General features: G+C 53.6%; 6 protein-coding genes and 7 long non-coding RNA genes across 13 annotated transcripts; 5 read left to right on the top strand and 8 right to left on the bottom strand.

The window, feature by feature from the left end:
* The first annotated feature begins 2032 nt into the window (after positions 1–2032).
* Positions 2033–16498, top strand: LOC147527456 (sacsin-like). The gene is made up of 7 exons (XM_086622916.1): positions 2033–2055; positions 2901–2988; positions 3185–3287; positions 3574–3720; positions 4069–5401; positions 5608–5696; positions 6337–16498. The coding sequence occupies exons 1-7, from the start codon at positions 2033–2035 to the stop codon at positions 16473–16475; spliced, it is 11922 nt and encodes a 3973-aa protein (XP_086479042.1). The 3' UTR covers positions 16476–16498.
* Positions 16499–23599: 7101 nt separating this feature from the next.
* On the top strand, positions 23600–50671 carry LOC147527457 (uncharacterized). Its single transcript, XM_086623130.1, has 22 exons — positions 23600–23716; positions 24296–24352; positions 24656–24722; positions 25320–25552; positions 25736–25966; positions 28182–28270; positions 29212–29391; positions 29545–29713; positions 30012–30125; positions 30637–30771; positions 31513–32980; positions 37724–37874; positions 37926–38105; positions 38259–38427; positions 39350–39484; positions 40225–40877; positions 40938–41692; positions 46431–46534; positions 46690–46760; positions 46966–47134; positions 48057–48191; positions 48932–50671. The coding sequence occupies exons 1-22, from the start codon at positions 23600–23602 to the stop codon at positions 50669–50671; spliced, it is 7122 nt and encodes a 2373-aa protein (XP_086479256.1).
* Positions 33072–34253, top strand: LOC147527458 (uncharacterized). The gene is made up of 3 exons (XR_015222665.1): positions 33072–33129; positions 33296–33346; positions 33998–34253. It is a non-coding gene; the product is annotated as an uncharacterized LOC147527458 (long non-coding RNA).
* On the top strand, positions 41826–42932 carry LOC147527459 (uncharacterized). Its single transcript, XR_015222705.1, has 3 exons — positions 41826–41842; positions 42009–42059; positions 42711–42932. It is a non-coding gene; the product is annotated as an uncharacterized LOC147527459 (long non-coding RNA).
* A 5471-nt stretch (positions 50672–56142) lies between the features above and the next one.
* On the top strand, positions 56143–88341 carry CEP250 (centrosomal protein 250). The gene is given in 36 exon segments (XM_086623131.1): positions 56143–56259; positions 56843–56899; positions 57592–57674; positions 58241–58406; positions 58867–58973; positions 61466–61695; positions 61783–61839; positions 61842–61875; positions 62268–62364; positions 62854–62952; positions 63921–64082; positions 64389–64567; positions 65004–65186; positions 66148–66292; positions 66574–66720; positions 66904–67134; positions 69897–70090; positions 70812–70939; positions 71144–71313; positions 72158–72337; positions 73397–73531; positions 73857–74000; positions 74426–74727; positions 75968–76127; positions 76722–77034; positions 77463–77590; positions 78119–78239; positions 80637–80791; positions 82043–83537; positions 83540–83809; positions 83812–84094; positions 84096–84578; positions 86274–86433; positions 86853–86966; positions 87133–87183; positions 87835–88341. Coding segments are annotated over 36 exon segments (7368 nt in total). The 3' UTR covers positions 88123–88341.
* A 1370-nt stretch (positions 88342–89711) lies between these two features.
* LOC147527460 (uncharacterized) lies at positions 89712–93831 on the bottom strand. Its single transcript, XM_086623132.1, has 7 exons — positions 93823–93831; positions 93518–93652; positions 92639–92777; positions 91162–92504; positions 90945–90995; positions 90121–90293; positions 89712–89808 (listed from the first exon to the last, which is right to left on the bottom strand). The coding sequence occupies exons 1-7, from the start codon at positions 93829–93831 to the stop codon at positions 89712–89714; spliced, it is 1947 nt and encodes a 648-aa protein (XP_086479258.1).
* A 6344-nt stretch (positions 93832–100175) lies between these two features.
* Positions 100176–101115, bottom strand: LOC147527461 (uncharacterized). Its single transcript, XR_015222700.1, has 3 exons — positions 101073–101115; positions 100856–100906; positions 100176–100204 (listed from the first exon to the last, which is right to left on the bottom strand). It is a non-coding gene; the product is annotated as an uncharacterized LOC147527461 (long non-coding RNA).
* A 46-nt stretch (positions 101116–101161) lies between these two features.
* On the bottom strand, positions 101162–114239 carry LOC147527462 (uncharacterized). Its single transcript, XM_086623133.1, has 7 exons — positions 114029–114239; positions 113344–113471; positions 112970–113138; positions 111914–112048; positions 109736–111173; positions 101283–102178; positions 101162–101230 (listed from the first exon to the last, which is right to left on the bottom strand). Exons 3-7 carry the CDS (start codon positions 113090–113092, stop codon positions 101162–101164), a joined length of 2661 nt encoding a protein of 886 aa, XP_086479259.1. The 5' UTR covers positions 113093–113138; positions 113344–113471; positions 114029–114239.
* On the bottom strand, positions 102369–104414 carry LOC147527463 (uncharacterized). Its single transcript, XR_015222670.1, has 3 exons — positions 104380–104414; positions 103323–103457; positions 102369–102582 (listed from the first exon to the last, which is right to left on the bottom strand). It is a non-coding gene; the product is annotated as an uncharacterized LOC147527463 (long non-coding RNA).
* On the bottom strand, positions 108539–109707 carry LOC147527464 (uncharacterized). Its single transcript, XR_015222671.1, has 3 exons — positions 109662–109707; positions 109445–109495; positions 108539–108793 (listed from the first exon to the last, which is right to left on the bottom strand). It is a non-coding gene; the product is annotated as an uncharacterized LOC147527464 (long non-coding RNA).
* Positions 114240–117376: 3137 nt separating the features above from the next.
* Positions 117377–118424, bottom strand: LOC147527465 (uncharacterized). The gene is made up of 3 exons (XR_015222672.1): positions 118274–118424; positions 118057–118107; positions 117377–117405 (listed from the first exon to the last, which is right to left on the bottom strand). It is a non-coding gene; the product is annotated as an uncharacterized LOC147527465 (long non-coding RNA).
* Positions 118425–118589: 165 nt separating this feature from the next.
* On the bottom strand, positions 118590–122141 carry LOC147527466 (uncharacterized). The gene is made up of 4 exons (XM_086623134.1): positions 122062–122141; positions 121688–121856; positions 118675–119890; positions 118590–118609 (listed from the first exon to the last, which is right to left on the bottom strand). Exons 2-4 carry the CDS (start codon positions 121808–121810, stop codon positions 118590–118592), a joined length of 1359 nt encoding a protein of 452 aa, XP_086479260.1. The 5' UTR covers positions 121811–121856; positions 122062–122141.
* Positions 122142–125442: 3301 nt separating this feature from the next.
* On the bottom strand, positions 125443–126248 carry LOC147527467 (uncharacterized). Its single transcript, XR_015222703.1, has 3 exons — positions 126130–126248; positions 125857–126003; positions 125443–125673 (listed from the first exon to the last, which is right to left on the bottom strand). It is a non-coding gene; the product is annotated as an uncharacterized LOC147527467 (long non-coding RNA).
* Positions 126249–131850: the final 5602 nt, after the last annotated feature.

A 131850-nucleotide genomic window follows, 5' to 3' on the forward strand; every position in this document is an offset into this window, starting at 1 on the left:
CTCCGTCCTTCTGGTGCAGCAGCAGGCACATGGCCCACTGTCCACCTGGCTGGCTGGTGGGTCCTGGCACTGTTGGTGGCCCCCATCTCCATCCTTGCAGAGGAGGAACACCACATCCCAGCACTAGCACATGTAACCAATGCTCATGGCTTTCCCAGTCCCAGCCTTGTCCCCCTGTACCCTGTAGCGAGATAGTAAGAGACAGAGAGGTGGGTGGGTGGATGGATGGATGGATGGATGGATGGATGGATGGATGGATGGATGGATGGATGAAGAGGGTCTGTGAGTTCCTGGTCTGAGATAGCTGCCTTCCACAAACGCACACTCTGGTCCCACATCTTCCTGGATGCATGTCTGGCTCCCATGTGTTGCCCCCAGATACATCTTGGTCCCTCCCCACTCTTGACACATGTATTATCCCACATTCCCTACCTGGACGCATGTCCTGGTCCTACCTCACCCCAGAAACCCCTATGGGTTGCCATAGGTCCAGCTGTGTGACCAGCTGAGTCCACAACGTGAGTCCTTGCTGGCCCCATACCTCAGCAGGGCCTCTGTCCCTGACCACCTCTGGGCTCAAGGACTCTGCAGGACAGCGACAGTTCATGTCCTTTGTTCCCCCGTGCCTATGGCCCTGGACATGCCTTTATCAGTGCCCTCCAGGTCCTTGTATCCTCCCATTCGCTCTGTCCCCACACAGTTCTTGTGATTGGGGGATGTCCTAGGCTGCCTGTCCATGGGGACATGCGGAATGGGATCTACCAAGTCCACCAGGCAGGGACATCCCTCTAAGAAGTGACCTTTTTGAAGGAGCCAGGTGGGCTCATGGTCACCCAGAGTCTCCTTTTGACCAGGGGCAGGTGAAACCAGAGAGACACCTGCTAAGCTTTCCCTCTTATCAATCCCACCACAGCCCTTCAGCCCATGGCTGTGTCTTCCCCACCCCACAGCAATCCCATCCCTCAGACATGTCGCAAGTCCTCCCCACTCCATAGCTATGTCCCACATGTACCCATCACCCCACATACATGCTCCACATCCTCCCTACCCCATCTCCATGTCTCCATGTTCTCTCCACTCCACTGCCATGTCCTCCACGCCCCCACCATACAGCCACATCCCAATGTCTCCCTGACCCATAGCAATTCCACTCCACAGCTATGGCTCCGTGTCCCCACATGCCATAATGACGTGCCCCTGCTCACAGCAATCCCACCCCATAGCTATGTCCCATGCATCTCCATCACCCCATAGTTCTACACTCATGGCTCCCACCCCATTGCCATGACCCCATGGCCACCTGCTCCACTGCCATACCCCAAAGGACCCCAACTCCTGCCCCATAGCCATAGCCCTATGGCCACGCCCATAGCCATGGCCCCAAGGCCTTTACCTCATGGCCATGGCTCCATGGCCCCAGCCCCATAGCCATGGTCTGAAGGTGCTCTGCCCCCCATAGCCATATTCCCATTTCGCTCTGACCCATTGCCATATCCCCATGTCTCCCCTGCCCTGTTGCCATGGTCCCCAACCCATAGCCGTGCCAACATGGCCCCCGCCATGCTGTAGCCATGCTCGTATCACCCAATAGCCCCCCACCCCATTGCCACATCCCCATTGCTGTGGCCTGATGGTCCTTGCTCCACAGCCACGTCCCCATACCATTGCCAAATCCCCATGGCCCTGTAGCCATATCCCCCTGTTGCTGCCCCATAGCCATGGCCCCAGGTCCCCCAAAACGATCCATCACTGCATCCTCCCGGCCCCGTGTCCCCTGAGCCCCCCCTCCTCCTCCCTCGCTGCAATTTTTGGCTTACAAAACAGCTGCGAGGCGTGTGCAGCCGGGAAACGAAATTGTGGAGTTGAGCCAGAGCTGAGAGGCGAGCGCGGCGAGGAAACGAAACTGCTGCAGCCGGGAGGCGGGACCTGGACCAGGGGCACGGAGCTCCGAGCTGCTGGGAGCCAGACCTCCGCGGGTGGCACGGAGCAGCTCATCGGCGGGGAGCCGGGTGTCCCCCCAGCAGTGCCCATCATGGCCCTCCAGCAGCCGAACGCGTGAGTGGGGCTGGAGGCAGCGCACTGGGGTGGGACTGGGGTTCTGGGGGGGGATGTGGGTGTCGCTGTCATGCCAGGGACGGAGAGAAGAACGACACAGAATTCAGGTCCAGAAGAAAATGCCAACACCAACCAATAACAACCAGCAGGAGCAGCAGCGGCGATCTTTTTTTAATTACAAATCCGTATATATATATATATAACATTGTTCACAAGGATGGCCAGGGCCATTGGCCCCTTGACCACCGACCTCCCAGAGTGATTGGCCAAATGCTGCAACACCCATTTCCAAACAGCTTTCCCAGTGAGCCATAAACAAGGCTGCACAACGAGCTACTGGTGTGAGATAAAGTCTTAGTTTACAAAAACCTCAAACTGTTTCTCAGCCAGCCTGCATGGGAAAAAGAACTTTCCCAGGATGCTGCAGTAGCTGGAAAATTTCTCTGCTTCTAGCTTTTTAGTAACCACACGTGGGAGATGGCTGGAGGGTTGCGGGGGGGTCACTGGGGGCTGTTGGTGGGACTGGGAGCTCAGGGTTTAGTGGGGAGACCTGAAGGGTTACTGAGGGAGGTGGGGATTATGGGGGGTTTGGGGCTTGCTGGGGGGATACGTGGAAGTTTCAGGGTTGCTGGAGGATCCCGGGAAGAGATGGGGGTCTTGGGGAGGTGGGGGGGGGCGGCGCTTGGAGGTGATTGTTTCAGTGGGTCCCAGGAGGAGATAGGGTCCTCGATGCCACAAGGAGAGGGACATCCTGGGGGATCTGAGGTGGACATGGGGGTCCTGGTTACCCATGGAGGCCAGACACCTCCCCACCCCCTCCCACCCCCCTTCTCTCTGCTCTGCAGGGAGGCCTTCTTCCAGCAGGCACCCATCTTCCTTGACTACCTGCACAGCATCCTGCAGAAGTACCCTGACGGGGGGCAGATCCTCAAGGTGAGACCCCCAGGGAACACAGCGTCGGGGCTCTCTTGCCCAGCTGGGCAGACCGACTGCAGGCAGCTGGTGTGGGTGGTGATCCTGGTCCAGCACCGGTCCCCAGCCCGTGCTGGCCAGCTGGGAGAGCGGGTTGGTGCTTCCCTCTGGGGGCTGGCGGGCACCTAGGTGTCCGGGCACTGATCCCTGAATCCAGGAGCTGGTGCAGAATGCGGACGATGCCGGTGCTAACGAGGTCGTGTTTGTGTCCGACGAGCGGGAGTTCGACATCGCCGGAGGGGGGCTGGAGGGCACCCAGGGTAAGAGATGCTCCAGGGTGGCACTGGCAGGTACTGGGAGGGATGGGGTGATACTGGTGAAGAAGTGAAGAGGGATCAGCGTGGACTGGGGGAACTGGAACCAGTGAGGTGTTCTGGGATGTGTTGGCATCACTGAGGGTACTGGGAGGGCTTGGTGGGACTGGGGGCACTAAGGGGGATTTTGTGGGACTGGAGGGGGTCTGAGATTGTGGGGACACTACGTGTGGGTTGCGATTTCCCCCTACATGTCCCCAGTCTCCTCTAACCCATGTCCTGACCCCCCCAGGCCCAGCCCTCCTGGCCTACAACGATGCCCCGATGTCCCCCCGGGACTGGGCAGGACTCCTGCACCCAGGCGTGTCCCACAAGCGGAAGGACCCCAGCACCGTGGGGCGCTTCGGCCTGGGCTTCACCTCTGTCTACCACCTCACTGGTGAGCTGCACTGGGGGACAAAACTGGATTTGAAGTGGGGGCACGGGTGGTACGGGAGGCACTGGAATGCAGGTGCCAAGGAGCACTGGGGGGAGCTGAAGGGGTGCAAAACAGAGGGCTGTGTCTGAAGTGAGGAAACCCATAGCACTGGGAGACTGGGTGGCAGTGGAGGGCAGGGCTGCAGCGGCAAACTGAGGGAGGACTGAGGGGTTTGGGGTCACGGGAGGCACTGTGGGGTTGAACTTGAGGGTGCTGGGTGGGCACCTGGGGCACCGATGGGTTGGGAAGGTCTGAGGAGGCGGTGGTGTCCGTGCCATCCCCATGGCCTCATGGTTCCTATGTCTCCAGACCTGCCAGGTGTGCTGAGCCCCCCATCCTTGGGGGTGCTGGACCCCGGATGCCAGGTGCTGCCAGGTGCTGGTGCCCGCTGGGACGTCTCTGCAGCCCAGGGTCTCCCTGGCCTTTTTGAGCCCTTCTGGGCTGGGCTGGAAGCTGTGGGACAGCACCGTGGCTCTGCCCAGGGCACCCTCTTCCGCTTCCCCCTCCGCCGGCAACCCTCGGGAATCGCTGCAGGGGTCTCCGATCCTGGGCGCCTCCGTAGCCTCCTCCAGACCTTCCTCACTGAGGCCCCTCTTGCCCTCCTCTTCCTCCGCCATGTCCGCCGGGTTGCCCTGCACCGCGTGGCCCCCAATGGGGTCCGGACGCTCATGGGGACCCTTGTGGCATCCTCTCAGCCTCTCCCTGTCCCAGGGCCATCAGGGGATGAGGGGCTGAGTCTGGCGTGGTGCCTGGTGGCCCTGCACGGGGATGGGGTGAGGGACAGGACTAAGTGGCTGGTGGCCACGGGCAGGGCCACGGCGGGGCTGCCGGTGGCACTGGGCACAGAACTGGGGTGCTGCCCAGAGCTGAGCCTGGCGCACCCCCTCCGTGGGCCCTGCCAAGGGCGGCTGTGCTGCTTCCTACCCCTGCCAGCCACCGACGAGACGGCCACAGGGCTGCCCGTCCATGCCAGTGCCCCCTTCTCCCTCTCCGATGACCGCCGCCACCTTCGCTGGCCCGAGGAGGGCCAGGAGGGCGAGGAAGATGCCCGCTGGAATGCCCTGCTGCTCCTTGACCTCCTGCCGCGAGTCTACAGCCACATGGCTACCGTGGCCGCAACTCTGCCTGACGTGGACACCTACAGCATCTGGCCGGACCCCAAGCACACGCCGAGCTGTGGCCGCATCCGCCGTTTGGTGACCCATGTCTGCCGGGAGCTGGCAGCTGCCCGCGCCCTGGTGCCAGCCGCAGAGGGGGCTGCAGGGCGGCTGCGGGCTGCCGACGTTGTGCTGCTGCCAGAGGCGGCGGGGGACGTGGCCACGCGGCGGGTGGTCCAGGACCTGCTGGTGGCAGCCGGCAAACCAGTGGCTGACGTCCCAGCCCACGTCCGGAGGGCGCTGGCTTTGGGGATGGCGGAGGGCGTGCAGGAGGCCACGGCGGGCTACGTGCGGGAGGTGCTGAGGCACCGTGGGGCTGTAGGTCTCCCAGCCGCTGACCGACTCTCCTTGCTGCGCTACGTGGCCGGGGATGGGTGCCATGCCGAACTGCGGGGTCTCCCCCTCCTGCCACGCGCCGATGGGACCTTCGTGGCCTTTGGAGCTGCGTCAGCCCTTGTCTACGTGGAGACATCCGACTGCCCCAGGTGAGTCGGGCAGGTGCAGCAGCGGGCAGGTGAGCCGGTTGCCCCAGATGCAGCTCTTGTTCCTGAGCTGAAAGGGAGGCCACAGTCAAACCTGGACCTCCTCCTCTCCCCGGGTACCACCGAGTGGGAGCTGAGCCAGCTGTCCAGGAAGCTGTCTGCCCCCCATTACTCCTCAAGTGCCCCAGCACCTCCATTTGTCCCCACAGGGAGCTCCTGCCCGGCCTGACCGGGTCCTTCCTGCCCTCGGACCTGGAGCCAGGCTTGGACAGCCTGCTGCGAGGCATTGCCAAGGCGGGTAAGAGACAGGGGGTCCCGGACCACCTCTGGGTCCCCTAATCTCCCTCTAAAGCCCAGCACCCCTAGGCGCCCTTGGTACACCCTGGGGCTCCTCTGCAGCCCCACTATCTCCCTGTGCCACCTCGATACTCCCTGAACACACCCTGGGACCCTGATCCTGTCTCAGGTCCCTTTCTGGGCTTCCCCCATCCATTCAACATCACTGTAGATCCCAAGTCTTGCTGTCTCTCTCCAGTTTTGGGGTGTACTGTCTGAGCCCAGGACCATCTCTGTTATCCTGCATCTCCCTGTGTCTCTGGGGACTTCCTCGTCCTTGCTGTTGGTCCCACATTCCCTCATCTCCTCTGTGCTCCCTCGGATCCTGAGTGTCCCTGTGTTCCCCATCTGAGGACCTCTGTGCTGGTCCTCGTAGCACCTCTTTCCCTCTCAGATCTCCTCCATCCCCACTTATCTGGGGTTCCGCTGTTCCTCCTGTTCAGGGTATCCACTGTCCCTCCAGAGCCCAGGTCCTCCCACTCCCATTATGGGAGGCCCCCCATCCGCTGCAGATCTCAGGTTCTTTCCCCCACATCCTGGGTCCCTCTGCCAGGTGCCAGGTTCCACGTACTCCTCATCCAGCCTCAGTCTCTCACACACAGGTCTCTTTCCCAACCTGGTTCTGCTGGACCCAGCCATGACTGTCCAGACCCTGCGCTTGGCTCTACCTCCCACCTGGACGTCCCAGTCTTCAATGCCCGTGACCTGGTGCCCGGCCAAAGGTCCCCCCCAGCCTCCAGCCTCCTGGTTCCCAGCCCTGTGGCAATTCCTGGCCCACCACGTGGAAGACCTGGGCCCTCTGGAAGGGCTCCCTCTCATCCCCCTGTCGCAACTGGGTGCCTCCAACATCCGTCTGGCTCCGCTGACACCCCAGTCTGGTCTTATCTTTCAGGCATGGGAGGACCAGTGCCTGCCACCTGCTGTGGCCTCTGTGCTGGAGATCCTGGGTTGCCCAGTGGTGCCGCCAGACATGTGGCACCGCTCCCTGACCCGCTACGTCCTGCCTCCATCCCCCCTCAATGCCCTGCGGGCCCTGGGCATGCAGGGGGCTGCAGCTGTGGCCTCCCGCCTGGCCTCGCTGCCTGCTGCAGATGTGCTCACCCTCCGGCTCTACCTGGCAGACATCCCATCCCTGACAAAGAAGGACAGGGCCACGCTGGCTGCTCTGCCCCTCTTCGTCCCACTGCCCTGCCTGGCCACCCCACAGCCCACGGAGCTGGTAGCAGCTGGTGCCACCCCAGCGCTGGAGCCACAGCTGGAGCTGCCCAGAGATGTGGTGCTGCCGGAGGCCGTGTTGCAGTGCCGGGATGAAGCTGACCGGCGGCTCCTGGGAAGGCTCGAGACGTCCCTCATCAGTGCAGCCAATGTGATGCTGGAGGCCATCAGAGCCGTGGCCCGGGGTGCCTACGTAGGGCGGGCGGCCGAGAGACAGGCTCTGCTGCTCTGGGTGCTGCAGCACGGAGATATCCTCTTTGCCCAGAGCCCCCCACTCCAGCAGGCCTGCAGAGGACTGGCCTTCCTGGAGACCCCCAATGGCCTCGTGCGCCCGCAAGACCTTTACGATCCCCATGAGAGCACCTTGCAGGCACTGCTGGGCCCTGAGCGCTTTCCTTCCGCCGCCTTCCGCAGTCCACCTGTCCTCCGTGCCTTGAGAGCCCTGGGCTTGCGGCGTGGCGAGGGGTGCCTGGTGCCGTCGGACATCCTGCAGGCTGCAGCAAGCGTGCGTCAGGGCAACACGGCGGCTCTGAACAGGGCTCAGGCACTGATCAAGGTCTGCAACCGCCCCAAGGCACTGGCCAGTTTCAGCACCGCGGAGCTTAGGCAGCTCCAGAACTTGCCATGGGTTCCTCGTTCCAAGTGCACTGGAATGCCTAGGCAGCCCTTCCTGCCCCCCAGGGAGCTGCGGTCCACCCAGTACGAGCCTCTGGTGGGGCTTGCCATGCACCTGACCGATGCCTTTGTGCCAGAGGCAGAGAAGAAGCTGGGGCTGAGCCAGACCCCACCGCCAGAGAGAGTGTGGGGGCAGCTGAGACAGCTGGCAGGGCGCAGGGACGTGGATGAGGTCGGTCCCGCGCTCCAGCCGGTCTACCAGCACATGCTGGGAAACCTGAAGACCTTCAGGGCTGCCCCGGATGATGCCGTGGTGTGGACCGGGACTGGGTTTGTCCTGCCACGTGATGCTGTGCTGGGCTATCCTGAGGAGCTGGAGCTGGGGATGCTGGTGCCCCGTGTGCCCCCCGAATTCCTGTCCTACAGCTGCCTCTTCAGGGCTTGGGGGGTGGAGGAGAAGGTGAGCGAGGAGAGGGCGGTTGCAGCCCTGCGCCGCCTGGGGCAGGACATAGACACCCGCAGCTCCAGAGCTGGCACTGTGGCAGAGCTGCAGGTGGCTGTGGCTGTCCTGGCGTGGCTTAAGAGTCGGGGGCACCGGGGCGAGGGCACAGTGCCAGTTCCTGTGAGGGTCCTGGAGGCCTCAGGCTTTGCTCTCCGCCCGGCTGCCTCTGCTGTGTACCTGGACATGGAACTGGAGACAGAGGAGGATGTTCAGGAGGTGGTGCATGAGGCAGTGCCATCCAGCACAGCCACGTTCTTCGGTGCAGAGCTGCTCAGCACGCGGGTGCTGGGGCCAGAGCCGTTCACCACCTGCGGCCCCTCGGAGCCCATCACCTTACGGCTCCGCAACATCCTCCGGGAGTACGGTGAAGAGGGCGACCTCTTCACAGAGATGGTCCAGAACGCAGAGGATGCCGGAGCTACTGTGTGTCGCTTCCTCCTGGACCTCCGGCACTTCAAAAAGGCCACCTCTGGGCTGCTAGACCCTGGCATGGTGGCCTGCCATGGCCCGGCCCTCTGGGCATACAACAACGCCCTGTTCACAGAGGATGACCTCCGTAACATCACACGGGTCGGGGCTGCCACAAAGGAGGGCCAGGCAGGCCGGATCGGTCGCTTTGGCTTGGGCTTCAGCTCCGTCTACCGCGTCACGGATGTGCCGGCGGTGCTGAGTGGGGAGACACTGCTCATCTTTGATCCCAACGGCACTCATCTGGGCAAGCACATCCCCAGAGCTGGCTGCCCTGGCATTCGCCTGGACTTCTCCAGCCGACCGCGCATCCTGCGTGCTTTTGCCGAGCAGTTCTGGCCCTACCACGGTATCTTTGGGTGCCGCCTGCCTGAGCCAGGACCCTTTCCAGGGAGCCTTTTCCGCCTGCCTTTTCGCACTGAAGAGGAAGCTGTAACATCGCAGATTTGCTCGGAGGCCTTCGGAACAGAGCGCATCCAGTCCCTTGGCACCAGCTTCCTTGGCTCTAACCGGCTACTGCTGCTCTTCCTGCGGAGAGTGAGGGAGATGTCCCTGGAGATGCTGCCAGACATGGCCACCTCTGTAGAGGATACCGTGCCTCTGGCCACGCTGCGGAGAAAGGAGATCCAAGACCTGGGAGCTCCCGGGGATTCTCCAGGCTGGGCAGCCATTGAGCAGCTCACAGCCTGCGAGGAGGCAGCCAAGACCACATGGCATTACCTAGTTTTGGTGTGCCAGGGTGATGGGAAGTTGCTGGAACCATTTCACCAGAACACACAGGCAGGGCTCCATGCTCTGCCTCCCGTGGCTGGTGTGGCCCTTCCCCTTGCCCTTGCTACAGATGGCAAATGGATGCCACGTCTGGGTGCCGAGGAGGGGCGAGTCTTCTGCCACCTTCCCATGCCAGTTGCCTCGGGGCTGCCAATTCACGTGCACGGGGCCTTCAGCATCCTCTCCAACCGCAAAGGGCTGTGGGACACGGCTGAGCGGGGCGAGTGGAACCGGGCGCTGCTCCGCAATGCCGTGCCGGTTGCCTGGCTCCGGGCGCTGGACCACCTCCGCACCATGCATGAGGCAGGTGAGTTGAAGAACTATGAATATCATGTCTTCTGGCCAGACGCTAACACTGCCCGTTACCCCTTCACGGAGGCTGTGACTGGTTTCTACCAGGCTGTGGCAGCCAGCAATGGTCCCAGGCTCTTTTCTGATGGCTGCTCATGGTGCTCACTGCAGGACGCCCGCTTCCTGCACCAGGCTGTGGTCAGACATCCCAAGCTGGGTGCTGTGGCGAAGCGTGTCTTTGCCACCACCCTGCCCCAGCCCCTGTTAGCTGTGACCTTACCAGAGCAGGTGCAGAGGGGCCTTGGGAAGGCAGCGGATGCTGGCACCTATGACTGGCCCCGCTTTTACTGCGAGCTTGTGCTGCCCAAGTTGGAAGACCTCTCTGTTGTTGACCGGGACCCGCTGCTTCTCCATGCGCTGGATATGTCCCATGATGATGTGGACAAAGTGCTGCAGACAGTGCCCTGCATTCCTGCCACCCCTCATGGCCACCTGCAGCTCATCAATTGCCTGGTCCATCCCCGAGGCCGCACTGCCTCTTTATATGACCCTGAAGATGGGCGCTTCCCCACTGGGGACGCCTTCCTTTCCCCAGAAAGACTAAGCCGACTGGAGAGGCTGGGCATGGTTAAGGACACAATGGCCCTGCCAGAGCTACTGGAGCGGGCAAAGACAGTGCAGCTTATCTGGACCAAGGACCATGCCCAGGGCTGCCAGAGGGCTGCCTGCATCCTGGAGCTGCTTCAGGAGGCAGTGGAGGAGAGAGTGGACAACACCACGCAGGCAGCTTTCCAGACCGTGCCCTTCCTCCCTGGTACACTGCCCAGTGGTGAACATGTGCTGTTGCCAGCTTCCCAGCTCTACCATCACCTCCATGCCCCACTAGTGGGACTCATCCACCCTATCTTGGCTCCTAAAGTGCTGGGGGAAAACTTCAGACTCCCCAAGGAGGTTTCATCCTTCTTGGGCCTGGACCGGCAGCTACCAGCAGCTACAGTGCTTGAGCAGCTGCAGGCACTGAGCTGTAGCTCCAATGCTCTGCCTTTGGAGAACCTGCAGGACAGCACCCAGCACTGCTACAAGTACCTGCACACGCTGCTCCAGAGAGATCGCTCCTGCTGGGAAGAGGTGGCTTCTGCAGCGGCCCAAGGAAAGCCCTTCATCTTGATGGGCTCCCACTTTGTGCCGGTCATGGCTGTGGCTGAGATGCTGTCATTTGAGGCTGTCCCATATCTTCACCAGCTCCCAGAGCAGTACCGGCCCTATAGTCAACTTTGGGAGTGTGTGGGGCTGCGCCACACATTCACCTGGGATGACTATGCCCAAGTGCTCTGCATCCTGGCAGAGATGCACACTGGAGAGCCGCTGCCTGCCGCGGAGCTGGCTCTGGCCTTGCGGCTGGTGTCTTGTGGCTTGATGGAGGACGACAAAAAGCCAGATGCCTACCAGACCCAGCAACTCTTTCTACCTGACCAGGAGGGCATTTTGCGTCCACGAGACAAGCTCCACTTCAATGATACACCATGGCTGCCAGTGGACAGAGATGTCCTGCTGTGCCATGGACAGCTGTCCCGAGCCACAGCCCTGCACTGTGGGGTGCCTACTACACGCCACCGGGCGCTGGAGAGGAGCCGACTGCCCACTGCAGATCTGAGCTTCTGGGCACAGCCATTTGGTGCCCGTGAAGACTTGCCTACACGGCTGAAGAACATCTTGGGTGAGCACCCAGTACCTGCTCGTGATATGGTGAAAGAGTTGCTCCAGAATGCGGACGATGCCGGTGCGGGGCTTGTGCACTTCGTGTGGGACCGCCGGCAGCACCCAGCGGATGCCACTTTCAGTGAGGACTGGAAAGTCCTGCAGGGCCCTGCTCTCTGCATCTACAATGACAGGCCCTTCCAGCAGCAGGACATCGAAGGCATTCAGCGGCTGGGAATGGGTAGCAAGAGAGGCCGGCAGGATGTCACAGGCAAATATGGCCTTGGCTTCAATACTGTTTTCCACTTTACTGACTGCCCGGCCTTCCTCACTGGAGACAGTGCCCTGTGTATCTCTGATCCCAACCTCTACTATGTGCCTGGAGCTACAACTGAGAGTCCTGGTGGAATGTTCGCTGTCAGCCCTGAATTCAAGAAGACCTTTAAGGACATTTATGGAACCTTCTTACCCTCCCTCTTCAACCTTAACCAGGGTGTCCTTTTCCGGCTGCCCCTCCGCACTGCAGCTGAGGCTACTCTCTCCAAGGTGTCTGCCAATGTTGTGCGGGACCAAGACCTCATGGACATGCAGAAAGAACTGGCTGAGGAAGGTGAGGACTTGGTGCTCTTCCTCCGGCACGTCCACACTGTTATCTTCTCTGAGATCCCCCCAGATGGGAAGCAGCTGTTAGAGAGACTGCGCGTGGCCACAGAGCTGACAGATGATGATGCAGAGCTGAGACGGGGTTTTCAAGCGAGATTGAACCAAGCCATGGATGGGAACAGCTGTACCTCTGTCTCCTATGTCATGGCAGTCAAAAACAGCAAGGCAAGGACCAGCACCACGTGGAGGGTGATCTCCCAGATCGGAGTGGAGGAGGGGGCTGAGGAGTCTCCAGTGCGTGGGCGGATGCCCTATGGGGCTGTGGCTGCCTGCCTGAAACCATTGGTCTTGGCCAAAGTCATGGGCAAAGCTTTCTGTACCCTCCCACTGCCGCTGTCCACGGGACTGCCTGTGCACATCAATGCCAACTTCTCTGTGGATGCAGCCAGACACAATCTCCGCCAGGACCCAGGCAGCACAGAGGCAGCCTGGAATGGCTTCTTGCTCCAGCGCTTGGTGACTCCACTATACTGTGCCTTTCTCACCAGCCAGTGGAAAGCCCTGGGGCCTGAAGGGCTCCAGTTCAAGTCCCTGGAGGTCTGCCAGCAGCACTTGGCCTCCCGCTACCTCCAGTTTTTCCCTGCTGTGACAAAGGTTCCCCCTCCCTTTCAGGACCTGGCAAGGAACGTCTATAGGCACCTCAGTCGTGCACGCTTGTCCCGGGTGCCTGTGTACCACAAGAAGCCACCTGACAGCAAGGTGACAATAACCTGGGCTTCTCCAGGTGGTGGGAATGTGCTAACAGAGCCATACTTCCTTGAGGTGTATCCTGAGTCAGATCTCCAGGAGGTGCTGCAGCACCTGAACATGAACCTCGTGCCGGCATTCCCCCAATTGTGGCAGATCTATAAGGAGTTCATTGAAGCCCAGGTGGATGCTGTTGACTTGCAGCCAGCCTCTCTCCGGCGCTTCCTCAAGGCCCTGGCACTCCCTGTGCCGTGCACGCTGGCTGAGACACCCCTGAGGACCCCAAAGAGCTGCTCCATCCTGCTGAAACACTGCCTGGAGCCCATGGATGCAGACAAGGCAAAACTGGAAGGCCTGCCCTTGCTGGCCACACAAGATGGCTGCCTGAATGCCCTCAGCACCCAGCACCCAGTCTTCCACGGCTCCTTTGCCCACCTCTTCCCCCAGCACTGCCACCGCTTTGCCGACAAGTTCATTTCTATCTTTGACCTGCCTTGCTTTGTGAAGGAGCTCAGCCTCCCAGAGGCCACACCACTCATCCGGGAGGCACTGGTTCAGCTGAACTGGACCGCAGACAGAGAGAAGTGGCTCAGGGAGCTGTGGAAGTTCTTCAGCACTGTGGTCTACAAAGACACAAAGGCCAAAACGGATTTGGAGGCAGATATGAAGTCATTCATGGATCATCTCCAGGATGTAGTGGTGCTGCCTGTTCAGGGGGTTGAGAGAGGCTCGAAGCACCTACTGCCACTGTCCTCCCTCCCCAATGTTCTTTTTGAGTGTAACACGGATGTGACCAAGGTGCTGCACAAACTGGGCATCCCTGTGCTCCAGAAGTCCCTGCTGCCTTTCAACTTTGCCCACCACTGCCTGAAGATAAGGGCACTGCAGGCCACAGAGCCCAAGGCTGTGCTGGCCCAGCTGGTGGACACCAGAGACAATCTCCGCTGGAAGGACTTAAATGAGTGGGATGTCACTGGCCTGCTGTACTTTGTGAAGAGAAAACTGGATTCGTCAGCACAGAGGCAGCTCCGGCTCCTGCCTCTCTTCCGGAAGCATGGTGGGGGCTACACAGCTGTGGCACCCTACAGCAAGGTGCTGTTGCTCAGCAGCCAGTTCTCAGACCTGTCCTCGGGTGCCCAAGCCCTGTACAACCTGGAGAAGGACATGTTGCTGCTCACAGCAGACAAGATCCACCAAGAGCTGGCCAAGGATTTCAGGTGGGAGCTCACAGATGACCGGCAGTTCTTCATGACGGTGGTGCTGCCCCGGCTGCCCCAGCTCACCGCACAAGAGCTTATGGAAGCTCTGCGTTTGTTCTTTGCCCTGCACCATGCCTATGATGTGAAGTTGAAGGAAGCTGTTGTGGCAGGTTTTCAGACTGTGGCCTTTATACCCGATGCCCATGGCGTGCTGCGCCCGGCCTCCTACTTCTACAACAACATGCCCTCCTTCTGCACGCTGCGGCTCCAACGCCGCTTTGTGCCGGAGTCTTTCTTTGTGGCACTAGGTTACAACAGGAAAGCTGCTCAGGATTTCCTGCTGGAGGCAGGTGTGCGCACCAGCCTCTCTGCGGAGGATTTTGTGGCACTGGCCCTGGAGATAGAGCACGAAGCCACTCAGGCCAGGAGCCTCACTAAAGACCTGCTGGCGCGACAGGAGGAGATGCTCTCCGAGCTTTGCATTCTGTTGTGCGATCCCTTGTCAGAGGATTTCCTGAAGCAAATTGCCTCAATCCACTTCCTGCCTCCACTGGACATCCCCGCAGACTTGAGGAACCTCCACCCCTCTTTTGCAGCCTGCACTAAGCCCGTGGCCCTGAAGGGCAGTGTTTACCACTGCCAAGAAGATGTGGCTGAGCTCCTGTGGACATCGGCCACCATCCTGCCGAAGTCCTTTGCTTGCAAAAAGGGGCTCCTGGAGGCCATGGGAGTCCTTGTAGAGATACCCATCGCCCTCGTGGTGGCCAACCTGGAGCAAGTGTGCAAGGCAGCCTGCCAGACGCCACGGCAGGTGAACACACGGGCCAGCGTGCTTCAGAAGGTGTACAATTTCTTGCAGACCCATGTGAAGGAGGTGGACGCGGGGCGCCTCGCTGAGCTACCTGTAGTGCTGGCCAATTCAGGGGACATGGCCATGCCAAGGCAAGTGGTGACATCGCTCCCGAACGCGACTGACTTCTACCCCTATCTCTTCATGCCTGACCCCCAAGCGGCTTTCTATGGAGGCCTCCTGCAACACCTTGGGGTGGTCTCGCTCCCCACACTGGCTCACTACAGTCGAGTCCTGGCCCAGATCCACCAGGAGAGCCAAGTCAGTGGGACTCTCAATGCTATCCAGAAGAAGACAGCCCTGCTGGCCACACGGCACTTCTTCCAGCTGCTGCGGGAGGCACCGGAGCCTCCTGATTTCTCCGCTGTGGCTGAGCTGTACTTGCTGAGCACTGCTGACCGCCTAGAGCCAGCCCACAGCCTGTACTTCAATGACTGCGTGTCCTCAAATACCTCTAGGGCCTTGGGGAAGACCTTTGTGTTTATGGCTGATCTGCCAGGGACCGGGCGTAATGTCTGGTGGCTGCTGCAAATGCTACCACAGCACCTGCGGCCACGGGCGCTCTCAGAGGTGACAGAGCAGCAGCTGGAGGAGGGCAGTGTGCAACCGTGTCGCTACGGTTCTTGCTGCCCTGAGCAGAGGCGTCTGGAGACCCTCCTGCTATCATCGTGGTTCAGGACGGGGCTGGAGGCTCTGCTCCGCTGGCAGAGCCACAGGGCCATGTTGAGAATGGAGGGGAACGGTGGCTTTGCAGGGGAACAGCTGAGAGTGCAGTGCTGCGAGGACATCCGTACGGTGTTGGTCCACTGTGGTGCAAAGGTGGAGGGCAGCTCCCAGCCACGGGTCATCCACGTGTGCCTGGCCAGTGGTGGCCAGCGGCTCTTCTACATCCGGCACGCAGAGATGGTGCTGGACCGGCACCAGCTGAGGGTCCTGGAGAAGCTGGCGCAGGAGATCAATATCATCCTGGGTGGACAGCTGGAGGCACCCGCCTTGTCAGTGCTGCGTGAAATGCTGGTCTGCCAGGAGCCACGAGAGGTGGCCCTCGTTCTGGAGGAGAACGACGTGGCACTGGTGGGTGCTGCACCGGAGCCAGAGGAGGTCATGGAACCAGAGCCACAGAAGAAGCTGCAGGAGGTGGCTGTGACAGAAGAGAAGCCATGGAAGGATCAGCATAGCCTGAGGCCAGAGGAGAACAGCAATGTGGATCACAGCCTGGCAACATTGATGCAGCTGTGCACTGTCAAGCAGCCAAAGGTGCAGGACCTTCATCCGCAGGACAACCCTGCGAGTGCTGCCCAGCACCACTGCTGGGGACAGGAAGGCCATGGCTCCTGGTCATGCAATGAGGAGGCCATGGCCCCGACTCCATCCATCCCAGGGGCGCAGTGGTGGCTGCAGCAGGCCAAGAGTGACCTGCAGGCAGCACGCAATGACATCAAGCGCTGCTGCCCCAACTGGTTCCCCCTCAGGGTGCACCAGGCCCTGGAGAAGGCACTGGTGGCTGTTGTACTTCACCGCGGTGAGGTCTCTGAGGCCCCAGTGGAGCTAGTGGGGCTGGCCCAGTGGCTGGAGGCAGTGGAGCCAAAGCTGAGGGGCCTGGCAGAGGAGGTGAAGCAGTTACATGGCTGTGGCACGGATGGCAAGGCCACACAGTACCTGAATTGCCACCCCTTCCCCATCACCCCCAGTGAGGCCTCCCACAGCATGGATGAGGAGGAGGTACTGGAGCGGGCGCAAGGAGTGCTGGGGAGGCTGCAGGACCATATGAGCAGAACATGAGGATGTCCCCATGGAGGGGACACTGGCAGCTGGGCCACGGGACCACCGCAGACCCACCAGAGACCCACCACAGACCTGTCGTGGATTCACCATGGACTTGCCACAGACCTGCCACAGGCAATTCCAGATTATCTAGGTAGGATAATCACTAAGGTAGGAGTGATTTGGGGGCAGATGGGGGCCTAAGCTGCTGAAAGTCGTAGCACGTGCTGTTAGCATGCCTTGAGAGCGTGGGAAATAATAAAGTATAACGATAAACGTTGGAGTGCTGGCGGACTCTTCACTAAGAGTGTGGTCAGGAGACATGGAGAAGTGTTGGGCGACTGGAGGTGTGTGGAAGGTGAAGGTGGCGATGAAGGGGTTTAGAGGACTGTGGTGGGTTGACCTTGGCTAGCCAACAGGTGCCCACCAAGCTGCTCTATCACTCTGCCTCTTCAACAGGACAGGGGGAGAAAATATGATGAAAATCTCATGGGTCATGATAAGGACAGGGAGATCACTCACCAATTACTGCCACAAGAAAAACAGACTCAACTTGGGGAAATTAATTTAATTTATTGCCAATTAAACAAAGTAGGATAATAAGAAATAAGAATAGACCTAAAAGCACCTTCACCCCACCCCACCCTTCTTCTTGGGCTCAACTTCACTCCCGTCTCTTCTACTTCCTCACCCCTACCCGTGCAGGGGGATGGAGAATGTGGGTTGGGGTCAGCTCGTAACATTTCATCTCTGCCAATCCTTCCTCCTCACTCTGTTCCCATGCTCCAGTGTAGGGTCCTTCCCATGGGAGACAGTCCTGCACTAACTTCACCAATGTGAGTCCTTCTGATGGGCTGTAGTTCAAGAACTGCTCCGGTATGGGCCCTTTACATGAGGTGCAGTCCTTCAGGCACCGACTGCTCCAGCGCGGGGCTCTGCGGGGCCACAGGTCTCACCAGAAGATCTGCTCCTGTGTGGACTCCTCTCTACAGGCTGCAGCTCCCTTCAGAGCATCTCCACTTGCTGTGGTGTGGGGTCCTCCATGGTTGGGTATCTGTTTCGCCATAGTCCCCCATGGGCTACGGGGCAACAACATGCCCCACCATGGTCTTCACCATGCGCTGCAGGGGAATCTCTGCTCCAGTGCCTGGAGCACCTCCTCCTCCTCCTTCTTCACTGACCTTGGTGTCTGCGGAGTTGTTTCTCTCACATATTGTCATTCCTCTCTCCTGGAAGCTGTTGCACAGCAGTTTTTACCCCTTCATCTGTTGCTCCCTGCCGTGAGGTCAAAGGGCAATTCCTGGGGAGACCGGATTGTCTAATTGGGCCAAGACTACACAACTAGGATGCCATCGCTCAGTGCTGATGGCTCACTGTCAGGCATCCTGACCCTTGACCAGTTGTAGAAGGTGGAGGCTTATATACCTTCAAGGCTGGTAAGACTGAGTACATAGCTCCTATCCCTCTTGTGATTCTCCCCTGTGGTGAGCATAGGATGCAAGAAGGAGCTGAGGCCAGATGTGACAGCAGTGGGCAGTGTGTCTGTGAGCTTCTGGGGACCATAGAAATGAGGGGTGGCTCCAACCAGGAAGATGCAGTGCTGCCACTCAGCAGGGCCTTCTGCCCCAATGGCACCAGGACTCAATAAGCAGGACAGGCATTAAGGCTGTGGCTTCCCATGCAGGCTGGTGTGAGAGCATGAAAGCTGAGGTCCTCCACATGGCCCATCACAGTATTTCCTCTGTGTGGTCCTGTGCCCTGGGCTCTGGGTTCTCTTGCCAGCTGGGTGAGAACCTTGAGGTTAGAGCAGGAAAAGGGTCCTTTGACCTGGCATGCCTTTGTCCTCCCAGGGCTAAGAGGAAAGTGGGGGGTTGAAGGAGTCCTGAACACCTGGGTTATAGATAGAAAATATCTCGTTACCAGGACCTGAAACCACTGATTCTGTCCTGAAAGGACAGTTTGTTCAAACCTCAGATTAGCCAAATGGGAAGCAGTTGTACTCAAGATATAGGCAGAGTGTGACCTTCATCTCAACTGTTCTTGAGATTTCTCGAGAACTTTTTAGACTCTAATGTGTAGAACAGATCTACACTGAAGTGCTTGATGGGAGAAGGAGAAGTTGGCTAACGGAAAGGACCACGGCTCTGCCCTCTACCTGGGAAGAGGCCTTCTAGTAAGGTTTCACCGAGCACTTCTTCAAGGCCAGTCTTCTAATTGATTGTCCTTTTCATACGTGGTTTATACATTCACATCAGCTCTGGAAACAAGAGTTAGAGAATGTCTTTATTACAAAAACATAAGAGCAGTCTGCTGACTGAACGGGATGTCAGCAGTGCCAGGAAAAAGAGCATAAGGAACTAGGATTAAAATTATTGTTAAGATAATTGCAACTGTCCCGGGTTTGGCTGGGAGAGGGTTAACATTTTTTTTCATGGGAAGGTGAGAGGGGACACCTCGAAGGCAGCTGACCCAGCCCGACCAGTGGCTATTCCATACCATGTAACATCATGCTCAGAGTATATACTGGGGGAGCTGGGGCGGGGGGGAGGAGCAGGCGGGTTCACTTCGGGGGTCGGAGCGGGCTGAGCTCCAGGTTCCGCGTGGTGAGAAATTGTAGCGACCGCTTCGTATTGTTCTCGTGGTCGTACATTTGCGCTCGATTATCATTTTCTTTCTTTTTTCTGGTATTGTTCTATTAAATTGCCCTTATCCCAACACACTGGTTTCGCCCTTTCCTCCCGATTTTTCTCCTCCCATCCCGCTGGGAGAAGGAGTGAGCGAGCGGCGGGGCGGTAGCTCAGCCGCCGGCGGGGCTGAACCACGACGGTCCTTTTTGGCGCCCAACGTGGGGCCCGAAGGGTCGGGATAACGACAGAGTGAACTAAATCGTGTTAAACTAAATGTGTTATACGTGTTGATTTTATTGTGTTAAATAGTCCTTGGTCATAACCTTGTCCTGGTTGCTCACGTGGTGGTTCTCTGTAGCTCCTTACATGCCCTACGTACTCATCACAACGGTGTTTATTGCCGCTGGGAGAGGGCTCGGGACCATTATGGTGCTGCGCTGTGGAATTGTTTCCTCTTGGAATTCATTGGTAACCGCCCAACCAATGGGGGACGCGGGGGGGGGGGGTCCCGTCCACTGGCTCTTCACCCACCCCTCATTCAGGCTGATCACAACAGCCTTTGAGGATTTTGGATGTCCCAGGGGTGTCCTGGCCAGCATGGTCCTACTGCTGTGTGTCTGGAAGGTGTTTCAGGTCCTGTCTGGGGTTAAAGAACTATTCCAAATCTCACACAGAGATCCGCCCCGAGGTGGGATAGTTACTAGTGGCACGGTGGGTGGGAACAAAACTCCTCATTTACCCAATCAAGGGCAAGTCATTAACAGTGTTTATGTTCCTAGCAAAAGCCAGATAATGTGATAGAGAGTGTTGGGTGCTGCAACTCAGACAGTCTATCCCTCCACCGGGAGAAGAGGGGGCTTTTGTAGGCTTGGGCTAGGTGGCTGAGAGTAAGGATTCCCAGCTCCTCTTCGTCCAGCCAATTTCTCCAGCCTGTCAAGGTCCCTCTGAATTGCAGCCCTGCCCTTTGACGTGTTCACCATTGCCTCCTCTGTTTCATGCCAACTGTGACTTTGGTGAGTGTGATCTGTCCTAGCATCCATGTCATTAATAAACAGCAATATTCGCTCCAGTGTTGAACTTGAGGAGTGCCACTTGAGACTGGCGACTTCATGCAATCGTTCCACCAGTACTGAGCCCACTGGTTCAGTCAGTTTTCCACTAACTTCACCATTCACTTATTCAGTCCAGAACCCACCAGCCTGGCCTTAAGGAGACTATGTGACTGTTGAATGTTTTGCTAATGTCAGGTAAACCACATCACTGATCTCCCGTTATTCACAGAGTCATTCATTTCATTGCAGAAGCCAACCAAGTTGGTCAGGCATGACTTCCCCCTGGTAAATCTATGCTGGCTGTTCCAATCTCCTTCCCTCATAGCTGCTTGACAGTGCATTCCAGGATGATTTGTTCCATCACTTTCCCAGGGATTGCAATGGAGTTGACTAGTCTGTAGTTCCTCAGATCCTCCTTTGTGCCCATCTTGAAGGCTGGGTAGTGCTCTTTCCAGTTCTTAGGAGCCACTCTCTATTGCCATGAATTTTCAATGGTAGATGGCTCCCTTAGCACCCTCTGGTCCTATGAACTAGTGTATGTCTAACTGGCCCCAGAGCTCCCTAACTATTCTTCCAACTCCCCTACTGCTTCTATAGGAATGTCTCTACATTCCTCCTGGATAACCTGATTCTTCTTCCACATTTTGTGTACTTCCTTTCTGACCTGAGGTTGTGCAGGAGTTCCCTGTTCCTCTCCTGTCAGCCAGGGTTGTGATTCTGCTCTTCATCTTGCTAAATTCCCTCATTTTAAATTTTGCCCTCGACCTTCACATCCTCAGCCAGTTCTTCTTGTGTGTTTTCAGGATCAAGAAGGCCTCACTCAGACCAAAGCTCACCACAAAATGAGTGGATTATCCAGACTGGCCAAGTTTCAGTTTAGATCTGTTATCATTAATGAAAGAATTGAGCCGAGAGGGAAAGGATCTCACAGAATTGCAGGCAAAAGAAACTGATATGGCATCAGTGAGCTGCTCTGAAGTGTGCGTGCTGAGCCAGGGGAACATCCACTGTGCAGGGTTGGGTGAGGAAACTGTGCTCCCCGCAGCCTGAAAGGCCCCTTCCTTGTGAGCATGTGTGAAAGATTTTTCTGTGTGTACCTGCAGCTGTGGACAGAGAAACAGTGACAAAAAAATAGCAGCCTGTAACCCTAAGTACTTAGCAGGAAACAGCGGAAACATCCACAAAAGCAGAGACGACTCTACACACACATATACTGACATATACGCTGTGGCTAGGTAGGTACCTGCAGGAACCTGGTGAAAAAAGGACCTTCCTTCCTTTCTAAACCACTGCCTCTGCCACATCACTATGACTATCTGTGCCTGAGCATTGGCCTCCCCACTGCTGCCCCAAATGGGGAACTACAAGTGTGTGACAGTAGCTTAACTATTAAAAGGTGTTTGCATATTGATTGCAGTCTGTGTCTCCCCACAAACTCAGTCCCCTCAAAGTTCAAAGGGATTATGGTGGTGGGAGATGAGGGCGATGGGGGGATGTACAGATGCGCCCTGTTGCCCTTTGAGCACATTACAGGACATGACAGGTAGAGTGGGGCCAGTACTCGTGGTAACGAGGAGAGTGCTTGGCCATTGCCTCTGGTCTGCTCTTAGTGCACTCTCGGTCTGAAAAGACATAGTTGTGCCCTATCAAGTGGATCTGCAAAAGAAGGAAACCATGAGGATAGCACAACACTACTTAAGGTCTTCAGGCCACCCCCAGGAGCCTCAAAACCAATCAGCAGAGGTTTCACTTCTAGTGCCAGAGCCCTGTCCCTAGCAGGCACCTGACTGATGTTCATATGACAGTGAAGATGGGACCATCTGAAAGAAAAGACTCTTTCCAAACACAGCTCTGAGATCTTGGGAGGCTCTTGTCAACAATGTCAGCCACGGTGATAGTAGCACTGACCAGGAATCATGGCAGATCTTGCCATTGAGGGATTTTTCTACAAACTGCCTTTTCCCTGTCTTTTTCAAGGCTCTCTTCAGCTGTCTCAGACCCACTTTCAGCTAGAAGGAGTCTGTAAGAGCCACTGAGAACTCTGGTGTCTGGCTTTTGACAAGGTCTGGTGCCGCAGAAATACACCAGTCCCATATACTATACCCATGTAACGGATACTGAGCCAGGCATTACAGCAGGTAAGAATGACACCCTAAATATGGGCGGCATTTTACAAAAAGAATGCCCAAGAGAGTCCTCTCTAAATGCTGCTGGGTGGGTTGGTGGGTTTTGACAAGCTGAAGATCTTCTCAGGGTCTTTTGGAGGACTTGTAGACTTCTCGCAGTCCTTTGTCAACATCAGCTAGTGTACATCTCAAAAATGTTGCAATGGGAAGTCAAGGGTTTAGTCCGTGTCCTTACTGAGAATATCAATGTCAGCATCTTCAGCTTCTAAGTCAGCGCAACGAGCTTGTGCAGAGAAAACAAGGGTCTGTGAATGGTTAAAATGTCATTGTCTGTGGGACAGAATTTGGAACGTCATCCCTCAGCTCAATCAGATCCAAGGCATTTCCAACAACTCGGAGAGACCCTGACAGCTGTACCAAGCTGCCTGCTTGGTCTTTCCAAGCTGGGGAGCAGAAAAGCCCCGGAAAGTGACCAACACTTTCTCATACTTGATCCAGACTCTTTCCATCTCCATTGACGAAGCAGCTGCTCAGTAAGACACTTGCCTACTGGTGAGTGTCCATGGTGTAAAGAGAAGGAGAGAAACTGCACTTGGCAGCATGGGGCTGTCAGGACTGCTAAAACCAGCAGGCTGTGTGAGGAGGAATACGACACAAGAGACACCTTGCTCAGCAACAGCTGGCAACAAATTTCCTGAGTTACGAAACCCCATGGACTGAGTGGTGAGTAAGTGAATCCGAGCGACAGACTGCCCTGGGCAAAGGGGACTGAGCCCTGTTTGTCGGGTTTGTTTACTGTATTTCCTCACGGCCTCCTGGAAAAAAGTGTAATTCACAGAGTACCCTGACCTGTAAATTGGAAGGCTTCGCTCCCTGCTCGCAGCCGGGGCCGTTCCTGCTGCAGAACCGGCAGGAAAAGATCCCACCCTGTTCTCTGCGCGTTGGGGTGTCGCGCCAGACGGGAGCTCCTGCTCCAGCGGCGCTCACGGGCTGACGCTGGGATTTTGGGAGAGCGCTCGCGCTGCCCCCCCCCGTGCCATGGCGCTTTCCCACCGTCCCTGCGGTGTGTCCCCGTCCCCCCCCGCCCCTCCGGCGCCCGGGACCGTCTCCCCGCGCTCTCCGCGGCCGCTGACGCTCCGAGCCGCGCTCGCCGGGCTCAGCGCTGCCGGGGCGGCCTCTCCCCCGCGGCAGCACCGCGGCCCGGCGCGGAGCGGAACGCGAACCGCCGCCACGGAGCGGCCCCGGCCGGGCGCGGCGCTCCCGGCCCGCGGCCCCGCTCCCGGCCGCGCCCGGCGGGGGGGGGGCGGTCCCGGCGGGGCGGGGCGGGGCCGCGCGCGATGGCGGCGGCGGCCCCGGCGGAGGCGCGGGGTCGGGGCTGCCTGCGGCGCCGGCTGCGGAGCGCGCAGGAGGCGCAGCAGCGCCAGGCGGGGCTGGTGCGGCGGCTGCAGGCGAAGGTGAGCGCGGCGGCGCCCGCTCGGGGGGAGCTGCCCGGGGCCGGGCCGCGGCGGCGGGGCCGGAGCTCGGCGGAGGCCCCGGGAGCCGCCGCCGCTCCGCCCGGCCCGGCCCGGCCCCGCGCGGGGGGCGCCTGGCGCTGCCGCTGCCCCCCCCGGGCCCCTCGGTCGGTCTCCGCGCTCCCGCGGGGATGCCGGGCGTGCGGCCGCCGCCGTGCGGCCCGGTGAGCGGGAGGCTGAGCCCGGGCGGGAGCGGGGCCGGCTGCGGCCCGTTGGCAAAGGCCGACGGGGAGCGCGGTGGCCGCAGGCCGGGCACGGCTGCCCGGGGCTCCCCTCGCTCTGCTTCCCGTCGCTGCTGTGGGATGAGCACGGAGCGCTGCGTGCGAAGCGAACCCCGGCCCGCTTTCCTTAATGTTGGAGAAGCGGAGCTTCCCGACATCCCAACGACTCCTCGCCGGCTGGATCAGCAGCACCGTGAAACGGGCTGAGCTTGGGCTGGAAAGACTTGGAGAAAAGCCAGTGCAGGAGAAGCTGCGTGTTAAAAGCTGCGTTTGCTCATCTTCGCTCCGTGTGCCCGTGCAGGTGCTGCAGTACCGGACTCGCTGTCGAGAGCTGGAGCAGCAGGGGGAGGCAGGAGGGGTGAGTGTGCCGGTTGCTGGCTGAAGACGGTGCGTAGAGTGCGGTAATGCCGGCAAAAAAAACCTCCCCAAAGCGAGGTCAGAGGAAGACAAAATTTTGCTCCCTGGGGCTGTAAAGAAGCGCTGTAAGTTTGCCCGTCAGTGTTTCGTGCAGTTGCCGTTCTTAGAGCAGCCAGTAGTTCCAGAAACCCTACCCAGAAGGATTGTAGTTTTGGGAAAGGAGTCTTTACTGGTGGAGTACCATTTTGTCCGAGGCGTCAGGAGCTGCACTGCCTGTAACGCTGTCTGGCCGTCTCTGAAAAAGAATCGGTTGAAACTCAGCATTTCGGAAGGCGAGAGTGCTGGCGTTCAACATACAGAGCTGGCAAGTGGTAGGTAAACTTGTGGCTTAGGAATTGATTTTCAGGAGGTGATTTTTGTCCTGATTGCTTGTTTTTGTGTCTGCCTGTATGAATGTTAAATCCCAGTGAGATTATTTTGTTTGCTGTCTTGGTGTTTGCGCGGATGTTTTTCTATGCTTGTACAGAACCTTTGGTCTCATGTTCTTTTGATTTTTGGTTCCGTATTTATACGTATGTACCTGACCTAGATGACGTTTGTTCTGCACAGTCAGTAAATACAACTTTGATTCCATCTGGTTTCTCATAGTCCCTAGGCCCTGAAGGAAATGTAAATTTGGAAACTGAGGGAGGTGATATTCTGTCTTTAGATAACTGGAGAGAAAGGTCCGGCTCTGCTGGGTTAATGCAATTCTTGTCAATCCATCCATGTTGACATTTCCAGTATACTTAATTGGAACACTCCGGAATTTATGGATAAAATTTGACTTCTATTGTATCTAGAAAAGATAAGTCTTCTCCTGTGCTTTCCCTTTTGGCTGGTTCATGACTGAGCAGGTGCTCTGTTCTTCTCAGCTGACAATTGGAGCCTGAGGTATTTCTGCAGCATAGACTCGTTCATGTTTTAAGTTTTCCTCATGACTACATGTTTTAGCATGTGTTGCTGTTCATTCCTTGTCTTGGGTCACAGAAATTGTTCTCTTCTGTCTCTTCAGGCAGAGCAGTCAGCAGCAGAGTTGAGAGGGGCTCAGGATAAGCTGAGTGCTGACCTTGCTGATCTGCGTGTGGCAGCGGCCAACATGAGCCGTATCAATGAAGCTCTTGCACTGGATAAAGTGCAGCTGAACCAACTTGTGCTGCAGGTGAGCAGAGTTGCCAAAGGTCTTGCCAGGTGTTTGTCTCCAGCTGCTGCTTCTCCTCAGACTTCCTGCCTTCCGACAGTACATCTGACTGAATATGGAAATGTTCCTTTTTCTGTCCAAGCCAAACCTTCTCCCTAGTAAAGCTTTCGGTGTTGTATTTCCTCTGTGCTTCTGTGATTGTAGCTGGAGCAAGAGAATGAAGTTCTGTCCAGTAAAGTGGACGAGATGGAGAGAGGCAAGATGTGTGAGCAGGAGAAGCTGCACTTGTGTGAAAGAACAAATGAAGAGCTCCAGGCAGAGAAAGCCCACCTGGAGCAGCTGTTGAAGAGAGCAGAGGAGCAAGAGGAGAGGCTGCGGATAGAGCTGACGACCCTGGCAGAGGAGAAGGAAGAAAGTGAAGAGAAACTCAGTCAGGTGAGACCAAAACCGTGGTGCTTCTGGGTGGGCATGTGGCTGGTTGGCTCAGTGAAGCTGTATCTGTTGGATTCTGCAGTGGTTTTGTCCAGGAGACACATGGTAGTGCTGTAGGTCAGGCAGCTTTGTTTCCTTCTGTTTGGAAACGTGTTGATGGCTTGCAGAGCTGTTCTGCCATTCTCTGAGCTGTCCTGTGCTGCTCCAGATTCTTTTACTCCCCCTGTCAGCATTGGCCTCTTTTTTGGCTTTTGATAAGCTGCAGAGAGATGCCTGTGTTGTCCATGAATCCGAGCGGGGCTACTACTCTCGCCCGTGGCAAAAGAAACAAACTGTGTAGCTCTGAATCCTTTTTCTGGGGCCAGACCCAGGGCTGCATGTTTCTATTTATGCTTTTGGTTGTGAGTTCTGCACCTTTCAGAACTGTGTGTGTTTGAGCCTCGAGAGCAGGAGAAAGCTGGACCTCAGTGTCTGCTGCCTTGTAGCGTTTTGAATGGGAACGGCACCGGGAAATTGTTGAAATTGTATTGTAAGCTGTACAGGCAACAGTGCTCCGGGGGGGAAAGGAGCTGGGGGTGCTGGTCGAGAGTCGGCTGAACATGAGCAGGCAGTGTGCCCAGGTGGCCACGAAGGCCAGCAGCATCCTGGCTTGTATCAAGAGTGTGGCCGGCAGGACTAAGGAAGCGCTTGTGCCCCTGTCCTTGGCACTGGTGAGGCGGCACCTGGAATACCGTGTTCGGTTTGGGGCCCCTCGCTGCAAGACAGACATGGAGGTGCTGGAGCATGTCCAGAGAAGGGCTACGGAGGTGGCGAAGGGCCTGGAGCCCAAGTCTTATGAGGAGCAGCTGAGGGACCTGGGGCTGTTAGCCTGGAGAAAAGGAGGCTGAGGGGAGACCTTCTCACTTTCTGCAGCTGCCTGAAAGGGGGCTGTAGCCAGGTGGGTGTTGGTGTCTTTTCCCAAGTAAGAAGTGATAGGAGGCGAGGAAACGGCCTCAAGTTGTGCCAGGGGAGGTTTAGATTGGGCTATTTGGAGATATTCTTCATTGAAAGAGTGGTGGAGCATTGGAACGGGCTGCCCAGGGAAGTGGTTAGGTCACCCTTCCTGGAGGTCTTCCAAAGACATGTGGACGTGGCGCTTGTGCTGTAGGGGTGGACTTGGCAGTGCAGGTTAACGGCTGGACTCAATCTTCAAGGTCCATTCCAACCAAACTGATTCTCTGGTTCTGTGAATTGCTGGAGCCTCTTTAGGCTTTGAGGAGGAAGATGAGAACTAGGTGATGACACAAGACTCCTTACTCTGGACTGTCTGATTCCGGTGCCCTGGAGAAAGAGCTTGGGAGAATCGTGTCACTAGAGGAGACTCGGGAGTTTGTCATTGTTTCCGTGTGAGTTTCCTAATGTACCATCTTGGGTATCATGGCATAACTTGGAGAGAAAGGTTTGTTGCTGATGGTCAGTTCGCTGTCAGGCAGTCTGAGTTTTGGGGTAGGTGGTATGTTTGGCACATACCCCGCAGAGGTGTTCCACTGCAGGAAAAAAGCAGGGAGGAGACCCCAGGCAGGACGTTATTTTCTGTCTGTGACTGAGAAGGTGGTAATGGTTACATGAGCATTTATTGCATCCTGTGTGCTTTTCAGAAGTTTTCACCTTCCAAGGACAGAAAACACAAGAGTCTCGAGAAAAAAAAAACAACCAAACGTCAGTTTGCCAAGATTTGAATATTGGGGTTTTTTACAGCTAAAGCGAGCAAAGCTCTCCTGAGCCTTGGGCACATGTTTGTGCCCCCTTGTTGTTTTAGAAGACTCCTGAACTTGCAGAGCTGTACAAACGATGTTTTAGAGATTGTTTGTCGTGCGTCTTGACTGTTACGCTTTCCCACTCCAGAGCATGTTGTTAGCAAGGCTGATGAACACCCTTAGGACTCTGTGTGTTATTGAGAGCTGAGCTCCAGCTTCTCTTATTTGATCTGGCTGAATTAGTTTGGGTGCTTATTGAGCTGTTATTAAATTATTAAACGTGCAGCTCCTTTTTGATTTTACAAAAGAGATAAATTATTTATTTACAAAAAGTTAGGAAGATCCTTTGGCAATAGGTAACGACAAATCAGCAACTGTTCTTGCCAGGTGTTGTTCTCGAGAGCCTTTTGTTGTCACAGTTTTGGACTCTGTCTGTCCTGTTCCGTTTTAGAGACTGACTTTGATTTATCCCTCGAATGCAGCATATTCACGTTGGACTGGCAGAGAAGGGCGTAATCCCAACTCTGTGCTTGTTCTCCTTCCTGAAGATCCACTGCCCATCGAAGCAGTGACATCATCCTGCTGTTGTGGGTTTATTGCTGTAGCGCTCAGGGGCCCCTTTACCCCGGAGGATGCTGTCCTGATCGCATCCCTGCAGGAGCGCGGCCGTGCTGTGAGCTGGAGGGACCTGGCACCCAGGAGGCTGCCTCAGGCCAGGGAGGGACCTGCAGCTTCTGGTTCCGGAATCCTGCGTGTCACACAGAGCAGTTTGCTGGAGACGAGTGATGTAAGAGTGATGTAACAATTTGCCCCTGCAGTACAACTTGCCTTCGAGAGGGCGAGGAGTCATTTGGGCTACTGCCTGCTTAGGGAGCAGCACCTAAGCAAAGGTGGCAAGCTTTTCTCTTCAACTGGTGGGCCAGTTTAAACTGAAGGACACCCGCGTCTCCTTTCAGGTAGTTCTTGTTCTCGTTTCTTACAAATGCTGCTCCGGGCATGAGACCGTACAAGTCCATCTGGTGTATTTCTGTAGTCCCTTTTCAGCACAGGGAGCCGGGAGGATGACCTGCCTGTGCCTACACTCTGAGCAGCGTTAAAAAGTCGTGAGTCAGCCCGGGCAAAGCTCTTCTGTGCCCCTGCAGAGCACCGTGGAAGTGCTGATGAGATCGGGGCTGTGAGCAGAGGCCGGGCTTTGGCTTGCTGGCACCGGCTGTGTGGGCACAGCCACCCGAGTGTCCTAGAGCAGACCAGAGCAAGTTCAGATTTGGCTCTTGAGATCAAACTGGGCTGGGCTCTCCGTGTTCTGCCAGGTCGTAAGGAAAGCCTGGGCATTGCCTCGGAGGGGCTGCACTGCTCTTCTAAACAGCAGATTTCTGTGTTTGCTGTGTACAAGTTTCCGTGCAAGCCCTTTCCCGTACTCGGCGTAGGGATCTTGACCGCCTTCTTACTGGAACAACTCCTGTGGGTGTGAGGAGCAGGAAAGTCATTTCTCTGCGTGTTCCCAACTTGCAGGTCAGTGAAGGAGACCCTGGAATCCAGCCCGCTTGAGGCCCAGCAGCACTTGTCTGAGCTGCAGATCGCCGGGAGCCGGCTGGAAATCCAACTGCACACGGTCACGCAGGCCAAGGAGGTGACACAAGGTGAGCGCGTCGTGTGCTTTGTTTTTGGGGATCCCCCTGCCCAGGGCAGACGGTATAAAATCAGCTGTGTGTCCGCCGTGCTTCTGCGGAGTCGGGGGGCTGGAGGCAGATCCCTCCTCCACTGAAATTCCAATGGCTTAAGGTCAGTAAAGCCAGAACCGTTGTTTGTGTTGACTCTGAATCTTGCCATTTGTCGTGTTGGCAGGGGAAGTCAAGTGCCTCCAAGGAAGCTGGAAGCAGAGAGATCTGGCATGAACCAGCAACAGGAAAACATGGCGGAACAGCTCCTGCGCAGAGAAGAGCGAAATTACAACATCTTCGCCCTTCGGGACTCTCATCCCGAAGTTGAACTGAACCAGCTCCTGCGAGACGTGGTAGGAAACAGTGTGCTTCTGAGTTCTTCAAGCCAGCTTCGGGGGCTGGCTTTAGAAGAACATAGCCTGAGCGTGTGACCTGGCAGCCATCCTCTGCCATAGGCCCAAACTGAGTTTGGAGCACTGAATGCCCAGGAGGATGGGTTTTTGCTTGGGGGGGGCAGGGAGCGGTGCCGCAGGGTCGTTGACCAAAGAAAAAAGCTTTTAAAGCCTCCCCTGAAATATTTCGGAGCAGTCAAACAGAGGTGTCTTCTGGGCGGTGTTTTGAGTCACCTGCTGGAAGCTCTTTTGCGCCCAGACCTCCTGTGCCAAAGCAACCGTGTCCTGCACGCAGAGTCCTCCTTGTGTGCTGCCCAAAGTCCTCTTTGTGCAGACTGCCCGGGGGCAGCAGTGCCCGCAGCTGTGTCTGCAGGTATGGAAAGGGACAGGGCAGCGCTCGGAGATGGCAGCGTGTCCCTGGGATGTCAGACCTTTCCCAAAGCCTGTTCAGCACCCTAAAACTGATGTAATTTTCAGCACCCCCCCTTAGAATTGCGGAGTTTTCTGAAGGAACTGCCAGCTGCAGCCCTCTGGCAGCCTGGCGTTTTCTCTGCTGCCAACTGGGTGCAAAAGTGGCTATTGAAAGGCAAACAGGACAGCAGAAGAGGAGGGATCCCCTCAGCAGCAAGGCCCTTGAGAAATGGCACGCATTTTGCATTAGATGGCTTGGAGTTTGTTGGAGATTCAATCACAGGTGGACCGTGGATGGACCACGTCCGTCCTGCCAGTCTCACGAGGAAGCTGTGTCTGCAAGGGGGCCGATGGTGTCCTAGGAGACCAGCAGCACAGTGCTCTGAGAGCATGTGGGCCCGTCAGTCTTTGAGTCTTGCCACACAAGTTTTATGTGGGAAGTTTCAACCCGTCTTCTCTTTCTTTCTGTGCAGATCCTGCTGGAAAGGGAGCGTGCGAAGAACGTTTTGTTACGGGAGCTACGCCAAACTGAGGAAGAGCTGACACAAACCTGCCAGCAGGTCGAGCAGCTCAGGCAGGAGCTGGCAGAGGCGCGACAGTATGGGCAGGTGAGCCTGGCTAGTAGGGCAGGTTGGAGGAACGGGCGGTTGGCAATCGGGCGTAAGGTGAGGGAGGCTGTGAGCGCCGGGTAGCAGAGTGAAGGGCAGCAACAAGGCTCTGAGACCAAAGTGCTGGGCCTGAGGAGGCAAGGGCTGGCGCAGGCACGGAAAGCACGGAGCCTGGTGAGCTCCAGAGACGAGCAAGAGGAAGGCCGGGTGCCAAGGGAAGCAGAGCTGCGTCCCCCCCCAGCAGCGCAGACCTGTTGAACTCCTGGACAAAGGGCGTTGTAAATAGAGCAGGTGTAGATGGGGTCAGGGGGAGACTGGGAAAGTTCTCACAAGCTGCAACAGCGCTGGGGTCGGGGAGCCATCCTGTAAGCCTGCCCCGCTCTTCGGCTTTCTTGCCCTGGGTGCGCGCTTAGAGGCAGCGTTCCGTACAGGAGACGAGCCTGGACTTTGGAGCCAGTGCAGCTGTTGTTACTTGATCGATATTTTCCCACTTGTCCATTGACAGTCCCTCCAAACATCCGTTATGGACAGAGCCTGATAAGCGCAGTACAGTTCTGAAATCTTTTTTGAGTGGCAGTAGAAAATTGGCACTTGACAGGGAACCCAACTGAATTGCTCCCGTTTTCTAGTAGAAGCTCCAACTGGAGCCCTTGACTGCCAGTGAAGCAGGAGTTCCCATCCAGTAGGAAAAGCAAACCTACGTAGATGGAATTACTGACTCTCTCTCTCCCTGTTTTGCAGCGTGAACACGAGATGCTGCAAGAAGTGACAGACAAACTGACAGGGGAGATGCGTCTTCTTCAGGAAGCAGTCGCAGCCTCGGAAAGCCGAGCAGACAGAGCGACAGATGAGAGCCATGCCCTTCAACAAGAACTGCAAAGTACTCTGTCTGTCTTAAAAATGAAAAATGAGCAACTGGAAGCACAGAGGGAGAAAATCCAGATGCTCGAGAAAGAGGCAGCAGAAGGAAGAGCTTTGCAGGAGGCTCTCACTCGTATGACCACCATCCTGTCAGGGAAGGAGAGAGAAGTGGAGCTGTACCAGGAACAGATCCGAGTGCTGGTAGAGCAGAGAGAAGTGCATCTCAGTACTTTCGATCAGGTTATTAAGGCCATGACAGAGAAAAACCAGAACATGGGATTGCAGAAAGAACAGATCCGGGATCTGGAGGAGCAGCGAGAAAAACAAAGGATTGCTGCCAGCAAAATGAGCCAAGAGCTGAAAGAGAAGGACCGGGAGATCAGATCCCAGCAAGGACTGATAGCGGAGCTGGAGAAGCAGCAAGAGATGCAGAGGACTGCTCTCGGCAAGATGAGCAAAGAGCTGGGAGAGAGAGACCGGGAGATCAGATCCCAGCAAGGACTCATAATGGAGCTGGAGAAGCAGCAAGAGTTGCAGAGGACTGCTCTCAGCAAGATGAGCAAAGAGCTGGAAGAGAGGGACCGGGAGATCAGATCCCAGCAAGAACAGATACGGGATCTGGAGCATACGAAAGGAAGCTTGAAGGAGAAAAACGCAGAGCTTGCGTCTCTGACTCAGCGGATCCACGAACTGGAAGTGTTCCTTCGAGAGCAGAAGGAGGTGGAAGGCAAGCGGGCCAAGAGTCTAGAGCAGGATCTAGACAAAATGAGCCAACTGCTGGAAGCGAACCATTTGGAGCTCCTCAAGCAGAGAGAGCAAATGAACATGTTGCAGCTTCGTGAGGAAAGCCTGAAGGCAGCACTAACGTCGTGCCAGAAGCAAGTGAGCGTGCTTGAAGAAAGGGTGAGGCAGAGAGAGGGAGACAATGCCACTCTCATGCAAAAGCTCCAGCACCAAGAACAAGAACTGAAGACCTTGCAGAATCTCCAGCTTAGGCTGAGGGATAAGACTGAAGAGGTTAGACAGCACCAAGAGCGAGGGAAGCTCCTGGAAGAAGCCTTGCGTGATGAGAGGGAAGAGAAGACCAAGGCTCAAGGTGACCAACGAGAGTTAGAAGAGGAGATAAGAGGTCTTCGGGAAGCTCTCCGGCATGTTCTGCAGACTCTGACAAAGAAGGATGAAGAGATCAAGTATCAGAGAGACAGAGTCCAGTATTTAGAGAAGACTCAGAGAGAGAGAGAACATGATCTTAGGAGGCAGAATGAGCTGGTGAAAGCATTAACACCAGCTTTGCCATGGAGAGCTGAAGGGGAGACCCTGCGGAAACCAATCCGGAAAGTCCAAATCTGTGAGGAAGAGGAAACAGAGAGGAGGAGAGTTCTCCAGGAGAGAGAGCGCAGGAGACTGACGAGAGATTGCATTGGTCGGTCACTGCCAGACACACGTGGGTTTTCTCTGCCTGAGTCTACCCAGCACGAGGCACCTGCTTCTGGACAGGTGAGGAGAGAATCTGACTGGGTGGGAGGAGGCTCTGGCCGTACAGAGGAACGCTGGCAAATCCCAGTGGCTGCAGCCCCCGGGACAGACCTAAGAGAAGTTGAATGTGGACCATGGCCCTGACCAAACTGGAGACCAAAAAGAAATGCTTGTGTTTCCTTTGCAGGAGGAGTCCCAGGCGTGCTGCCGTGGTCAACTGGCCGAGTTGCAGGAGCAGGTGAGGAGCAGGAAAGCTCTCGTCAGAAGCCGCTGGGGCTGTACTGGTGGGCACAACTTTGCACGCTGCCACAGCCCGAGTGGTGTTTGGCTGTCCGGGCGTGAGTACAGCAGGAGGTGGAAATTCCCAGCCAGCCACATCTGTTGGCCGTGGCCAAACAGCATCCTTCACCTGGGTCTGGTGTCTGGCTTGCCTAAAGGTCAGGCAGGGCGGGAGAGGGATTGGAGGAAATTCAGAAACCTGAAACTCAACGGGAAAGAGAGGATATCCTGAGGACGTTCGCCTTGACTGGAAAAACGGAGGTGCTCTGCTCCAAGCTGGTCCTCAGCAGGCTACTTAGGGCAATCGTTGGGGTCTGGGAAACAGCGGCACTGGAACTCGGTCTCTCGCTTCCTGGGAGATGCTCTTAGCGTGCGTGTCACGTCTCCGTGCCGTGGGTGTGAATGCTGTGCCAGAAAGGGGCTCGGGATTGTTGCTCATGTGAGGTCAGTTCAGGGCCACTCTGGGAACTTCTTGCTTCATTCCACAAGGACAAAGTGTTGGCCAGGGCTGGAGTTAGAGGGTGCATCTTCCCTGAGAGCCGGTACTGCGGAGCTACGGATGGTGCTACCAGCGTGGGCTTGTCTGAGCTCGGCCTTAAACCTCTTCCAGGTGTCCCTTCTGCAGAGGCAGCTGGCCCAAGGACGACAATCCCAGCAGGACTATACTGAACGCTGTGCCAAGACCAGCCAGGAGCTGTCGGACCTTCACCAGGAGCTGCCTCGCTCCTCAGCAGCTGTGCTCAGGGAGCCCGAAGCTGCTGCTCTGGGGGCAGAGTCCCGAAGGCTGGATCAGTCTCCGAACGCTCTTTTGCTGCAGAGGAGCAGCCACAGCATGGCAGCCATCCTCTCTCCTGCCCTTCCCAGACACACGTGATGTGTGACAGTGATTGTTTATTAAAAAAAGTTTAAAGAATATTTGCCGGACTGCGCTTTTTGAGTAGGACAAAGCAAGCGGTGGGTAAAGATGTGGCTCAGGAAAGACTCTCCTAGTTCTTGACTTGCACAAGTGAGCTGTTAGGAGCTGTCGCCTGACTTAACCCCTTGAGTTCCCAGCCGTTCGGTGTTATGAAAATGAAGGGGCCAAGAGCACACACCAGGGATGGAAGGTGGGGCAAGAGAGTGGGTGTTTTTCCTTCCGTCTGTGCTTCAGCGCAAAAAGCGCCGGTGCTCTCCCGAGATGATTTGCTTTCGGCTTTGCTGCTGCGCCAGGCAGCCTGCGGGAGAGCTGGGCTGTTCTCCGAAGGGCCTTAGTGACAAACTCGAGACCTTTCACAGGCAGAGGCAAGGGATGGGACGGGAATGGATGGGGAGGAGGGGAAAGCGAGTGAAACGGGCGCTCTCCCCGCAGCTTGGCCTTGGTAAGAAGGCCTTTGCAGGCCACCGATGGCGGCAGTCTCAGCTGGAGGTCAGGCAGCTTTGTTTCCTTCTGTTGGAAACGTGTTGATGGCTTGCAGAGCTGTTCTGCCATTCTCTGAGCTGTCCTGTGCTGCTCCAGATTCTTTTACTCCCCCTGTCAGCATTGGCCTCTTTTTTGGCTTTTGATAAGCTGCAGAGAGATGCCTGTGTTGTCCATGAATCCGAGCGGGGCTACTACTCTCGCCTGTGGCCAAAGAAACAAACTGTGTAGCTCTGAATCCTTTTCCTGGGGCCAGACCCAGGGCTGCATGTTTCTATTTATGCTTTTGGTTGTGAGTTCTGCACCTTTCAGAACTGTGTGTGTTTGAGCCTCGAGAGCAGGAGAAAGCTGGACCTCAGTGTCTGCTGCCTTGTAGCGTTTTGAATGGGAACGGCACCGGGAAATTGTTGAAATTGTATTGTAAGCTGTACAGGCAACAGTGCTCCGGGGGGGAAAGGAGCTGGGGGTGCTGGTCGAGAGTCGGCTGAACATGAGCAGGCAGTGTGCCCAGGTGGCCACGAAGGCCAGCAGCATCCTGGCTTGTATCAAGAGTGTGGCCGGCAGGACTAAGGAAGCGCTTGTGCCCCTGTCCTTGGCACTGGTGAGGCGGCACCTGGAATACCGTGTTCGGTTTGGGGCCCCTCGCTGCAAGACAGACATGGAGGTGCTGGAGCATGTCCAGAGAAGGGCTACGGAGGTGGCGAAGGGCCTGGAGCCCAAGTCTTATGAGGAGCAGCTGAGGGACCTGGGGCTGTTTAGCCTGGAGAAAAGGAGGCTGAGGGGAGACCTTCTCACTTTCTGCAGCTGCCTGAAAGGGGGCTGTAGCCAGGTGGGTGTTGGTGTCTTTTCCCAAGTAAGAAGCGATAGGAGGCGAGGAAACGGCCTCAAGTTGTGCCAGGGGAGGTTTAGATTGGCTATTTGGAGATATTCTTCACTGAAAGAGTGGTGGAGCATTGGAACGGGCTGCCCAGGGAAGTGGTTAGGTCACCCTTCCTGGAGGTCTTCCAAAGACATGTGGACGTGGCGCTTGTGCTTTAGGGGTGGACTTGGCAGTGCAGGTTAACGGCTGGACTCGATGATCTTCAAGGTCCATTCCAACCAAACTGATTCTCTGGTTCTGTGAATTGCTGGAGCCTCTTTAGGCTTTGAGGAGGAAGATGAGAACTAGGTGATGACACAAGACTCCTTACTCTGGACTGTCTGATTCCGGTGCCCTGGAGAAAGAGCTTGGGAGAATCGTGTCACTGGAGGAGACTCGGGAGTTTGTCATTGTTTCCGTGTGAGTTTCCTAATGTACCATCTTGGGTATCATGGCATAACTTGGAGAGAAAGGTTTGTTGCTGATGGTCAGTTCGCTGTCAGGCAGTCTGAGTTTTGGGGTAGGTGGTATGTTTGGCACATACCCCGCAGAGGTGTTCCACTGCAGGAAAAAAGCAGGGAGGAGACCCCAGGCAGGACGTTATTTTCTGTCTGTGACTGAGAAGGTGGTAATGGTTACATGAGCATTTATTGCATCCTGTGTGCTTTTCAGATGTTTTCACCTTCCAAGGACAGAAAACACAAGAGTCTCGAGAAAAAAAAAAACCAAACGTCAGTTTGCCAAGATTTGAATATTGGGGTTTTTTACAGCTAAAGCGAGCAAAGCTCTCCTGAGCCTTGGGCACATGTTTGTGCCCCCTTGTATGTTTTAGAAGACTCCTGAACTTGCAGAGCTGTACAAACGATGTTTTAGAGATTGTTTGTCGTGCGTCTTGACTGTTACGCTTTCCCACTCCAGAGCATGTTGTTAGCAAGGCTGATGAACACCCTTAGGACTCTGTGTGTTTCTTGAGAGCTGAGCTCCAGCTTCTCTTATTTGATCTGGCTGAATTAGTTTGGGTGCTTATTGAGCTGTTATTAAATTATTAAACGTGCAGCTCCTTTTTGATTTTACAAAAGAGAGAAATTATTTATTTACAAAAAGTTAGGAAGATCCTTTGGCAATAGGTAACGACAAATCAGCAACTGTTCTTGCCAGGTGTTGTTCTCGAGAGCCTTTTGTTGTCACAGTTTTGGACTCTGTCTGTCCTGTTCCGTTTTAGAGACTGACTTTGATTTATCCCTCGAATGCAGCATATTCACGTTGGACTGGCAGAGAAGGGCGTAATCCCAACTCTGTGCTTGTTCTCCTTCCTGAAGATCCACTGCCCATCGAAGCAGTGACATCATCCTGCTGTTGTGGGTTTATTGCTGTAGCGCTCAGGGGCCCCTTTACCCCGGAGGACGCTGTCCTGATCGCATCCCTGCAGGAGCGCGGCCGTGCTGTGAGCTGGAGGGACCTGGCACCCAGGAGGCTGCCTCAGGCCAGGGAGGGACCTGCAGCTTCTGGTTCCGGAATCCTGCGTGTCACACAGAGCAGTTTGCTGGAGACGAGTGATGTAAGAGTGATGTAACAATTTGCCCCTGCAGTACAACTTGCCTTCGAGAGGGCGAGGAGTCATTTGGGCTACTGCCTGCTTAGGGAGCAGCACCTAAGCAAAGGTGGCAAGCTTTTCTCTTCAACTGGTGGGCCAGTTTAAACTGAAGGACACCCGCGTCTCCTTTCAGGTAGTTCTTGTTCTCGTTTCTTACAAATGCTGCTCCGGGCATGAGACCGTACAAGTCCATCTGGTGTATTTCTGTAGTCCCTTTTCAGCACAGGGAGCCGGGAGGATGACCTGCCTGTGCCTACACTCTGAGCAGCGTTAAAAAGTCGTGAGTCAGCCCGGGCAAAGCTCTTCTGTGCCCCTGCAGAGCACCGTGGAAGTGCTGATGAGATCGGGGCTGTGAGCAGAGGCCGGGCTTTGGCTTGCTGGCACCGGCTGTGTGGGCACAGCCACCCGAGTGTCCTAGAGCAGACCAGAGCAAGTTCAGATTTGGCTCTTGAGATCAAACTGGGCTGGGCTCTCCGTGTTCTGCCAGGTCGTAAGGAAAGCCTGGGCATTGCCTCGGAGGGGCTGCACTGCTCTTCTAAACAGCAGATTTCTGTGTTTGCTGTGTACAAGTTTCCGTGCAAGCCCTTTCCCGTACTCGGCGTAGGGATCTTGACCGCCTTCTTACTGGAACAACTCCTGTGGGTGTGAGGAGCAGGAAAGTCATTTCTCTGCGTGTTCCCAACTTGCAGGTCAGTGAAGGAGACCCTGGAATCCAGCCCGCTTGAGGCTCAGCAGCACTTGTCTGAGCTGCAGATCGCCGGGAGCCGGCTGGAAATCCAACTGCACACGGTCACGCAGGCCAAGGAGGTGACACAAGGTGAGCGCGTCGTGTGCTTTGTTTTTGGGGATCCCCCTGCCCAGGGCAGACGGTATAAAATCAGCTGTGTGTCCGCCGTGCTTCTGCGGAGTCGGGGGGCTGGAGGCAGATCCCTCCTCCACTGAAATTCCAATGGCTTAAGGTCAGTAAAGCCAGAACCGTTGTTTGTGTTGACTCTGAATCTTGCCATTTGTCGTGTTGGCAGGGGAAGTCAAGTGCCTCCAAGGAAGCTGGAAGCAGAGAGATCTGGCATGAACCAGCAACAGGAAAACATGGCGGAACATCTCCTGCGCAGAGAAGAGCGAAATTACAACATCTTCGCCCTTCGGGACTCTCATCCCGAAGTTGAACTGAACCAGCTCCTGCGAGACGTGGTAGGAAACAGTGTGCTTCTGAGTTCTTCAAGCCAGCTTCGGGGGCTGGCTTTAGAAGAACATAGCCTGAGCATGTGACATGGCAGCCATCCTCTGCCATAGGCCCAAACTGAGTTTGGAGCACTGAATGCCCAGGAGGATGGGTTTTTGCTTGGGGGGGGCAGGGAGGAGTGCCGCAGGGTCGTTGACCAAAGGAAAAAGCTTTTAAAGCCTCCCCTGAAATATTTCGGAGCAGTCAAACAGAGGTGTCTTCTGGGCGGTGTTTTGAGTCACCTGCTGGAAGCTCTTTTGCGCCCAGACCTCCTGTGCCAAAGCAACCGTGTCCTGCACGCAGAGTCCTCCTTGTGTGCTGCCCAAAGGCCTCTTTGTGCAGACTGCCCGGGGGCAGCAGTGCCCGCAGCTGTGTCTGCAGGTATGGAAAGGACAGGGCAGCGCTCGGAGATGGCAGCGTGTCCCTGGGATGTCAGACCTTTCCCAAAGCCTGTTCAGCACCCTAAAACTGATGTAATTTTCAGCACCCCCCCTTAGAATTGCGGAGTTTTCTGAAGGAACTGCCAGCTGCAGCCCTCTGGCAGCCTGGCGTTTTCTCTGCTGCCAACTGGGTGCAAAAGTGGCTATTGAAAGGCAAACGGGACAGCAGAAGAGGAGGGATCCCCTCAGCAGCAAGGCCCTTGAGAAATGGCACGCATTTTGCATTAGATGGCTTGGAGTTTGTTGGAGATTCAATCACAGGTGGACCGTGGATGGACCACGTCCGTCCTGCCAGTCTCACGAGGAAGCTGTGTCTGCAAGGGCGCCGATGGTGTCCTAGGAGACCAGCAGCACAGTGCTCTGAGAGCATGTGGGCCCGTCAGTCTTTGAGTCTTGCCACACAAGTTTTATGTGGGAAGTTTCAACCCGTCTTCTCTTTCTTTCTGTGCAGATCCTGCTGGAAAGGGAGCGTGCGAAGAACGTTTTGTTACGGGAGCTACGCCAAACTGAGGAAGAGCTGACACAAACCTGCCAGCAGGTCGAGCAGCTCAGGCAGGAGCTGGCAGAGGCGCGACAGTATGGGCAGGTGAGCCTGGCTAGTAGGGCAGGTTGGAGGAACGGGCGGTTGGCAATCGGGCGTAAGGTGAGGGAGGCTGTGAGCGCCGGGTAGCAGAGTGAAGGGCAGCAACAAGGCTCTGAGACCAAAGTGCTGGGCCTGAGGAGGCAAGGGCTGGCGCAGGCACGGAAAGCACGGAGCCTGGTGAGCTCCAGAGACGAGCAAGAGGAAGGCCGGGTGCCAAGGGAAGCAGAGCTGCGTCCCCCCCCAGCAGCGCAGACCTGTTGAACTCCTGGACAAAGGGCGTTGTAAATAGAGCAGGTGTAGATGGGGTCAGGGGGAGACTGGGAAAGTTCTCACAAGCTGCAACAGCGCTGGGGTCGGGGAGCCATCCTGTAAGCCTGCCCCGCTCTTCGGCTTTCTTGCCTGGGTGCGCGCTTAGAGGCAGCGTTCCGTACAGGAGACGAGCCTGGACTTTGGAGCCAGTGCAGCTGTTGTTACTTGATCGATATTTTCCCACTTGTCCATTGACAGTCCCTCCAAACATCCGTTATGGACAGAGCCTGATAAGCGCAGTACAGTTCTGAAATCTTTTTTGAGTGGCAGTAGAAAATTGGCACTTGACAGGGAACCCAACTGAATCGCTCCCGTTTTCTAGTAGAAGCTCCAACTGGAGCCCTTGACTGCCAGTGAAGCAGGAGTTCCCATCCAGTAGGAAAAGCAAACCTACGTAGATGGAATTACTGACTCTCTTTCTCCCTGTTTTGCAGCGTGAACACGAGATGCTGCAAGAAGTGACAGACAAACTGACAGGGGAGATGCGTCTTCTTCAGGAAGCAGTCGCAGCCTCGGAAAGCCGAGCAGACAGAGCGACAGATGAGAGCCATGCCCTTCAACAAGAACTGCAAAGTACTCTGTCTGTCTTAAAAATGAAAAATGAGCAACTGGAAGCACAGAGGGAGAAAATCCAGATGCTCGAGAAAGAGGCAGCAGAAGGAAGAGCTTTGCAGGAGGCTCTCACTCGTATGACCACCATCCTGTCAGGGAAGGAGAGAGAAGTGGAGCTGTACCAGGAACAGATCCGAGTGCTGGTAGAGCAGAGAGAAGTGCATCTCAGTACTTTCGATCAGGTTATTAAGGCCATGACAGAGAAAAACCAGAACATGGGATTGCAGAAAGAACAGATCCGGGATCTGGAGGAGCAGCGAGAAAAACAAAGGATTGCTGCCAGCAAAATGAGCCAAGAGCTGAAAGAGAAGGACCGGGAGATCAGATCCCAGCAAGGACTGATAGCGGAGCTGGAGAAGCAGCAAGAGATGCAGAGGACTGCTCTCGGCAAGATGAGCAAAGAGCTGGGAGAGAGAGACCGGGAGATCAGATCCCAGCAAGGACTCATAATGGAGCTGGAGAAGCAGCAAGAGTTGCAGAGGACTGCTCTCAGCAAGATGAGCAAAGAGCTGGAAGAGAGGGACCGGGAGATCAGATCCCAGCAAGAACAGATACGGGATCTGGAGCATACGAAAGGAAGCTTGAAGGAGAAAAACGCAGAGCTTGCGTCTCTGACTCAGCGGATCCACGAACTGGAAGTGTTCCTTCGAGAGCAGAAGGAGGTGGAAGGCAAGCGGGCCAAGAGTCTAGAGCAGGATCTAGACAAAATGAGCCAACTGCTGGAAGCGAACCATTTGGAGCTCCTCAAGCAGAGAGAGCAAATGAACATGTTGCAGCTTCGTGAGGAAAGCCTGAAGGCAGCACTAACGTCGTGCCAGAAGCAAGTGAGCGTGCTTGAAGAAAGGGTGAGGCAGAGAGAGGGAGACAATGCCACTCTCATGCAAAAGCTCCAGCACCAAGAACAAGAACTGAAGACCTTGCAGAATCTCCAGCTTAGGCTGAGGGATAAGACTGAAGAGGTTAGACAGCACCAAGAGCGAGGGAAGCTCCTGGAAGAAGCCTTGCGTGATGAGAGGGAAGAGAAGACCAAGGCTCAAGGTGACCAACGAGAGTTAGAAGAGGAGATAAGAGGTCTTCGGGAAGCTCTCCGGCATGTTCTGCAGACTCTGACAAAGAAGGATGAAGAGATCAAGTATCAGAGAGACAGAGTCCAGTATTTAGAGAAGACTAAGAGAGAGAGAGAACATGATCTTAGGAGGCAGAATGAGCTGGTGAAAGCATTAACACCAGCTTTGCCATGGAGAGCTGAAGGGGAGACCCTGCGGAAACCAATCCGGAAAGTCCAAATCTGTGAGGAAGAGGAAACAGAGAGGAGGAGAGTTCTCCAGGAGAGAGAGCGCAGGAGACTGACGAGAGATTGCATTGGTCGGTCACTGCCAGACACACGTGGGTTTTCTCTGCCTGAGTCTACCCAGCACTGAGGCACCTGCTTCTGGACAGGTGAGGAGAGAATCTGACTGGGTGGGAGGAGGCTCTGGCCGTACAGAGGAACGCTGGCAAATCCCAGTGGCTGCAGCCCCCGGGACAGACCTAAGAGAAGTTGAATGTGGACCATGGCCCTGACCAAACTGGAGACCAAAAAGAAATGCTTGTGTTTCCTTTGCAGGAGGAGTCCCAGGCGTGCTGCCGTGGTCAACTGGCCGAGTTGCAGGAGCAGGTGAGGAGCAGGAAAGCTCTCGTCAGAAGCCGCTGGGGCTGTACTGGTGGGCACAACTTTGCACGCTGCCACAGCCCGAGTGGTGTTTGGCTGTCCGGGCGTGAGTACAGCAGGAGGTGGAAATTCCCAGCCAGCCACATCTGTTGGCCGTGGCCAAACAGCATCCTTCACCTGGGTCTGGTGTCTGGCTTGCCTAAAGCTCAGGCAGGGCGGGAGAGGGATTGGAGGAAATTCAGAAACCTGAAACTCAACGGGAAAGAGAGGATATCCTGAGGACGTTCGCCTTGACTGGAAAAACGGAGGTGCTCTGCTCCAAGCTGGTCCTCAGCAGGCTACTTAGGGCAATCGTTGGGGTCTGGGAAACAGCGGCACTGGAACTCGGTCTCTCGCTTCCTGGGAGATGCTCTTAGCGTGCGTGTCACGTCTCCGTGCCGTGGGTGTGAATGCTGTGCCAGAAAGGGGCTCGGGATTGTTGCTCATGTGAGGTCAGTTCAGGGCGACTCTGGGAACTTCTTGCTTCATTCCACAAGGACAAAGTGTTGGCCAGGGCTGGAGTTAGAGGGTGCATCTTCCCTGAGAGCCGGTACTGCGGAGCTACGGATGGTGCTACCAGCGTGGGCTTGTCTGAGCTCAGCCTTAAGCCTCTTCCAGGTGTCCCTTCTGCAGAGGCAGCTGGCCCAAGGACGACAATCCCAGCAGGACTATACTGAACGCTGTGCCAAGACCAGCCAGGAGCTGTCGGACCTTCACCAGGAGCTGCCTCGCTCCTCAGCAGCTGTGCTCAGGGAGCCCGAAGCTGCTGCTCTGGGGGCAGAGTCCCGAAGGCTGGATCAGTCTCCGAACGCTCTTTTGCTGCAGAGGAGCAGCCACAGCATGGCAGCCATCCTCTGTCCTGCCCTTCCCAGACACACGTGATGTGTGACAGTGATTGTTTATTAAAAAAAGTTTAAAGAATATTTGCCGGACTGCGCTTTTTGAGTAGGACAAAGCAAGCGGTGGGTAAAGATGTGGCTCAGGAAAGACTCTCCTAGTTCTTGACTTGCACAAGTGAGCTGTTAGGAGCTGTCGCCTGACTTAACCCCTTGAGTTCCCAGCCGTTCGGTGTTATGAAAATGAAGGGGCCAAGAGCACACACCAGGGATGGAAGGTGGGGCAAGAGAGTGGGTGTTTTTCCTTCCGTCTGTGCTTCAGCGCAAAAAGCGCCGGTGCTCTCCCGAGATGATTTGCTTTCGGCTTTGCTGATGCGCCAGGCAGCCTGCGGGAGAGCTGGGCTGTTCTCCGAAGGGCCTTAGTGACAAACTCGAGACCTTTCACAGGCAGAGGCAAGGGATGGGACGGGAATGGATGGGGAGGAGGTGAAAGCGAGTGAAACGGACGCTCTCCCCGCAGCTTGGCCTTGGTAAGAAGGCCTTTGCAGGCCACCGATGGCGGCAGTCTCAGCTGGAGGTCAGGCAGCTTTGTTTCCTTCTGTTGGAAACGTGTTGATGGCTTGCAGAGCTGTTCTGCCATTCTCTGAGCTGTCCTGTGCTGCTCCAGATTCTTTTACTCCCCCTGTCAGCATTGGCCTCTTTTTTGGCTTTTGATAAGCTGCAGAGAGATGCCTGTGTTGTCCATGAATCCGAGCGGGGCTACTACTCTCGCCTGTGGCCAAAGAAACAAACTGTGTAGCTCTGAATCCTTTTCCTGGGGCCAGACCCAGGGCTGCATGTTTCTATTTATGCTTTTGGTTGTGAGTTCTGCACCTTTCAGAACTGTGTGTGTTTGAGCCTCGAGAGCAGGAGGAAGCTGGACCTCAGTGTCTGCTGCCTTGTAGCGTTTTGAATGGGAACGGCACCGGGAAATTGTTGAAATTGTATTGTAAGCTGTACAGGCAACAGTGCTCCGGGGGGGAAAGGAGCTGGGGGTGCTGGTCGAGAGTCGGCTGAACATGAGCAGGCAGTGTGCCCAGGTGGCCACGAAGGCCAGCAGCATCCTGGCTTGTATCAAGAGTGTGGCCGGCAGGACTAAGGAAGCGCTTGTGCCCCTGTCCTTGGCACTGGTGAGGCGGCACCTGGAATACCGTGTTCGGTTTGGGGCCCCTCGCTGCAAGACAGACATGGAGGTGCTGGAGCATGTCCAGAGAAGGGCTACGGAGGTGGCGAAGGGCCTGGAGCCCAAGTCTTATGAGGAGCAGCTGAGGGACCTGGGGCTGTTTAGCCTGGAGAAAAGGAGGCTGAGGGGAGACCTTCTCACTTTCTGCAGCTGCCTGAAAGGGGGCTGTAGCCAGGTGGGTGTTGGTGTCTTTTCCCAAGTAAGAAGTGATAGGAGGCGAGGAAACGGCCTCAAGTTGTGCCAGGGGAGGTTTAGATTGGGTATTTGGAGATATTCTTCACTGAAAGAGTGGTGGAGCATTGGAACGGGCTGCCCAGGGAAGTGGTTAGGTCACCCTTCCTGGAGGTCTTCCAAAGACATGTGGACGTGGCGCTTGTGCTTTAGGGGTGGACTTGGCAGTGCAGGTTAACGGCTGGACTCAATCTTCAAGGTCCATTCCAACCAAACTGATTCTCTGGTTCTGTGAATTGCTGGAGCCTCTTTAGGCTTTGAGGAGGAAGATGAGAACTAGGTGATGACACAAGACTCCTTACTCTGGACTGTCTGATTCCGGTGCCCTGGAGAAAGAGCTTGGGAGAATTGTGTCACTAGAGGAGACTCGGGAGTTTGTCATTGTTTCCGTGTGAGTTTCCTAATGTACGATCTTGGGTATTATGGGATAACTTGGAGAGAAAGGTTTGTTGCTGATGGTCAGTTCGCTGTCAGGCAGTCTGAGTTTTGGGGTAGGTGGTATGTTTGGCACATACCCCGCAGAGGTGTTCCACTGCAGGAAAAAAGCAGGGAGGAGACCCCAGGCAGGACGTTATTTTCTGTCTGTGACTGAGAAGGTGGTAATGGTTACATGAGCATTTATTGCATCCTGTGTGCTTTTCAGATGTTTTCACCTTCCAAGGACAGAAAACACAAGAGTCTCGAGAAAAAAAAAACAAACGTCAGTTTGCCAAGATTTGAATATTGGGGTTTTTACAGCTAAAGCGAGCAAAGCTCTCCTGAGCCTTGGGCACATGTTTGTGCCCCCTTGTATGTTTTAGAAGACTCCTGAACTTGCAGAGCTGTACAAACGATGTTTTAGAGATTGTTTGTCGTGCGTCTTGACTGTTACGCTTTCCCACTCCAGAGCATGTTGTTAGCAAGGCTGATGAACACCCTTAGGACTCTGTGTGTTTCTTGAGAGCTGAGCTCCAGCTTCTCTTATTTGATCTGGCTGAATTAGTTTGGGTGCTTATTGAGCTGTTATTAAATTATTAAACGTGCAGCTCCTTTTTGATTTTACAAAAGAGAGAAATTATTTATTTACAAAAAGTTAGGAAGATCCTTTGGCAATAGGTAACGACAAATCAGCAACTGTTCTTGCCAGGTGTTGTTCTCGAGAGCCTTTTGTTGTCACAGTTTTGGACTCTGTCTGTCCTGTTCCGTTTTAGAGACTGACTTTGATTTATCCCTCGAATGCAGCATATTCACGTTGGACTGGCAGAGAAGGGCGTAATCCCAACTATGTGCTTGTTCTCCTTCCTGAAGATCCACTGCCCATCGAAGCAGTGACATCATCCTGCTGTTGTGGGTTTATTGCTGTAGCGCTCAGGGGCCCCTTTACCCCGGAGGATGCTGTCCTGATCGCATCCCTGCAGGAGCGCGGCCGTGCTGTGAGCTGGAGGGACCTGGCACCCAGGAGGCTGCCTCAGGCCAGGGAGGGACCTGCAGCTTCTGGTTCCGGAATCCTGCGTGTCACACAGAGCAGTTTGCTGGAGACGAGTGATGTAAGAGTGATGTAACAATTTGCCCCTGCAGTACAACTTGCCTTCGAGAGGGCGAGGAGTCATTTGGGCTACTGCCTGCTTAGGGAGCAACACCTAAGCAAAGGTGGCAAGCTTTTCTCTTCAACTGGTGGGCCAGTTTAAACTGAAGGACACCCGCGTCTCCTTTCAGGTAGTTCTTGTTCTCGTTTCTTACAAATGCTGCTCCGGGCATGAGATGGTACAAGTCCATCTGGTGTATTTCTGTAGTCCCTTTTCAGCACAGGGAGCCGGGAGGATGACCTGCCTGTGCCTACACTCTGAGCAGCGTTAAAAAGTCGTGAGTCAGCCCGGGCAAAGCTCTTCTGTGCCCCTGCAGAGCACCGTGGAAGTGCTGATGAGATCGGGGCTGTGAGCAGAGGCCGGGCTTTGGCTTGCTGGCACCGGCTGTGTGGGCACAGCCACCCGAGTGTCCTAGAGCAGACCAGAGCAAGTTCAGATTTGGCTCTTGAGATCAAACTGGTCTGGGCTCTCCGTGTTCTGCCAGGTCGTAAGGAAAGCCTGGGCATTGCCTCGGAGGGGCTGCACTGCTCTTCTAAACAGCAGATTTCTGTGTTTGCTGTGTACAAGTTTCCGTGCAAGCCCTTTCCCGTACTCGGCGTAGGGATCTTGACCGCCTTCTTACTGGAACAACTCCTGTGGGTGTGAGGAGCAGGAAAGTCATTTCTCTGCGTGTTCCCAACTTGCAGGTCAGTGAAGGAGACCCTGGAATCCAGCCCGCTTGAGGCTCAGCAGCACTTGTCTGAGCTGCAGATCGCCGGGAGCCGGCTGGAAATCCAACTGCACACGGTCACGCAGGCCAAGGAGGTGACACAAGGTGAGCGCGTCGTGTGCTTTGTTTTTGGGGATCCCCCTGCCCAGGGCAGACGGTATAAAATCAGCTGTGTGTCCGCCGTGCTTCTGCGGAGTCGGGGGGCTGGAGGCAGATCCCTCCTCCACTGAAATTCCAATGGCTTAAGGTCAGTAAAGCCAGAACCGTTGTTTGTGTTGACTCTGAATCTTGCCATTTGTCGTGTTGGCAGGGGAAGTCAAGTGCCTCCAAGGAAGCTGGAAGCAGAGAGATCTGGCATGAACCAGCAACAGGAAAACATGGCGGAACAGCTCCTGCGCAGAGAAGAGCGAAATTACAACATCTTCGCCCTTCGGGACTCTCATCCCGAAGTTGAACTGAACCAGCTCCTGCGAGACGTGGTAGGAAACAGTGTGCTTCTGAGTTCTTCAAGCCAGCTTCGGGGGCTGGCTTTAGAAGAACATAGCCTGAGCATGTGACATGGCAGCCATCCTCTGCCATAGGCCCAAACTGAGTTTGGAGCACTGAATGCCCAGGAGGATGGGTTTTTGCTTTGGGGGGGCAGGGAGGAGTGCCGCAGGGTCGTTGACCAAAGGAAAAAGCTTTTAAAGCCTCCCCTGAAATATTTCGGAGCAGTCAAACAGAGGTGTCTTCTGGGTGGTGTTTTGAGTCACCTGCTGGAAGCTCTTTTGCGCCCAGACCTCCTGTGCCAAAGCAACCGTGTCCTGCACGCAGAGTCCTCCTTGTGTGCTGCCCAAAGGCCTCTTTGTGCAGACTGCCCGGGGGCAGCAGTGCCCGCAGCTGTGTCTGCAGGTATGGAAAGGACAGGGCAGCGCTCGGAGATGGCAGCGTGTCCCTGGGATGTCAGACCTTTCCCAAAGCCTGTTCAGCACCCTAAAACTGATGTAATTTTCAGCACCCCCCCTTAGAATTGCGGAGTTTTCTGAAGGAACTGCCAGCTGCAGCCCTCTGGCAGCCTGGCGTTTTCTCTGCTGCCAACTGGGTGCAAAAGTGGCTATTGAAAGGCAAACGGGACAGCAGAAGAGGAGGGATCCCCTCAGCAGCAAGGCCCTTGAGAAATGGCACGCATTTTGCATTAGATGGCTTGGAGTTTGTTGGAGATTCAATCACAGGTGGACCGTGGATGGACCACGTCCGTCCTGCCAGTCTCACGAGGAAGCTGTGTCTGCAAGGGGGCCGATGGTGTCCTAGGAGACCAGCAGCACAGTGCTCTGAGAGCATGTGGGCCCGTCAGTCTTTGAGTCTTGCCACACAAGTTTTATGTGGGAAGTTTCAACCCGTCTTCTCTTTCTTTCTGTGCAGATCCTGCTGGAAAGGGAGCGTGCGAAGAACGTTTTGTTACGGGAGCTCCGCCAAACTGAGGAAGAGCTGACACAAACCTGCCAGCAGGTCGAGCAGCTCAGGCAGGAGCTGGCAGAGGCGCGACAGTATGGGCAGGTGAGCCTGGCTAGTAGGGCAGGTTGGAGGAACGGGCAGTTGGCAATCGGGCGTCAGGTGAGGGAGGCTGTGAGCGCCGGGTAGCAGAGTGAAGGGCAGCAACAAGGCTCTGAAACCAAAGTGCTGGGCCTGAGGAGGCAAGGGCTGGCGCAGGCACGGAAAGCACGGAGCCTGGTGAGCTCCAGAGACGAGCAAGAGGAAGGCCGGGTGCCAAGGGAAGCAGAGCTGCGTCCCCCCCCAGCAGCGCAGACCTGTTGAACTCCTGGACAAAGGGCGTTGTAAATAGAGCAGGTGTAGATGGGGTCAGGGGGAGACTGGGAAAGTTCTCACAAGCTGCAACAGCGCTGGGGTCGGGGAGCCATCCTGTAAGCCTGCCCCGCTCTTCGGCTTTCTTCCCTGGGTGCGCGCTTAGAGGCAGCGTTCCGTACAGGAGACGAGCCTGGACTTTGGAGCCAGTGCAGCTGTTGTTACTTGATCGATATTTTCCCACTTGTCCATTGACAGTCCCTCCAAACATCCGTTATGGACAGAGCCTGATAAGCGCAGTACAGTTCTGAAATCTTTTTTGAGTGGCAGTAGAAAATTGGCACTTGACAGGGAACCCAACTGAATCGCTCCCGTTTTCTAGTAGAAGCTCCAACTGGAGCCCTTGACTGCCAGTGAAGCAGGAGTTCCCATCCAGTAGGAAAAGCAAACCTACGTAGATGGAATTACTGACTCTCTTTCTCCCTGTTTTGCAGCGTGAACACGAGACGCTGCAAGAAGTGACAGACAAACTGACAGGGGAGATGCGTCTTCTTCAGGAAGCAGTCGCAGCCTCGGAAAGCCGAGCAGACAGAGCGACAGATATGAGCCATGCCCTTCAACAAGAACTGCAAAGTACTCTGTCTGTCTTAAAAATGAAAAATGAGCAACTGGAAGCACAGAGGGAGAAAATCCAGATGCTCGAGAAAGAGGCAGCAGAAGGAAGAGCTTTGCAGGAGGCTCTCACTCGTATGACCACCATCCTGTCAGGGAAGGAGAGAGAAGTGGAGCTGTACCAGGAACAGATCCGAGTGCTGGTAGAGCAGAGAGAAGTGCATCTCAGTACTTTCGATCAGGTTATTAAGGCCATGACAGAGAAAAACCAGAACATGGGATTGCAGAAAGAACAGATCCGGGATCTGGAGGAGCAGCGAGAAAAACAAAGGATTGCTGCCAGCAAAATGAGCCAAGAGCTGAAAGAGAAGGACCGGGAGATCAGATCCCAGCAAGGACTGATAGCGGAGCTGGAGAAGCAGCAAGAGATGCAGAGGACTGCTCTCGGCAAGATGACCAAAGAGCTGGGAGAGAGAGACCGGGAGATCAGATCCCAGCAAGGACTCATAATGGAGCTGGAGAAGCAGCAAGAGTTGCAGAGGACTGCTCTCAGCAAGATGAGCAAAGAGCTGGAAGAGAGGGACCGGGAGATCAGATCCCAGCAAGAACAGATACGGGATCTGGAGCATACGAAAGGAAGCTTGAAGGAGAAAAACGCAGAGCTTGCGTCTCTGACTCAGCGGATCCACGAACTGGAAGTGTTCCTTCGAGAGCAGAAGGAGGTGGAAGGCAAGCGGGCCAAGAGTCTAGAGCAGGATCTAGACAAAATGAGCCAACTGCTGGAAGCGAACCATTTGGAGCTCCTCAAGCAGAGAGAGCAAATGAACATGTTGCAGCTTCGTGAGGAAAGCCTGAAGGCAGCACTAACGTCGTGCCAGAAGCAAGTGAGCGTGCTTGAAGAAAGGGTGAGGCAGAGAGAGGGAGACAATGCCACTCTCATGCAAAAGCTCCAGCACCAAGAACAAGAACTGAAGACCTTGCAGAATCTCCAGCTTAGGCTGAGGGATAAGACTGAAGAGGTTAGACAGCACCAAGAGCGAGGGAAGCTCCTGGAAGAAGCCTTGCGTGATGAGAGGGAAGAGAAGACCAAGGCTCAAGGTGACCAACGAGAGTTAGAAGAGGAGATAAGAGGTCTTCGGGAAGCTCTCCGGCATGTTCTGCAGACTCTGACAAAGAAGGATGAAGAGATCAAGTATCAGAGAGACAGAGTCCAGTATTTAGAGAAGACTCAGAGAGAGAGAGAACATGATCTTAGGAGGCAGAATGAGCTGGTGAAAGCATTAACACCAGCTTTGCCATGGAGAGCTGAAGGGGAGACCCTGCGGAAACCAATCCGGAAAGTCCAAATCTGTGAGGAAGAGGAAACAGAGAGGAGGAGAGTTCTCCAGGAGAGAGAGCGCAGGAGACTGACGAGAGATTGCATTGGTCGGTCACTGCCAGACGCACGTGGGTTTTCTCTGCCTGAGTCTACCCAGCACGAGGCACCTGTTTCTGGACAGGTGAGAAGAGAATCTGACTGGGTGGGAGGAGGCTCTGGCCGTACAGAGGAACGCTGGCAAATCCCAGTGGCTGCAGCCCCCGGGACAGACCTAAGAGAAGTTGAATGTGGACCATGGCCCTGACCAAACTGGAGACCAAAAAGAAATGCTTGTGTTTCCTTTGCAGGAGGAGTCCCAGGCGTGCTGCCGTGGTCAACTGGCCGAGTTGCAGGAGCAGGTGAGGAGCAGGAAAGCTCTCGTCAGAAGCCGCTGGGGCTGTACTGGTGGGCACAACTTTGCACGCTGCCACAGCCCGAGTGGTGTTTGGCTGTCCGGGCGTGAGTGCAGCAGGAGGTGGAAATTCCCAGCCAGCCACATCTGTTGGCCGTGGCCAAACAGCATCCTTCACCTGGGTCTGGTGTCTGGCTTGCCTAAAGCTCAGGCAGGGCGGGAGAGGGATTGGAGGAAATTCAGAAACCTGAAACTCAACGGGAAAGAGAGGATATCCTGAGGACGTTCGCCTTGACTGGAAAAACGGAGGTGCTCTGCTCCAAGCTGGTCCTCAGCAGGCTACTTAGGGCAATCGTTGGGGTCTGGGAAACAGCGGCACTGGAACTCGGTCTCTCGCTTCCTGGGAGATGCTCTTAGCGTGCGTGTCACGTCTCCGTGCCGTGGGTGTGAATGCTGTGCCAGAAAGGGGCTCGGGATTGTTGCTCATGTGAGGTCAGTTCAGGGCGACTCTGGGAACTTCTTGCTTCATTCCACAAGGACAAAGTGTTGGCCAGGGCTGGAGTTAGAGGGTGCATCTTCCCTGAGAGCCGGTACTGCGGAGCTACGGATGGTGCTACCAGCGTGGGCTTGTCTGAGCTCGGCCTTTCGCCTCTTCCAGGTGTCCCTTCTGCAGAGGCAGCTGGCCCAAGGACGACAATCCCAGCAGGACTATACTGAACGCTGTGCCAAGACCAGCCAGGAGCCGTCGGACCTTCACCAGGAGCTGCCTCGCTCCTCAGCAGCTGTGCTCAGGGAGCCCGAAGCTGCTGCTCTGGGGGCAGAGTCCCGAAGGCTGGATCAGTCTCCGAACGCTCTTTTGCTGCAGAGGAGCAGCCACAGCATGGCAGCCATCCTCTGTCCTGCCCTTCCCAGACACACGTGATGTGTGACAGTGATTGTTTATTAAAAAAAGTTTAAAGAATATTTGCCGGACTGCGCTTTTTGAGTAGGACAAAGCAAGCGGTGGGTAAAGATGTGGCTCAGGAAAGACTCTCCTAGTTCTTGACTTGCACAAGTGAGCTGTTAGGAGCTGTCGCCTGACTTAACCCCCTGAGTTCCCAGCCGTTCGGTGTTATGAAAATGAAGGGGCCAAGAGCACACACCAGGGATGGAAGGTGGGGCAAGAGAGTGGGTGTTTTTCCTTCCGTCTGTGCTTCAGCACAAAAAGCGCCGGTGCTCTCCCGAGATGATTTGCTTTCGGCTTTGCTGCTGCGCCAGGCAGCCTGCGGGAGAGCTGGGCTGTTCTCCGAAGGGCCTTAGTGACAAACTCGAGACCTTTCCCAGGCAGAGGCAAGGGATGGGACGGGAATGGATGGGGAGGAGGGGAAAGCGAGTGAAACGGGCGCTCTCCCCGCAGCTTGGCCTTGGTAAGAAGGCCTTTGCAGGCCACCGATGGCGGCAGTCTCAGCTGGAGGTCAGGCAGCTTTGTTTCCTTCTGTTGGAAACGTGTTGATGGCTTGCAGAGCTGTTCTGCCATTCTCTGAGCTGTCCTGTGCTGCTCCAGATTCTTTTACTCCCCCTGTCAGCATTGGCCTCTTTTTTGGCTTTTGATAAGCTGCAGAGAGATGCCTGTGTTGTCCATGAATCCGAGCGGGGCTACTACTCTCGCCTGTGGCCAAAGAAACAAACTGTGTAGCTCTGAATCCTTTTTCTGGGGCCAGACCCAGGGCTGCATGTTTCTATTTATGCTTTTGGTTGTGAGTTCTGCACCTTTCAGAACTGTGTGTGTTTGAGCCTCGAGAGCAGGAGGAAGCTGGACCTCAGTGTCTGCTGCCTTGTACCGTTTTGAATGGGAACGGCACCGGGAAATTGTTGAAATTGTATTGTAAGCTGTACAGGCAACAGTGCTCCGGGGGGGAAAGGAGCTGGGGGTGCTGGTCGAGAGTCGGCTGAACATGAGCAGGCAGTGTGCCCAGGTGGCCACGAAGGCCAGCAGCATCCTGGCTTGTATCAAAGAGTGTGGCCGGCAGGACTAGGGAAGCGCTCGTCCCCCTGTCCTTGGCACTGGTGAGGGGGCACCTGGAATACCGGGTTCGGTTTGGGGCCCCTTGCTGCAAGACAGACATGGAGGTGCTGGAGCGTGTCCAGAGAAGGGCTACGAAGGTGGCGAAGGGTCTGGAGCCCAAGTCTTACGAGGAGCGGCTGAGGGACCTGGGGCTGTTTAGCCTGGAGAAAAGGAGGCTGAGTGGAGACCTTCTCGCTTTCTGGACATTCAGGCATCCAGAGAGGACATCTGGACATCCAGAGTGGGCCAGAGGAAGGGATCACTGCGGGGAGCCAAAGGAACATCACAGAGCGTCGAAAAAGTTGCCATTCCCTGAGGACAAAAGGCCCTACCCAGGCCAATACACTTGCATGTTCTATGCAACAGGGAGGTAGATGCTGGAGCCACAGTGGCGTGGGCACAGGCACACACTAACACCTGATGTGCTCCCTGAAGCACATGCCTTGTGATCATATTGCCATCTGTAGGTGGTTCTCATTCGGATGCAGCCCTGCTGCTGAACTCCAGCCAGCTGACAGCCACAGGGTCCTTCTCAGGGAAAGCTCAGATCACCTGCTTGATCTGCCAGAGGACGCTGCGGAATAAAGGCAGGGGCTGAGCCAAACAAAAAATGCCGGGCTTGCCCATGGAGCCCAGGACTCCCTGGGTGTGCTCTAAAATATACCATATACAGTTGGTCATCCCAACATGGCTCCAAGGAGGCTCCGTTGGATACGTGATGCCAAGAGTCAGAATTTGTTCACTGCTGCAAACTTGCAGTTTGACCTGCACATGGAAATCTTTATTCTAGTGATCTATCAGGAATTTCATTGTCCTTTCCCAGGTGAATCAATTTCCAGAAAGGACTTACAAGATCCAGTTGAGTAAACTCTCTATATTAAGCCATTTGCTGTCACTTTGCTTTTGCTTATTGAAACTAAAGAACTTTCTGTTTCTGTGAGAATTTAGACCACTGCACAACAGCTTTTTGGAGACTGATTTTTTAAAAGTATGAGTAGATCATTTCAGGAAGGAACTTAACAGCTCTGTGCTTTTCGAAAGGAAAGAATTGCAGAAAACTCAGAGATGCTATAATGAAAAATTGCTCTTGTCTCGGGCCAGAGCAAAACCAAGATAATAAAGTTCCTACTAACATGGGAAATTGCAGCATGCTTTTAAAAGGCTGTGCTACAATGTCATGATGATAAATAAAAAACTGGAGTCCCCAACACCAGAAGGACATGGAGCTGCTGGAGCGGGTCCAGGGAAGGCCACGAAGATGATCCGAGGGCTGGAGCACCTCTGCCATGGAGACAGGCTGAGAGAGTTGGGGCTGTTCAGCCTGGAGAAGAGAAGGCTCCGGGGTGATCTTATTGCAGCCTTCCAGTGCCTAAAGGGGCTACAGGAAAGCTGGAGAGGGGCTTTTTACAAGGGTGTGTAGTGACAGGACAAGGGGCAATGGATTTAAACTGAAAGAGGGGAGATTTCAATGGGATATAAGGAAGAAATTTTTCACTCTGAGGGTGGTGAGGCACTGGACCAGGTTGCCCAGAGAAGCTGTAGCTGCCCCATCCCTGGAAGTGTTCAAGGCCAGGTTGGATGGGGCTTTGGGCAACCTGGTGTAGTGGAGGGTGTCCCTGCCCATGGCAGGGGGGCTGGAACTAGATGATCTTTGAGGTCCCTTCCAACCCAAACCATTCTGTGATTCTATGGTTCTATGATTCCAAAGAAAGAATCGTGTCACTGGTTATCAGGAGACTTGGCTAGGCCTCTGAGCAGTAGTAAGCTACAGATGGGACAAACCTAGAGAGAAGCACAGGGGTACCATCCACTGCATGTCCTGTCTCAAGAACACTAGTACTACAAGGTACCTGTCTGCTGCAATGATGTGTATGTGGCAGGTCCAGAAAGCCAGGCACAGCATGAAACAGGAAACAGCACTTTCGGATGTCACTTGTCATCAATGGAAAGCCAGTTGTTTTGGGATCTGAGTAGTCTCAAAGTGGTGAAGATCTGGAACAAGAATTTCAGGAGACCTTATGCAAGGAGTTCACCTGAAACACTACAGGCAAAACCAAAGCTGGGCCACTGGGAATCAAGTCCCATGACGACAGCCCAGCTGAGGCCACAGCATTTTGATAGCAAGACTGGGCAACTCTTGTTTCCACTGTAGATCCAAGGACACAGGAGCCTTAGAGTGCCCAGAGCTGCCCCCACCACGTCCCACACCCCAGGCACAGCAGGGCAGGAGGGTGTGAGAGCACATGGTTGGAGCCATCTAGCTGCTTGTGGTGACTCTGACAGTGAGTCCCTTTGGAGACAGCGGCCACCGTGGTGCTTAGACACACGCAGAGACACTGAGCTCTCTCAGAGCAGCACTTCAGGAAGAGATGAAAAGTTGAGACAGCGTAGAACGACCCCCTCACCCAGCAGCGGTGCTGTGCACGGAAGGGCATCGTCTTTATAGATCGAACTTGTCCAGCTGCAGTTTCAGAAATTTGATTTCTTTTCTATCTTGGTCTTGTTTGACAGGAATTTATAGCTTTAAATTAACCTCTCTCTTCATCTTCTGATCAATAATGTAGAGCTCCTTCAGCCACTTTGTCTAAAGGTTTTCAGAGCTCATTCCCTAAAGCCTTTTTTGTAATCTCTGCTTCACAACGCGCTACCCCCAGTTCTGAGTATTTTTGATGTTGCCCAGATTTCTAATGACACTTCAGCTACGTGCAAACACGGGGCTGAATCCATCTCAAACCATGTTCAGGCTTCGACTCTGTTGGAGATGACCATCTGCACAGCCTTAAGAGAGAAAAACAAGACACGAGCTAAAAGTGCAGCGAGTCACACTGCGGCAGTGACCTGCTCGTGATTGCGTCACCACCTTGGGAGGCTTCGCTCCCTGCTCGCAGCCGGGGCCGTTCCTGCTGCAGAACCGGCAGGAAAAGATCCCACCCTGTTCTCTGCGCGTTGGGGTGTCGCGCCAGACGGGAGCTCCTGCTCCAGCGGCGCTCAAGGGCTGACGCTGGGATTTTGGGAGAGCGCTCGCGCTGCCCTCCCCGTGCCATGGCGCTTTCCCACCGTCCCTGCGGTGTGTCCCCGTCCCCCCCGCCCCTCCGGCGCCCGGGACCGTCTCCCCGCGCTCTCCGCGGCCGCTGACGCTCCGAGCCGCGCTCGCCGGGCTCAGCGCTGCCGGGGCGGCCTCTCCCCCGCGGCAGCACCGCGGCCCGGCGCGGAGCGGAACGCGAACCGCCGCCACGGAGCGGCCCCGGCCGGGCGCGGCGCTCCCGGCCCGCGGCCCCGCTCCCGGCCGCGCCCGGCGGGGGGGGGGCGGTCCCGGGGGGGCGGGGCGGGGCCGCGCGCGATGGCGGCGGCGGCCCCGGCGGAGGCGCGGGGCCGGGGCTGCCTGCGGCGCCGGCTGCGGAGCGCGCAGGAGGCGCAGCAGCGCCAGGCGGGGCTGGTGCGGCGGCTGCAGGCGAAGGTGAGCGCGGCGGCGCCCGCCCGGGGGGAGCTGCCCGGGGCCGGGCCGCGGCGGCGGGGCCGGAGCTCGGCGGAGGCCCCGGGAGCCGCCGCTGCTCCGCCCGGCCCGGCCCGGCCCGGCCCCGCGCGGGGGGCGCCTGGCGCTGCCGCTGCCCCCCCCGGGCCCCTCGGTCGGTCTCCGCGCTCCCGCGGGGATGCCGGGCGTGCGGCCGCCGCCGTGCGGCCCGGTGAGCGGGAGGCTGAGCCCGGGCGGGAGCGGGGCCGGCTGCGGCCCGTTGCAAAGGCCGACGGGGAGCGCGGTGGCCGCAGGCCGGGCACGGCTGCCCGGGGCTCCCCTCGCTCTGCTTCCCGTCGCTGCTGTGGGATGAGCACGGAGCGCTGCGTGCGAAGGGAACCCCGGCCCGCTTTCCTTAATGTTGGAGAAGCGGAGCTTCCCGACATCCCAACGACTCCTCGCCGGCTGGATCAGCAGCACCGTGAAACGGGCTGAGCTTGGGCTGGAAAGACTTGGAGAAAAGCCAGTGCAGGAGAAGCTGCGTGTTAAAAGCTGCGTTTGCTCATCTTCACTCCGTGTGCCCGTGCAGGTGCTGCAGTACCGGACTCGCTGTCGAGAGCTGGAGCAGCAGGGGGAGGCAGGAGGGGTGAGTGTGCCGGTTGCTGGCTGAAGACAGTGCGTAGAGTGCGGTAATGCCGGCAAAAAAAACCCTCCCCAAAGCAAGGTCAGAGGAAGACAAAATTTTGCTCCCTGGGGCTTTAAAGAAGCGCTGTAAGTTTGCCCGTCAGTGTTTCGTGCAGTTGCCGTTCTTAGAGCAGCCAGTAGTTCCAGAAAACCCTACCCAGAAGGATTGTAGTTTTGGGAAAGGAGTCTTTATTGGGGGAGTACCATTTTGTCCGAGGCGTCAGGAGCTGCACTGCCTGTAACGCTGTCTGGCCGTCTCTGAAAAAGAATTGGTTGAAACTCAGCATTTCAGAAGGCGAGAGTGCTGGTGTTCAACATACAGAGCTGGCTCTGTGCTTTTCTTTCTGCCTCACAGCTGAAGTAAACCTGGCAACGGAGGGTGGGAGAGTAGGAGAGCATTCCCAGGGTTTGAGTCAAAGGGAGCGCTGGCGGTTGTGAGCTGAGGATGCCTTCCTGGGAGAGCACAACAGTAGGAGAGCTACTCCCGTTGAGTAACACCCTTGCCCTCCCTTCCTCTCTGTTGTCAGGCTACCGCTATGCCTGGGAGAAGCCACGAGCTGCTGAGATACCCAACAAACAGAGGGGAAAGTGATGGCTGCTAATAGTAGGGAAGGGAACACAAGAATTGGACTAAACCTTTCCATTCTTCTTCAGGGGTGCCTTCCAGGCAGGTGGGAAGCCACAGAAGAGCACAGCCTAGAGAAAGCACTGCTTCAGGTGGAAGAGGAGCAGCAAAGGTACAAGGACCAGGCGTTGCCTCCTACTTGGTATCGTGGTGCTTATGGAAGTGGGGGAAAACCTGTCAGTGCTACTGAGTGTCCCCAAGGGAAGCGGTTGGGCAAGGTGCTGTGGAAGGAGAGAGGTCCACAGTCTGTTGTCTGTGGGGCAGTAATAGTGCTGTGCACTGAACAGCTCTGTTTTGAGTGGGGGGTGATTCCGAGTGACCTCCAAAGGTCTCTTTCCAGCCGGAATTATTCTGTAGTTCAGTAGGTGAGTGACTTGGGACGATGCTAGAGAAAGGCGATGCGTCCAGTGGTCAGACAGCGTGAAGGGGAGGCAAGATGTGAACTGTGGGCATCATCAAAGTTGAAGAGAAAGGGGAAACCAAAATTGTAAATGGAAACAGAAGGCTTGAAGCAAATGCGTTTGCCATCACCGAGAGATCTTAGTTAATCCTAGAAAGCACTTTTGCTGCCTGTCAGTTTGACCACAAAGTCGGTGTTGAGGGAGGTGGGAAATCACGGGATGCTGCTTGTGGGTCATGGTTGTTCAGTGACCTCCTTGCTGTTTCTCCCTTTGCAAGGTGTGAGAATCTGTCAGAAGTGAACGCTCTGCTGCGGGACCACCTCGGTAAAGCCAATGAGGTTAATTCCGCCCTTAAAGAAGATGTCGGGAAACTGATGGCGGATTGGATGAGGGCCCGGGAGGAGCTGGAGTGGAAGGAGAGCGAATGGCGCAATGAACGTGAGGTGAGGACAGGCTACAGGGGTGTCAGATGTGAGGCCAGAGTGAAATGAGAATGCATTTTATTTCTGAGCTGGAGAACTTGCTCTGTGACAGTTGTGTCTTTGCTGAGGATGTGTTGGTGTTGAGGAGCAGAAGAGAGGGGTGTGAGATGGGGGAGTGTCAGCAACTTGTGTTGATGGAGGTTGCTCACCTGCTGTGACCGTACTGCATGGGCTTCAAGAGAAATGCTCACTGTTGCTGATATCCACTCCTGTGGGAGGAGCGTGGATGTTCCCTTCCTTGACATCAGGTGGCAGGTCTGCTGAGGACGCTTCTGTGGGGCCTGTTCAGTCCTTGATGCCCCTGTTGGAATCGTTCCTCAAGGAGACCTGGTGATGGTAGCTGTACCGTCTCCTCTCTGAAAGACTTGTGCGGTGACGGCGCAGGCTGAGTTGGCATTTCTTCTTGTCTTTGCACGTTTAGCTTTATGACAGCTACTTAAGGGGGGAACGGAACCGTCTCCTCAGCCTGTGGCGTCAGGTGGTGACCTTCCGCCGCCGTTTCCTGGAAATGAAGACTGCCACCGACCGGTGAGTAGAAGTTAAGGCTACATCTCTTGCAGAGAAAGTGTAGCTGCCCTTCAGAGCTGCTTTTGAGCCTCCATGGTACGTTAGTTGCGCCCAGAGCTATGATTTCTCCTTTGGCAGTCTGAAGCAATGCCGTTAAGCGTGCCCGAGGCTATTTTTCAGGATCATTTTGTTTTGTGCTGGTTTTCCGATAAAACCGAGGGGCCTGGGCTAGGAGCAGGGCAGAGGCTCTGACCAGATGACTCGGCGATGGTGATGTTTGGGCATATTGGCACGGACACAGGCACATGTGGGCACATTGGAGGAGACTCACCAAAGCTACGCAGGCAGCGTGTAGAGCAGTGCCTTTATTAATAGAGAGTGATGAAAATCTGCCTTAAATGTTACTGAGTTTCTTTTCCTGCTGCTCCTGATGGAAAGATCATTCATGGCTATCTATATTCTTTTTCTTCTCATTTCCAGCTTACTTTTCTTCTGGTCGTTTTGTATCTGCTTATTCCTGTACCAGCATTGTTGAGAGAAAGAATAGAGCTTCTCTACCCTGTTACTGCATTTATCCAATTTATTTCGCATAGTTTGAAACCTCCTTTTTATAGAATCATAGAATCATAGAATGGTTAGGGCTGGAAGGGACCTTCAAAGGTCATCCAGTCCAACCCCCCTGCAAGGAACAGGGACATCTCCAACTAGATCAGGTTGCTCAGGGCCTTGTCCAACGTGGCCTTGAACGTCTCCAGGGATGGAGCATCCACCACCTCTCTGGGCAACCTGTTCCAGTGTTCTACCACTCTCATAGTAAAAAATTTTTTCCTAATATCCAACCTGAACCTACCTCCCTCTATTTTAAAACCATTACCCCTTGTCCTATCATAACTGGCCCTCCTGAACAGCCTCTCCCCATCTTTCCTGTAGGCCCCCTTGAGGTACTGGAAGACCGCTATAAGGTCACCCCAGAGCCTCCTCTTCTCCAGGCTGAACAGCCCCAACTCTTTCAGCCTGTCCTCATAGGAAAGGTGCTCCAGCCCTCTTATCATCTTCGTGGCCCTCCTCTGGACCCTCTCCAACTGGTCCATGTCCTTCTTATGTTGGGGGCTCCAGAACTGGACGCAGTACTCCAAGTGAGGTCTCACAAGGGCAGAGTAGAGGGGGAGAATCACCTCCCTCGACCTGCTGGCCACGCTCCTCTTGATGCAGCCCAGGACGCGGTTGGCCTTCTGGGCCGCAAGAGCACATTGCCGGCTCATATTGAGCTTCTCGTCCACCAGTACTCCCAAGTCCTTCTCCTCAGGGCTGCTCTCGATCCAATCACCACCCAGTCTGTATTTATTCCTGGGATTGCCACGACCCAGATGTAGGACCTTGCATTTGGCCTGGTTAAACTTCATGAGGTTGGTACGGGCCCACCTCTCCAGCCTGTCAAGGTCCCTCTGGATGGCATCCCTCCCTTCCAGCGTGTCGACGGCACCACACAGCTTGGTGTCATCGGCGAACTTGCTGAGGGTGCACTCCATGCCACTGTCCACGTCACCGACAAAGATGTTGAAGAGGGCCGGGCCCAACACGGACCCCTGAGGGACGCCACTCGTGACCGGTCTCCACTTGGACATCGAGCCGTTGACCACTACTCTCTGAGTGCGGCCATTGAGCCAATTCCTTATCCACCGAGTGGTCCATCCATCAAACCCATGACTCTCTAATTTAGAGAGAAGAATGTCGTGCGGGACAGTGTCAAAAGCTTTGCACAAGTCCAGGTAGATGACATCCATTGGTCGACCCTTGTCCACCGATGCTGTCACCCCATCGTAAAAGGCCACCAAGTTGGTCAGGCAACTGATTGTTCCTTGTTCCTGGCTCTCTGAGGTTCCTTTCTCACAGTTGCCTTCTACACAAACAACAATAGCATAGCCTTAATAGTACATTCTTCTGGTGTCAGCATGCCATTCCAAACCCTGGATTCCTGTCAGCCATTTATAAGCTTTCCTTAATGTGGGAGTTTGCCTGCCCTGCTATTTAATTCTTGTGTTATTTGTGCTTTTTTTTTGTTACAACGTCTTAGGCTTATTCTCCCACCACCTTCCTGAAATGTTGCTGATACAGATGTTGTCACGAGCCTGGTAGCTGTCCCAGCGCTGATAAGAATATGTTGCTTAAGGCAGATCCCCTAGGTACAAAAGCTGGAGACCCTGATAAAATTCATCTATTAATGTTACTAAGATAGGGGAGGAGCAACAATTAGTAAGAGTAATCGGAGGTCCCTGAAGCCTTCTGGCTGTTCCATCTGTTCCTTCTTCTCTGTGAGGAGAAAACAGGCTCATTCCTCAACTATCCAGTGGACTCCTTGCTCCACTGTCAAGATGTGTCCTGATTCCAGAATGTTGGATGAGTGACTTGTCCCCAACGAAGATGTCGTCTTTCCTGCCAGCTTTTACTGCCAAAGGGAGTCAGCTGACAAAGATGGGGGTGTGAACACGAGCTCTTTCTTTATCTTGCTTCAGAGATTTGTCAGAGCTGAAGGCAGAGCAACTGAGGCTTTTTGGATCTATCCTTGTAAACTGCTCCAGTCTAAACTCCGGCGTACAGCTCTGGGAGTCCCTCACTCGGGGTAGACCTGTCCTGAAGGATCAGGCAGAGCAGCAAGCGGGACAGGAAATAAGCCAGAAGCCTCAGGAAGTGATGTGCTTCCAAGTCAAGGGGGACCTGGAGAAGAAGGAGCTTCAGGACAGGTAAAAGTGTTTTAAACTGTGCTGTGACGTTATCTTTTGTGGCTGCTTCTTGGATTCGTAGATGGGCTGCGTTCATGTTTCAAACACACCTGTTCTGCCCAGCCTTGTTTCTGTCCTTAGTCAAACTATTGTTTTCAACAGAAAGGACAGAAAAGCTGTCTGACTGACAGAAGCTCTTCTGAGTGAGACAAGACTGGAAAAGAAATTCCATATTACAGTGTTTTTGCTGTGAACTGATTCTTGGTGAGAAATTGAGACCAGCACCAAGAGAGCTCTGTCTCTTGTGCAGCCCTTTTGCCAGCCAGGGGTGTTCTAAAGGAGTTGGGAGAAATTTGCCCAGGGCCGTCATAAGCAGTGTAGCACCTCTGTCCTGACAATTCCGTGCAAGACTGAGTGCAGAGGGCCTTTGGGGCAAGAAGGGCCATTTTGCAACATCCCCTGTAGAGATCGACGTTGCCTTTGCTGTAGGTTCAGGGTTGAGCTTTCTCTGCTATGCTTTTGGGAGCAGCTTGGCTCTTGAACAGGTGATGGTGTGCAATGCTTTTGGAATGGCACGTGGACCTTCTCTTCTCAGGGTGATGGAGCTCTCAGCCTTGCTTGTGCAGTCTCAGAAGCAGAACGAGGAAAAGGAGAAGACCATGAAAACACTTAACTGCACTGTGGAGATTCTAGTAGGTTTTCCCTTTCTATGGGAGATTGTGCAGTGTTTGCTCTCCAGCCTTAGCACGGAGAGGTGTAGCTTCCTCCAGAGGAGTGGTAAGGATGCTGACTGTGTGGGAACATCAAGCACATTGCCAAAATGTTCCTGGTGTGCTAGGCCCATGTAGAGTCAGTGCTGGTGCAGGCAGTGGCAGGGGAGCTGCAGCCAATTCCAGTGTCTTCCTCAGGGAGGTTGCACCAATGCTCTTCGGCCTGTGCCTTGAAGTCTCTAGGGATCAAAGCTCCTTGGAACTGACAGCTTGATGGCAATCTATAGAAACCAGCTGTTGGTCTTTGTGGTCTTAGTTTTAGCAAAGAAGAAATTGAATACATGGGGGAAGAAATTGAATACTGGAATCACTAGGGCTGAGGCTCATTGGCATGACAGTGCCACTGAGGATGGGAAGGCTACAGCAGGGAGCAGCTCTTCCCTGCCCACCCTTTCCTCCTTCTGTTCTCAGGAAGCAAGTTGCTTAGAGAGAGAGTATGAAGCGTCATTGACCAAAGGTGCCAAAGAAGAGAATCTTTCCCTCCATAAGCTGATAAAAAATATAACTGAGGTGAGTAGAGAGTTGGGACTGCATCCCTGTAGATTTGGTTTAAAAGTACCTGAGGAAGGCAACAGACTAGCCCGGGGAATAGATAAGTATGTTGTTTAACATACTGGCTGTTTAATTTTTTATACATTTTTTCTGACATAAAGCCTGTTGTAACGTCCGAGTTGGCTGTCCTGTGACACTCCAGCTGTCACTAGAAGTTTCAGTGCTTTTGCCTATACTGTCCCACTAAGGTCTCTCTTGGGCTGTGCTTTCTGAGTTGGCTGCTTGACATTTGTATCCAGTGTTTCTTGGAGGCTTGAGTAATTCTTGAGCAATGACTCTGTTCTTCAGATTTTTATGAAAGTTACTGACTCCATTGATGCACTCCTCAACTCTGCTCCTTCACTCCACCGACCATTATCTCCCCAGAGCTGCAACTGGTCTAACTGTTTAGGGGTAACTTTAACTTAGTCCTAAACTACGTTCTATGGAGGGGGGGTTTAATCATCAGATCATTTACACAGCCTCTCACAAATCAGTTATTTCCCTTTATCTAGTCATTTTTATCCTCTTGTGTTATTGCTCGGAGTAATTTTAAACATTAGCTTCTTTGTCGCTATTTTCCAGTATTCCTCAGCTTCCTTGTTTCCTGGGAAGCATCAATGTTTCCTTTCATTGCTATTTTCAGTGTTGGTCTGGTGCTCGTGTATGTGGCTCCAAGAAGCTGAAGGAGACCAAAATCAAACCCAAGAGCTTCAAGAAACTGAGTGTTCAGGCAGCCCCCAGCCACTTCACACTTGTTTCTTGTTTATAGTAGCTGTATTCAGAAATCCCTGGCATACTCACAGGGAAAAAACCTTTCTGTTGACTGAAGAAATAAGACAATTGAGTTTTTAATGACTGTAGGGTGAAGTGGAAGGAAAAAGGAGAAATAGATACAAAAAGTCAAGTGGTATGAGCAAAGACTAACAGCTTGATGTGGCTTTCAGGTGGTGTTAAATGACAGCGACAGCATGGTCAGCGTTCTCTGCGCTGACAGCTCCCAGCATGCAGAGCCTAGCAACATCCTTTCTTGTCTGAGCTCCGCTGATGCAGAACATGCCTTCCTATTGGTTCAGGAAGCACTGGCAAGGAGGCGAGGTGCAACACAGGTGAGAATTTCTGCTTGTCTTCCCTTTTGGCCACAGGCTCAGCTGCTAATGCCTCACTCAGCTTCAAACCTTTCCCTTTACTTGGCCAGTTTCTTTCTAGCCTTCCCACTCTTGCTACCGTATTGCCTTGCCAGTCTCACCAGCTCTGTGTTCTCCTGCTTTTCTATCCTTGATCTCCAGCCCCTCATGAAAGCTTTTGCCTTCAGGTGAGCTGTCTCTCTGCTTGCTTCATCTCCCAGCTCTCTGGAGCCATCTTCCCTGCTCCTTATTGCTTGTTTGTGCTCTTTCCCTGCCCATTCCTTACAGGCCCTCAAAGAAGAGCTTTCTGCCAGGCAGGACTCTATTGATTTCCTGCAGCAGCAGCACAGAGAGCAGGAAGAGAAGTGCAGGAAGCTGCAGCACAGGCTTGAGCAACTGGAGGAGGAGCGCGAGACATCCAGCAGCCACCAGCAGCACCTCCAGTCTGTGGTAGAAGCCCTCAGAAGGCGAGTGTTTCCTCCTCCTCCTGTGTTCTAGAGGCAATTCCAATTCGGGGAGTTCAGAGGTGTGGTGGGCAAAGAACTCGCCTGCCCTACCATGTGCATGCCTCTGTTTGGCACTTCAGCATCCTCCTGTCACTGCTTTTCATGCTCTACTGTGTATCCTAAGGCTGCCTTGGAGATTCAGAACGATGTTGGAATCCAAGACGCCTCCTTCTCGACATACTGCTTCTCTGAATGCTGTTCTCTGGGTGCCCTTTCCTGGCCACTGCTTCTCCCTGAAGGAAGGCAAACGCCTGCCTTCCTTTCTCTTTCCCTCTTCAGTTAGCTTGCGAGGGGAAGAGCAAGATCTTCCTTACCATGCTCCCCACAACTCCACCCTGGAATGATGAAGATGGGATCTGTGACTCTTTGTTCTTCTAACTGAGCCTTGTCTCTGCAGTGACTGTGCACAGCTCGAGACATCCAGGGAACAGCTACAGCAGCAGCTTGAAGTAGCGCAGCAAGAAGCCTCACGTCTGCGTCAGAGTAACGCTGAACTGCAGCTGAAGGAAGATTCGGCCCAGAGGGAAAAGGTGGAGCAGCAACAGATGATGGAGAGAGCACATCGTGACCAGGAGCTCCTGTGAGTCTTAAAGCTTTCTCTGGGCGGGCGTGGGCGTTGCTGGAGTTTGAGAGACCTGCCATGAAAGAATGAATTTGGCATGCTCATCGTTTGGGGCCTTGGAGGGTGAAGAGAGCACATGGGCAGGTCTGGCTACCTACCAACACAGAGCACAGCTGCCTCCTTGGGCTTTCTTTCTGACCCTTTAAAAAATTACTCCAGACCTGACCAGAGTAGGTGATGACAGGCATGAGCTGAAACTAAAGAGGTTCAGACTGGATTTCAGGAGAACAAAAACCTGAACCCTGAAGGCAATCATGCAGCAGAAGAGGTTGCTCTGAGAGGTTGTGCAGATTGCATCCCTGGCAACTGGGAAGACACCACTGAGCAGAGCCATGAGCAACCTGGCCTGATCCCATAGCTGACCCCACCTGCTTTGAGCTGAAGATCGGGCTAGCAGCCTCCTGGGGTCCCTGCCAGGGGGTCCGATGGTAGGAACTGAATCCTCCTGTGATCCACTGCTTAATGGACAGGAAATTCATATGGACCTCCTCCCCAGAGAGACTGCAGGCACTGTCATGGTTTTACTGCTTTAGGCAAGAGTAATTGTGGGAATATTAATCTGGACTTAAAACGTCTGTCTTACCCAAAGAACTGTGGAAAGTCTTGTATCTAGTATACCAGAAAGAGGAGAGAGAGCTAACAGGTAGGAAGCTGTTAAGTTGAGAGTACCTGAACTTTTTGAAAATGTTCAGTGATTTCAGGAAGCATGTTTTATGTTCTCAGAGATGAATGTTTCACCAGCATCAATGACAAAGAGTGATGCAGCTCCAGTCAGGGAGTTCCAGCATCCTTTAGGTGTAAACAGAAGGCTGTTGGAAATTGTTCAAACTGCTGTATCAGGGACATAGTGTGTACTCCTCCTTTTGGAAACGAGAACGTTTTTACATTAAAAATTTGTTGGTCTCTCCACTTCTTCTAGACTGAAGGACTTGGCTGCGCTTGAAGGAAAACACTCATTATTACAGAGTGAGCTGGTAGTCGCAAGAGAGAGACTGGAGGAATCGCACCTTGAGAGGGATCTGCTGAAGCAAGAGAAACATGAGCTCACCACGGCCCTGGAGAAGGTACAGTCACCTTATTGCTAGGTAGCACTTGTAGGAGAGGGAGCTATGAGAGCAAAACCACCACAGATGCTGTTTCTGGCAACAAAAGACAGGAACAATGTTGTTGTTATTGGAAAATGGGGATCAGACCACACAGGCTCTTTGGGGTGGTTGGTCCCTACGTGCTCATTGGGAGCGCTGAACTGGGAATAGGTCAGAGAGACCAAAGGGGATGTGGAGTTGCTGCTTAAAGTGGGGGATTTTCCTGCTGCTGTTGTTGAGTTGTTCTTTTGTCTCTTCAGGCAGAGCAGTCAGCAGCAGAGTTGAGAGGGGCTCAGGATAAGCTGAGTGCTGACCTTGCTGATCTGCGTGTGGCAGCAGCCAACATGAGCCGTATCAATGAAGCTCTTGCACTGGATAAAGTGCAGCTGAACCAACTTGTGCTGCAGGTGAGCAGAGTTGCCAAAGGTCTTGCCAGGTGTTTGTCTCCAGCTGCTGCTTCTCCTCAGACTTCCAGCCTTCTGACAGTACATCTGACTGAATATGGAAATGTTCCTTTTTCTGTCCGAGCCAAACCTTCTCCCTAGTAAAGCTTTCGGTGTTGTGTTTCCTCTGTGCTTCTGTGATTGTAGCTGGAGCAAGAGAATGAAGTTCTGTCCGGTAAAGCGAACGAGATGGAGAGAGGCAAGATGTGTGAGCAGGAGAAGCTGCACTTGTGTGAAAGAACAAATGAAGAGCTCCAGGCAGAGAAAGCCCACCTGGAGCAGCTGTTGAAGAGAGCAGAGGAGCAAGAGGAGAGGCTGCAGATAGAGCTGACGACCCTGGCAGAGGAGAAGGAAGAAAGTGAAGAGAAACTCAGTCAGGTGAGACCAAAACCATGGTGCTTCTGGGTGGGCATGTGGCTGGTTGGCTCAGTGCAGCTGTATCTGTTGGATTCTGTAATGGTTTTGTCCAGGAGACACTTGGTAGTGCTGTAGGTCAGGCAGCTTTGTTTCCTTCTGTTCGGAAACGTGTTGATGGCTTGCAGAGCTGTTCTGCCATTCTCTGAGCTGTCCTGTGCTGCTCCAGATTCTTTTACTCCCCCCTGTCAGCATTGGCCTCTTTTTTGGCTTTTGATAAGCTGCAGAGAGATGCCTGTGTTGTCCATGAATCCGAGCGGGGCTACTACTCTCGCCTGTGGCCAAAGAAACAAACTGTGTAGCTCTGAATCCTTTTTCTGGGGCCAGACCCAGGGCTGCGTGTTTCTATTTATGCTTTTGGTTGTGAGTTCTGCACCTTTCAGAACTGTGTGTGTTTGAGCCTCGAGAGCAGGAGAAAGCTGGACCTCAGTGTCTGCTGCCTTGTACCGTTTTGAATGGGAACGGCACCGGGAAATTGTTGAAATTGTATTGTAAGCTGTACAGGCAACAGTGCTCCGGGGGGGGAAAGGAGCTGGGGGTGCTGGTCGAGAGTTGGCTGAACATGAGCAGGCAGTGTGCCCAGGTGGCCACGAAGGCCAGCAGCATCCTGGCTTGTATCAAAGAGTGTGGCCAGCAGGACTAAGGAAGCGCTCGTGCCCCTGTCCTTGGCACTGGTGAGGCGGCACCTGGAATACCGTGTTCGGTTTGGGGCCCCTCGCTACAAGACAGACATGGAGGTGCTGGAGCATGTCCAGAGAAGGGCTACGAAGGTGGCGAAGGGTCTGGAGCCCAAGTCTTATGAGGAGTGGCTGAGGGACCTGGGGCTGATTAGCCTGGAGAAAAGGAGGCTGAGGGGAGACCTTCTCGCTTTCTGCAGCTGCCTGAAAGGGGGCTGTAGCCAGGTGGGTGTTGGTGTCTTTTCCCAAGTAAGAAGCGATAGGAGGAGAGGAAACAGCCTCAAGTTGTGCCAGGGGAGGTTTAGATTGGGTATTTGGAGATATTCTTCATTGAAAGAGTGGTGGAGCATTGGAACGGGCTGCCCAGGGAAGTGGTTAGGTCCCCCTCCCTGGAGGTCTTCCAAAGACGTGTGGACGTGGCGCTTGTGCTGTAGGGGTGGACTTGGCAGTGCAGGTTAACGGCTGGACTCAATCTTCAAGGTCCATTCCAACCAAACTGATTCTCTGGTTCTGTGAATTGCTGGAGCCTCTTTAGGCTTTGAGGAGGAAGATGAGAACTAGGTGATGACACAAGACTCCTTACTCTGGACTGTCTGATTCCGGTGCCCTGGAGAAAGAGCTTGGGAGAATCGTGTCACTGGAGGAGACTCGGGAGTTTGTCGTTGTTTCCATGTGAATTTCCTAATGTACCATCTTGAGTATTATGGGATAACTTGGAGAGAAAGGTTTGTTGCTGATGGTCAGTTCGCTGTCAGACAGTCTGAGTTTTGGGGTAGGTGGTATGTTTGGCAAATCCCCAGCAGAGGTGTTACAGTGAAGACAAAAGCTAAAAAATCATGGTTTATCTTCAAGTTTGAATACCAGCGAGGTGTATTAGACATCTTCTTTGTGTAAGACAAGTAACCGTTGTTGTTGACTTGAACTATTGTACAGTCTGTCATCTCCTTGGTTACATCAGGCAGACTTTCATGAATCTCTGAATGACGCTGCCACCACAAAGGCTGTTTCCCTGCCGAGCATCACCTTGTTGCATCCAACTGCTTCACACTCTGAAGGAGGTGACACTTTGATCTTTTTTTTTTCTCCTAGAAGGAGAAAATGTGTATGTTTTCACTTTCTTAAGAGACCACAGTTGCTTTTGCCCAACCTTTCCTGAAGATTTCCAGCACTGGAAAATTCTGATAGAATTCCCCTCTGCTCTCGTGAGACCCCCCCCTGCAGTGCTGCATTTAACTCTGGGGTCCCCAACATCAGAAGGACATGGAGCTGTTGGAGCAGGTCCAGAGGAGGCCACAAAGATGATCTGAGGGCTGGAGCACCTCTGCTGTGGAGACAGGCTGAGAGAGTTGGCGCTGTTCAGCCTGGAGAAGAGAAGGCTCTGGGGAGACCTTCCAGCACCTTCCAGTGCCTCAAGGGGCTACAAGAAAGCTGGAAAGGGGCTTTGGACAAGGGGTGTAGTGACAGGACAAGGGGCAATGGCTTTAAACTGAAAGAGGGGAGATTTAGATTAGATCTAAGGAAGAAAATCTTCACTGTGAGGGTGGTGAGGCACTGGCACAGGTTGCCCAGAGAAGCTGTGGATACTCCATCCCTGGAAGTGTTCATGCCAGGTTGGATGAGGCTTTGGGCAACCTGGTGTAGTGGAAGGTGTCCCTGCCCATGGCAGAGGGAATGGAACTGGATGATCTTTGAGGTGCCTTCCAAACCCAACCATTCTATGATTCTATGAATTGCAGTTTGCAAGGTGGAAGTTGTGGAAAATGCAGTATTTCTGCATGCAGACACGTAGTCTGGGGTATGTGTGTTTGTTGTGAAGGAGCTGTCTGGTCCCAGGCAACTGAGTAGGGCCTTGCACATCACTTTCAAGTTAACAGTGCCAGGGCCTTTTGGCAGCCCAGCGTGTTACTGCGGTGGAGAGCAGATGCTCTTAAGCTTCCAGCTCGCAGTGCCGGAGCTCTTTCTCCACTGGCTGAGGTAGAAGTGACAGTGGCTGCCTCTGCCCCGAACTCCAGAGAAAGGACTCTTAACTGTGTTTTGTCCCACTTTTAGGTTTACCGCCAGCAAGAGTCGGCCAGCAGTGGTCTGGAGCAGTTGCGCCAGGAGTCCTCTCGCCAAGGGCAAGCACTGGCCAAGCTGTCCAAAGAGAAGGAATTGCTGGCACGTGAGAAGGCTGCCCTGGAGGTGCGACTGGCAGCCATGGAGCGAGACAGACGAGGCCTGTCAGAGCAGCTGGCAGAGGCCAGGTAAGGGCAGGAAGGAGACCCCAGGCAGGACGTTATTTCATGTCTGTGATTATGGAGGTGGTAATGGTTACATGAGGATTTATTGCATCCCATGTGCTTTTCAGTTGTTTTCACCTTCCATGGGCAGAAAACAGAAGAGTCCAGAGCAGAAAAAAACTCAACAGTATGCCAAGATTTGAATGTTGTTTTTGTGACAGCTAAAGTGAGCAAAGCTCTCCTGAGCCTTGGGCACATGTTTATGCCCCCTTGTACATTCCTGTGTGAAGTCCAAAGCAAGCCAGCTTGGCTCCGGATGGCAGCCGGACGTTGAGAGGAGGACACTGCTGTTTAGGCTGAAGCTAGAGGCCTCCTGCTGGAAATCTTGAGGGCCTTCTGTTTCTAAGCTAACTCTTGCTACCTATGGTGCAGGACCTAGAGGTGGTTCCACCACCAGCAGGGAAGCCTCTTTTGAATTCTTGCCGGTCTTCAGAGTTCTTGCCCATCATCGATGTCTGGGTTCTGTATTGGGCACGATCTCAAATATGTGCTTGTTCTCCTTCTTGCCTCGGAGGGGCTGCACTGCTCTTCTAAACAGCAGATTTCTGTGTTTGCTGTGTACAAGTTTCCGTGCAAGCCCTTTCCCGTACTCGGGCGTAGGGATCTTGACCGCCTTCTTACTGGAACAACTCCTGTGGGTGTGAGGAGCAGGAAAGTCATTTCTCTGTGTGTTCCCAACTTGCAGGTCAGTGAAGGAGACCCTGGAATCCAGCCTGTTTGAGGCTCAGCAGCACTCCTCTGAGCTGCAGATCGCCAGGAGCCGGCTGGAAATCCAACTGCACACGGTCACGCAGGCCAAGGAGGTGATACAAGGTGAGCACGTCGTGTGCTTTGTTTTTGGGGATCCCCCTGCCCAGGGCAGACGGTATAAAATCAGCTGTGTGTCCGCCGTGCTTCTGCGGAGTCGGGGGGCTGGAGGCAGATCCCTCCTGCACTGAAATTCCGATGGCTTAAGGTCAGTAAGCCAGAACCATTGTTTGTGTTGACTCTGAATCTTGCCATTTGTCGTGTTGGCAGGGGAAGTCAAGTGCCTCCAAGGTGAGCTGGAAGCAGAGAGATCTCGCATTAACCAGGAGCGGGAAAATATGGCGGGACAGCTCCTGCAGACACAACAGCAGTATGGCAATTCCCTCAAACTTCGGGAAACTGACCATGAAGTTGAAGTGAACCAGCTCCTGCAAGACCTGGTAGGAAACACTGTGCTTCTGAGTTGTTCAAGCAATCTTTGGGGGCTGGCTTTAGAAGAAAATAGCCTGAGCGTGTGAAATGGCAGCCATCCTCTGCCATAGGCCAGACAGCAGAGCCGATAGCCCGTGCTTGAAGGCATGTGAAGACCCACAGAACTATGCTGGGACAGTTAATGCAGCCACAGATTCAGTGTGGGCCTAAGAGGAGTTCAAATGAAGGTTTGCTGCAAAGGGTAGGCTGCAAAGGGGTAGGATCAACAGGCTGTCGTCTACCATGAAGTAGACTGCTACCAGTGCTGCCTACTGCAGTCACGGGAACTTCCTTCCTTTTTTTCTGTCTTCTCATGGTTGACAGAGGTGTTATCTTTGGGCTTGGGGCATAGGGAACAGGCCCCTTGTTCCTGGTACTTCAGTTCTCAGCTATCTTGTGCCTAGGGCATCAGGCTGCTGGTCTCGTTCACACCCTGCAGTCCATCCGCACCTTTTCACTGAACAAAAGGGAGGTAAGCTTTGAAACTAGAGACTCAGAATCAAGAGGAATCCTGAGGAGAGAAGTGCTAGGGAACAGGCAGCTGTCAGAGAGGGGAAGGTAACGTCTCCTTTTCTTTATGGTTGGACTCAATGATCTTAAGGGTCTTTTCCAACCTAAGTGATTCTATGATCCTTCCACCTGCTGACCCTCCTTTTAAGTTCCTTGATAAGTTATGATTTATGGAGGGCACAGAGCCACTGCTCTGCACTGTTCAGGTTGAGGTTTGTGGGAGGGATGAAGCTTTGCTTTTTTTTTTTTTTTTGAGGAGCTTGGCTGGGACTTCATCTTGAAGTCTTTTCCTCCACTCCTCAGGCAAGCGAGCGGGAAAGGCACCATTCAGAGCTGCAGGAGATCCTCAAGCAATGGGAAAAAGAGAAGGCAGAGTCAGAAGGGGAGCACGAGAAGAAGCTGTTTGATATGCAGCAGAAAGTTGCTACCGCACAAGCTCGACAAGAAGAGGAACGAATCAGAGTTGAAAATGCCAAGCAGGAGGTAAAGCCTGTGAAAAGAGAATTTGTGTGGTTTTTTGCAAGGCTAATGCTGTGGAAGATGGCTGGGTATCGGGCTGTGTGGAGCACACCCTTTGTGTTTTCTACATTGAATTTGGTGAGGTGAAAGTGTGCAGGGCTATCTTTGGGACTGGTGCGTGACCTCTCATAGGAAACCAGGCAAAACCATCACCTTTCAGTTGAGATTTTTGTGCTGCTATTGTGTTCTGGCTTTTTTAAGACTTAGAGTATCGTCACAGTTCTCTCAACAGTCCTCTTTTGATATTAACTGATACGTGCTTATAGCCTTAACTCCATTTAAGACCAAACTGAGTTTGGAGCACTGAATGCCCAGGAGGATGTTTTATTTTTTTCTGGAGAGGATGGGTGGGCACCATGGGATTGTTGACCAAAGGAAAAAGCTTTTAAAGCCTCCCCTGAAATATTTTGGAGCAGTCAAACAGAGGTGTCTTCTGGGCGGTGTTTTGAGTCACCTGCTGGAAGCTCTTTTGCGCCCAGACCTCCTGTGCCAAAGCAACCGTGTCCTGCACGCAGAGTCCTCCTTGTGTGCTGCCCAAAGGCCTCTTTGTGCAGACTGCCCGGGGGCAGCAGTGCCCGCAGCTGTGTCTGCAGGTATGGAAAGGACAGGGCAGCGCTCGGAGATGGCAGCGTGTCCCTGGGATGTCAGACCTTTCCCAAAGCCTGTTCAGCACCCTAAAACTGATGTAATTTTCAGCACCCCCCCTTAGAATTGCGGAGTTTTCTGAAGGAACTGCCAGCTGCAGCCCTCTGGCAGCCTGGCGTTTTCTCTGCTGCCAACTGGGTGCAAAAGTGGCTATTGAAAGGCAAACGGGACAGCAGAAGAGGAGGGATCCCCTCAGCAGCAAGGCCCTTAAGAAATGGCACGCATTTTGCGTTAGATGGCTTGGAGTTTGTTGGAGATTCAATCACAGGTGGACCGTGGATGGACCACGTCCGTCCTGCCATTCTCATGAGGAAGCTGTGTCTGCAAGGGGGCAGATAATGTGAAGTTTAAACCCGTCTTCTCTTTATTCCTGTGCAGATCCTGCTAGAAAATGAGCGTGAGAAGAACGCTTTATTAGAGACTCTACACCAAACTGAGGAAGAGCTGACACAAACCTGCCAGCAGGTCGAGCAGCTCAGGCAGGAGCTGGCAGAGGCGCGACAGTATGGGCAGGTGAGCCTGGCTAGTAGGGCAGGTTGGAGGAACGGGCGGTTGGCAATCGGGCGTCAGGTGAGGGAGGCTGTGAGCGCCGGGTAGCAGAGTGAAGGGCAGCAACAAGGCTCTGAGACCAAAGTGCTGGGCCTGAGGAGGCAAGGGCTGGCGCAGGCACGGAAAGCACGGAGCCTGGTGAGCTCCAGAGACGAGCAAGAGGAAGGAAGCAGAGCTAGGTAGAAAAGCACAAAGAAGTGGCTGAATGAATGTGACTTTGAGACAGAAAGAGGAAAAAGCTGAACCTGATGGCAGATCCCAGTAACATGCTCTCCATTTGTGTTTACAGAACATCACAGAAAAGCTGCAGGCAGAGCTGCAGGAAAGTCAGAGTACGATCAAGGCAGTGGAGAAGAGGCACAAGGAAGAAATCCAAACCACCGAAGAGGAAATGAATATCCTCCTTCAGCAGAGGGATGCTCTACAAAAACAGGTGACAAACATCAATAGCTAGTCCAGTCGTCAAACAGGTGGTCTCTCCTCTTCTTGCCTTTCCATTGCAGAGCAGCAGGCTGATGGGGTAATCCCTCTGACCACCATCATAGGGTGGTCTCCATCTCAGCTGGTCTGAAGGAGACTTACTGGTCAGCTCAATCTCAGCTGCTGCTCTGGACAGATGGGCTAGTCCTTTTGTCTCTTTGCCAGCAATCATCAGAATTTATTTCTGTTGGTTTTTAAGGTGTTTTTTCAGATGAACATGGTGATTGTCTTACATTTTTAAACAAGTTGGCTATATCCATTTTGAATCTGGTACTCTCACGATAGGGTGAAATTCAAAGTTGTTCTTTCCCTTTCCTCACAGTACATGATATGGCTGGCAGTGACAGTCTTTGACTGTTTGGTTCTGTTTTACTTGAGGTGGAAGAGTTGACATCTCAGCTAGCAGCCTCTGAAGAGTCTCAGCAAATGATTGTCTGCAAAGCTCAGCAAGATCTGAGTGAGGCACAGGAACTGTCGAGGCAGAAGGCGCTGGAGGTTGCGCACCTCCAGAAGATCCTGGAGGAGAAGAGGAGTCAATGGGAGGAGGTAGAACATCAGAATAAGGAGCTGCAACTGTGCCTGCAGTCCTTGGAGAGTGAAAGGAGTCGATGGGAAGAAGTAGAACGTCACAACGCAGAATTTCAGGCTTCATTGGAGGTCCTAAAGAGTGAAAAAGCCAGGTAAATGAAAGCCTGTAAGACTCTCCGTTCTGTTTAACAGATTCCCTCTTTCAGATCTTTGCATATACAAGTGGCTCTGGTAGCATTTTTTACAAAGCAGAGTTCTGAACTATCCATGCAGATATGTTTCATTCTCTTAATGTTGTGTTTCACTTTCTTTTCTCTTAATCCTTCAATTACAGTTTTTCTGAAGACAATGGCTTTTGGAGTAGTCCTTTCCTTAAAACGAGGTGTTCTTCTGTTAAGTTGGCATGTTAATACTGTTAAATGAAACTTTCAAGCCTGAAACACACGAACTTGCAGTATAATGAGCTACGTAGATCCATCAGCTCCACCCACGATCCAGTAAACTTTAAACATTTGGGATCTGTGTCAGTCTTCCGTCCTGATACTTTTGTTTGGCCGAAGCCATCTTTAAAACCAGGATTTTGAACTAAGCCAGATTCCCCTCTGAGGCACCCAAGAGACAAGAATGTTTCTTAATTGCCATCTGTTTCCTCGTTCCTCAAAAGATGCCAACAGGTGTCTGGAGAGGCTGGAGCAGGATCCCTGCCAGCCTCAACCCTTACAAATGTTACTGACTGTCCAAGGAATGCAAGAAAGAAGAGAGAGGGTAGGTAGGCCACTTCACTTGGTAAAGTCCTGCCAGTCTTCAACACATATCCTCATTGAAGAAGACAAATAAAAGGCAGTGCACTCTTGCTTCCCCTGTGAGGGATCCTGCATCTATATAAGGACCGGAGTGATTCCTCCAAGCCTCCATTACCACTTCTGATATTGGCCTTTGTTTCTCTAGCTGAAAGTAATATGGGTGCTGACAATTCTTATGAAACTCCCCAAAGATCACCTTGCTGTCAGGTGCTGCTGTTCCTACCAGGACATACAAGCTAGGGGAAGACAGTGCCTCTTCATTGTTGACAAAACCTCTCCCTGGAGTCTCATTAGTCAAAAGTAAAATTGTCCTCTTCTCTAATGTCTTCCAGACTTTATGTTTATATTCACATTCCTGTCTCAAAAAACATGGTGGTATTTAGCCAGTAATTCACCTTTTTTCTGTGGAAACAAGCCTGGTGGGCACATGCTTGGGTGTGACTGCTGACCTGGCATAGGACTGAACTAGCAGCTTAGTTGTTCAGACAAACCTCAGCAGACAAAGCAGTTTTCCCCTCGGTGGTGGAAGTCTTAAGACTTTATTAAATGATATACCATGTAGTAATGAGTTGCATGCTCTCTCTTTCAGGCTGACTCTGTCTCTGGAAGAGAAGGAACTGAGCCTCAGAACCCTGGAAGAAAACAACCTTGCCCAGCGCAACGAGGTGTCTCAGCTTCTTTCTGCTATTCACCAAGCCCAGCAGCTCCATTCAGACCACAGAAGAGAAATACAAGAGCTCAACGACCAGGTGACTTACGCACTAGCATCGTCTTCTCCAGGGACATAGAATACCACCTTCAGCTTGTAGACCTCAACTTGTTTCCTCTCCCAACAACATACACTCCTGTACTCTGCCCAGAGACTGCATGTTGAGGTCAAGGCTGGATCTGCTGTGTTCTGCCTATGTTTTCCCCTATTCTGTCCTGGTTCACGGCATTAAATCTCTCAGGAGAAACAGAAGACTCCTTTGGAACTTCTCAGTATCTCCGTTACAAATGTTGTTGTGTTTCTACCCTGTCGGCCACTGCCAGCCACCCGCTCTCACTCTCTCTGACACACCCCCCCCATTCACCTGCCACCCCCTTCATTCCTGAGGTTGGGAAGCCTGGAAATCTGACAGTTTGACCATTCTTTTGGGGATGGGGAAACTTCCTTTTGGTCCCTTAGCCTCCAGATACTTGTTTCTAGCTTATTTTGCTCCGTTTGAATCCTTGGCTTTGTGCTTTCTGTTTGCAGTATGTTTTTTGCTTCAAGTAATTTATCCTTCTTTCCTTCTGCTGCTTCCCGCTCTGCTGCCTCGGCAGCAGCACTGTCCCTGAGGCTCTGTGCATCTGTGTTACAGATACAGTCACTGCAGGCAGTAGTGCTGGAGAAGGAGGCTGGCCTGGCAACTCAAGAGAAGCAACTGCTACGGGATCTGGAGGAGTCCCGAGCGGGCGAAAGGTGCTTGAGGGACTCTTTGCACCTGCTGGAGGCTGAGATGTCTGAACTGCGTTTGAGCCTTTGTAGCACAGAGAACAGGGCAAAGACGCTGGCCACAGAGTGTCAGCGGGCTACCAGTGCCCACTGTGAAGCCCAGTCCCAGCTGGACAAACTGCACTTGGTTCTCCACCGCATGATCTGTGACAGCAGAGACTTAGTCACTTGGAGTTCAGGCAAGTGTGGGCGGCTGGGTTGACAAGTCTATAGAGCACGTATAGGAGATGGAGGGAGGGTGGTTCTTTGTAATCCCGATACGATAGACTTAGTCAGCCTAAACTGAAAGGATGAAGTCTTGGGAAGTCTTGAAAGTCTCTGACATCCCTGCGGAAAGACAAGTCCATGTTTGCACGTGGAGAAATGACCAGCATTAGAATGAAATAGGGCCCAAGTCATGTCAAGTCATAAGGACATATGCATTCTTCCTTGGGGCAGTGCTGACATTAGCGGTCACCGAAATAACACTGGCCTGTGAGACACATCCTGCTGTAATGTGAGCTCTAGGACGACGTCAAAGGCACTGCCACCTTCTATATGTAAAGAGGCCTTGTTTGTTGGAGATCCTTCAATTAAAGCTTGAAACAGAATGTCTTTCTCTCTTCAGAACAGGGCCATGTCTGGGATCTAAGTGTTTCTCAAGCCAAGGACCTCCCAGCAGAGCTCACAGTGGACAGAGTGGCAGCAGCCCTACAAGACCTGCATCAGCACCTGAAGCAGACTCAGCAAGACCTGGTAATGTATGTCTAGTGTACCCAGAAATCCTGTCCCTCCACTGGACTGAACTAACAAGCAGAGTGTCAAAGCCAGAATGGATGTAAATTCTTGTAGGCCAGGTTGGCTTGCTGCCACGGGGAGAAAGGAGAATCATGATCACATCTACCATCACTGTCCAGCTGCCCCATCCTGCCTTGGCTATTTCTGCCTTGGTGTTGGTAGCTCTTTGTCTCCTGCCAGCAGTGGCTCTGTGAGGTGATACTTTACATTAGTGATGGGTGATAGGACAAGAGGAAATGGGTATAAGCTTAGTCAGGGGAGGTTCAGGTTGGATGTTAGAAAGAATTTCTTCTCTGAAAGGGTTGTCAGCCACTGGAATAGGCTGCCCAGGGAGGTGGTTGTGTCCCCATCCCTGGATGTGTTTAAGAAAAGGGTGGATGAACTGCTTAGGGACATGGTTTAATGGGGGATTAGGGACGGCTGAACTGGATGATCTCTAAGGTCTTTTCCAACCTAGAAATTCTATGATTCTCTTACCTCTTCCAGAATGATGCGAGGAAGAAGATACAGGATTTGGAGCTGGAGCTGAGCAAGAGGCAAGCTGAGAGGGACCATTTCAGTGCCTGCAATCAGGAGCTGCAGAAACAGTTGGCTCAAAGCCAGGAAGGTACAGCTTCTCCTTTCCAGCCACTGACCCCATCCTGTCTCACCAGCAGGGATCTCTGATACCACACAGAGGAAAAGTGTAGTGCCCAGAGATGGGAAGAGGAGAAAAACAAGCGTGAGACGTATCTATAGAACTGTCAATGAAAGCTTTTTATAGAGAAAGATCCGGTGGCTCGCAGCACATCTAGCAGTGCTACTGGCGGTACCTGTGCAGAGGTGGTGCCTTTCAGGTCACGTGTCACTGCTACGTAGGTGTAGCTTGATGCCTCACAGCATCCCTCTCCGCACACTCCTGCAAAGAGCCTTGTCTTCATGGACTTCCTTTTCCTCTTCATGGCAGATTGACAGAGCATTAGTTCAGTGTTGAGCTCCTGTGTTATTGCACCCTTTCTTCTGCTTTTCTTAGTTACCTGGTACCTAGTGCGTCTGCATCCTTCTTACCCATTTTCTTGCCGATACTGATTTGCTGTCTGAGCTCACAGCCACAGCAAACACAATTTCTTACTTCCCTGGCCACTTCTTACTTGTGCCTTTGGTAACATGTTCACCTTGGCTTTATCGATAAGTTTTTCACACGTAACCAGTCACCTCTTCCTCTAATCTCCAGGCCATCCCAGAGCCTCCAGGGCTATTAGCCTCTCTATATCATAGCTGGACAGGCATCCCTGCTCCTTTCTCTGTCATTTCCCACTGTCCACATCAGAATTACTTTTTTATCTCATTGTCTTGTTTTCCTTGTCTCAGACTACAGGAACGGGGAAATGTGGGCATTGCTCATTGCCTCCCCCACCGGCTGTCACCTGCTCACGTAGTGCCTTTAACCATTCAGTATTTCGTCATGTTCCCTCTCCTAGATGGAACTGCTGATCATTTTTCAGACTCTGTACAGGAGTTTTCCAGGCCTTAGATCATCACTTTTTCTGGAACATCCATAGTTTTTACTACTTACATTACACGTGATTAACAGCTTATATACTTTAAATTCTGCCATTGGATGGATCCTGTTTATCCCACTGGTCAGTTCTTTCCCTCCTTAGTTCCTGTCTATTAGGCTAGGCTATTTAGTTTTAGTTCCTGTCGTGGCTTAGCCCGGCCGGCAACTAAACACCACACAGCCACTCACTCACCCTCCCCCACCCCAAGGGGATGGGGAAGAGAATTAAAGGGGAAAAGGGAAAGAGACATATGGGTTGAGATAAGAACAATTTAATACTAATAATATATGAATATATAGATAGATAGATAGATGTATAATGATAATGATCTATACAAACAAGTGATGCACAGTGTAATTGCTCACCACCCGGTGACCAAGACCCCTCTCATCCCAGACTAACAATCCCAAAACAGGTAAGTCCTGACACTGCAATCCCAGATGAGCAAGAGGCCTAAAAAGAGAGGGGGAGAGAGAGAGAGAGTACTCTGAGAGTCCGAGAGTGAGAGCCCCTAGAAGAGCAATTGCCCTTCTTTCTGGCTGACCCTCATTTTTAAACTAGGCATGATGCTGCATGATATGGAACACTTCACTGGCCAATTTAGTCTAAGTTCAAACCATAAGGGCAGTTGTGGACCCTTTGTCCTGGCTATGCTCCCCCCCAGCCTGTTGTGCTCCTGCACACTGGCAAGAACGTGGGAAGATGAAAAGTCCTTGATGTCTCAGTGCCAACTATAAACATCAGTGCACTGTCAACATTCTCCTCACAACGAATCCCAGACTAAATACAAAACATAGAGCTCTTCTGGCTGCTAAAAAGAAGAAATTCTGTCCCAGCTGAAACCAGGACAGTTCCTGTCAAGCTGTAGTCCTTCTTGCTTCAGGTCTTGGTAATGGTGTGATGCTCAATTGTTCTTGTCTTGCTGTTGTCCTAGTATCACTGAGTATTTCTTTTCTTCTTTTTCTACCAGTGCACAACATATACCCCTAGCATTCTTTTGGACAAACACCAAAGTGCATCTTCAGGCTCAACATCGACATCTGTTCTTTTCTCTAATGTCTCTTAAGTCTTCTGGTCAATTAACTGTGTCATAGTCAGTCTTCACTTTGCTTTTCTTCCTTTTCCTTTAGGACGCTAGATCTGACTCTCACTGTCTCTGTCCTTGTTTCATCAATGTTGGTTCAACCTGCTGCTAACACTGTGGGTGATGTGCTGCCATACCCTTCGCCCTAGCCTTTCAGCAAGCAGCAGAGCAAACATTTCCATTCTTCTGAACCTTGCCACTTTCATTCTTTTTTTCTCTGCCTGAAAGTTTTCTTTATTTATGTCTGCTTTGAAAGTCCTTGTGGGCTTGGGGCCTGGAAAACACAGACAGGCAGATAAGAAAATGATGTTTTCTCTGTAGGATGCAAATCAGTTTGATTTTGCTTTGCTTTTCACCTTCTTCATCTTTACTGCTGCAGAGACACACATGGAAGAATGCAGGAAGAACTCTCTACAAGCTGCCTTGCAGGAAGAGGCCACTGCTCTAAAGGAGAAGGCAATGACTCTACATGAAGAGGTGGCGTCTTTGGAAAGGAAACTTGACAGCGCTGAGAAGCAAAGAAAGGATGTCCAGGTGAGGCTGGCAGATGCCATAAAGGGCCATATCTTACCTATGTTTTGGCCTTTAGTTAATAAATCTAAGGAGCAACTTTTTCCAGTGGAGAGCTGGTTTTGGGTGGTCTCATACAGGTTCAGTCCAAATCTGAGAAGATAAGAGAGCACGCAAATGCTGACCAAGTTTCCCTCATTTTCCCCTTGCTTCCATTCATCCTTCCTTGTTTTGGGGACTTTTGCTGTCCTGCCAGGCCACGTAGCTGAATTAGCAGGGTCATCACCTTGAGTAGGAGAAGATAGTCCAGAAAGGCGAGATTGTGAAGATGACCGATGTCACAAACTATATGGAGAGACCACTACAGGATCAAAAGAGTAGTATTTATAGCAGTGGTTGTTTTTTGGTTTCACTCTTCTGAAGAAGCAGGGGAAGATGCTGTAGTAATCTAAAACTCAGTTATGATTCAGGGTGTTTATTTCCCTCAATTCTGAAGGTTTCAGCCCTTGAAGCTGTAGTCAAAGTAATTTTCAAATTTGTCTCTATTTACATGGCTTGGTTTGGGAAATTCTTTGTGTCCAAATCTCTATTTTACTCCTTCAGGAAGGAACAGTGGGGTTCTAGAGAATGGTGCCATGAAAACTCTACCCGGTAGAGGCAAGGAGAGAGGGGGCAGCGATCGTTCCCTCTCTCTTCCTAGAGAAGAACAAGAGTCATCTGATGAAGGTAGTGAGAGCCACTGTGCAAGCAAATGCCAGGAGGTGGTACCCCCACAGCAGTGCAGACCTGTTGAACTCCTGGACAAAGGGCGTTGTAAATAGAGCAGGTGTAGATGGGGTCAGGGGGAGACTGGGAAAGTTCTCACAAGCTGCAACAGCGCTGGGGTCGGGGAGCCATCCTGTAAGCCTGCCCGCTCTTCGGCTTTCTTCCCTGGGTGCGCGCTTAGAGGCAGCGTTCCGTACAGGAGACGAGCCTGGACTTTGGAGCCAGTGCAGCTGTTGTTACTTGATCGATATTTTCCCGCTTGTCCATTTACAGTCCCTCCAAACATCCGTTATGGACAGAGCCTGATAAGCGCAGTACAGTTCTGAAATCTTTTTTGAGTGGCAGTAGAAAATTGGCACTTGACAGGGAACCCAACTGAATCGCTCCCGTTTTCTAGTAGAAGCTCCAACTGGAGCCCTTGACTGCCAGTGAAGCAGGAGTTCCCATCCAGTAGGAAAAAGCAAACCTACGTAGATGGAATTACTGACTCTCTTTCTCCCTGTTTTGCAGCGTGAACACGAGATGCTGCAAGAAGTGACAGACAAACTGACAGGGGAGATGCGTCTTCTTCAGGAAGCAGTCGCAGCCTCGGAAAGCCGAGCAGACAGAGCGACAGATATGAGCCATGCCCTTCAACAAGAACTGCAAAGTACTCTGTCTGTCTTAAAAATGAAAAATGAGCAGCTGGAAGCGCAGAGGGAGAAAATCCAGATGCTCCAGAAAGAGGCAGCAGAGGGAAGAGCTTTGCAGGAGGCTCTCACTCGTATGACCACCATCCTGTCAGGGAAGGAGAGAGAAGTGGAGCTGTACCAGGAACAGATCCGAGTGCTGGTAGAGCAGAGAGAAGTGCATCTCAGTACTTTCGATCAGGTTATTAAGGCCATGACAGAGAAAAACCAGAACATGGGATTGCAGAAAGAACAGATCCGGGATCTGGAGGAGCAGCGAGAAAAACAAAGGATTGCTGCCAGCAAAATGAGCCAAGAGCTGGAAGAGAAGGACCGGGAGATCAGATCCCAGCAAGGACTGATAGCGGAGCTGGAGAAGCAGCAAGAGATGCAGAGGGCTGCTCTCAGCAAGATGAGCAAAGAGCTGGAAGAGAGGGACCAGGAGATCAGATCCCAGCAAGAACAGATACGGGATCTGGAGCATACAAAAGGAAGCTTGAAGGAGAAAAATGTAGAGCTTGCGTCTCTGACTCAGCGAATCCAAGAACTGGAAATGGAGAGAGAACAGGCGAAATCTCTGCACACAAGCCTTGAACACCTAAGGGCAGTTCTTAAGGACAGAGAGAGGGAGTGTGATTGTCAAAGGGATCAGTTAAGACTCTTGCAGCAGTACAAGGAAGAGCAAGAGGGCTATCTGCAAGAGCTTCATGGTAAAGTAGAACAGATCACAATTTCTTTATCTAACAAAGATCAAGAGGTTGACTCACAACAGAAGCAAATCCAGGAAGGTGATCAAGTCATGGAAATGCAGTTAAGGACTGTCCGTGACCAGCTGGAGCAGACCTTCGAAACCTTAAAAGAAAAGGTCAGACTCCTGGACATGCAAAAGCAACAAGCCAGGAGCTATGAGGAAAAAAGAGAAGTACAGATGCATGTCTTACACAGAGACTTAGAACGCACTAAGGCAATACTGAAAGAGAAGGATTTCAAGATCAAATCTCAGAAGGAAGTCATTGAGGCCTTCCAGAAACAAGTGCAAGACTCTGAACAGCAGAAGGAAATTCTGCAGCATCTTCAAGTGACACTAAGGGAACAAGAGCAAGAAATTGTATCCCTTCGAAAGCAATGTGAGGCATGCAAGGAAAAGGATGAAAAGCATGAAGCTGAGCAAAAACACCTTCAAGCAACACAGCGGACTCTGAAAGAAAGAGACAACAATATAGAGGTTCTGGAGGAGGCTATCTCTAAGCTTCAAGAGCAAAAGCAGGAGGCAGTGATGCAGACTAAAGCCCTGCTGCAAAAACTAGAACATGCTGAATCTTCTCTAGAAGCTAGAGATAAGAGAGAGTGTCTTTGCAAGAGCAGGTGCAGGACCTTCAAGAGCAGAAGGAGGTAGAAGGCAAGCGGGCCAAGAGTCTAGAGCAGGATCTAGACAAAATGAGCCAACTGTTGGAAGCGAACCATTTGGAGCTCCTCAAGCAGAGAGAGCAAATGAACATGTTGCAGCTTCGTGAGGAAAGCCTGAAGGCAGCACTAACATCGTGCCAGAAGCAAGTGAGCGTGCTTGAAGAAAGGGTGAGGCAGAGAGAGGGAGACAATGCCACTCTCATGCAAAGCTCCAGCACCAAGAACGAGAACTGAAGACCTTGCAGAATCTCCAGCTTAGGCTGAGGGATAAGACTGAAGAGGTTAGACAGCACCAACAGCAAGGGAAGCTTCTGGAAGAAGCCTTGCGTGATGAGAGGGAACAGAAGACCAAGGCTCAAGGTGACCAACAAGAGTTAGAAGAGGAGATAAGAGGTCTTCGGGAAGATCTCCAGCATGTTCGGCAGACTCTGACAAAGAAGGATGAAGAGATCAAGTATCAGAGAGACAGAGTCCGGTATTTAGAGAAGTCTCAGAGAGAGAGAAGAGCTTAGGAGGCAGAGCGAGCAGGTGAAAGCATTAACACCAGCTTTGCCATGGAGAGCTGAAGGGGAGACCCTACGGAAACCAATCCAGAAACCACAAACCTGGGAGGAAGAGGAAGCAGAGAGGAGGAGAGTTATCCAGGAGAGAGACCATCTCTTGCGAAGGCAGAAGGAGCTAACCCAACAACTGGAAGATGAACAGAAAGCAAAGGGGGAAGAATTGGAGCGTGTGACAGCTACCTTGAAGCAGACTGAAAGCAGGGAAGTCAAATGGAAAGAGAAGGCACAAGCACTGACTCTTGCCCTTTCCAAGACTGAAACTGCCAACAGGACTCTGAGGGAAGAAATAGCCACCCTGCAGAGTATGCTTTCAGAGAGGGACACGGACCGGTTTCATCATCATGTGGGCAGTGCGATTGATTGTCAGTCAACTACAATGTCTCTAAAGGCTTCTACTGATGTTTCCCATTGAGATATGGGAACATATATTCCCATAAGTATGTGTCCTGCTTGGCCAAATACACCATGATTGCAGCAGCAGGCTTGCCTGTCTGTGTAGCTCCAGCCAGAGAACCTTCACCTGCTCTAGTATGTTTTCTGTAAGCCCAAAACTACTGAATGAGCTACAGAGCTTGCTGCTAAAATGAAGTCAAGTCCAGGAGCTGGGGATGAGTAATTGGTTGTCTCTCACCCAGGCAAGCTTTGCCAACGCGCCACGGTTAGGACTTGGCATGGCAAGGGGAGGGCAGGGTTGACCAAACTACTGAACTAAACTCAGCAGAATTTTCTAACAATGGCTGAACAGCAGCTGCACTGGTGGACCTTAGAGGATGCTTTCAGAGGTGCAGGTTTCTGAGGTACGGCTTTTCCGGTGTGTTGAAAGAACGGAATTGGGACTGTTGCCTGATCAGGTTAAAGGCTTCGTTGCGCGTTCAGGACCTGCTTGTGCCACAGACCAGAAAGCATGAAGGCAAATTTGTGTGGGTTTCTCCAAGGTGATCTGACCCAGGTCCTGCTAGTGGAACTGCTGCAACAGCCTGTGCTCCAAACTTTCCTGGGCCTCTGCCAATACTTTTAGCATTATGTTAGTGCGCAGGCATATAAAAAATGCCACTAATAAAATACTGCATTTGTGCATTATACATTTATACATGACTTGAGAAATATTGCTACCAGCCTGATCAGGCTTTGTGATCTGTTGCTGGGAAGCAGAGAAGTGATAAGGACAGGAAACATGTAAACAATGGGAGATTTCAGTTGCATCCATATCGATCAGGTATGCAACAGCATTAGATCAGGTAATGCAGTTGCATCCGTATAGATCAGTATGGTGCTGATAGCAAGACTACATTTATAGATGCTGTCAGAGATTCCTTCAAGGAGCAGTTCATCAAGAAACTTGAGGCCAAGAGCAACTGAGGCCCTGAGCAACCTGATCTAGTTGGAGATATCCCTGTTCCTTGCAGGGGGATTGGACTAGATGACCTTTGAAGGTCCCTTCCAGCCCTAACTATTCTATGATTCTATAAACCTATGAGAGCGGAGGTGGCTCTTGAGTGGGTTCAGAGCAGTGCACAGACCCTGGCTGATAATGTGACTTTTTTCATAGAGCAGTTCTGTAATGATGATGTAACAGGTGAGGGGAATAGAGAACAAAACCGTAGTGTTTTCTCACTGGAGAAAAACAGGCTTCACCTACATCTTGCATATTTTTAAGCTTTATAGGACAGAGTAGAACTCTAGATAGGAGAACAGGAAGGTCAAAGGATGACCAAAGATGTTAAGTAGCTTCCTTAAGATAAACATATAAACATGGAAGTCTTCCTGATGGACAAGAAATGGCTGAGAGAGAGGGAGCTGGAAATACTACATGTAAATCATTAAGTGGCTGCATAGAAACTGTTTCCAGTCCTTTCTCAAAACCAGGATGGGGGCACTGAACAGAACAAGAAGCATGTCCAGAACGAACAACTACATTTCTCCAAGGTGATCTGGAGGAGGACCCTCTAGAAAGAGTGTGTGTTGTTTTGGCCTGTGGAGAAGGAGAGGAAGAAACTTCGCACTGTCCGCACATTCCAGAGTCCCGTCACTCTCCCAGCATGTTGATTCAGGCCCTCCTGACCATGATGTGGCGCCAGCTCACATAATCTCCTCTCTGTATACCCAGCAGGCTATTGCAGAAGGGGAGCAGCTCTCATGGCTCTCGGAGAAGAGACTCCTGTTGCAGCGGCTGGAACATCTGCAGGAAACACTGGCAAAGCTGGAATGTGAGAAGACTGAGCTGCAGCAACTCAATGCTGAGCTCAGGAGGACTCTTGAGCAGGTAAACAGGCTTTCCGTGCCTCCATAAGCCTCATGCTCCTCTGGAACATGGCATGTTTTCACAGACAGCACTTTGGACTCCGCTGCTTGTTTCCTTCCCTCTCCCACTCCCTGCTGTGGACGCACACTTCTGAATTTTCTCTCTTCTGGCACTCCATTGCCTTCACAAATGCACATTCACTGCAGTACCACCCTTGCCCCCGTGTCCCCATGCACACACACTTGACACTCTTGGATCAGGAACTCTTTCCCCTTGCTCTTTCTCTTCCAGAGCCTACTTGGAGTGCTTCTTGCCCCCAACGTTCTCTGGTGCAATTAACAGAGTCTGAGCAGAAACCTCCTTGCCATGATGTCCAGAGGTCCTTTTGATTCTCGGTTGGTGACAGGTGTCTGTGACACTTTCTCCTATCCTACGTGCAGGTGGAACGTGAACGGAGGAGACTGAAGAGAGACTGTAGTGGTCGGTCGCTGCCAGATGCACGTGGGTTTTCTCTGCCTGAGTCTACCCAGCACAAGGCACCTGCTTCTGGACAGGTGAGGAGAGAATCTGACTGGGTGGGAGGAGGCTCTGGCCGTACAGAGGAACGCTGGCAAATCCCAGTGGCCGCAGCCCCCGGGACAGACCTAAGAGAAGTTGAATGTGGACCATGGCCCTGACCAAACTGGAGACCAAAAAGAAATGCTTGTGTTTCCTTTGCAGGAGGAGTCCCAGGCGTGCTGCCGTGGTCAACTGGCCGAGTTGCAGGAGCAGGTGAGGAGCAGGAAAGCTCTCGTCAGAAGCCGCTGGGGCTGTACTGGTGGGCACAACTTTGCACGCTGCTACAGCCCGAGTGGTGTTTGGCTGTCCGGGCGTGAGTACAGCAGGAGGTGGAAATTCCCAGCCAGCCACCCCTGTTGGCTGTGGCCAAACAGCATCCTTCACCTGGGTCTGGTGTCTGACTTGCCTAAAGCTCAGGCAGGGCAGGAGAGGGATTGGAGGAAATTCAGAAACCTGAAACTCAACGGGAAATGGAAGATATCGTGAGGACGTTCGCCTTGACTGGAAAAACGGAGGTGCTCTGCTCCAAGCTGGTCCTCAGCAGGCTACTTAGGGCAATCGTTGGGGTCTGGGAAACAGCGGAACTGGAACTCGGTCTCTCGCTCCCTGGGAGATGCTCTTAGCGTGCGTGTCACGTCTCCGTGCCGTAGGTGTGAATGCTGTGCCAGAAAGGGGCTCGGGATTGTTGGTCATGTGAGGTCAGTTCAGGGCGACTCTGGGAACTTCTTGCTTCATTCCACAAGGACAAAGTGTTGGCCAGGGCTGGAGTTAGAGGGTGCATCTTCCCTGAGAGCCGGTACTGCGGAGCTACGGATGGTGCTACCAGTGTGGGCTTGTCTGAGCTCGGCCTTTCGCCTCTTCCAGGTGTCCCTTCTGCAGAGGCAGCTGGCCCGAGGACGACAATGCCAGCAGGACTATATTGAACGCTGTGCCAAGACCAGCCAGGAGCTGTTGGACCTTCACCAGGAGCTGTCTCACTCCTTAGCAGCTGTGCTCAGGGAGCCCGAAGCTGCTGTTCTGGAGGCAGAGACCCGGAAACTGGATCGATCTCTGAACCTTAACTTGGCACTTGTATCTCTGGACCATCAGTCTCCTGAGAGACAGCCGTTGCATTCAACAGCCAGATCTGCCAGAAGCGATGACCTGAGGTAACAGGACCCGTGTACAGTAAATGCATCAGCAGGAGTCAAGTCGGGGACCTGCTGCAGCAGGTGACACTGTGGCAGGGGGCTTGGTTGAAGACATGAGTCCTGAAGTGAGCTAAAAGCTCAGAGCTCAGTGTCCACTGCAGCTTCCTCAGCAGAAGCAGTGGTGGGACGAAAGTGATGTGGGCTTGTGTGGATGGGGTCACTCATAGGCCTGGAAAAGCAGGATGAACCTGATGAGCAGGTAAAATTTCTTCCTTTTCCAAAGCATTCCATCACAGTATGCCTCATGTCTCCACAAAGCCCTCCCCATTAGGTAATTCCTCTGTTTCCATGCTGTATACAAACACTTTCTGTCTGGTTTTATTTATAAATAAACTTATTTCTACAAGCCTGCTCTCTACAGGCTCTGAGCAGAAATCTTGCAATTATGTCCTCTTACTCCCCTGCTCTCTTTGGCAGGTGCTCCAGGTTTAAAGTTTTTAATGCAAAAATATTCTCATTTCCAAAACCAGGAGAAACAGAATAGGGGGGAAAAAAGAATCATTCAGCCCGGGAACTGAGACCCTTCAACCACAGGGTTGGGTTTGGTGCACAAAGACTCTTTCTGAGTGCCACAGAAAGCGTTACCTGGAAAAGTACATAGGCTTAAGGCAACTTGGCTTGGAATTTAGTTAAAAGGTAATCAGGTTGTGAGAAACGAGCCCAGGAAAATAGTTTCACGTAGTTTATTCGGGGACAAAGTCAGTGCAGCAAAGATCCCAGCGCTGGGCGCATGGCCGGAGCCAGAGACGTGCCGACACCATCGTCGGGGTGATTTACACTCTAATCCGTTACGAAGTCACAAATGTTTTTACATATTCATTATGATTTTGGGGACAGGGAGGAGATATTACAATTAGTCCTGCAAAGTTATTTACATAAGTCTGCCTTACACCCCCCTCCTACCGTGCGCAGTTGGTCCTGGTGGTCGTCCCGGGGGCAGGAGGTGGATGAAGTCAGGAGTCTTCATCAGCATGAACTCCCTCCTCCTCTGGTTCCAGCTGCTTCAGTCCATCAGTTTGTTACCTCGGGCAGGGAGTTTACCGTGCTCAGAGATTTACAATGTACTTTCCACCGCTTTCGGGGATTATGTATATATTTTTTTTAACTGTGTGTCCTTGTCCTGCCTTCTTAATCAACTCTAGGCAAAAGCAAAACTTTCTAACCACTTCCTTACTTCTCACAAGCTTATCAATGCTCACTCCGATTCCAAAAGTTCTGGAGAAAAGTTTTCACGTGGCATTGGCATTACGGGCAGAATTTAAGTACAAACAGGGCAGGAAACATGCCCAACACATGGGCAGTGGGTGCAGCCCGGAGGAGGCGGTGGCGACCCCGGACCGGGGGCCGGGTCCCCCCTGCCGCTGCTACGTGCCTCCGTGCTGAGGCCGTGCTGCAGCTGCGGGAAGGGCAGCAGCACCGCGCTGAGCCCCCGACAGCCGCCACCGCCGGGGAGCCGAGAGCCGCGCTCCGGCCCGCAGCCGCCCGAGGGGTCGGCCCCGAGGGACTGGGGCTCACCAGCTTCTGCGGCCTGGGAAGGGCCCTGCTGCCGCCTCACCCACTGAGCACCCTCTGCGCCCCCGGCCCTCGGGCCGGCACGCGAGAGACGCTGACACTGACAGTGGGCACTGGCATAGCCGCCATCGGTTGCCTGGAATGGCGTAGACACCTCCAGTGCACTCCCAGGAAACTGGTGGGAACTAAAGGGGTTAAGTCAGGCGACAGCTCCTAACAGCTCACTTGTGCAAGTCAAGAACTAGGAGAGTCTTTCCTGAGCCACATCTTTACCCACCGCTTGATCTGTCCTACTCAAAAAGCGCAGTCCGGCAAATATTCTTTAAACTCTTTTTAATAAACAATCACTGTCACACATCACGTGTGTCTGGGAAGGGCAGGACAGAGGATGGCTGCCATGCTGTGGCTGCTCCTCTGCAGCAAAAGAGCGTTCAGAGACTGATCCAGCCTTTGGGACTCTGCCCCCAGAGCAGCAGCTTCGGGCTCCCTGAGCACAGCTGCTGAGGAGCGAGGCAGCTCCTGGTGAAGGTCCGACGGCTCCTGGCTGGTCTTGGCACAGCGTTCAGTATAGTCCTGCTGGGATTGTCGTCCTCGGGCCAGCTGCCTCTGCAGAAGGGACACCTGGAAGAGGCGAAAGGCCGAGCTCAGACAAGCCCACGCTGGTAGGACCATCCGTAGCTCCGCAGTACCGGCTCTCAGGGAAGATGCACCCTCTAACTCCAGCCCTGGCCAACACTTTGTCCTTGTGGAATGAAGCAAGAAGTTCCCAGAGTCACCCTGAACTGACCTCACGTGACCAACCATCCCGAGCCCCTTTCTGGCACAGCATTCACACCCACGGCACGGAGACGTGACACGCACGCTAAGAGCATCTCCCAGGAAGCGAGAGACCGAGTTCCAGTTCCGCTGTTTCCCAGACCCCAACGATTGCCCTAAGTAGCCTGCTGAGGACCAGCTTGGAGCAGAGCACCTCCGTTTTTCCAGTCAAGGCGAACGTCCTCAGGATATCCTCTCTTTCCCGTTGAGTTTCAGGTTTCTGAATTTCCTCCAATCCCTCTCCCGCCCTGCCTGAGCTTTAGGCAAGCCAGACACCAGACCCAGGTGAAGGATGCTGTTTGGCCACGGCCAACAGATGTGGCTGGCTGGGAATTTCCACCTCCGGCTGCACTCACGCCCGGACAGCCAAACACCACTCGGGCTGTGGCAGCGTGCAAAGTTGTGCCCACCAGTACAGCCCCAGCGGCTTCTGACGAGAGCTTTCCTGCTCCTCACCTGCTCCTGCAACTCGGCCAGTTGACCACGGCAGCACGCCTGGGACTCCTCCTGCAAAGGAAACACAAGCATTTCTTTTTGGTCTCCAGTTTGGTCAGGGCCATGGTCCACATTCAACTTCTCTTAGGTCTGTCCCGGGGGCTGCGGCCACTGGGATTTGCCAGCGTTCCTCTGTACGGCCAGAGCCTCCTCCCACCCAGTCAGATTCTCTCCTCACCTGTCCAGAAGCAGGTGCCTCGTGCTGGGTAGACTCAGGCAGAGAAAACCCACGTGCGTCTGGCAGTGACCGACCAATGCAATCTCTCGTCAGTCTCCTGCGCTCTCTCTCCTGGAGAACTCTCCTCCTCTCTGTTTCCTCTTCCTCACAGATTTGGACTTTCCGGATTGGTTTCCGTAGGGTCTCCCCTTCAGCTCTCCATGGCAAAGCTGGTGTTAATGCTTTCACCAGCTCATTCTGCCTCCTAAGATCATGTTCTCTCTCTCTCTGAGTCTTCTCTAAATACCGGACTCTGTCTCTCTGATACTTGATCTCTTCATCCTTCTTTGTCAGAGTCTGCAGAACATGCCGGAGAGCTTCCCGAAGACCTCTTATCTCCTCTTCTAACTCTCGTTGGTCACCTTGAGCCTTGGTCTTCTGTTCCCTCTCATCACGCAAGGCTTCTTCCAGGAGCTTCCCTCGCTCTTGGTGCTGTCTAACCTCCTCAGTCTTATCCCTCAGCCTAAGCTGGAGATTCTGCAAGGTCTTCAGTTCTTGTTCTTGGTGCTGGAGCTTTTGCATGAGAGTGGCATTGTCTCCCTCTCTCTGCCTCACCCTTTCTTCAAGCACGGTCGCTTGTTTCTGGCACGATGTTAGTGCTGCCTTCAGGCTTTCCTCACGAAGCTGGAACATGTTCATTTGCTCTCTCTGCTTGAGGAGCTCCAAATGGTTCGCTTCCAACAGTTGGCTCATTTTGTCTAGATCCTGCTCTAGACTCTTGGCCCGCTTGCCTTCCACCTCCTTCTGCTCTCGAAGGAACACTTCCAGTTCGTGGATCCGCTGAGTCAGAGACGCAAGCTCTGCGTTTTTCTCCTTCAAGCTTCCTTTCGTATGCTCCAGATCCCGTATCTGTTCTTGCTGGGATCTGATCTCCCGGTCCCTCTCTTCCAGCTCTTTGCTCATCTTGCTGAGAGCAGTCCTCTGCATCTCTTGCTGCTTCTCCAGCTCCGCTATCACTCCTTGCTGCGATCTGATCTCCCGGTCTCTCTCTCCCAGCTCTTTGCTCATCTTGCTGAGAGCAGTCCTCTGCATCTCTTGCTGCTTCTCCAGCTCCGCTATCACTCCTTGCTGGGATCTGATCTCCCGGTCCTTCTCTTCCAGCTCTTGGCTCATTTTGCTGGCAGCAATCCTTTGTTTTTCTCGCTGCTCCTCCAGCTCCCGGATCTGTTCTTTCTGCAATCCCATGGTCTGGTTTTTCTCTGTCATGGCCTTAATAACCTGATCGAAAGTACTGAGATGCACTTCTCTCTGCTCTACCAGCACTCGGATCTGTTCCTGGTACAGCTCCACTTCTCTCTCCTTCCCTGACAGGATGGTGGTCATACGAGTGAGAGCCTCCTGCAAAGCTCTTCCCTCTGCTGCCTCTTTCTCGAGCATCTGGATTTTCTCCCTCTGCGCTTCCAGTTGCCCATTTTCATTTTTAAGACAGACAGAGTACTTTGCAGTTCTTGTTGAAGGGCATGGCTCTCATCTGTCGCTCTGTCTGCTCGGCTTTCCGAGGCTGCGACTGCTTCCTGAAGAAGACGCATCTCCCCTGTCAGTTTGTCTGTCACTTCTTGCAGCATCTCGTGTTCACGCTGCAAAACAGGGAGAGAGAGAGTCAGTAATTCCATCTACGTAGGTTTGCTTTTCCTACTGGATGGGAACTCCTGCTTCACTGGCAGTCAAGGGCTCAAGTTGGAGCTTCTACTAGAAAACGGGAGCGATTCAGTTGGGTTCCCTGACAAGTGCCAATTTTCTACTGCCACTCAAAAAAGATTTCAGAACTGTACTGCACTTATCAGGCTCTGTCCATAACGGATGTTTGGAGGGACTGTAAATGGACAAGTGGGAAAATATCGATCCAGTAACAACAGCTGCACTGGCTCCAAAGTCCAGGCTCGTCTCCTGTACGGAACGCTGCCTCTAAGCGCGCACCCAGGCAAGAAAGCCGAAGAGCAGGGCAGGCTTACAGGATGGCTCCCCGACCCCAGCGCTGTTGCAGCTTGTGAGAACTTTCCCAGTCTCCCCCTGACCCCATCTACACCTGCTCTATTTACAACGCCCTTTGTCCAGGAGTTCAACAGGTCTGCGCTGCTGGGGGGGGACGCAGCTCTGCCTCCCTTGGCACCCGGCCTTCCTCTTGCTCGTCTCTGGAGCTCACCAGGCTCCGTGCTTTCCGTGCCTGCGCCAGCCCTTGCCTCCTCAGGCCCAGCACTTTGGTTTCAGAGCCTTGTGGCTGCCCTGCACTCTGCTACCCGGCGCTCACAGCCTCCCTCCCCTTACGCCCGATTGCCAACCGCCCGTTCCTCCAACCTGCCCTACTAGCCAGGCTCACCTGCCCATACTGTCGCGCCTCTGCCAGCTCCTGCCTGAGCTGCTCGACCTGCTGGCAGGTTTGTGTCAGCTCTTCCTCAGTTTGGCGGAGCTCCCGTAACAAAACGTTCTTCGCACGCTCCCTTTCCAGCAGGATCTGCACAGAAAGAAAGAGAAGATGGGTTGAAACTTCCCACATAAAACTTGTGTGGCAAGACTCAAAGACTGACGGGCCCACGTGCTCTCAGAGCACTGTGCTGCTGGTCTCCTAGGACACCATCGGCCCCCTTGCAGACACAGCTTCCTCATGAGACTGGCAGGACGGACGTGGTCCATCCACGGTCCACCTGTGACTGAATCTCCCACAAACTCCTAGCCATCCAACGCCAAATGCGTGCCATTTCTCAAGGGCCTTGCTGCTGAGGGGTTCCCTCCTCTTCTGCTGTCCGTTTGCCTTTCAATAGCCACTTTTGCACCCAGCTGGCAGCAGAGAAAACGCCAGGCTGCCAGAGGGCTGCAGCTGGCAGTTCCTTCAGAAAACTCCGCAATTCTAAGGGGGGGTGCTGAAAATTACATCAGTTTTAGGGTGCTGAACAGGCTTTGGGAAAGGTCTGACATCCCAGGGACACGTTGCCATCTCCGAGCGCTGCCCTGCCCTTTCCATACCTGCAGACACAGCTGCGGGCACTGCTGCCCCTGGGCAGTCTGCACAAAGAGGCCTTTGGGCAGCACACAAGGAGGACTCTGCGTGCAGGACACGGTTGCTTTGGCACAGGAGGTCTGGGCGCAAAAGAGCTTCCAGCAGGTGACTCAAAACACCGCCCAGAAGACACCTCTGTTTGACTGCTCCGAAATATTTCAGGGGAGGCTTTAAAAGCTTTTTTCTTTGGTCAACGACCCTGCGGCACCCCTCCCTGCCCCCCCGAAGCAAAAACCCATCCTCCTGGGCATTCAGTGCTCCAAACTCAGTTTGGGCCTATGGCAGAGGATGGCTGCCATGTCACACGCTCAGGCTATGTCCTTCTAAAGCCAGCCCCCGAAGCTGGCTTGAAGAACTCAGAAGCACACTGTTTCCTACCACGTCTCGCAGGAGCTGGTTCAGTTCAACTTCGGGATGAGCGTCCCGAAGGGCGAAGATGTTGTAATTTCGCTCTTCTCTGCGCAGGAGCTGTTCCGCCATGTTTTCCTGTTGCTGGTTCATGCCAGATCTCTCTGCTTCCAGCTTCCTTGGAGGCACTTGACTTCCCCTGCCAACACGACAAATGGCAAGATTCAGAGTCAACACAAACAACGGTTCTGGCTTTACTGACCTTAAGCCATTGGAATTTCAGTGCAGGAGGGATCTGCCTCCAGCCCCCCGACTCCGCAGAAGCACGGCGGACACACAGCTGATTTTATACCGTCTCCCCTGGGCAGTGGGATCCCCAAAAACAAAGCACACGACGTGCTCACCTTGTGTCACCTCCTCGGCCTGCGTGACCGTGTGCAGTTGGATTTCCAGCCAGCTCCCGGCGATCTGCAGCTGAGAGAAGTGCTGCTGAGCCTCAAGCGGGCTGGATTCCAGGGTCTCCTTCACTGACCTGCAAGTTGGGAACACGCAGAGAAATGACTTTCCTGCTCCTCACACCCACAGGACTTGTTCCAGTAAGAAGGCGGTCAAGATCCCTACGCCCGAGTACGGGAAAGGGCTTGCACGGAAACTTGTACACAGCAAACACAGGAATCTGCTGTTTAGAAGAGCAGTGCAGCCCCTCCGAGGCAATGCCCAGGCTTTCCTTACGACCTGGCAGAACACGGAGAGCCCAGACCAGTTTGATCTCAAGAGCCAAATCTGAACTTGCTCTGGTCTGCTCTAGGACACTCGGGTGGCTGTGCCCACACAGCCGGTGCCAGCAAGCCAAAGCCCGGCCTCTGCTCACAGCCCCGATCTCATCAGCACTTCCACGGTGCTCTGCAGGGGCACAGAAGAGCTTTGCCCGGGCTGACTCACGACTTTTTAACGCTGCTCAGAGTGTAGGCACAGGCAGGTCATCCTCCCGGCTCCCTGTGCTGAAAAGGGACTACAGAAATACACCAGATGGACTTGTACCATCTCATGCCCGGAGCAGCATTTGCAAGAAACGAGAACAAGAACTACCTGAAAGGAGACGCGGGTGTCCTTCAGCTTAAACTGGTCCACCAGTTGAAGAGAAACGCTTGCCACCTTTGCTTAGGTGCTGCTCCCTAAGCAGGCAGTAGCCCAAATGACTCCTCGCCCTCTCGAAGGCAAGTTGTACTGCAGGGGCAAATTGTTACATCACTCTTACATCACTCGTCTCCAGCAAACTGCTCTGTGTGACACACAGGATTCCGGAACCAGAAGCTGCAGGTCCCTCCCTGACCTGGGTGCCAGGTCCCTCCAGCTCACAGCACGGCCGCGCTCCTGCAGGGATGCGATCAGGACAGCGTCCTCCGGGGTAAAGGGCCCTGAGCGCTACAGCAATAAACCCACAACAGCAGGATGATGTCACTGCTTCGATGGGCAGTGGATCTTCAGGAAGGAGAACAAGCACAGAGTTGGGATTACGCCCTTCTCTGCCAGTCCAACGTGAATATGCTGCATTCGAGGGATAATCAAAGTCAGTCTCTAAAACGGAACAGGACAGACAGAGTCCAAAACTGTGACAACAAAAGGCTCTCGAGAACACACCTGGCAAGAACAGTTGCTGATTTGTCGTTACCTATTGCCAAAGGATCTTCCTAACTTTTTTAAATAAATGAGTTATCTCTTTTGTAAAATCAAAAAGGAGCTGCACGTTTAATAATTTAATAACAGTTCAATAATCACCCAAACTAATTCAGCCAGATCAAATAAGAGAAGGTGGAGCTCAGCTCTCAATTAACACACAGAGTCCTAAGGGTGTTCATCAGCCTTGCTAACAACATGCTCTGGAGTGGGAAAGCGAAAAGTCAAGACGCACGACAAACAATCTCTAAAACATCGTTTGTACAGCTGTCGTGGTTTTAGGCTGATCCAGCAACTAAAACTCACACAGTCTCTCCTTCTCCAATAAAGTAGAGAGGAGAGAAAGAAAAAAAAACAAAAGGACTGAGGGTTGAGGCAAGAACAGAGGGAGCACCCACCAACCATGGTCCTGGGCAAAACAGGCAGCGCTTTTCTCAAAGCAAAACAGTTTATTAATGATTACTTAGAAGGACAAAGGGAAATAAAAACCGATTACTTGAGAGGACAGAAAGAAACAAAACCAGATCTTAAAACCGACACCTTCCCCCCCCCCACCTTCCTTTTCCTCCCGGCTCTACCTCCTCCCCCCAGCAGCACAGGGGGCAGGGACTGGGGGAGTGCAGGTCAGTTCATTCCGTGCTGTTACTGCTGCTTCTTTCTTAAAGGAGAAGGAGTCCTTACACCCTTTTCCCCTGCTCCAATGGATCCCCTACCCACGAGGAAAAATCCACAAATTTCTCCAACGTGAGTCCAGCCCACTGGAAACAATCCTTCCCCACAGATTGCTCCGGTGTGGGCTATACCACAGTCTCGGGTACTTAGGGAGCTGTAGCCACTCGCTCCGGCGTGGGTCGTCACGAAGACTCCAGATGCCTTTCTGCCTTGCCGTGCCCCCAACACGACCATCCTCGGGCTCAGGCATCTTCTCCCCACGGGCTGCGAGTGGGTCGCTGCTCCACCGAGGCCGTCCTGGTTGCAGGGGGCAGCCTGCTATCTCACCATCAGCCGCAGGGGAAACTCGGCTCCGGCACACCTCCTCCCGCTCCATCCTCACTGACCTGCTGTTGATGCAGCTGTTTCTCTCAGATCTCAGTCCTCTCCAGGTGAACTCAGCCCAGTGGGCACCCTGGGAGTGGGGTGCCCCCGAGTTCCCCAGCTGGCTCCGCCGCCGCCATCCTCCGTGGGCAGCGCCGGCCCGACGCAGGCAGCCGCCCGGCCGGGAGCCAGGGAGCGGGGGCAGTGCCCTCCTCCCTTCTCTGCTCGATCCTGGGCGAAGCACCTTTTCCGGTTCCCTTGTCCTGACTTAAATAGGGCAATTCGCAGAGGCGCCCTATTGGCTCAACCCCGAGGGGGATGGCAGTCTGATCCGGTGGCCAGAACTAAGCCTAACCCGGATCCAAAACCGGGGAGGTCGCAGGGAGCAAAATCCCTCTCCTGCCACCAGAACCACCCCCCCCTCCACATCAAACCATGACAACAGCTCTGCAAGTTCAGGAGTCTTCTAAAACATACAAGGGGGCACAAACCTGTGCCCAAGGCTCAGGAGAGCTTTGCTCGCTTTAGCTGTAAAAAAAACCCAATATTCAAATCTTGGCACACTGACGTTTTTGGTTTGTTTTTTTTTTTCTCGAGACTCTTGCGTTTTCTGTCCTTGGAAGGTGAAAACATCTGAAAAGCACACAGGATGCAATAAATGCTCATGTAACCATTACCACCTTCTCAGTCACAGACAGAAAATAACGTCCTGCCTGGGGTCTCCTCCCTGCTTTTTTCCTGCAGTGGAACACCTCTGCGGGGTATGTGCCAACATACCACCTACCCCAAAACTCAGACTGTCTGACAGCAAACTGACCATCAGCAACAAACCTTTCTCTCCAAGTTATCCCATAATACCCAAGATCCTACATTAGGAAACTCACATGGAAACAATGACAAACTCCCGAGTCTCCTCCAGTGACACGATTCTCCCAAGCTCTTTCTCCAGGGCACCGGAATCAGACAGTCCAGAGTAAGGAGTCTTGTGTCATCACCTAGTTCTCATCTTCCTCCTCAAAGCCTAAAGAGGCTCCAGCAATTCACAGAACCAGAGAATCAGTTTGGTTGGAATGGACCTTGAAGATCATCGAGTCCAGCCGTTAACCTGCGCTGCCAAGTCCACCCCTAAAGCACAAGCGCCACGTCCACACATCTTTGGAAGACCTCCAGGGAGGGGGACCTAACCACTTCCCTGGGCAGCCCTTTCCAATGCTCCACCACTCTTTCAATGAAGAATATCTCCAAATAGCCAATCTAAACCTCCCCTGGCACAACTTGAGGCCGTTTCCTCGCCTCCTATCGCTTCTTACTTGGGAAAAGACACCAACACCCACCTGGCTACAGCCCCCTTTCAGGCAGCTGCAGAAAGCGAGAAGGTCTCCCCTCAGCCTCCTTTCTCCAGGCTACTCAGCCCCAGGTCCCTCAGCCGCTCCTCATAAGACTTGGGCTCCAGACCCTTCGCCACCTTCGTAGCCCTTCTCTGGACACGCTCCAGCACCTCCATGTCTGTCTTGCAGCGAGGGGCCCCAAACCGAACACGGTATTCCAGGTGCCCCCTCACCAGTGCCAAGGACAGGGGGACGAGCGCTTCCCTAGCCCTGCCGGCAACACTCTATGATACAAGCCAGGATGCTGCTGGTCTTCTTGGCCACCTGGGCACACTGCCTGCTCATGTTCAGCCGACTCTCGACCAGCACCCCCAGCTCCTTTCCCCCCCGGAGCACTGTTGCCTGTACAGCTTACAATACAATTTCAACAATTTCCCGGTGCCGTTCCCATTCAAAACGGTACAAGGCAGCAGACACTGAGGTCCAGCTTTCTCCTGCTCTCGAGGCTCAAACACACACAGTTCTGAAAGGTGCAGAACTCACAACCAAAAGCATAAATAGAAACATGCAGCCCTGGGTCTGGCCCCAGAAAAAGGATTCAGAGCTACACAGTTTGTTTCTTTTGCCACGGGCGAGAGCAGTAGCCCCGCTCGGATTCATGGACAACACAGGCATCTCTCTGCAGCTTATCAAAAGCCAAAAAAGAGGCCAATGCTGACAGGGGGAGTAAAAGAATCTGGAGCAGCACAGGACAGCTCAGAGAATGGCAGAACAGCTCTGCAAGCCATCAACACGTTTCCAACAGAAGGAAACAAAGCTGCCTGACCTCCAGCTGAGACTGCCGCCATCGGTGGCCTGCAAAGGCCTTCTTACCAAGGCCAAGCTGCGGGGAGAGCGTCCGTTTCACTCGCTTTCACCTCCTCCCCATCCATTCCCATCCCATCCCTTGCCTCTGCCTGTGCAAGGTCTCGAGTTTGTCACTAAGGCCCTTCGGAGAACAGCCCAGCTCTCCCGCAGGCTGCCTGGCGCAGCAGCAAAGCCGAAAGCAAATCATCTCGGGAGAGCACCGGCGCTTTTTGTGCTGAAGCACAGACGGAAGGAAAAACACCCACTCTCTTGCCCCACCTTCCATCCCTGGTGGGTGCTCTTGGCCCCTTCATTTTCATAACACCAAACGGCTGGGAACTCAGGGGGTTAAGTCAGGCGACAGCTCCTAACAGCTCACTTGTGCAAGTCAAGAACTAGGAGAGTCTTTCCTGAGCCACATCTTTACCCACCGCTTGATCTGTCCTACTCAAAAAGCGCAGTCCGGCAAATATTCTTTAAACTCTTTTTAATAAACAATCACTGTCACACATCACGTGTGTCTGGGAAGGGCAGGACAGAGGATGGCTGCCATGCTGTGGCTGCTCCTCTGCAGCAAAAGAGCGTTCGGAGACTGATCCAGCCTTCGGGACTCTGCCCCCAGAGCAGCAGCTTCGGGCTCCCTGAGCACAGCTGCTGAGGAGCGAGGCAGCTCCTGGTGAAGGTCCGACGGCTCCTGGCTGGTCTTGGCACAGCGTTCAGTATAGTCCTGCTGGGATTGTCGTCCTCGGGCCAGCTGCCTCTGCAGAAGGGACACCTGGAAGAGGCGAAAGGCCGAGCTCAGACAAGCCCACGCTGGTAGGACCATCTGTAGCTCCGCAGTACCGGCTCTCAGGGAAGATGCACCCTCTAACTCCAGCCCTGGCCAACACTTTGTCTTTGTGGAATGAAGCAAGAAGTTCCCAGAGTCACCCTGAACTGACCTCACGTGACCAACCATCCCGAGCCCCTTTCTGGCACAGCATTCACACCCACGGCACGGAGACGTGACACGCACGCTAAGAGCATCTCCCAGGAAGCGAGAGACCGAGTTCCAGTTCCGCTGTTTCCCAGACCCCAACGATTGCCCTAAGTAGCCTGCTGAGGACCAGCTTGGAGCAGAGCACCTCCGTTTTTCCAGTCAAGGCGAACGTCCTCAGGATATCCTCTCTTTCCCGTTGAGTTTCAGGTTTCTGAATTTCCTCCAATCCCTCTCCCGCCCTGCCTGAGCTTTAGGCAAGCCAGACACCAGACCCAGGTGAAGGATGCTGTTTGGCCACGGCCAACAGATGTGGCTGGCTGGGAATTTCCACCTCCGGCTGTACTCACGCCCGGACAGCCAAACACCACTCGGGCTGTGGCAGCGTGCAAAGTTGTGCCCACCAGTACAGCCCCAGCGGCTTCTGACGAGAGCTTTCCTGCTCCTCACCTGCTCCTGCAACTCGGCCAGTTGACCACGGCAGCACGCCTGGGACTCCTCCTGCAAAGGAAACACAAGCATTTCTTTTTGGTCTCCAGTTTGGTCAGGGCCATGGTCCACATTCAACTTCTCTTAGGTCTGTCCCGGGGGCTGCGGCCACTGGGATTTGCCAGCGTTCCTCTGTACGGCCAGAGCCTCCTCCCACCCAGTCAGATTCTCTCCTCACCTGTCCAGAAGCAGGTGCCTCGTGCTGGGTAGACTCAGGCAGAGAAAACCCACATGCGTCTGGCAGTGACCGACCAATGCAATCTCTCGTCAGTCTCCTGCGCTCTCTCTCCTGGAGAACTCTCCTCCTCTCTGTTTCCTCTTCCTCACAGATTTGGACTTGCCGGATTGGTTTCCGTAGGGTCTCCCCTTCAGCTCTCCAAGGCAAAGCTGGTGTTAATGCTTTCACCAGCTCATTCTGCCTCCTAAGATCATGTTCTCTCTCTCTCTGAGTCTTCTCTAAATACCGGACTCTGTCTCTCTGATACTTGATCTCTTCATCCTTCTTTGTCAGAGTCTGCAGAACATGCCGGAGAGCTTCCCGAAGACCTCTTATCTCCTCTTCTAACTCTCGTTGGTCACCTTGAGCCTTGGTCTTCTGTTCCCTCTCATCACGCAAGGCTTCTTCCAGGAGCTTCCCTCGCTCTTGGTGCTGTCTAACCTCTTCAGTCTTATCCCTCAGCCTAAGCTGGAGATTCTGCAAGGTCTTCAGTTCTTGTTCCTGGTGCTGGAGCTTTTGCATGAGAGTGGCATTGTCTCCCTCTCTCTGCCTCACCCTTTCTTCAAGCACGCTCACTTGCTTCTGGCACGATGTTAGTGCTGCCTTCAGGCTTTCCTCACGAAGCTGCAACATGTTCATTTGCTCTCTCTGCTTGAGGAGCTCCAAATGGTTCGCTTCCAGCAGTTGGCTCATTTTGTCTAGATCCTGCTCTAGACTCTTGGCCCGCTTGCCTTCCACCTCCTTCTGCTCTCGAAGGAACACTTCCAGTTCGTGGATCCGCTGAGTCAGAGACGCAAGCTCTGCGTTTTTCTCCTTCAAGCTTCCTTTCGTATGCTCCAGATCCCGTATCTGTTCTTGCTGGGATCTGATCTCCCGGTCCCTCTCTTCCAGCTCTTTGCTCATCTTGCTGAGAGCAGTCCTCTGCATCTCTTGCTGCTTCTCCAGCTCCGCTATCACTCCTTGCTGGGATCTGATCTCCCGGTCCTTCTCTTCCAGCTCTTGGCTCATTTGCTGGCAGCAATCCTTTGTTTTTCTCGCTGCTCCTCCAGCTCCCGGATCTGTTCTTTCTGCAATCCCATGGTCTGGTTTTCTCTGTCATGGCCTTAATAACCTGATCGAAAGTACTGAGATGCACTTCTCTCTGCTCTACCAGCACTCGGATCTGTTCCTGGTACAGCTCCACTTCTCTCTCCTTCCCTGACAGGATGGTGGTCATACGAGTGAGAGCCTCCTGCAAAGCTCTTCCTTCTGCTGCCTCTTTCTCGAGCATCTGGATTTTCTCCCTCTGCGCTTCCAGTTGCCCATTTTTCATTTTTAAGACAGACAGAGTACTTTGCAGTTCTTGTTGAAGGGCATGGCTCTCATCTGTCGCTCTGTCTGCTCGGCTTTCCGAGGCTGCGACTGCTTCCTGAAGAAGACGCATCTCCCCTGTCAGTTTGTCTGTCACTTCTTGCAGCATCTCGTGTTCACGCTGCAAAACAGGGAGAGAGAGAGTCAGTAATTCCATCTACGTAGGTTTGCTTTTCCTACTGGATGGGAACTCCTGCTTCACTGGCAGTCAAGGGCTCAAGTTGGAGCTTCTCCTAGAAAACGGGAGCGATTCAGTTGGGTTCCCTGTCAAGTGCCAATTTTCTACTGCCACTCAAAAAAGATTTCAGAACTGTACTGCACTTATCAGGCTCTGTCCATAACGGATGTTTGGAGGGACTGTAAATGGACAAGTGGGAAAATATCGATCCAGTAACAACAGCTGCACTGGCTCCAAAGTCCAGGCTCGTCTCCTGTACGGAACGCTGCCTCTAAGCGCGCACCCAGGGAAGAAAGCCGAAGAGCGGGGCAGGCTTACAGGATGGCTCCCCGACCCCAGTGCTGTTGCAGCTTGTGAGAACTTTCCCAGTCTCCCCCTGACCCCATCTACACCTGCTCTATTTACAACGCCCTTTGTCCAGGAGTTCAACAGGTCTGCGCTGCTGGGGGGGGACGCAGCTCTGCCTCCCTTGGCACCCGGCCTTCCTCTTGCTCGTCTCTGGAGCTCACCAGGCTCCGTGCTTTCCGTGCCTGCGCCAGCCCTTGCCTCCTCAGGCCCAGCACTTTGGTTTCAGAGCCTTGTGGCTGCCCTGCACTCTGCTACCCGGCGCTCACAGCCCCCCTCCCCTTACGCCCGATTGCCAACCGCCCGTTCCTCCAACCTGCCCTACTAGCCAGGCTCACCTGCCCATACTGTCGCGCCTCTGCCAGCTCCTGCCTGAGCTGCTCGACCTGCTGGCAGGTTTGTGTCAGCTCTTCCTCAGTTTGGCGGAGCTCCCGTAACAAAACGTTCTTCGCACGCTCCCTTTCCAGCAGGATCTGCACAGAAAGAAAGAGAAGACGGGTTGAAACTTCCCACATAAAACTTGTGTGGCAAGACTCAAAGACTGACGGGCCCACGTGCTCTCAGAGCACTGTGCTGCTGGTCTCCTAGGACACCATCGGCCCCCTTGCAGACACAGCTTCCTCATGAGACTGGCAGGACGGACGTGGTCCATCCACGGTCCACCTGTGACTGAATCTCCCACAAACTCCTAGCCATCCAACGCCAAATGCGTGCCATTTCTCAAGGGCCTTGCTGCTGAGGGGTTCCCTCCTCTTCTGCTGTCCCGTTTGCCTTTCAATAGCCACTTTTGCACCCAGCTGGCAGCAGAGAAAACGCCAGGCTGCCAGAGGGCTGCAGCTGGCAGTTCCTTCAGAAAACTCCGCAATTCTAAGGGGGGGTGCTGAAAATTACATCAGTTTTAGGGTGCTGAACAGGCTTTGGGAAAGGTCTGACATCCCAGGGACACGTTGCCATCTCCGAGCGCTGCCCTGCCCTTTCCATACCTGCAGACACAGCTGCGGGCACTGCTGCCCCTGGGCAGTCTGCACCAAGAGGACTTTGGGCAGCACACAAGGAGGACTCTGCGTGCAGGACACGGTTGCTTTGGCACAGGAGGTCTGGGCGCAAAAGAGCTTCCAGCAGGTGACTCAAAACACCACCCAGAAGACACCTCTGTTTGACTGCTCCGAAATATTTCAGGGGAGGCTTTAAAAGCTTTTTTCTTTGGTCAACGACCCTGCGGCACCCCTCCCTGCCCCCCCGAAGCAAAAACCCATCCTCCTGGGCATTCAGTGCTCCAAACTCAGTTTGGGCCTATGGCAGAGGATGGCTGCCATGTCACACGCTCAGGCTATGTCCTTCTAAAGCCAGCCCCCAAAGCTTGCTTGAAGAACTCAGAAGCACACTGTTTCCTACCACGTCTCGCAGGAGCTGGTTCAGTTCAACTTCGGGATGAGCGTCCCGAAGGGCGAAGATGTTGTAATTTCGCTCTTCTCTGCGCAGGAGCTGTTCCGCCATGTTTTCCTGTTGCTGGTTCATGCCAGATCTCTCTGCTTCCAGCTTCCTTGGAGGCACTTGACTTCCCCTGCCAACACGACAAATGGCAAGATTCAGAGTCAACACAAACAACGGTTCTGGCTTTACTGACCTTAAGCCATTGGAATTTCAGTGCAGGAGGGATCTGCCTCCAGCCCCCCGACTCCGCAGAAGCACGGCGGACACACAGCTGATTTTATACCGTCTCCCCTGGGCAGTGGGATCCCCAAAAACAAAGCACACGACGTGCTCACCTTGTGTCACCTCCTCGGCCTGCGTGACCGTGTGCAGTTGGATTTCCAGCCGGCTCCCGGCGATCTGCAGCTGAGAGAAGTGCTGCTGAGCCTCAAGCGGGCTGGATTCCAGGGTCTCCTTCACTGACCTGCAAGTTGGGAACACGCAGAGAAATGACTTTCCTGCTCCTCACACCCACAGGACTTGTTCCAGTAAGAAGGCGGTCAAGATCCCTACGCCCGAGTACGGGAAAGGGCTTGCACGGAAACTTGTACACAGCAAACACAGGAATCTGCTGTTTAGAAGAGCAGTGCAGCCCCTCCGAGGCAATGCCCAGGCTTTCCTTACGACCTGGCAGAACACGGAGAGCCCAGACCAGTTTGATCTCAAGAGCCAAATCTGAACTTGCTCTGGTCTGCTCTAGGACACTCGGGTGGCTGTGCCCACACAGCCGGTGCCAGCAAGCCAAAGCCCGGCCTCTGCTCACAGCCCCGATCTCATCAGCACTTCCCCGGTGCTCTGCAGGGGCACAGAAGAGCTTTGCCCGGGCTGACTCACGACTTTTTAACGCTGCTCAGAGTGTAGGCACAGGCAGGTCATCCTCCCGGCTCCCTGTGCTGAAAAGGGACTACAGAAATACACCAGATGGACTTGTACCATCTCATGCCCGGAGCAGCATTTGCAAGAAACGAGAACAAGAACTACCTGAAAGGAGACGCGGGTGTCCTTCAGCTTAAACTGGTCCACCAGTTGAAGAGAAACGCTTGCCACCTTTGCTTAGGTGCTGCTCCCTAAGCAGGCAGTAGCCCAAATGACTCCTCGCCCTCTCGAAGGCAAGTTGTACTGCAGGGGCAAATTGTTACATCACTCTTACATCACTCGTCTCCAGCAAACTGCTCTGTGTGACACACAGGATTCCGGAACCAGAAGCTGCAGGTCCCTCCCTGACCTGGGTGCCAGGTCCCTCCAGCTCACAGCACGGCCGCGCTCCTGCAGGGATGCGATCAGGACAGCGTCCTCCGGGGTAAAGGGGCCCCTGAGCGCTACAGCAATAAACCCACAACAGCAGGATGATGTCACTGCTTCGATGGGCAGTGGATCTTCAGGAAGGAGAACAAGCACAGAGTTGGGATTACGCCCTTCTCTGCCAGTCCAACGTGAATATGCTGCATTCGAGGGATAAATCAAAGTCAGTCTCTAAAACGGAACAGGACAGACAGAGTCCAAAACTGTGACAACAAAAGGCTCTCGAGAACAACACCTGGCAAGAACAGTTGCTGATTTGTCGTTACCTATTGCCAAAGGATCTTCCTAACTTTTTTTAAATAAATGAGTTATCTCTTTTGTAAAATCAAAAAGGAGCTGCACGTTTAATAATTTAATAACAGTTCAATAATCACCCAAACTAATTCAGCCAGATCAAATAAGAGAAGGTGGAGCTCAGCTCTCAATTAACACAGATTCCTAAGGGTGTTCATCAGCCTTGCTAACAACATGCTCTGGAGTGGGAAAGCGTAACAGTCAAGACGCACGACAAACAATCTCTAAAACATCGTTTGTACAGCTCTGCAAGTTCAGGAGTCTTCTAAAACATACAAGGGGGCACAAACATGTGCCCAAGGCTCAGGAGAGCTTTGCTCGCTTTAGCTGTAAAAACCCCAATATTCAAATCTTGGCAAACTGACGTTTGGTTTTTTTTTTTCTCGAGACTCTTGTGTTTTCTGTCCTTGGAAGGTGAAAACATCTGAAAAGCACACAGGATGCAATAAATGCTCATGTAACCATTACCACCTTCTCAGTCACAGACAGAAAATAACGTCCTGCCTGGGGTCTCCTCCCTGCTTTTTTCCTGCAGTGGAACACCTCTGCGGGGTATGTGCCAAACATACCACCTACCCCAAAACTCAGACTGTCTGACAGCAAACTGACCATCAGCAACAAACCTTTCTCTCCAAGTTATCCCATAATACCCAAGATCCTACATTAGGAAACTCACATGGAAACAATGACAAACTCCCGAGTCTCCTCCAGTGACACGATTCTCCCAAGCTCTTTCTCCAGGGCACCGGAATCAGACAGTCCAGAGTAAGGAGTCTTGTGTCATCACCTAGTTCTCATCTTCCTCCTCAAAGCCTAAAGAGGCTCCAGCAATTCACAGAACCAGAGAATCAGTTTGGTTGGAATGGACCTTGAAGATTGAGTCCAGCCGTTAACCTGCGCTGCCAAGTCCACCCCTACAGCACAAGCGCCATGTCCACACGTCTTTGGAAGACCTCCAGGGAGGGGGACCTAACCACTTCCCTGGGCAGCCCTTTCCAATGCTCCACCACTCTTTCAATGAAGAATATCTCCAAATAGCCAATCTAAACCTCCCCTGGCACAACTTGAGGCCGTTTCCTCGCCTCCTATCGCTTCTTACTTGGGAAAAGACACCAACACCCACCTGGCTACAGCCCCCTTTCAGGCAGCTGCAGAAAGCGAGAAGGTCTCCCCTCAGCCTCCTTTTCTCCAGGCTAATCAGCCCCAGGTCCCTCAGCCGCTCCTCATAAGACTTGGGCTCCAGACCCTTCGCCACCTTCGTAGCCCTTCTCTGGACACGCTCCAGCACCTCCATGTCTGTCTTGCAGCGAGGGGCCCCAAACCGAACACGGTATTCCAGGTGCCGCCTCACCAGTGCCAAGGACAGAAGGACGAGCGCTTCCCTAGTCCTGCCGGCAACACTCTTTGATACAAGCCAGGATGCTGCTGGCCTTCGTGGCCACCTGGGCACACTGCCTGCTCATGTTCAGCTGACTCTCGACCAGCACCCCCAGCTCCTTTCCCCCCCTGGAGCACTGTTGCCTGTACAGCTTACAATACAATTTCAACAATTTCCCGGTGCCGTTCCCATTCAAAACGGTACAAGGCAGCAGACACTGAGGTCCAGCTTTCTCCTGCTCTCGAGGCTCAAACACACACAGTTCTGAAAGGTGCAGAACTCACAACCAAAAGCATAAATAGAAACATGCAGCCCTGGGTCTGGCCCCAGAAAAAGGATTCAGAGCTACACAGTTTGTTTCTTTTGCCACGGGCGAGAGCAGTAGCCCCGCTCGGATTCATGGACAACACAGGCATCTCTCTGCAGCTTATCAAAAGCCAAAAAAGAGGCCAATGCTGACAGGGGGAGTAAAAGAATCTGGAGCAGCACAGGACAGCTCAGAGAATGGCAGAACAGCTCTGCAAGCCATCAACACGTTTCCAACAGAAGGAAACAAAGCTGCCTGACCTCCAGCTGAGACTGCCGCCATCGGTGGCCTGCAAAGGCCTTCTTACCAAGGCCAAGCTGCGGGGAGAGCGTCCGTTTCACTCGCTTTCACCTCCTCCCCATCCATTCCCGTCCCATCCCTTGCCTCTGCCTGTGCAAGGTCTCGAGTTTGTCACTAAGGCCCTTCGGAGAACAGCCCAGCTCTCCCGCAGGCTGCCTGGCGCAGCAGCAAAGCCGAAAGCAAATCATCTCGGGAGAGCACTGGCGCTTTTTGTGCTGAAGCACAGACGGAAGGAAAAACACCCACTCTCTTGCCCCACCTTCCATCCCTGGTGGGTGCTCTTGGCCCCTTCATTTTCATAACACCAAACGGCTGGGAACTCAGGGGGTTAAGTCAGGCGACAGCTCCTAACAGCTCACTTGTGCAAGTCAAGAACTAGGAGAGTCTTTCCTGAGCCACATCTTTACCCACCGCTTGATCTGTCCTACTCAAAAAGCGCAGTCCGGCAAATATTCTTTAAACTTTTTTTAATAAACAATCACTGCCACACATCACGTGTGTCTGGGAAGGGCAGGAGAGAGGATGGCTGCCATGCTGTGGCTGCTCCTCTGCAGCAAAAGAGCGTTCGGAGACTGATCCAGCCTTCGGGACTCTGCCCCCAGAGCAGCAGCTTCGGGCTCCCTGAGCACAGCTGCTGAGGAGCGAGGCAGCTCCTGGTGAAGGTCCGACGGCTCCTGGCTGGTCTTGGCACAGCGTTCAGTATAGTCCTGCTGGGATTGTCGTCCTTGGGCCAGCTGCCTCTGCAGAAGGGACACCTGGAAGAGGCGAAAGGCCGAGCTCAGACAAGCCCACGCTGGTAGGACCATCCGTAGCGCCGCAGTACCGGCTCTCAGGGAAGATGCACCCTCTAACTCCAGCCCTGGCCAACACTTTGTCTTTGTGGAATGAAGCAAGAAGTTCCCAGAGTCACCCTGAACTGACTTCACGTGACCAACCATCCCGAGCCCCTTTCTGGCACAGCATTCACACCCACGGCACGGAGACGTGACACGCACGCTAAGAGCATCTCCCAGGAAGCGAGAGACCGAGTTCCAGTTCCGCTGTTTCCCAGACCCCAACGATTGCCCTAAGTAGCCTGCTGAGGACCAGCTTGGAGCAGAGCACCTCCGTTTTTCCAGTCAAGGCGAACGTCCTCAGGATATCCTCTCTTTCCCGTTGAGTTTCAGGTTTCTGAATTTCCTCCAATCCCTCTCCCGCCCTGCCTGAGCTTTAGGCAAGCCAGACACCAGACCCAGGTGAAGGATGCTGTTTGGCCACGGCCAACAGATGTGGCTGGCTGGGAATTTCCACCTCCGGCTGTACTCACGCCCGGACAGCCAAACACCACTCGGGCTGTAGCAGCGTGCAAAGTTGTGCCCACCAGTACAGCCCCAGCGGCTTCTGACGAGAGCTTTCCTGCTCCTCACCTGCTCCTGCAACTCGGCCAGTTGACCACGGCAGCACGCCTGGGACTCCTCCTGCAAAGGAAACACAAGCATTTCTTTTTGGTCTCCAGTTTGGTCAGGGCCATGATCCACATTCAACTTCTCTTAGGTCTGTCCCGGGGGCTGCGGCCACTGGGATTTGCCAGCGTTCCTCTGTACGGCCAGAGCCTCCTCCCACCCAGTCAGATTCTCTCCTCACCTGTCCAGAAGCAGGTGCCTCGTGCTGGGTAGACTCAGGCAGAGAAAACCCACATGCGTCTGGCAGTGACCGACCAATGCAATCTCTCGTCAGTCTCCTGCGCTCTCTCTCCTGGAGAACTCTCCTCCTCTCTGTTTCCTCTTCCTCACAGATTTGGACTTGCCGGATTGGTTTCCGTAGGGTCTCCCCTTCAGCTCTCCAAGGCAAAGCTGGTGTTAATGCTTTCACCAGCTCATTCTGCCTCCTAAGATCATGTTCTCTCTCTCTCTGAGTCTTCTCTAAATACCGGACTCTGTCTCTCTGATACTTGATCTCTTCATCCTTCTTTGTCAGAGTCTGCAGAACAAGCCGGAGAGCTTCCCGAAGACCTCTTATCTCCTCTTCTAACTCTCGTTGGTCACCTTGAGCCTTGGTCTTCTGTTCCCTCTCATCACGCAAGGCTTCTTCCAGGAGCTTCCCTCGCTCTTGGTGCTGTCTAACCTCTTCAGTCTTATCCCTCAGCCTAAGCTGGAGATTCTGCAAGGTCTTCAGTTCTTGTTCCTGGTGCTGGAGCTTTTGCATGAGAGTGGCATTGTCTCCCTCTCTCTGCCTCACCCTTTCTTCAAGCACGCTCACTTGCTTCTGGCACGATGTTAGTGCTGCCTTCAGGCTTTCCTCACGAAGCTGCAACATGTTCATTTGCTCTCTCTGCTTGAGGAGCTCCAAATGGTTCGCTTCCAGCAGTTGGCTCATTTTGTCTAGATCCTGCTCTAGACTCTTGGCCCGCTTGCCTTCCACCTCCTTCTGCTCTCGAAGGAACACTTCCAGTTCGTGGATCCGCTGAGTCAGAGACGCAAGCTCTGCGTTTTTCTCCTTCAAGCTTCCTTTCGTATGCTCCAGATCCCGTAGCTGTTCTTGCTGGGATCTGATCTCCCGGTCCCTCTCTTCCAGCTCTTTGCTCATCTTGCTGAGAGCAGTCCTCTGCATCTCTTGCTGCTTCTCCAGCTCCGCTATCACTCCTTGCTGGGATCTGATCTCCCGGTCCTTCTCTTCCAGCTCTTGGCTCATTTTGCTGGCAGCAATCCTTTGTTTTTCTCGCTGCTCCTCCAGCTCCCGGATCTGTTCTTTCTGCAATCCCATGGTCTGGTTTTTCTCTGTCATGGCCTTAATAACCTGATCGAAAGTACTGAGATGCACTTCTCTCTGCTCTACCAGCACTCGGATCTGTTCCTGGTACAGCTCCACTTCTCTCTCCTTCCCTGACAGGATGGTGGTCATACGAGTGAGAGCCTCCTGCAAAGCTCTTCCCTCTGCTGCCTCTTTCTCGAGCATCTGGATTTTCTCCCTCTGCGCTTCCAGTTGCCCATTTTTCATTTTTAAGACAGACAGAGTACTTTGCAGTTCTTGTTGAAGGGCATGGCTCTCATCTGTCGCTCTGTCTGCTCGGCTTTCCGAGGCTGCGACTGCTTCCTGAAGAAGACGCATCTCCCCTGTCAGTTTGTCTGTCACTTCTTGCAGCATCTCGTGTTCACGCTGCAAAACAGGGAGAGAGAGAGTCAGTAATTCCATCTACGTAGGTTTGCTTTTCCTACTGGATGGGAACTCCTGCTTCACTGGCAGTCAAGGGCTCCAGTTGGAGCTTCTCCTAGAAAACGGGAGCGATTCAGTTGGGTTCCCTGTCAAGTGCCAATTTTCTACTGCCACTCAAAAAAGATTTCAGAACTGTACTGCACTTATCAGGCTCTGTCCATAACGGATGTTTGGAGGGACTGTAAATGGACAAGTGGGAAAATATCGATCCAGTAACAACAGCTGCACTGGCTCCAAAGTCCAGGCTCGTCTCCTGTACGGAACGCTGCCTCTAAGCGCGCACCCAGGGAAGAAAGCCGAAGAGCGGGGCAGGCTTACAGGATGGCTCCCCGACCCCAGCGCTGTTGCAGCTTGTGAGAACTTTCCCAGTCTCCCCCTGACCCCATCTACACCTGCTCTATTTACAACGCCCTTTGTCCAGGAGTTCAACAGGTCTGCGCTGCTGTGGGGGGACGCAGCTCTGCTTCCCTTGGCACCCGGCCTTCCTCTTGCTCGTCTCTGGAGCTCACCAGGCTCCGTGCTTTCCGTGCCTGCGCCAGCCCTTGCCTCCTCAGGCCCAGCACTTTGGTTTCAGAGCCTTGTGGCTGCCCTGCACTCTGCTACCCGGCGCTCACAGCCTCCCTCCCCTTACGCCCGATTGCCAACCGCCCGTTCCTCCAACCTGCCCTACTAGCCAGGCTCACCTGCCCATACTGTCGCGCCTCTGCCAGCTCCTGCCTGAGCTGCTCGACCTGCTGGCAGGTTTGTGTCAGCTCTTCCTCAGTTTGGCGGAGCTCCCGTAACAAAACGTTCTTCGCACGCTCCCTTTCCAGCAGGATCTGCACAGAAAGAAAGAGAAGACGGGTTGAAACTTCCCACATAAAACTTGTGTGGCAAGACTCAAAGACTGACGGGCCCACGTGCTCTCAGAGCACTGTGCTGCTGGTCTCCTAGGACACCATCGGCCCCCTTGCAGACACAGCTTCCTCATGAGACTGGCAGGACGGACGTGGTCCATCCACGGTCCACCTGGGACTGAATCTCCCACAAACTCCTAGCCATCCAACGCCAAATGCGTGCCATTTCTCAAGGGCCTTGCTGCTGAGGGGATCCCTCCTCTTCTGCTGTCCCGTTTGCCTTTCAATAGCCACTTTTGCACCCAGCTGGCAGCAGAGAAAACGCCAGGCTGCCAGAGGGCTGCAGCTGGCAGTTCCTTCAGAAAACTCCGCAATTCTAAGGGGGGGTGCTGAAAATTACATCAGTTTTAGGGTGCTGAACAGGCTTTGGGAAAGGTCTGACATCCCAGGGACACGCTGCCATCTCCGAGCGCTGCCCTGCCCTTTCCATACCTGCAGACACAGCTGCGGGCACTGCTGCCCCCGGGCAGTCTGCACCAAGAGGACTTTGGGCAGCACACAAGGAGGACTCTGCGTGCAGGACACGGTTGCTTTGGCACAGGAGGTCTGGGCACAAAAGAGCTTCCAGCAGGTGACTCAAAACACCGCCCAGAAGACACCTCTGTTTGACTGCTCCGAAATATTTCAGGGGAGGCTTTAAAAGCCTTTTCCTTTGGTCAACGACCCTGCGGCACCCCTCCCTGCCCCCCCAAGCAAAAACCCATCCTCCTGGGCAGTCAGTGCTCCAAACTCAGTTTGGGCCTATGGCAGAGGATGGCTGCCATGTCACACGCTCAGGCTATGTCCTTCTAAAGCCAGCCCCCGAAGCTGGCTTGAAGAACTCAGAAGCACACTGTTTCCTACCACGTCTCGCAGGAGCTGGTTCAGTTCAACTTCGGGATGAGAGTCCCGAAGGGCGAAGATGTTGTAATTTCGCTCTTCTCTGCGCAGGAGCTGTTCCGCCATGTTTTCCTGTTGCTGGTTCATGCCAGATCTCTCTGCTTCCAGCTTCCTTGGAGGCACTTGACTTCCCCTGCCAACACGACAAATGGCAAGATTCAGAGTCAACACAAACAACGGTTCTGGCTTTACTGACCTTAAGCCATTGGAATTTCAGTGCAGGAGGGATCTGCCTCCAGCCCCCTGACTCCGCAGAAGCACGGCGGACACACAGCTGATTTTATACCGTCTCCCCTGGGCAGGAGGATCCCCAAAAACAAAGCACACGACGCGCTCACCTTGTGTCACCTCCTCGGCCTGCGTGACCGTGTGCAGTTGGATTTCCAGCCGGCTCCCGGCGATCTGCAGCTGAGAGAAGTGCTGCTGAGCCTCAAGCGGGCTGGATTCCAGGGTCTCCTTCACTGACCTGCAAGTTGGGAACACGCAGAGAAATGACTTTCCTGCTCCTCACACCCACAGGACTTGTTCCAGTAAGAAGGCGGTCAAGATCCCTACGCCCGAGTACGGGAAAGGGCTTGCACGGAAACTTGTACACAGCAAACACAGGAATCTGCTGTTTAGAAGAGCTGTGCAGCCCCTCCGAGGCAATGCCCAGGCTTTCCTTACGACCTGGCAGAACACGGAGAGCCCAGACCAGTTTGATCTCAAGAGCCAAATCTGAACTTGCTCTGGTCTGCTCTAGGACACTCGGGTGGCTGTGCCCACACAGCCGGTGCCAGCAAGCCAAAGCCCGGCCTCTGCTCACAGCCCCGATCTCATCAGCACTTCCACGGTGCTCTGCAGGGGCACAGAAGAGCTTTGCCCGGGCTGACTCACGACTTTTTAACGCTGCTCAGAGTGTAGGCACAGGCAGGTCATCCTCCCGGCTCCCTGTGCTGAAAAGGGACTACAGAAATACACCAGATGGACTTGTACCATCTCATGCCCGGAGCAGCATTTGTAAGAAACGAGAACAAGAACTACCTGAAAGGAGACGCAGGTGTCCTTCAGCTTAAACTGGTCCACCAGTTGAAGAGAAACGCTTGCCACCTTTGCTTAGGTGTTGCTCCCTAAGCAGGCAGTAGCCCAAATGACTCCTCGCCCTCTCGAAGGCAAGTTGTACTGCAGGGGCAAATTGTTACATCACTCTTACATCACTCGTCTCCAGCAAACTGCTCTGTGACACACACAGGATTCCGGAACCAGAAGCTGCAGGTCCCTCCCTGGCCTGAGGCAGCCTCCTGGGTGCCAGGTCCCTCCAGCTCACAGCACGGCCGCGCTCCTGCAGGGATGCGATCAGGACAGCGTCCTCCGGGGTAAAGGGGCCCCTGAGCGCTACAGCAATAAACCCACAACAGCAGGATGATGTCACTGCTTCGATGGGCAGTGGATCTTCAGGAAGGAGAACAAGCACAGAGTTGGGATTACGCCCTTCTCTGCCAGTCCAACGTGAATATGCTGCATTCGAGGGATAAATCAAAGTCAGTCTCTAAAACGGAACAGGACAGACAGAGTCCAAAACTGTGACAACAAAAGGCTCTCGAGAACAACACCTGGCAAGAACAGTTGCTGATTTGTCGTTACCTATTGCCAAAGGATCTTCCTAACTTTTTTTAAATAAATGAGTTATCTCTTTTGTAAAATCAAAAAGGAGCTGCACGTTTAATAATTTAATAACAGTTCAATAATCACCCAAACTAATTCAGCCAGATCAAATAAGAGAAGCTGGAGCTCAGCTCTCAAGAAACACACAGAGTCCTAAGGGTGTTCATCAGCCTTGCTAACAACATGCTCTGGAGTGGGAAAGCCTAACAGTCAAGACGCACGACAAACAATCTCTAAAACATCGTTTGTACAGCTCTGCAAGTTCAGGAGTCTTCTAAAACATACAAGGGGGCACAAACATGTGCCCAAGGCTCAGGAGAGCTTTGCTCGCTTTAGCTGTAAAAAAAACCCAATATTCAAATCTTGGCACACTGACGTTTTTGGTTTGGTTTTCTTTTTCTCGAGACTCTTGCGTTTTCTGTCCTTGGAAGGTGAAAACATCTGAAAAGCACACAGGATGCAATAAATGCTCATGTAACCATTACCACCTTCTCAGTCACAGACAGAAAATAACGTCCTGCCTGGGGTCTCCTCCCTGCTTTTTTCCTGCAGTGGAACACCTCTGCGGGGTATGTGCCAAACATACCACCTACCCCAAAACTCAGACTGTCTGACAGCAAACTGACCATCAGCAACAAACCTTTCTCTCCAAGTTATCCCATAATACCCAAGATCCTACATTAGGAAACTCACATGGAAACAATGACAAACTCCCGAGTCTCCTCCAGTGACACGATTCTCCCAAGCTCTTTCTCCAGGGCACCGGAATCAGACAGTCCAGAGTAAGGAGTCTTGTGTCATCACCTAGTTCTCATCTTCCTCCTCAAAGCCTAAAGAGGCTCCAGCAATTCACAGAACCAGAGAATCAGTTTGGTTGGAATGGACCTTGAAGATTGAGTCCAGCCGTTAACCTGCACTGCCAAGTCCACCCCTACAGCACAAGCGCCATGTCCACACGTCTTTGGAAGACCTCCAGGGAGGGGGACCTAACCACTTCCCTGGGCAGCCCGTTCCAATGCTCCACCACTCTTTCAATGAAGAGTATCTCCAAATAGCCAATCTAAACCTCCCCTGGCACAACTTGAGGCCGTTTCCTCGCCTCCTATCGCTTCTTACTTGGGAAAAGACACCAACACCCACCTGGCTACAGCCCCCTTTCAGGCAGCTGCAGAAAGCGAGAAGGTCTCCCCTCAGCCTCCTTTTCTCCAGGCTAAACAGCCCCAGGTCCCTCAGCCGCTCCTCATAAGACTTGGGCTCCAGACCCTTCGCCACCTTCGTAGCCCTTCTCTGGACACGCTCCAGCACCTCCATGTCTGTCTTGTAGCGAGGGGCCCCAAACCGAACACGGTATTCCAGGTGCCCCCTCACCAGTGCCAAGGACAGGGGGACGAGCGCTTCCCTAGTCCTGCCGGCCACACTCTTTGATACAAGCCAGGATGCTGCTGGCCTTCGTGGCCACCTGGGCACACTGCCTGCTCATGTTCAGCCGACTCTCGACCAGCACCCCCAGCTCCTTTTCCCCCCGGAGCACTGTTGCCTGTACAGCTTACAATACAATTTCAACAATTTCCCGGTGCCGTTCCCATTCAAAACGGTACAAGGCAGCAGACACTGAGGTCCAGCTTTCTCCTGCTCTCGAGGCTCAAACACACACAGTTCTGAAAGGTGCAGAACTCACAACCAAAAGCAGAAATAGAAACATGCAGCCCTGGGTCTGGCCCCAGAAAAAGGATTCAGAGCTACACAGTTTGTTTCTTTTGCCACGGGCGAGAGCAGTAGCCCCGCTCGGATTCATGGACAACACAGGCATCTCTCTGCAGCTTATCAAAAGCCAAAAAAGAGGCCAATGCTGACAGGGGGAGTAAAAGAATCTGGAGCAGCACAGGACAGCTCAGAGAATGGCAGAACAGCTCTGCAAGCCATCAACACGTTTCCAACAGAAGGAAACAAAGCCGCCTGACCTCCAGCTGAGACTGCCGCCATCGGTGGCCTGCAAAGGCCTTCTTACCAAGGCCAAGCTGCGGGGAGAGCGCCCGTTTCACTCGCTTTCACCTCCTCCCCATCCATTCCCGTCCCATCCCTTGCCTCTGCCTGTGCAAGGTCTCCAGTTTGTCACTAAGGCTCTTCGGAGAACAGCCCAGCTCTCCCGCAGGCTGCCTGGCGCAGCAGCAAAGCCGAAAGCAAATCATCTCGGGAGAGCACTGGCGCTTTTTGTGCTGAAGCACAGACGGAAGGAAAAACACCCACTCTCTTGCCCCACATTCCATCCCTGGTGGGTGCTCTTGGCCCCTTCGTTTTCATAACACCGAACGGCTGGGAACTCAGGGGGTTAAGTCAGGCGACAGCTCCTAACAGCTCACTTGTGCAAGTCAAGAACTAGGAGAGTCTTTCCTGAGCCACATCTTTACCCACCGCTTGATCTGTCCTACTCAAAAAGCGCAGTCCGGCAAATATTCTTTAAACTTTTTTTAATAAACAATCACTGCCACACATCACGTGTGTCTGGGAAGGGCAGGAGAGAGGATGGCTGCCATGCTGTGGCTGCTCCTCTGCAGCAAAAGAGCGTTCGGAGACTGATCCAGCCTTCGGGACTCTGCCCCCAGAGCAGCAGCTTCGGGCTCCCTGAGCACAGCTGCTGAGGAGCGAGGCAGCTCCTGGTGAAGGTCCGACGGCTCCTGGCTGAACTTGGCACAGCGTTCAGTATAGTCCTGCTGGGATTGTCGTCCTCGGGCCAGCTGCCTCTGCAGAAGGGACACCTGGAAGAGGCGAAAGGCCGAGCTCAGACAAGCCCACGCTGGTAGGACCATCCGTAGCTCCGCAGTACCGGCTCTCAGGGAAGATGCACCCTCTAACTCCAGCCCTGGCCAACACTTTGTCTTTGTGGAATGAAGCAAGAAGTTCCCAGAGTCACCCTGAACTGACCTCACGTGACCAACCATCCCGAGCCCCTTTCTGGCACAGCATTCACACCCACGGCACGGAGACGTGACACGCACGCTAAGAGCATCTCCCAGGAAGCGAGAGACCGAGTTCCAGTGCCGCTGTTTCCCAGACCCCAACGATTGCCCTAAGTAGCCTGCTGAGGACCAGCTTGGAGCAGAGCACCTCCGTTTTTCCAGTCAAGGCGAACGTCCTCAGGATATCCTCTCTTTCCCGTTGAGTTTCAGGTTTCTGAATTTCCTCCAATCCCTCTCCCGCCCTGCCTGAGCTTTAGGCAAGCCAGACACCAGACCCAGGTGAAGGATGCTGTTTGGCCACGGCCAACAGATGTGGCTGGCTGGGAATTTCCACCTCCGGCTGCACTCACGCCCGGACAGCCAAACACCACTCGGGCTGTAGCAGCGTGCAAAGTTGTGCCCACCAGTACAGCCCCAGCGGCTTCTGACGAGAGCTTTCCTGCTCCTCACCTGCTCCTGCAACTCGGCCAGTTGACCACGGCAGCACGCCTGGGACTCCTCCTGCAAAGGAAACACAAGCATTTCTTTTTGGTCTCCAGTTTGGTCAGGGCCATGGTCCACATTCAACTTCTCTTAGGTCTGTCCCGGGGGCTGCGGCCACTGGGATTTGCCAGCGTTCCTCTGTACGGCCAGAGCCTCCTCCCACCCAGTCAGATTCTCTCCTCACCTGTCCAGAAGCAGGTGCCTCGTGCTGGGTAGACTCAGGCAGAGAAAACCCACGTGCGTCTGGCAGTGACCGACCAATGCAATCTCTCGTCAGTCTCCTGCGCTCTCTCTCCTGGAGAACTCTCCTCCTCTCTGTTTCCTCTTCCTCACAGATTTGGACTTGCCGGATTGGCTTCCGTAGGGTCTCCCCTTCAGCTCTCCATGGCAAAGCTGGTGTTAATGCTTCCACCAGCTCATTCTGCCTCCTAAGATCATGTTCTCTCTCTCTCTGAGTCTTCTCTAAATACCGGACTCTGTCTCTCTGATACTTGATCTCTTCATCCTTCTTTGTCAGAGTCTGCAGAACAAGCCGGAGAGCTTCCCGAAGACCTCTTATCTCCTCTTCTAACTCTCGTTGGTCACCTTGAGCCTTGGTCTTCTGTTCCCTCTCATCACGCAAGGCTTCTTCCAGGAGCTTCCCTCGCTCTTGGTGCTGTCTAACCTCCTCAGTCTTATCCCTCAGCCTAAGCTGGAGATTCTGCAAGGTCTTCAGTTCTTGTTCCTGGTGCTGGAGCTTTTGCATGAGAGTGGCATTGTCTCCCTCTCTCTGCCTCACCCTTTCTTCAAGCACGCTCACTTGCTTCTGGCACGATGTTAGTGCTGCCTTCAGGCTTTCCTCACGAAGCTGCAACATGTTCATTTGCTCTCTCTGCTTGAGGAGCTCCAAATGGTTCGCTTCCAGCAGTTGGCTCATTTTGTCTAGATCCTGCTCTAGACTCTTGGCCCGCTTGCCTTCCACCTCCTTCTGCTCTCGAAGGAACACTTCCAGTTCGTGGATCCGCTGAGTCAGAGACGCAAGCTCTGCGTTTTTCTCCTTCAAGCTTCCTTTCGTATGCTCCAGATCCCGTATCTGTTCTTGCTGGGATCTGATCTCCCGGTCCCTCTCTTCCAGCTCTTTGCTCATCTTGCTGAGAGCAGTCCTCTGCAACTCTTGCTGCTTCTCCAGCTCCATTATGAGTCCTTGCTGGGATCTGATCTCCCGGTCTCTCTCTCCCAGCTCTTTGGTCATCTTGCTGAGAGCAGTCCTCTGCATCTCTTGCTGCTTCTCCAGCTCCGCTATCAGTCCTTGCTGGGATCTGATCTCCCGGTCCTTCTCTTCCAGCTCTTGGCTCATTTTGCTGGCAGCAATCCTTTGTTTTTCTCGCTGCTCCTCCAGCTCCCGGATCTGTTCTTTCTGCAATCCCATGGTCTGGTTTTTCTCTGTCATGGCCTTAATAACCTGATCGAAAGTACTGAGATGCACTTCTCTCTGCTCTACCAGCACTCGGATCTGTTCCTGGTACAGCTCCACTTCTCTCTCCTTCCCTGACAGGATGGTGGTCATACGAGTGAGAGCCTCCTGCAAAGCTCTTCCCTCTGCTGCCTCTTTCTCGAGCATCTGGATTTTCTCCCTCTGCGCTTCCAGTTGCCCATTTTTCATTTTTAAGACAGACAGAGTACTTTGCAGTTCTTGTTGAAGGGCATGGCTCTCATCTGTCGCTCTGTCTGCTCGGCTTTCCGAGGCTGCGACTGCTTCCTGAAGAAGACGCATCTCCCCTGTCAGTTTGTCTGTCACTTCTTGCAGCATCTCGTGTTCACGCTGCAAAACAGGGAGAGAGAGAGTCAGTAATTCCATCTACGTAGGTTTGCTTTTCCTACTGGATGGGAACTCCTGCTTCACTGGCAGTCAAGGGCTCCAGTTGGAGCTTCTCCTAGAAAACGGGAGCGATTCAGTTGGGTTCCCTGACAAGTGCCAATTTTCTACTGCCACTCAAAAAAGATTTCAGAACTGTACTGCACTTATCAGGCTCTGTCCATAACGGATGTTTGGAGGGACTGTAAATGGACAAGTGGGAAAATATCGATCCAGTAACAACAGCTGCACTGGCTCCAAAGTCCAGGCTCGTCTCCTGTACGGAACGCTGCCTCTAAGCGCGCACCCAGGGAAGAAAGCCGAAGAGCGGGGCAGGCTTACAGGATGGCTCCCCGACCCCAGTGCTGTTGCAGCTTGTGAGAACTTTCCCAGTCTCCCCCTGACCCCATCTACACCTGCTCTATTTACAACGCCCTTTGTCCAGGAGTTCAACAGGTCTGCGCTGCTGTGGGGGGACGCAGCTCTGCTTCCCTTGGCACCCGGCCTTCCTCTTGCTCGTCTCTGGAGCTCACCAGGCTCCGTGCTTTCCGTGCCTGCGCCAGCCCTTGCCTCCTCAGGCCCAGCACTTTGGTTTCAGAGCCTTGTGGCTGCCCTGCACTCTGCTACCCGGCGCTCACAGCCTCCCTCCCCTTACGCCCGATTGCCAACCGCCCGTTCCTCCAACCTGCCCTACTAGCCAGGCTCACCTGCCCATACTGTCGCGCCTCTGCCAGCTCCTGCCTGAGCTGCTCGACCTGCTGGCAGGTTTGTGTCAGCTCTTCCTCAGTTTGGCGGAGCTCCCGTAACAAAACGTTCTTCGCACGCTCCCTTTCCAGCAGGATCTGCACAGAAAGAAAGAGAAGACGGGTTGAAACTTCCCACATAAAATTTGTGTGGCAAGACTCAAAGACTGACGGGCCCACGTGCTCTCAGAGCACTGTGCTGCTGGTCTCCTAGGACACCATCGGCCCCCTTGCAGACACAGCTTCCTCATGAGACTGGCAGGACGGACGTGGTCCATCCACGGTCCACCTGGGACTGAATCTCCCACAAACTCCTAGCCATCCAACGCCAAATGCGTGCCATTTCTCAAGGGCCTTGCTGCTGAGGGGATCCCTCCTCTTCTGCTGTCCCGTTTGCCTTTCAATAGCCACTTTTGCACCCAGCTGGCAGCAGAGAAAACGCCAGGCTGCCAGAGGGCTGCAGCTGGCAGTTCCTTCAGAAAACTCCGCAATTCTAAGGGGGGGTGCTGAAAATTACATCAGTTTTAGGGTGCTGAACAGGCTTTGGGAAAGGTCTGACATCCCAGGGACACGCTGCCATCTCCGAGCGCTGCCCTGCCCTTTCCATACCTGCAGACACAGCTGCGGGCACTGCTGCCCCCGGGCAGTCTGCACAAAGAGGCCTTTGGGCAGCACACAAGGAGGACTCTCCGTGCAGGACACGGTTGCTTTGGCACAGGAGGTCTGGGCGCAAAAGAGCTTCCAGCAGGTGACTCAAAACACCGCCCAGAAGACACCTCTGTTTGACTGCTCCGAAATATTTCAGGGGAGGCTTTAAAAGCCTTTTCCTTTGGTCAACGACCCTGCGGCACCCCTCCCTGCCCCCCCCAAGCAAAAACCCATCCTCCTGGGCAGTCAGTGCTCCAAACTCAGTTTGGGCCTATGGCAGAGGATGGCTGCCAGGTCACACGCCCAGGCTATGTTCTTCTAAAGCCAGCCCCCGAAGCTGGCTTGAAGAACTCAGAAGCACACTGTTTCCTACCACGTCTCGCAGGAGCTGGTTCAGTTCAACTTCGGGATGAGCGTCCCGAAGGGCGAAGATGTTGTAATTTCGCTCTTCTCTGCGCAGGAGCTGTTCCGCCATGTTTTCCTGTTGCTGGTTCATGCCAGATCTCTCTGCTTCCAGCTTCCTTGGAGGCACTTGACTTCCCCTGCCAACACGACAAATGGCAAGATTCAGGGTCAACACAAACAACGGTTCTGGCTTTACTGACCTTAAGCCATTGGAATTTCAGTGCAGGAGGGATCTGCCTCCAGCCCCCTGACTCCGCAGAAGCACGGCGGACACACAGCTGATTTTATACCGTCTCCCCTGGGCAGGAGGATCCCCAAAAACAAAGCACACGACGCGCTCACCTTGTGTCACCTCCTCGGCCTGCGTGACCGTGTGCAGTTGGATTTCCAGCCGGCTCCCGGCGATCTGCAGCTGAGAGAAGTGCTGCTGAGCCTCAAGCGGGCTGGATTCCAGGGTCTCCTTCACTGACCTGCAAGTTGGGAACACGCAGAGAAATGACTTTCCTGCTCCTCACACCCACAGGACTTGTTCCAGTAAGAAGGCGGTCAAGATCCCTACGCCCGAGTACGGGAAAGGGCTTGCACGGAAACTTGTACACAGCAAACACAGAAATCTGCTGTTTAGAAGAGCAGTGCAGCCCCTCCGAGGCAATGCCCAGGCTTTCCTTACGACCTGGCAGAACACGGAGAGCCCAGACCAGTTTGATCTCAAGAGCCAAATCTGAACTTGCTCTGGTCTGCTCTAGGACACTCGGGTGGCTGTGCCCACACAGCCGGTGCCAGCAAGCCAAAGCCCGGCCTCTGCTCACAGCCCCGATCTCATCAGCACTTCCACGGTGCTCTGCAGGGGCACAGAAGAGCTTTGCCCGGGCTGACTCACGACTTTTTAACGCTGCTCAGAGTGTAGGCACAGGCAGGTCATCCTCCCGGCTCCCTGTGCTGAAAAGGGACTACAGAAATACACCAGATGGACTTGTACCATCTCATGCCCGGAGCAGCATTTGCAAGAAACGAGAACAAGAACTACCTGAAAGGAGACGCAGGTGTCCTTCAGTTTAAACTGGCCCACCAGTTGAAGAGAAACGCTTGCCACCTTTGCTTAGGTGCTGCTCCCTAAGCAGGCAGTAGCCCAAATGACTCCTCGCCCTCTCGAAGGCAAGTTGTACTGCAGGGGCAAATTGTTACATCACTCTTACATCACTCGTCTCCAGCAAACTGCTCTGTGACACACACAGGATTCCGGAACCAGAAGCTGCAGGTCCCTCCCTGGCCTGAGGCAGCCTCCTGGGTGCCAGGTCCCTCCAGCTCACAGCACGGCCGCGCTCCTGCAGGGATGCGATCAGGACAGCGTCCTCCGGGGTAAAGGGGCCCCTGAGCGCTACAGCAATAAACCCACAACAGCAGGATGATGTCACTGCTTCGATGGGCAGTGGATCTTCAGGAAGGAGAACAAGCACAGAGTTGGGATTACGCCCTTCTCTGCCAGTCCAACGTGAATATGCTGCATTCGAGGGATAAATCAAAGTCAGTCTCTAAAACGGAACAGGACAGACAGAGTCCAAAACTGTGACAACAAAAGGCTCTCGAGAACAACACCTGGCAAGAACAGTTGCTGATTTGTCGTTACCTATTGCCAAAGGATCTTCCTAACTTTTTGTAAATAAATAATTTATCTCTTTTGTAAAATCAAAAAGGAGCTGCACGTTTAATAATTTAATAACAGTTCAATAATCACCCAAACTAATTCAGCCAGATCAAATAAGAGAAGCTGGAGCTCAGCTCTCAAGAAACACACAGAGTCCTAAGGGTGTTCATCAGCCTTGCTAACAACATGCTCTGGAGTGGGAAAGCCTAACAGTCAAGACGCACGACAAACAATCTCTAAAACATCGTTTGTACAGCTCTGCAAGTTCAGGAGTCTTCTAAAACATACAAGGGGGCACAAACATGTGCCCAAGGCTCAGGAGAGCTTTGCTCGCTTTAGCTGTAAAAAAAACCCAATATTCAAATCTTGGCACACTGACGTTTTTGTGTTTTTTTTTTTTTTTTCTCTCGAGACTCTTGCGTTTTCTGTCCTTGGAAGGTGAAAACATCTGAAAAGCACACAGGATGCAATAAATGCTCATGTAACCATTACCACCTTCTCAGTCACAGACAGAAAATAACGTCCTGCCTGGGGTCTCCTCCCTGCTTTTTTCCTGCAGTGGAACACCTCTGCGGGGTATGTGCCAAACATACCACCTACCCCAAAACTCAGACTGTCTGACAGCAAACTGACCATCAGCAACAAACCTTTCTCTCCAAGTTATCCCATAATACCCAAGGTCCTACATTAGGAAACTCACATGGAAACAATGACAAACTCCCGAGTCTCCTCCAGTGACACGATTCTCCCAAGCTCTTTCTCCAGGGCACCGGAATCAGACAGTCCAGAGTAAGGAGTCTTGTGTCATCACCTAGTTCTCATCTTCCTCCTCAAAGCCTAAAGAGGCTCCAGCAATTCACAGAACCAGAGAATCAGTTTGGTTGGAATGGACCTTGAAGATTGAGTCCAGCCGTTAACCTGCACTGCCAAGTCCACCCCTACAGCACAAGCGCCATGTCCACACGTCTTTGGAAGACCTCCAGGGAGGGGGACCTAACCACTTCCCTGGGCAGCCCGTTCCAATGCTCCACCACTCTTTCAATGAAGAGTATCTCCAAATAGCCAATCTAAACCTCCCCTGGCACAACTTGAGGCCGTTTCCTCGCCTCCTATCGCTTCTTACTTGGGAAAAGACACCAACACCCACCTGGCTACAGCCCCCTTTCAGGCAGCTGCAGAAAGCGAGAAGGTCTCCCCTCAGCCTCCTTTTCTCCAGGCTAAACAGCCCCAGGTCCCTCAGCCGCTCCTCATAAGACTTGGGCTCCAGACCCTTCGCCACCTTCGTAGCCCTTCTCTGGACACGCTCCAGCACCTCCATGTCTGTCTTGTAGCGAGGGGCCCCAAACCGAACACGGTATTCCAGGTGCCCCCTCACCAGTGCCAAGGACAGGGGGACGAGCGCTTCCCTAGCCCTGCCGGCAACACTCTTTGATACAAGCCAGGATGCTGCTGGCCTTCGTGGCCACCTGGGCACACTGCCTGCTCATGTTCAGCCGACTCTCGACCAGCACCCCCAGCTCCTTTCCCCCCCGGAGCACTGTTGCCTGTACAGCTTACAATACAATTTCAACAATTTCCCGGTGCCGTTCCCATTCAAAACGGTACAAGGCAGCAGACACTGAGGTCCAGCTTTCTCCTGCTCTCGAGGCTCAAACACACACAGTTCTGAAAGGTGCAGAACTCACAACCAAAAGCAGAAATAGAAACATGCAGCCCTGGGTCTGGCCCCAGAAAAAGGATTCAGAGCTACACAGTTTGTTTCTTTGGCCACAGGCGACAGTAGTAGCCCCGCTCGGATTCATGGACAACACAGGCATCTCTCTGCAGCTTATCAAAAGCCAAAAAAGAGGCCAATGCTGACAGGGGGAGTAAAAGAATCTGGAGCAGCACAGGACAGCTCAGAGAATGGCAGAACAGCTCTGCAAGCCATCAACACGTTTCCAACAGAAGGAAACAAAGCCGCCTGACCTACAGCACTACCGTGTGTCTCCGGGACAAAATTACTGCAGAATCCAACAGATACAGCTTCACTGAGCCAACCAGCCACATGCCCACCCAGAAGCACCATGGTTTTGGTCTCACCTGACTTTCTCTTCACTTTCTTCCTTCTCCTCTGCCAGGGTCGTCAGCTCTATCCGCAGCCTCTCCTCTTGCTCCTCTGCTCTCTTCAACAGCTGCTCCAGGTGGGCTTTCTCTGCCTGGAGCTCTTCATTTGTTCTTTCACACAAGTGCAGCTTCTCCTGCTCACAATTCTTGCCTCTCTCCATCTCGTCCACTTTACTGGACAGAACTTCCTTCTCTTGCTCCAGCTACAATCACAGAAGCACAGAGGAAACACAACACCGAAAGCTTTACTAGGGAGAAGGTTTGGCTCGGACAGAAAAAGGAACATTTCCATATTCAGTCAGATGTACTGTCGGAAGGCAGGAAGTCTGAGGAGAAGCAGCAGCTGGAGACAAACACCTGGCAAGACCTTTGGCAACTCTGCTCACCTGCAGCACAAGTTGGTTCAGCTGCACTTTATCCAGTGCAAGAGCTTCATTGATACGGCTCATGTTGGCCGCTGCCACACGCAGATCAGCAAGGTCAGCACTCAGCTTATCCTGAGCCCCTCTCAACTCTGCTGCTGACTGCTCTGCCTGAAGAGACAGAAGAGAACAATTTCTGTGACCCAAGACAAGGAATGAACAGCAACACATGCTAAAACACGTAGTCATGAGGAAAACTTAAGGCAAAACATGAACGAGTCTATGCTGCAGAAATACCTCAGGCTCCAATTGTCAGCTGAGAAGAACAGAGCACCTGCTCAGTCATGAACCAGCCAAAAGGGAAAGCACAGGAGAAGACTTATCTTTTCTAGATACAATAGAAGTTAAATTTTATCCATAAATTGCGGAGTGTTCCAATTAAGTATACTGGAAATGTCAACATGGATGGATTGACAAGAATTGCATTAACCCAGCAGAGCGAGACCTTTCTCTCCAGTTATCTAAAGACAGAATATCACCTCCCTCAGTTTCCAAATTTACATTTCCTTCAGGGCCTAGGGACTATGAGAAACCAGATGGAATCAAAGTTGTATTTACTGACTGTGCAGAACAAATGTCATCTAGGTCAGGTACATACGTATAAATACGGAACCAAAAATCAAAAGAACATGAGACCAAAGGTTCTGTACAAGCATAGAAAAATATCTGCGCAAACACCAACACGACAAACAAAATAATCTCACTGGGATTTAACATTCATACAGGCAGACACAAAAACAAGCAATCAGGACAAAAATCACCTCCTGAAAATCAATTCCTAAGCCACAAGTTTACCTACCACTTGCCAGCTCTGTATGTTGAACGCCAGCACTCTCGCCTTCCGAAATGCTGAGTTTCAACCAGTTCTTTTTCAGAGACGGCCAGACAGCGTTACAGGCAGTGCAGCTCCTGACACCTCGGACAAAATGGTACTCCACCAGTAAAGACTCCTTTCCCAAAACTACAATCCTTCTGGGTAGGGTTTTCTGGAACTACTGGCTGCTCTAAGAACGGCAACTGCACGAAACACTGACGGGCAAACTTACAGCGCTTCTTTACAGCCCCAGGGAGCAAAATTTTGTCTTCCTCTGACCTCGCTTTGGGGAGGTTTTTTGCCGGCATTACCGCACTCTACGCACTGTCTTCAGCCAGCAACCGGCACACTCACCCCTCCTGCCTCCCCCTGCTGCTCCAGCTCTCGACAGCGAGTCCGGTACTGCAGCACCTGCACGGGCACACAGAGCGAAGATGAGCAAACGCAGCTTTTACCACGCAGCTTCTCCTGCACTGGCTTTTCTCCAAGTCTTTCCAGCCCAAGCTCAGCCCGTTTCACGGTGCTCCTGACCCAGCCGGCGAGGAGTCGTTGGGATGTCGGGAAGCTCCGCTTCTCCAACATTAAGGAAAGCGGGCCGGGGTTCCCTTCGCACGCAGCGCTCCGTGCTCATCCCACAGCAGCGACGGGAAGCAGAGCGAGGGGAGCCCCGGGCAGCCGTGCCCGGCCGGCGGCCACCGCGCTCCCCGTCGGCCTTTGCAACGGGCCGCAGCCGGCCCCGCTCCCGCCCGGGCTCAGCCTCCCGCTCACCGGGCCGCACGGCGGCGGCCGCACGCCCGGCATCCCCGCGGGAGCGCGGAGACCGACCGAGGGGCCCGGGGGGGGCAGCGGCAGCGCCAGGCGCCCCCCGCGCGGGGCCGGGCCGGGCGGAGCGGCGGCGGCTCCCGGGGCCTCCGCCGAGCTCCGGCCCCGCCGCCGCGGCCCGGCCCCGGGCAGCTCCCCCCGAGCGGGCGCCGCCGCGCTCACCTTCGCCTGCAGCCGCCGCACCAGCCCCGCCTGGCGCTGCTGCGCCTCCTGCGCGCTCCGCAGCCGGCGCCGCAGGCAGCCCCGGCCCCGCGCCTCCGCCGGGGCCGCCGCCGCCATCGCGCGCGGCCCCGCCCCGCCCCGCCGGGACCGCCCCCCCCCCGCCGGGCGCGGCCGGGAGCGGGGCCGCGGGCCGGGAGCGCCGCGCCCGGCCGGGGCCGCTCCGCGGCGGCGGTTCGCGTTCCGCTCCGCGCCGGGCCGCGGTGCTGCCGCGGGGGAGAGGCCGCCCCGGCAGCGCTGAGCCCGGCGAGCGCGGCTCGGAGCGTCAGCGGCCGCGGAGAGCGCGGGGAGACGGTCCCGGGCGCCGGAGGGGCGGGGGGGGGGACGGGACACACCGCAGGGACGGTGGGAAAGCGCCATGGCACGGGGAGGGCAGCGCGAGCGCTCTCCCAAAATCCCAGCGTCAGCCCGTGAGCGCCGCTGGAGCAGGAACTCCCGTCTGGCGCGACACCCCAACGCGCAGAGAACAGGGTGGGATCTTTTCCTGCCGGTTCTGCAGCAGGAACGGCCCCGGCTGCGAGCAGGGAGCGAAGCCTCCCAAGGTGGTGACGCAATCACGAGCAGGTCACTGCCGCAGTGTGACTCGCTGCAGTTTTAGCTCGTGTCTTGTTTTTCTCTCTTAAGGCTGTGCAGATGGTCATCTCCAACAGAGTCGAAGCCTGAACATGGTTTGAGATGGATTCAGCCCCGTGTTTGCACATAGCTGAAGTGTCATTAGAAATCTGGGCAAAATCAAAAATACTCAGAACTGGGGGTAGCGCGTTGTGAAGCAGAGATTACAAAAAAGGGTTTAGGGAATGAGCTCTGAAAACCTTTAGACAAAGTGGCTGAAGGAGCTCTACATTATTGATCAGAAGATGAAGAGAGAGGTTAATTTAAAGCTATAAATTCCTGTCAAACGAGACCAAGATAGAAAAGAAATCAAATTTCTGAAACTGCAGCTGGACAAGTTCGATCTATAAAGACGATGCCCTTCCGTGCACAGCACCGCTGCTGGGTGAGGGGATCATTCTTCGCTGTCTCAACTTTTCATCTCTTCCTGAAGGGCTGCTCTGAGAGAGCTCAGTGTCTCTGCGTGTGTCTAAGCACCACGGTGGCCGCTGTCTCCAAAGGGACTCACTGTCAGAGTCACCACAAGCAGCTAGATGGCTCCAACCATGTGCTCTCACACCCTCCTGCCCTGCTGTGCCTGGGGTGTGGGACGTGGTGGGGGCAGCTCTGGGCACTCTAAGGCTCCCGTGTCCTTGGATCTACAGTGGAAACAAGAGTTGCCCAGTCTTGCTATCAAAATGCTGTGGCCTCAGCTGGGCTGTGGTCATGGGACTTGATTCCCAGTGGCCCAGCTTTGTTTTTGCCTGTAGTGTTTCAGGTGAACTCCTTGCATAAGGTCTCCTGAAATTCTTGTTCCAGATCTTCACCACTTTGAGACTACTCAGATCCCAAAACAACTGGCTTTCCATTGATGACAAGTGACATCCGAAAGTGCTGTTTCCTGTTTCATGCTGTGCCTGGCTTTCTGGACCTGCCACATACACATCATTGCAGCAGACAGGTACCTTGTAGTACTAGTGTTCTTGAGACAGGACATGCAGTGAATGGTACCCCTGTGCTTCTCTCTAGGTTTGTCCCATCTGTAGCTTACTACTGCTCAGAGGCCTAGCCGAGTCTCCTGATAACCAATGACACGATTCTTTCTTTGGAATCGTAAAACCATAGAATCACAGAATGGTTTGGGTTGGAAGGGACCTCAAAGATCATCTAGTTCCAACCCCCCTGCCATGGGCAGGGACACCTTCCACTACACCAGGTTTCTCAAAGCCCCATCCAACCTGACCTTGAACACTTCCAGGGATGGGGCATCTACAACTTCTCTGGGCAACCTGTGCCAGTGCCTCACCACCCTCAGAGGGAAAAATTTCTTCCTTATATCCAATCTAAATCTCCCCTCTTTCAGTTTAAAGCCGTTGCCCCTTGTCCTGTCACTACACACCCTTGTAAAAAGTCCCTCTCCAGCTTTCCCGTAGGCCCTATTTAAGTACTGGAAGGCTGCAATAAGATCACCCCAGAGCCTTCTCTTCTCCAGGCTGAACAGCCCCAACTCTCCCAGCCTGTCTCCATAGCAGAGGTGCTCCAGCCCTCGCATCATCTTCATGGCCTCCCCTGGACCCGCTCCAGCAGCTCCATGTCCTTCTGGTGTTGGGGACTCCAGTTTTTTATTTATCATCGTGACATGGTAGCACAGCCTTTTAAAAGCATGCCGCAATTTCCCATGTTAGTAGGAACTTTATTATCTTTGTTTTACTCTGGCCCGAGACAAGAGCAATTTTTCATTATAGCATCTCTGAGTTTTCTGCAATTCTTTCCTTTCGAAAAGCACAGAGCTGTTAAGTTCCTTCCTGAAATGATCTACTCATACTTTTAAAAAATCAGTCCCCAAAAAGCTGTTGTGCAGTGGTCTAAATTCTCACAGAAACAGAAAGTTCTTTAGTTTCAATAAGCAAAAGCAAAGTGACAGCAAATGGCTTAATATAGAGAGTTTACTCAACTCGATCTTGTAAGTCCTTTCTGGAAATTGATTCACCTGGGAAAGGACAATGAAATTCCTGATAGATCACTAGAATACAGATTTCCATGTGCAGGTCAAACTGCAAGTTTGCAGCAGTGAACAAATTCTGACTCTTGGCATCACGTATCCAACGGAGCCTCCTTGGAGCCATGTTGGGATGACCAACTGTATATGGTACATTTTAGAGCACACCCAGGGAGTCCTGGGCTCTGTGGGCAAGCCCGGCATTTCTTGTTTGGCTCAGCCCCTGCCTTTATTCCGCAGCGTCCTCTGGCAGATCAAGCAGGTGATCTGAGCTTTCCCTGAGAAGGACCCTGTGGCTGTCAGCTGGCTGGAGTTCAGCAGCAGGGCTGCATCCGAATGAGAACCATCTACAGATGGCAATATGATCACAAGGCATGTGCTTCAGGGAGCACATCAGGTGTTAGTGTGTGCCTGTGCCCACGCCACTGTGGCTCCAGCATCTACCTCCCTGTTGCATAGAACATGCAAGTGTATTGGCCTGGGTAGGGCCTTTTGTCCTCAGGGAATGGCAACTTTTTCGATGCTCTGTGATGTTCCTTTGGCTCCCCGCAGTGATCCCTTCCTCTGGCCCACTCTGGATGTCCAGATGTCCTCTCTGGATGCCTGAATGTCCACACCAAAATTGTTTGAGAAGGTGGCACGGCTCGTGTAGACATAATCTGAGGATCTGGAGAACAGGAGGCAATGCACTTCCAAGGAGCAGGGACCCGGGTAATCCTCCCTTTTCGAATCCCTGCACGCACTGTGCGAGGAGCTGCCTTTACAGAACGGGCCAAGAAGGACAAGTGGACTATATGAATCAAGTCACTCGAGTGGTACATGTAAACTTGGCCAGTGGTGAGAAGTAATAGGCCTTGAACATCTCTTGCACTGTGTCCTATGTCTAATCTAAAGCCTGCACCGGGGTGAGGGTTTCCATCTCCATATTGAAGAAACCAGTTGAGTTTGAGCTTAGCCAGCTGGAACAACTCCACATTAGCGTAGGGCCATAATAGGACACCCGAGTCTGTGGGTCTTGTTCAAGGCCCATGTCCCGCTCCGGGGGCCGTGGGGCTCAGTGCGCTTGGTGCAGTGACCGTGCTGCCATGGTTCCGAGCACCTGGATGGAGGGTGCTCGAGAGCCTCTTTTGAAGAGCACAGCTTTCTTTGCTTTGCTCTTTTCTTTCTGTCCAGCCCACTAAAATATGTTAATCTCAGACATGTAAATACCGTTGGAAAAGATGATTGACTGTGTTTTTAATCTGATTTACTAAGAGACAAGGCCCATGCAATCACACTGTCTTAGCTCCTGCTCTTTCGTGTCCATCTCTTAAATCATTTGAAAATCTGTTTGCAAATCTCAGCCAAGTTTGATAGAGCAACAGAGCTCTTAGGCATTAAATTCTTACAAGTGTTATGAAAACTGGAAGCTGGATAGGCTGAAAGTGGGAACTCGACATTTAGCTGGTTTTGTGGCCTGCTGGCAAGCTAATCAAAACCGCCATAGCACAGACACAGACACAGCACACCGCCT

Source organism: Tauraco erythrolophus, chromosome 18, assembly GCF_009769465.1.
Source record: "Tauraco erythrolophus isolate bTauEry1 chromosome 18, bTauEry1.pri, whole genome shotgun sequence".
NCBI lineage: Eukaryota > Metazoa > Chordata > Aves > Musophagiformes > Musophagidae > Tauraco > Tauraco erythrolophus.

Coding starts and splice junctions, on each gene's coding strand:
- LOC147527456 (XM_086622916.1), top strand. CDS start 2,033: ATGGCCCTCCAGCAGCCGAACGC. Junction 3,288..3,573: donor GGGGCTGGAGGGCACCCAGG/GTAAGAGATGCT, acceptor TGACCCCCCCAG/GCCCAGCCCTCCTGGCCTAC. Junction 3,721..4,068: donor CTCTGTCTACCACCTCACTG/GTGAGCTGCACT, acceptor CTATGTCTCCAG/ACCTGCCAGGTGTGCTGAGC.
- LOC147527457 (XM_086623130.1), top strand. CDS start 23,600: ATGGCGGCGGCGGCCCCGGCGGAGGCGCGGGGTCGGGGCTGCCTGCGG. Junction 24,353..24,655: donor AGCAGGGGGAGGCAGGAGGG/GTGAGTGTGCCG, acceptor TCTCTGAAAAAG/AATCGGTTGAAACTCAGCAT. Junction 46,535..46,689: donor TTCCGTGCAAGCCCTTTCCC/GTACTCGGCGTA, acceptor GCACTTGTCTGA/GCTGCAGATCGCCGGGAGCC.
- LOC147527460 (XM_086623132.1), bottom strand. Junction 92,778..93,517: donor AGGCGCGACAGTATGGGCAG/GTGAGCCTGGCT, acceptor CCTGTTTTGCAG/CGTGAACACGAGATGCTGCA. Junction 90,294..90,944: donor TGGCCGAGTTGCAGGAGCAG/GTGAGGAGCAGG, acceptor CGCCTCTTCCAG/GTGTCCCTTCTGCAGAGGCA.
- LOC147527462 (XM_086623133.1), bottom strand. CDS start 113,092: ATGAACCAGCAACAGGAAAACATGGCGGAACAGCTCCTGCGCAGAGAA. Junction 102,179..109,735: donor ACTGACGAGAGATTGCATTG/GTCGGTCACTGC, acceptor ATGGGATTGCAG/AAAGAACAGATCCGGGAGCT. Junction 101,231..101,282: donor TGGTGAAAGCATTAACACCA/GCTTTGCCTTGG, acceptor CAATCCGGCAAG/TCCAAATCTGTGAGGAAGAG.
- LOC147527466 (XM_086623134.1), bottom strand. CDS start 121,810: ATGAACCAGCAACAGGAAAACATGGCGGAACAGCTCCTGCGCAGAGAA. Junction 119,891..121,687: donor ACCAGCTCCTGCGAGACGTG/GTAGGAAACAGT, acceptor CCTGTTTTGCAG/CGTGAACACGAGATGCTGCA. Junction 118,610..118,674: donor ACAGAAGACCAAGGCTCAAG/GTGACCAACGAG, acceptor CTTGTTCTGCAG/ACTCTGACAAAGAAGGATGA.